General features: G+C 36.2%; 4 protein-coding genes across 8 annotated transcripts; 2 read left to right on the forward strand and 2 right to left on the reverse strand.

Moving 5' to 3' along the window:
- Positions 1-9,144: 9,144 nt before the first annotated feature.
- On the forward strand, positions 9,145-43,220 carry LOC135157127 (importin-5-like). 3 transcript variants are annotated; one of them, XM_064111698.1, is made up of 24 exons: positions 9,145-9,927; positions 10,612-10,804; positions 13,231-13,333; positions 15,180-15,276; positions 16,333-16,437; positions 16,862-16,987; positions 18,146-18,266; positions 18,957-19,151; positions 19,864-19,988; positions 20,578-20,667; positions 21,465-21,638; positions 24,028-24,246; positions 24,881-25,097; positions 25,515-25,576; positions 26,148-26,304; positions 26,930-27,102; positions 28,003-28,114; positions 28,568-28,623; positions 31,469-31,591; positions 32,372-32,446; positions 33,476-33,620; positions 36,204-36,432; positions 37,683-37,824; positions 38,540-43,220. In XM_064111698.1, the coding sequence occupies exons 2-24, from the start codon at positions 10,702-10,704 to the stop codon at positions 38,630-38,632; spliced, it is 3,042 nt and encodes a 1,013-aa protein (XP_063967768.1). In that variant the 5' UTR covers positions 9,145-9,927; positions 10,612-10,701; the 3' UTR covers positions 38,633-43,220. The 3 variants fall into 3 exon arrangements, with proteins under 3 accessions (XP_063967768.1, XP_063967769.1, XP_063967770.1); XM_064111699.1 differs by lacking the exons at positions 9,145-9,927; positions 10,612-10,804 and adding an exon at positions 10,984-11,012; XM_064111700.1 differs by lacking the exons at positions 9,145-9,927; positions 10,612-10,804 and adding an exon at positions 11,581-11,586.
- Positions 43,221-44,658: 1,438 nt separating this feature from the next.
- LOC135157126 (uncharacterized) lies at positions 44,659-67,046 on the reverse strand. 2 transcript variants are annotated; one of them, XM_064111696.1, is made up of 6 exons: positions 66,873-67,046; positions 59,575-59,696; positions 58,701-58,730; positions 56,333-56,450; positions 55,039-55,543; positions 44,659-51,892 (listed from the first exon to the last, which is right to left on the reverse strand). In XM_064111696.1, the coding sequence occupies exons 2-6, from the start codon at positions 59,691-59,693 to the stop codon at positions 49,170-49,172; spliced, it is 3,495 nt and encodes a 1,164-aa protein (XP_063967766.1). In that variant the 5' UTR covers positions 59,694-59,696; positions 66,873-67,046; the 3' UTR covers positions 44,659-49,169. The 2 variants fall into 2 exon arrangements, with proteins under 2 accessions (XP_063967766.1, XP_063967767.1); XM_064111697.1 differs by having other exon boundaries at positions 59,566-59,696.
- A 4,379-nt stretch (positions 67,047-71,425) lies between these two features.
- LOC135156997 (protein CWC15 homolog) lies at positions 71,426-79,149 on the forward strand. 2 transcript variants are annotated; one of them, XM_064111276.1, is made up of 7 exons: positions 71,426-71,537; positions 72,783-72,944; positions 75,292-75,398; positions 75,736-75,830; positions 76,428-76,520; positions 77,093-77,196; positions 77,754-79,149. In XM_064111276.1, exons 2-7 carry the CDS (start codon positions 72,814-72,816, stop codon positions 77,878-77,880), a joined length of 657 nt encoding a protein of 218 aa, XP_063967346.1. In that variant the 5' UTR covers positions 71,426-71,537; positions 72,783-72,813; the 3' UTR covers positions 77,881-79,149. The 2 variants fall into 2 exon arrangements, with proteins under 2 accessions (XP_063967346.1, XP_063967345.1); XM_064111275.1 differs by lacking the exon at positions 71,426-71,537 and adding an exon at positions 71,683-71,770.
- A 1,363-nt stretch (positions 79,150-80,512) lies between these two features.
- Positions 80,513-93,339, reverse strand: LOC135156933 (pleckstrin homology domain-containing family B member 2-like). The gene is made up of 7 exons (XM_064110907.1): positions 92,885-93,339; positions 90,104-90,196; positions 87,936-88,069; positions 87,101-87,259; positions 85,144-85,519; positions 83,529-83,599; positions 80,513-83,072 (listed from the first exon to the last, which is right to left on the reverse strand). The coding sequence occupies exons 2-6, from the start codon at positions 90,165-90,167 to the stop codon at positions 83,565-83,567; spliced, it is 768 nt and encodes a 255-aa protein (XP_063966977.1). The 5' UTR covers positions 90,168-90,196; positions 92,885-93,339; the 3' UTR covers positions 80,513-83,072; positions 83,529-83,564.
- Between the last annotated feature and the right edge of the window lie 50,840 nt (positions 93,340-144,179).

Genomic DNA, 144,179 nt, shown 5'->3' on the forward strand with positions numbered 1-144,179 from the left:
TCATCGTTCCTACCCAGCTTTATTCTCTTTTTACTTTCATGTGAAGTTCTATTTAGGCCTGTATTTATTAAATCATGGAGCTATTAATAGCTCTATGATTAATTCTTACTTCTTCTTAATCACTGCTTTTGATTTTCAAGTTCTTGATTACACTTATTTGGGCAGGGGTGGGAAGGGAAGTGAGTTAAAGGTCAAGTGCACATCAACAAAAAATTATTTGAATAAATACAGAAATTTCCCTTTTTTAACACAAAACAGTTATATACACAAAACAATGGTATGCAAATAGAGTTGATTATGTCACTCACATCACATTACTTTTTAAATTTTTGTTGCATTTTTATTATATAAATTTTAGCAAATTTGATCTTAAAAATCTTCCTCGAATCACAAAAGGTTACATTTATGGAAACTACGAATGTTAATGGAGGAATTAAAATCCCTCTCAAAATTTGTTAATGAAAATTAAAATAAAATATACATGTCATGTACATGTATCAAATAAAAAAATACACAAGAAATTAGAGTGCGTGTGACATAATCGGTTCTGTAATTTGCACATTGACCAAGATGAGCATATAATTGTTTTATAAAATTAGGCAAATTTCTCAATGTCAAAATAGTAATCTTTTGAATTTTGAATCATAGTTTTAATGAAATTTTCTGCAATACTTTATTTTTCTTTAAATTCAAATTAATTTTTGGGTGGGGTGGACTTCTCCTTTACTCTTTGCTTGGAATAGGGAATGCACATTAATATTTATCCACGAACAAAATTGTCTAAACATATGCAAATCAGTAATTGGACACATGCTCACTTTCCTTTCATCCAGGCCACTCCCTCACATCCACCAGGTTTACAGTCTTATAACAAAAATGATGAATTAATTATAATACCATCACACCATAGCTCCATGATCACACAACATTCATACAGTGCTTCACAACAAATATTTCACTTCTGTTCATATATGCAATAATTACTATGGAAAACAAAAACAAGGCGTAACCACATTCAAATACCGTTTAAAAGGACAAATATATTATACCTTTCGAAAAAAAAAATTTGTGAACATACATGGCACTTAACCTTCAGCACATTAGATAACATATAATAGAGTTGCTTGAGAACAAAATATAATTATGGGGCATTGCAAGAAACTTATGTTCAATTGCAAATCAACTACATGTTTGTGTTTAATCAAAGGACTTACCCTTAATTTTGGAATGTGTGATTGAGTAGAAAGTTTCTTGCAATGCACTATTAGTAACATTAAAAATGTTTTTTGGTTTTGAATTGTGAATTTTTATTTTTGTCAAGCTGTATTCCTGTCCAAGTCAGTATTCTTAGTCCTCCCCAAAACTGTGCTCTAATTTTTTTGTTTCCAATATTGATCAATTTTCTGTTGTATCATTATCAGTCCAAAAATTGCAAACGAAAAAAGGGCTTTGTCCAAATCATGGTCTGACCATTATAGTACATGATGGAATCTCCCAGAATGAAGTAGCAAGCAGAGACCAGAGTCAGCAAGTATGCAGATCTGTGTGTAGAAGAGACAAAATAAGAGAGAAATAGTCTAAATTACTAAATAATCATTCAAAGTATGAATTATGTTACATGTAAGTCAATTGAGACTAAGTCTAAGTACTGTCTGTGACAGCCACAATTTTTTTATTTGAACAAAATGGTTTATAAATACTACTGAGTACGGTAGTACCAGACTTTTTAGTTTGACTTTAAACTGTTTATAGTCTCTAGAGTAGACTGTCTGAGCTAATCATCATTTAATTCTTAACCGCAGCCTGGGGCAAAAATCATCATGGGACATGGGGCTCAACTTCGACTAATAAAGAAAAAAAGGTTAATAATTTTCAACATAAATCAAGAAATATCTCAATCTATAAAAACTTGATGGAATTCGGAAACCTGATAATCATTGAATAAAACTTTAGAAGGGATCTACTTATTAAGCTTCGTTTATATTAAGTCTTAATTAAAAAAAAAAAAAAAGTCCACCGTCCACAGTCACATATATAATGCGAGCTATCTGCCATCATTACAGAAGTTTCAACGTATGGGACCAAAGGCGAAATTCTACCAACCCGCGACGAACGTAATTTTGGCATTATTTCGCGCCATCGTGGAGTGAACGAGAAGGTTACTTCCGGGTAAAACGTAAATTTCTTGATTTTTAGGGTATCATTTTCTCTAAAATTAAAATATAAGGTGAGTTTGCGTCAAGTTGGTTCTGACATATTTTGAACAGTGACTTTTCTTCGTTCTAAAAAACTCCGATCGAAACAATTTGGTTATGTAGCAAAGTCAGGAACCAAAAGTGAAATTCCGACTACAAAATCGCAGTTAAAATATTACTAAAATAAGCATCAATTAAAGTGGTAAAAATGGTAGGTTGAAAATGTCGAAATATGGAAAATTATATACCAAAGTGTAGATGAAGGTCTTGAGAATAACTTACCACAATTCGTTTCGACGTAAACTGAAGTTAGCGACCAGTACAGAGCTATAACTTCAGCCCCTCCAATTCAGTGGGAAAATCAAGCCAAATTGATCGCACGTTTTCCTTCGGAGACCGCTAGAGGGCCGCTGAATAAATTTCCGTGAATATGCTCATTATCGCGCGAGCTGCGGTCTGACTGATATTGAAACAAAATAGCACAAAATAATCATGAAATGAAGTCAGACGTCATGTCTCATCATCATGGAGTCCTGAGCTTGAAGTTGAGGTTGAGCCTTGTCAATGTCATGTTAATATTAATAATTTGATTTACAATTTGATTTGATTTGAAAGTGAAGAAGAGATATGGGGCCTGTTGCATGACGAGATGAGCGATACGTAGGAACGTCCTAGGACCATTCTTCCGAGATAGGATTAGGAGGAAGATTGGCGACAAATCAGCGCTTTCCGTTTCACGAAGGCAATTTTGTCTTTCAAGTCCGCGACATCGTTTGATATCGATAGTATCGGAAAAATATTTAGTCTTCATCGTCACCTGAACCTTTTATTTTGGAATGACGACTTTTCATAAAATCATATAGGGGGCCTATTTCAATAAAAGGGGATCAAATAATGTTTTATTTATTACTGATTGTAGAATTGATGTATGGAGCGTACTTTATGAGGTAAAAAGAGAAAAAACTTTCAAGATTCACAAACATAAATTAACTGGATAAAATCGAAATTTTCATTATTTCCCTTATTTAGAACACGGTGTCCTTTTAGAGACACCTTTCATTGATATTTCAACGAAAGAGACCCTTGTCCGACATAAAAATTGATTTAACTAAATAATTTCGACATTTTATTAGGCGTAGTTCAATATAGGCCCTACTGATTTTTTATAGAATACATATATATAATGATAATTTTGCAAATTATGCGTTAATATGTTATCTGTTGAGGTAAAAATAGGGTTTGAATGGAGTAAACAAAATCAACAGTGTCTGATTGTATGAGACTAAAAAGGAAAATATGAGAGGCTGCCTGTGAAAAATCAAATTTATTTATTTTATTTGTCAGATAAAACGCAAGAAATACAAATGTGAGTGTTTAGAGTACAAACATACCTCAATTGCATGATGAGTAACCGAAGACAAGGAAAATATGAAAATTACTGCAAACTTGTCTAAGTGGATAAAGTAGTGCTTTGCAATAACTAGAAAAAGGTGTGCAATCCGCAATGGAAAAAATACTATTTACAGAAATAATGCTAAATATTACAATGATCATAAACGTTGGTCATCTTTAAAGTTGATTACTTAATTTATGGAAGCTTATATAAGAATATAAGTTTTAAGAATATAAAAAATATATATTTAACATTTCAAAGTTGAGGAGTAGAGAAGCTTTAACATTACATAGGGGCCGAAAGGGGCCTATATGTACCCTACGATTTAAAATGCGTCTCTTCGTATGGACTTTCCATATTTTTTCTTTAATGAACTAGCTAGCTTATCTTCATTTGTAATAATTGTGATGGATTCGTAATAAAGCTATACTCCTAATCTGTATCTTAAATTCAATTAGCTATTTTGTTACTGCAGTTTTTGTCTCACCTGCATAGCAGAGTGAGACTATAGGCGCCGCTTTTCCGACGGCGGCGGCGTCAACACCAAATCTTAACCTGAGGTTAAGTTTTTGAAATGACAGCATAACTTAGAAAGTATATGGACCTAGTTCATGAAACTTGGCCATAAGGTTAATCAAGTATTACTGAACATCCTGCCTGAGTTTCATGTCACATGACCAAGGTCAAAGGTCATTTAGGGTCAATGAACTTAGACCATGTTGGGGGAATCAACATCAAAATCTTAACCTAAGGTTAAGTTTTTGAAATGTCATCATAACTTAGAAAATATATGGACCTAGTTCATGAAACTTATACATAAGGTTAATCAAGTATCACTGAACATCCTGCATGAGTTTCACGTCACATGACCAAGGTCAAAGGTCATTTAGGGTCAATGAACTTTGGCCGAATTGGGGGTATCTGTTGAATTACCATCATAACTTTGAAAGTTTATGGATCTGATTCATGAAACTTGGACATAATAGTAATCAAGTATTACTGAACATCCTGTGCAAGTTTCAGGTCACATGATCAAGGTCAAAGGTCATTTAGGGTCAATGAACTTTGGCCAAATTGGGGTATTTGTTGAATTACAGCCATAAATTTGAAAGTGTGTTGGTCTAGTTCATAAAACTTGGACATAATAGTAATCAAGTATCACTGAACATCCTGTGCGAGTTTCAGGACACATGATCAAGGTCAAAGGTCATGTAAGGTCAAAGAACTTTGGCCACGTTGGGGGTATTTGTTGAATTGCCATCATATCTCTATAAGTGTATTGGTCTAGTTCATAAAACGTGGAAATAAGAGTAACCAAGTATCACTGAACATCTTGTGCGAGTTATAGTAGTTTTCAAAATCAGCACTGCTGCTATATTGAATCGCGTGATGCAGGTGAGACGGCCAGAGGCATTCCACTTGTTTTGTTTTGTTTCACTGTTTCACATCTCAAGTTAGCCCAATTAAAAATCCGACAATTAATTTTCATTGATTAATATCAATCTCAGCAACAACAAAAATTATTATAATGAAAATGAAATAAAAATAAATGAATGATTTACCATGTTTAACATTTTAGTTTTGTATCCTTTTTTTTTGCTGAACGTTATAAACACGTTTTTTACTTTACATAATTTCTTTTAAAGAAATTTGTTTTCATGTTGTTTAATTATCTATAAATGAGAAAGCATGAGGGGTCAAAGAGACAGTGCCACCCATTTCGATATTAAAAAAAAAATTAATGGAAATTGTGTGGGGATAGGACGGAGAATAAAAGAAAACATATTAAAAAAAAATATTTGGGCCTATACATTACCCCCGGACATAATGCCCGGAGAAGTTAAAATGACATCTGTTTTTGGTCGTCTTGCCGTGCAAAAAGACGACCTGAAATTGATGACAACTAGCTAGCCCCCATATAAAAAATAACTTGGCGCCATCCCAGATAAAATGCATCAGTGTGCAACCCCAAAAAATGTTTAAAGGTGATATGTCAGTGTGCATGGCTTGCCGTAAACGCATTTTCTCTCAATGCCGACGGTGGCGGGCGGTGTGCAAAGAAGATCATGCCTACGTAGGACATGTCTGGAGGTGTCTTTCCAAGGACCATTCTTCGTATCGCCCAAATCGGCTTTGTGAAACAGTTGAGCGATATCTCGTTCTTACGTAGAATGGTTCTACGAAAGACCCTTTCATGCAACAGGCCCATGGCCTAGGCCTAGATCTAGATGGTGAACTTCTTGTGATTTGGAGCAGGAGATTGAGATTTACTAACATGAGTCATGACTGATGTAGCCAGGCGGCTTCTAGAGAGTAAAAATAATTTAATACTAACGTAAGGTTACTCTCATACGAAGCCAGGCCTTCTACCTCATAGACCCACACAAAGCCTCAAAGGAAGCCAAAACCTGAAACTTTCACCCCCGAGATTTCTACTTTCCTTCTAAAAGATCTAGACCTAAATCATGTACATGGGATAAAACTTCATTTCCGACATATCTACGCTCTCGTTGTTATTTTTGAAGAAGAATTCATTAGTAAATGATTTTTACTCTCTAGAAGCCGCCTGGCTAGACTGATGATAAGACACAACTGTCATGACTGTATTTTTCCAGTGATGCGGTATAATTTAAAGGTATAAATCCAAAGACTGTACTGTAGCCAGTGTAAATTATGGCCCCATTTGGCCTTATCGTGAAATTAATCAGTCACCTCTTGTACGGGGGTGGGTGCACTCGTTGCAGGATGACCAGACGTCCCGTATTTCCCGGAATCGTCCGTATTTTGTCCCGGCGTACCGACAAACCTTCCCAGGATGCCTATTTGTCCCGTATTTCAGAATATTAAACAAAATATAATTAGGCCTAATACATTTAAAACTGACAAATTTTCATCAAATAATTACCAACATATGATGAAGCAGAGACAACAATAAAATCGATAACTGTATACTTTTGCAAGTTCTGCGGTAATTTTCTTGCTAACCCAATGCTTTGCAAACGAACTGGCCTGCCTGTGTGTGGCAGGCTACTAGCTACGCATGTACATGTAGGATCAGAGCAGATTCTCAATGGTGCAAACAATCTCACATGATAAACAGTTTTTCCACCAAAATAATCACACAATCGGCGGGAAATATAATTATATTATGGATTCTCAGATTACTGATTTGGAGATGTAATCGGAGGAACAAGTTATTGAGTTTAGATAAAGAGATCTAGTTGTTTCAGCTTTCGTTTTGAGTCTTGTGATCAATGCGAACTTTTAATGGGATGGGAGAGATACCTGTGTTATGTGTATGATGCCGCGATGTTTCATCTAATTTTTAAGTTTGACAATTTTTCACTTTGAAATTTTATTCATTTCTAAGACTAAAACATTTGTTACGCATTATGATTTTTGTTTGAAGATTGGATTTTCATTTGTTTGCTTGAACTTTGAACTTTTGTCCTTTCTTTCTTTTCTATCCTTCTTTCTTCATCCTATCCTTCCTGCTTGCCCTTTTGTGTTCCATCTATCTTTATTTCCTATGTTTCTTTCCTGATCCTTTCTCTCTCTGTTCATTTTATATCTTTCCTTCTTTCTCTTACTTTCCTTCTTTTTTTAAATTTCCTTTTTTTTTATTTCCTTCATTCTTTCTTTCCTTAAACTTTTCTTTGCTTTTCTTTTCTTTCTTTCGACATTAATTTCAAAGAATGATGGAAACCTGTTTTCTCTCTTTTATTCTTTCTTTCATCCTTTTTTTCTTTTAATTTTATCTTGTTTTCCTTCATTTTCCCCTTCATTTTTTTCTTTCTTTCTTTTCAATTCATCTCTTTTCTTTCTCTCCTTTATTCTTTCGTTCACCCTCCCTTCCAATTCTTTACATTTTTTCACACGTTTAACACTGTGTAGCCTTCTTTGTTGATCTTTTTTTTATTAAAACCTGGCTCGATCGGTCCATCCGCTCGTGCAGCGTGCTTTGTCGATTGTCCCGTATTTCATTTTGTGAAATCTGGTCACCCTGACTCGTTGTGTATTAAGTCAATGGAAGTGAAAAGAAGTCACCAGTGCTGACGATATAAATGGCAGTGAATGGACTGGTTAGTCACCGGTGACTGTCTTAAGTTAAACTAGGATAATGCCGAATAATCCAAGGTATTAATATGTCCTTGGTCCATCAGATGAGAAAAACGCACTAAAAATTCTTTAGTTTACAATTCAGTCTTCAGATGAGAGGTTTGACAACAACAAAAATCAAATTAAAAAATCCAACTGTTATTGTTTGACAGACTAACGTTAACTTTATTGTTGATTCAAATCATGCTGTAATTTCTTATGTCATCGTGACTCGAGATGCACAATCCACATATTTTTTGTGGTAAAATTGAATTTATCAATTGGTCAAACGACTAGCATTAATCATTGCATGGGGAGGGGGTTAATCTGTCTGACACATTCATGACATTTGTTTTAAGTAGCGAGTAGCTTATATTGGTTTAATGTTGATTGTGAATGAGGTCACAAACGTCTGCAAGCGCAAGCACAGACTCATATTTTGACACTTGACCAAATAACAGGTCTAGAGTGAAGACTAGGTCTAGACTCCAAAGACTCTGTCTGTGTGGTAGAGCTAGCCACAGTACATAGTGAATCTAGTCTCACTGCTTCAGACTGTTTTATGCACTATGCGAAATTGCGAAAAACAAGGGTCTGTGCCTGCAGACTATTTTAAACGAGCGCTTAATCGTATGATGAAATTTGATGGCAGTACAGACAGACCTAGTTGCCTATAAACTTAATGTTAAATTATTTTTTTGGGACTATTTAAAGAAGTCATTGGAATGTGGATATTGTTGAGCTGTATATCATGCGCTATAAAGAAAAAAAAGTATTACGAATATTGAGTTGAACTGAAGGTTAAATATGCTTTCATTTGTCTTAAAATGTTTTATATTTTTAGATGAAGATAAAGATATAACCTTGAGCAAAACTTGTAAGGGTCATTTTTTTCAAGTCTTGTTTGGTTAAGTGCGTTATTGTAAGATTAATAGTCGAAGGGGATTTATTTCTGCCAAGTGAAGTTTCAAAGGTGCAGTTCACACTGGCAATAGCTGGGAATGAAAGCAGAAAGGGGAAATATCGGTGAAGATGAATGAAGAGAATCAGTCGAAGAATAAAAAAGGTTATGACTTTGTAAAGTTTTGAATTGTACGTAGGAGCAGCTGTCCCAAATATGCCATGTTATAAAGATTCCATTAATTCCCGTCTTACAAGGACTCACGATTGATCCAATCAATCGTGACTCCATGGAAATCCATCAATGTCATAATTTTTTCTACAGGAAATTTGCACAATGTCCTTTGTAAACAAAGAGAAGCACAGGGAATTTTCAAGAAATCAATGACTGCATGATGAATATACATCAAAGGTAGAAAATATTTTGAACAAACATGCATAATAGATGTTGACATTGCTGGCCGTCCATAGTTGTGATTGATCGGATCAATCGCCACTCTTTGTAAGACGGGGCCTATACTGAATGCACAGGTAAAACACTTTTCTGATAAAAAAGGCACGACATGGAATTGATCCCATGACTGACATATTGGGGAGATGTTTGCATGTGACATTACAAAATAAAAACTAATACCTACTTTATTCTTTGATGGATTATCACAGGTCCCCAGCAAAAATTCTTCAGAAGGTCAAGTCAATCTTCAAGTTCATTTGCCATAACAACCCGCATAACAATAAAAACTATGGGCTTTAAATTATAGACAAGACAAATCCTCATTGATGTGTTTCTTTTTTTTTTCTGCTTTCGTTCAAACCAACTATACATCATGTTGAACTTTCCCCTTTATATGCTTTAACTTCTATTAAAAAGAGAAAAGATTACACATGTAATGTGATATCCATGCATACCGTACATGTTCACAAAAGCTGATAATAGGGATTGAAAATGTAAAAAATGAAAATCCATATTTTATTGTTCGAAATAAACAAATGAAATAATCAGAAAATTTGCTTTGCCCAATTGATTGTTTGCTCGGCAGCCGCTGGGCAGTGCCAGATCGACTATCCCTTTAATCGTTGAACGCCAAATTGGGTAGCAGCAACTCCCATCTTTTAACGTCTTTTGATCTGACGCGGCCGGGGTTTGAACCCCGGACCTCCCGGTTGTGAGACGGACGCTCTACCAACTGAGCCAACACCCCGGTAATTGTGTTATTTGTGTTATTCATTCAACATGTTTTCTTCTCATGACTTTGTTTCCAGCAAGCATACGAAGGCATAGCACCGGCAATTAAAGTTCAGTTCCTCATCCAGACGATAGGCAATCAAGGACCTCCAGAGGTATGTATATAGTCTTCCTCTTTCTCTAGAAATGGCTCACAGATTTGTCTGTATTTCCTGCAAAATAAAAAATGAAAATTCTGCATTTCTTTTTTCTAGTTTACATCTTGCTTGACTTCCTGACTCCAACTGAGTTATTTCCAGGAAAAGAACAGGGCCTTGAATTTTATATTTTCATGGCAAGACGGAAGGTCACTTCTTTATAGGACACATAATTTGTAAATTGTGCTGCTGGAAGCAGAAGCTAAAGCTAGGGTAATAAGTGCAATCCAGCAATGATTATAATTTATTGGGGCACAAGTGAGAACAAATTGAAAATGGCTTGGGAAATTTCATGATTTATTCATAATGAGTTACAATAATTGTGATTTTGCATGTCCTTGTAAGAATCAAACCATGTTTTTCATTACAGATGGGAAAATTAAAATATTTTCATATCTTTACAATGAAAATAATTAAGCTAATGTAGTGAATTTGTGACATCAGTTTACATGCTGCTCAATTTGTGCACATAATATGAAAATGAGCAAAATTATAAAATGCTGTAACTCTTATATTATGTCTTTATTTTTAGTGTTATGCCTTAAAGATTTTTTTCTCGGTTTATCCAAAGCAAACTTGTTGACTGGGGTGCACTTACTTAACCTTTAGACATTGTCTTCTGTACCTCCTTACCTTGTGCAGAGAACACAGCTTGCTGCTGTCCTACTCCGACGTGTCTTCAATACCAACTTTGACGAGTTATGGCCCAACACCCCTCAGGATGTGCAGGAGATGATCAAAACACAGCTGGTACAGATCCTGCAGCACATCACAGATGGCTCGTTGAGGCGGAAGGTCTGTGATGCCATCGCAGAACTTGCCCGCAATCTCATCGGTAGGTTTGAGACTGTGATCATTAGGTTATTTAGTTTCTGGGCTGAAGGAGATAGGGGGAGGGGTGGGGGAAGGGGGATCCAACAATCCACAAGATGTCTAGGAAGTGATAAAAGCACAGCTGGTACAGGTACTGCAACATATCACAGATGGTCCGCTGAGGTAGAAAGTCTGCGAGGCCATCGCAGAACTTGCCCGCAATCTCATCGGTAAGGTTAAAAATTTTATTGGATTTTCAACCAAGTTTCAAGTTTCTGGGGAGGGGAAAAGTGGGATCCAACAATCCACAGGATGTCCAGGAGAAGATAAAAACACAGCTGGTACAGGTACTGCAACATATCACAGATGGTCTGCTGAGGTAGAAAGTCTGCGAGGCCATCGCAGAACTTGCCCGCAATCTCATCAGTAAGGTTTAAAATTTTATTGGATTTTCAACCAAGTTTCAAGGGAGGTGAAAAGTGGGATCCAACAATCCACAGGATGTCCAGGAGATGATAAAAACACAGCTGGTACAGGTACTGTAGTATATCACAGATTGCCCTTTGAGGCGGAAAGTCTGTGATGCCATCACAAAACTTGCCCGTAATCTCATCGGTAAGTTTAAGACTGATTATTGGGTTTTTAACAAAGTTTCTGGGGAGGGGAAGGGTGGGATCCAACAACACACAAGACATCTAGGAAATGATGAAAACACAGCTGGTACAGATCCTGCAGCATATCACAGATGGCCCGCTGAGGCGGAAGGTCTGTGATACCATCGCAGAACTTGCCACAATCTCATCGGTAAGGTTAAGAATGTTGTTATTGGGTTTTTAACCAAATTTCTTGGGAGGGGAAGGGTGGGATCCAACAACCCACAAGACATCTAGGATATACATGTATAAAAGCACAGCTGGTACAGGTACTGCAACATATCACAGATGGTCCGCTGAGGTAGAAAGTCTGCAAGGCCATTGCAGAACTTGCTCGCCATCTTATTGTTAAATTCAAGACACTGATTGTCAGGGTTCAAACCCTGTTTTGGGGGCTGGGGGGTATGCACTATTACTTGGGATGGGATGGATATTTGCATGCCTACATTCTAGCCTACATAATTTCCCCCAAGACTAGTTGGCGGAATACAGAAAGCCTGCATACATACTTGCCAACCATCCCGATTTTGGCGGAATCATCCCGATATTTTATTGCCAATTCCGCATTACGAATATTAACCCCATAATTCCGATTTTCATTAACTTTTACATTGATAATATTGAAAAAACAGCTGGAGCGAAGGTTAGACAAAACTGAAGCTTGCGGGCACCTGGATATCGCGATATCCCAAATAGCATTATTTTTCCACCAACTGAACACACTCTTGTATGTAGTTTTTCACTTTGCCTATCTCACATGGTGCGCACATTGCAGAAGCGCGTGCAAACACAGCTAGAGGACAACACGTGCAAATACAATGCATGCTGCGACGTCACCGGACGTCGCGATACCGCGCTGCATGCATTAAACAAGTGCATAATACGTGTGCAAACGTAAGATCCAGCTCAACGATCGTCGGTCTAATGCTAATGGCCAAAGGATATAGTTTTTCTGTAGAATTTTAAAGCCAAAAATTACAAATTTAGTGTGTGGAAAGTGGATACCGTCGCCAATGCATCGTTTGGATTGTGAATGTGACTGTGATTCCGATCGTTAGGCAGACAGTGCAGTGGGCAGTACAACACAGTGACAGTGTAAACCCCGGGAGCTCCGGCCCGCTTTCTCCCTGGGTCATGACAGTGAGTACCGTACCGGTGCATTTGCAATTGCATAGATTCTAAGTTCATGTGTAAGTTACATGTGCATTTAGACTGTTACTAGTAGTCTGTTTTCGTGAAATAAAGTCAAAATGAGCAAACCCAAAATTAATCAGAAATACAAGAAGGAGTATTCTGAGAAATATCCAGTTATTTCACTTCTATCAATCTCATCCAAATTTTCATTCAGGATATATCCAGTTAGTACAATATTGTAATGGAAATATATCTACATGTTTTTGAAGTCTAAAAAATTGGTACAATTTCATGAAAGGAATCCTGTTGATTTTCCTGTTTCATGCTTCATTACACTGGGACAAAATTAAGATTTTTTCTTTGTGGACAGGTAAAAGGCACTTCAAAAGTGAAGGAAAACCCCCATTTCACGTTCTGAAATTCCAAAAATGTCTAACCGTGGGCGTGGCAGGGGGGTACCCCCACACCCTTCCCCCGCAAAATGTCACACGCTCGTTACTCAGAAAAATGGATTCCTCTTTTTTTTTCTTCTAAAGTTGGCAAGTATGCTGCATATGCTGACTTAACGCAAGACAAGACTAAAAGGAAAATAGCCCTTTGAATAAAAATTGAGAAATTTTTTTTTTCCTACCCTGCTTAGAATCTTTTTTGTTATTTGTAGATGATGATGGGAACCAGCTGTGGCCGGATATCCTCCAGTTCTTATTCCAATGTAGCACATCAAGCAGCCCCGAGCTCAAGGAAAGCGCACTTCATATTTTCAAGTAGGTACAAGGGTAAATTGCCATTTAGTCCATACCAACTCTCTGTTTCATCTCATCCCACAGGATCTAACTTTAGTTCATCTACAATCAGTTGTCTACTTATGATTTGGTGAAATTGGCCCGTTTACCATTTTTTCTACCGGTATTTTACAGTTAGTCTATGTGCATTTTGTTTTACACTTCTGATTAGATGAACTGTTCATAAACTAAACATTCTTTTGACAAAATGTAACAGTTAGTAGTCATTTAGCAAGAGGCTAAATGATGGTTAGACAAGTGTTAAAGTTATAGTTCACGGCAGTGGTCAGGCTCAACCGGCACAGAAGATTTCCAACAACCACTCATGAAAAATACTGCTTCCGTCCACCACTAATTTCAAATGAAAAGTGCTTCAAAACTAAATCCTTGCATAGATTAATTGCACTTGTGTTCAATTCCATCTTTAATCTTGTTTTGTTGGCATAATTTACTTTAAACAATCTTATATTTGATAACTATTGGTTTATTTTCAAAGATTTGCTAATGTCAGATTGTTATTACATTGATGTTCCATAACTTTTGGCTTTTAACACCACTAACTCGACCTGAAAAAACTGTTGTAATGCCATGAAATAACGACCACCACTAAAATGGGTCTAGCTAGAACACTGAGTTAGACCATATGAGTATTAGACGACCAAGTGATGGTTGGACTGAACTGTTAGTAGACCTTATTAATAGTAGACCAAGTGGGTTTAGACATAAAATTAAGAAACTTGAGCTGAAAAAAAATATATACTGCCAACACAGAGATAAGGATATGTGGGTGAGTGCATAATTATTTTCTTGGAAAAAATCTGACTTCGAGCTGGATTGAAACATATTTGCTTATTAATCAGCAATTACTGGAATTATTTACCACATATATCTTATTCATACATTACAACCCATTTGTGGTTATTTTGTTTGATCCTGTTCGAACTCATTTTGAGTTTATTCCCACAACGGGCAATTATGTATAAAATCCATTGGGAAATCTCACCTTTTTAAAGTTCAAGAGTACCCCACTTTAACTTTATTTCCTGTAAATTTCCGATTTCATAGATAAAAATTAATTTGTGATATCCTGTTGAAGTCATAAGGTTTATGGTTCGGAAAGGATCCATACTTTCAATTTCCATTTCACTTCCCTTTTTATTTCCCTGCCATATGTGCGTCAAGGAATTTTTTTTTCTTCTGTTACCTGTAAAATGAATTTTTTCAATTGTTCATGGGGCTATTTTTTATGATCGATCATACACAATAATCAATGTAATCAGTCGTAGAAATTGGCTCCATGATCAATTGCTATGAAAACTTTGTTATTGGGCCGTGGACTTACCAGCAGTCAAAAGACAAAATAACTCTAGAATAAGAGAGAGGAAGAAAATGTTTTGGCTCATCCAGCCAAAAAAAGGATAGGACTCCCAATTGAAATTACAAGACTGATTTCATTCAACCCATTTTGGTATGTTTTTAGTAAATTACTCCCAATTAAAAAAAAAAATTACCAAACCGATTTCATTCAACCCATTTTAGGTATGTTTCTAGGAAATTACTCCCAATTAAAAAACAAAAAATTACATGACTGATTTCATTCAACCCATTTTTGGTATGTTTTTAGGAAATTACTCCCAATTAAAAAACAAAAATTACAAGACTAAATTCATTCAACCCATTTTAGGTATGTGTTTATGTTAACACCCAATGATATAAAAGGACGAAATATGTCTGTGTCCTTCTGTTATAGGAATGTTTAAGTCTGTAATTATTTTAACTATAAAGACCATTCTTAATGATAATTCATGTTTGTGGCTTTCCTTCACAGTAATTTTCCTGGTATTTTTGGCAACAAGCAAGAGTATTACCTGGTCGTCATCAAAGGCATGTTGGCTCAATGCCTTGAAAAACAAGAACAACCGCAGGTAAAATAAAATCATTTTAAATTCATTATTATTTCATTTATTATTTTTTGTACAAACTGATCAACAATTGCCTATGTTTATAGAAGAAAAAAAAGCGCAACAAAATCATAAAGCAGTTGCAAGGCTTGAATTTCAATATGTTTAGGCAATGCCACTATGCGCATTGCTATATTACTACTCAAATTTGAAAAATAAAAAGGGGCACAAAAAATGTCCGAGGCCAATCAATAGAGCATCTGAGGCAGTGGCCTTAGATGCTTTGGATTAATTCAAACACTGATCATCAGATGGCTGTGTGTTCATGTGTGTAATTTCGTTTTTATAGACGTGTATCCATCAGATTTGGGCTTACCTTTAACTTTATCATCAAAAGTTTGTGACCAGGGTACCGTTTCTTAAAGATGTTTGTAAGTTAAGAGCGACTTTAAGAACGACTGGTGAACCTTTCTTACGCGCTTAATAATCACCAATGTACATTTGATGGTGAATATCACTTACCACAAGAAAGGATCACCAGTCGTTCTTAAAGTCGCTCTCAACTTACGAACAGCTTTATGAATGACTGGTGACCCTTTTCTTGTGGTATATGATATATACACCATATCATCGGTGTTGATTTAGTGCCCAAGGAAGGATCACTAGTCATTTGTAAAGTCACTAGTAATATAACAAACACCTTTGTAAAACACCTACCAAAGCTCAAACCTCTGCATCAATTAGTAATCACCCCCCCTTCCAATGTAGCTGGATTACTGGTACACGCCAAAATGCCCAGACATGTATTAGAGCAATTCCATAACATATGTACGTCCGACCTTCTATATGTGGGACCTTCATGAAATTTTCTGTCTCTGATTTGTGGTTCTTTTGACAGTCTGCAATGTTCTCAAAGGACCATGACTGCCAGTTTATGAAGTGAAGTAAGACTTGAGAAAAATGGGGGCTGGATGTACAAAAAGGTTGATCATTTTATGGAATTGCCCATTGATTAGTATCCTCCTATATTGCCTTCTGACTGTTGGCCTAAGAACTCTTTTGTGCATTTCTTTTTAACAGGTTCGAGTTGTTGCTGCCAAGGCTACAATATCATTCATAGTCACAAATGGAAAAGAGAAAGCCATACAGAAACATTTCATGGATCTTATGCCTAGTGTTCTGGATGTGAGTAGATATTTTATTTTATTTTGTTTTGTTTATTTTATTTTAATTCAATTTAATTTATTTTATTTTATTTTATTTCTATTTTATTTATGTATTTATTCATATGTACATTTGTTCATTCATTTACTTATTCATTTACTTATTTACCTACTTATTTTTCTGTTTATTTATGCATTCATTCAATTGGGTATAATTTTTTATGTATATTTGTAAAGAACACTACGAAGAGCATTCTACAAGAGTGTCATTTAGAAAGCAAAAGTGTGAGTTTATGCATAAATTAGCATGATATTTTTACAACTAAGTTTGGAAGTTGTTGGATGATGTGCCTCTCAATTTTCAATGCAATAATTCAGTTGACTGCCAAGATCTCAAAACTGGGGTCTCTTCTATAAACCAATTTTGATGTATTAAATCTCCTCAGATCGTGACAGAGAGTATCAAGGGACAGGAAGATGACACTCTACTCAAAGCTTTCCTAGAGTTGGAGGAAAGCACGCCCAAGCTCCTCAGACCCTACATGGACTCCATCCTTAACCTTGCCGTTGGTGTAAGTACAAATTTGAGTTTCACAAAGATTTAAGTGTAACTTTTGAATCACTCTTAAATTTCAGTTCAATGCGGTATAAGCTGCATTACTGCAATAGTTAGGGCCCCATTTCATAAACAGTTGCTATGATAGTGCTCAACTCTTGCTGGAATATATCACCTTTCATTGGAAGAGCCAGTGGAAAGCAGATTTTTTCACTGTTGTCGTGGTAGTTGACATTTCAGCAAGTCTTGTTATCAGAGCAACTTTTTATTTTTTGGGGGCCCTGATCATGCGCACAGGATATGCACTTCCGTGTATAACTCAATCAGATTATGTCTTAAATATCATGTGCACATTGGCGTTCTAAGGGGGTGTTGCAAGAAAATATCTGCGATCAATTGCAAATATTCTGTTGCAATTTTACAACTGATTAACGTTAGTTATAGCAAATAAGATTAAACTTCTTGTTTCAAGGAGTAGATTAGCAATCAATCACTAATTTGCAATTAACTGCAAGACATATGATTGATTTAGGGACCAAATATAGACTTGCAATTGATCGCCAGTTTCTTGCAACACCCCATTTGTCTCTTTGTGGAACACCCCCCAGTGTATAAACACAGTAAATTCCATGAACTTTTTCATTATTTTTTTCTTGAGCTTATTAGAATTTTGATGATATATAATTTTTCTTCTTTGTTTTGCCTTTCAAATACTCTCTTTAAAAATTGATAAAGCTTTATTTAAAGTAAATATGTACCAGCAGTCTTGTATAGTGCACCACATCAAGTCCTCATCTACTCATATCTGGCCACGTTCCTAACCATAATGCAACATTCTGGGCATTGCAGTCTTGCAATACAGGCCAATTTGAGTTATACCACATTAATTCACTGCTCAATACACTCATACCACTCTAATTATGTTACCAAGTAGCAAAACAAGTACCTTTCCTATTAAAACATTTTAGTTTTTCTTTACAAAAAAAATATAGGCCTAGGCTAATTCTCTGTATTGTTGATAGTTTTCTCAACAGGTATATTTAAGACTAGCTTTTCATAACATACAGTCAGTGAGAGGTCTCACCCTGTGTTGGTCAGTTTTCTCCTTGTTTCAAGATGATCGTGGTCTTGCCGAAGAACTCCGATGGTATCTAGGTTTTGTTGTCTCTTGCAGATCATTCAGGAAAGCAGTTTCCCCGACAGTTGGAGACAACTTGGCTTGGAGATGGTGGTGACGTTGGCAGAAGCCGCAGCGGCAACTTTAAGGAGATATCCCAAGCATATTGAGAGTTGTGGTGAGTGTGTGGTAGCAGCAGTGGTGAAATGTCACATGGTCTACAACTATTTTGTTAACTTCCTTTTGGGTCTTATCTTACATGATCTAATCCTAATTCATAAGTTTGTTTCAATCCAATGCAATAAAGTTTTTATGTGACAATGTGCAAGAAGTGGAAATTAGACCAGGGAATCATTTTCCTGGTATCGTTCTACATTTTTTTAAAACTCGGCTCCTCAAATAGTCTTTTGTGTCAAAGATTTTTACATAGGACAGTACACAACATCGTTGAGATCTTTTCTCTTGTGACCATATACGCTAATGAAATATATTACCCGAAGACCATCTGGGCATTTAACTAAATTTGGACCAAATGGTAATTAGACCAAACTGTATAGTAGACCAAGTGGTTCTAGCTATGATGGTGTTAGATGATCTGAGAATTAGACCATAGTCTGAACAAATATGGTTTTGTTATTAGTAATCTACAGTTATTATTTCATTTTGCAAAGTGTGTGTTATTACTTATTTGTCACATCTATGTCATATTAAAAAGGCCTTAGTTGAACAGATTGTTCTCGTCCCAAGAGAATCATCGTCATCGTCATTGGTATCATCATCATTACCATCATCATCACCACCAACATCATCATCAACGTTGTCTTCATTGTCTTCATCTTCATTATTATGCTTATCATTTATTTTCCAGTTCCATTGATGCTGAACATGATGATGGATCTGGAGGATGACCCCGACTGGGCAAACTCTGATGAGATCGACGACGAAGACAATGACAGCAACGCCGTGGCAGGAGAAAGCGCCCTTGATAGGTTCGCGTGTGGAATTGGAGGAAAGACGATACTCCCACATATTATCAATGCCATCCCCAAAATGTTACAGCAAGGTAATTCCGTAGTCATTTCTTCGTGGCATACAAAATATCTGTTTGTGTTTTTGCAAAATATTGAGTATATTAAGTTAATTACAAGTAACCGCACTGAGCAATGATTTTGAGAGAAACATTTACAAATCATTGAATTTTTTTTCTCATTTTCATGGTTTACTGTAAAAAAAATCAATAATTCTTCCTGGTATTCATAGTTTTGTCAACTTCTGAGATGTTGTACAACATATGTATTAAATATTCCATTGACACAAAATTTTGTGTTTACTAAAAACATGCTATGCCCCTTTTTAATAGGGCATCACTTACTCACCTCATGTGATATATTGTTCCACCACAGTCATGCTTATTCGCTATCTTCATAAGATTGAATACCCAACTAGGCCATTTGGTGCAGCCTGATCTCTCACTGTTCAAGTGTAAATCAAGGTGTAACTGTTAGGCAGGTGTAAGATTGGATTGCCATACCTAGATTAAGTGTTCATTATAAATATTTTGGAAGGTGTCGGATCTTGCATCCAGACCACGTGCTAACACCAGTCCAAAGGCCTATTCATAAGATTGAATACCCAACTAGGCCATTTGGTGCAGCCTGATCTCTCACTGTTCAATACTTTTTCAACACTCTTCAGCTTTTTCAGATCTTTTTATTTGTGACCACTCACACCCCTGTCTATATTCAATTATTCACCATCCTCTGTTCCATCTTTAGCTGACTGGAAGTCGAGGCATGCTGCTCTTATGGCTGTGTCAGCTGTTGGCGAAGGGTGTCACAAAGAAATGGAAACACTGTTGCAGTCGGTGTTAGACTCTGTACTGCCGTACTTACTTGATGAGGTAGGGATTGTTGTGGTGTAAAGCCAAGTGTTAGACAAGGTGTTAGACTTGTATTGCCTTTATAATAGATGGATAAGAATTATATACACCAATTGAAAGCAAAGTGTTTGGCAAGGTGCTAGACTGGCAATGCCTTTGTAATGTACATAGGCAAGAATTCCCAGTGTAAATCAAGGTGTAACTGTTAGGCAACGTGTAAGATTGGATTGCCATACCTAGATTAAGTGTTCATTATAAATATTTTGGAAGGTGTCGGATCTTGCATCCAGACCACGTGCTAACACCAGTCCAAAGGCCTATTCCGTTAAGGGGAGGGGAGAAAAGAGTAAATTACCCCCTAAATCCCATGCATATATAGTTCGTAAGGAAAAAAAAGGAAATTTAAGAGACGATATCATTAGTAATAATAGCTGGACATTTAAACTGCTTTTTCCATAGGATACACGGTGCAACTATCATTACCCTGGTTCGTTTCTGCTCTAAGAAAAAGTCTTTGTTATGACTCAAACTATTGACTTCCAGAGATTGAAGCCGTTCTGTATGTAAATGCTTATCCGTGTTGATTCTGTTTATCTCCCTCTTTTGGCAGCATCCGAGAGTTCGTTATGCAGCCTGCAATGCGTTAGGTCAGATGGCAACTGATTTCGCTCCCACATTTGAGTTGAAGTTCCACGACAAGGTATATAATTTTATTTTTTTTAGCAGCAACAAAATTATTTGATGCTGGGAAAAGAATACAGGTATTACAAATAATGACATATTATAACTTGTCAAGGGTCTTGTGAATGTTTAAAACTATTTAACAAAAACAAAGAAAGGGAAGTCTACTGTAGTTATAATGATGAAGCTGGATGTATACACTGTGCTAGTAATTTGTTTGTGTTGTAAATATCCCCTCTGTTTTATGCAAAAGATGTGCAAGATCACAATGTGTAGACAATCTTATAGTTGTGCTAAAAAACTTAATGAGCCCCACCACAGAATGCTCTCCTTCGTGCTGAGTGTTGAATGTAGACAACGGTGCAATATTCGGCGAGCCCAGAGAAACAAACTCTATTGAATGTAATATCTTATCACCTGACTTGACAATAAAATATCTAAGAGACGGCAGAACATGAACACTTGAATATTTTCACTTTTACAGCCCCATTGCATAAAAGGCCCTAGTGGGGTACACTAACTTTTGAGCACCACTGTATCTCTATTGTTGCAGTAAGAAAAGTCTTTAGAATTAAGTAAGTAACTAAGTATCGAATAAATATATGTGAATTATTTTGTATATTGTCTTTGTGATGATACCGAAGAAGTAAGATGAATCATAGCATTCCATCGAAGTGCTGACTAATTTTTTTCTAACATCTACATAGATTCAAACCTGGGAAAGTTTAATCAGAATTACTTACTTGGTATTAATTTTGTGATGGCTACCATGACCGGAATTTCTGTTTAATATTCGTAATTTATTGTTTCTTCCAGGTCATTGGAGGACTTCTCCGAGCACTGGACGATTATGGTCATCCGCGTGTCCAAGCCCATGCCGGTGCAGCGCTGGTCAACTTCAGTGAGGACTGTCCAAAGTCCATCCTTCAACCATATCTCCAGTCCATCCTAGAAAAGCTAGAAGCCATCATTGCTGTTAAAATGCAAGAGGTAAGACTTCACTTTGCACATAGATACTTTAGAACCTTAATATTCGAAATATGCAAAAATTAACATAGGTCCATGTGCTTGATTTTTTGCTATAGAACTTCAAAGTTCACCCAAATTGATGTTCTTAAGAATTACGCATTCAAAAGAATTTGGCATTTTTAGACCGCCCAAGATTACTACAATGAGTTTAAACCTCCATTACTCAGTCAAAATACATGAAAAAGTCATCAAATTTCGCAAGAGAGTTAATAATTGTATCGTTAGAATGGAGAATATATTTATAGTGCTATTTGTTTGCAATTTTAAGTTTAACAGCACTGTCAGTTCTTAAAAATGGCGTAAAAGATAACAAAATCCCAATCTAAAAAATGTGAAATTTCAGTAACAAACTACAAAAGTACAATAAATGCTGCACTTTATTCAAAATCCATGTCATTTTCACCAAAATTTGTAGTGCTGTAGAGGAAGGTATACCTAAGAGGAACAAACATTAAAAAATAGGGGTTCATGTGCTTGTTTTTAAACTATCAGTATTTTTATTAGAGCAAATGTGCTTTTTAAAACACCAAAAATGCGCCGAATGCTTTGTATCTATGTGAAGAAAAAATCAAAACCACTCTACCATTTATTCAAACTCGGGGTAATATTCGTGATTCTTGGCAGCACCGCAGAGTATAGTATTTTGAAATTGTAGAGAATCTTTTTTCTGAATGGTCCATGGAATAATTCAATTTTTTAGCTTCATGAAATAACGCATCGGATCTGCAGTTAAAGTGCAGAAGATGAGAAAAATCAGCACATACCCGCAGCTAATTAATCACCTGTTCATCCATTGTGACGTCAGCGCGCAGAGTGTAAACTATGCGCAGATCATAATGCGCACAAACATAACTGTGGAACGTCCTTAAGGGTAGAACAATGTCAATCTAGCACTGCACAGTGGCTGCTGGGCCCACGATCTATTTAGGGCAAAATGAATTTTTGGGATGATTTCTATTTTTGATTTTTATCTTTTAACAATAAATTTTTTTTTCTTCATTTTATGCCTATTGATAGGTACAGTCCCAACTTTTGGTGGAAGTGATAAACACTTCATCCAATGTTGCTAATATTATTGTGAAAAATCTGTCTGTACTGAGATACAGGAAACATTCTGATATCCCTATTTTCAGCCTCTGTCATCCTGTTTGTCCAATATTCTGTGGTTTCAGTGTTGACAGGTGACACTTCCCTGGTAGAGCTGCATGATGTGATAATTTTGACAAATTGTAACAGTAGCTCATAACATATGTCAGTGAAAATCATAAACAAATCTTATCACCCAGGTTGCAAGTGGTCACTGAATTTTCATTTTAATATTTCATGCTATAAGGTTTTGAATGGTCAGTGGAACATGTTGATTTTCCTTTCTTTTGATTCAGATCAGACAGAATGGAACCAAAATTAGTCTTTGATCAAATGATGACCACTGTGGCAGCTATTGCAGAAACAAGAGAAATAATAATTTTGAGGGGTCAATAATAGAAAATAAAATGTCAACTGTCCATTTCTATTCTTTTCTATCAATTCAGCTCCTACAGAAAGGAACCAAATTAGACTTGGAACAGATAGGCCTGTATTTATAAGGTCTGGCCTTAAAGGACAAGTCCACCCCAACAAAAAGTTGATTTGAATAAAAAGAGAAAAATCCAACAAGCATAATGCTGAAAGTTTTATCAAAATCGGATGTAAAATAAGAAAGTTATGACATTCTTAGGTTTCGCTTAATTTCACAAAACTATGCACATCCCGGTCAGTATGCAAATGAGGGAACTGATGACATCACTCACTCACTATTTCTTTTGTATTTTATTATAGGAAATATGAAATATTCTAATTTTCTCCCCATTGTCCTGTGAAACAATCTTATTTCTCCCTGAACCATTGTTTAACATTGTATGGGTCAGTCAAGTTTGTCCTTATTGTCAAATCTGTAAAAATTGAAATAATGTATAATTCAAACAATGAAAAACAAAAGAAATAGTGAGTGAGGGACATCATCGATTCTCTCATTTGCATGTGACTAAATTGTGCATGTAACTATTTTGTGAATAATAAGCGAAACTTAAAAATGTCATAACTTTTTTATTTCACATCCGATTTTGATGAAATTTTCAGCATATTGCTTTCTGATTTTTCTCTATTGATTAAAATCAACATTTTTCTGAAGTGGACTTGACCTTTAAGTTGTGGTTTAATAATGGATGGCCAATTGTGATACAGATCTGTAACAGTACATGTTCAGTTGATGTCCGTTACTCAGATCATTCGTAACTGCCTGGGAATTATTACTGAAATAGTTTTGTAAGTCAGTAAATCACTTTCAATTTGTTCTTTCCTATCGTTTCAGCTCCTACAGAAAGGAACTAAATTAGTCTTGGAACAAATGGTGACCACACTTGCTGCCGTTGCTGACACGACAGAGGAAAATTTCACACCGTTCTACGATAAGTTCATGCCCAGCCTCAAATATATCATTCAGAATGCTAACACAAAGGAGTATAGGTTGCTGAGGGGGAAGACGATCGAGTGCGTCAGTTTGATCGGTTTGGCTGTCGGAACACAGAAGGTAGTCTTTGCTTGAAGATGACTGTGCTATTGATAATAGTTGGTCATTAAATTTGGTTACCAACTTTTACACATTGTGGGGCTGTTTTGTAGGCTTCCTTGCTTTTCTTGTAACATTTATTGATCAGGAGATATATCTGGGTCCCGTTTTGTAATAAGAAATGCACAATACTGTCAGTCAGTCAATCAATGAGGATTTCTGTAGCTTTTAACTGTTATTGGAAATTTGTTATTGTAATTAGTTTTATGAAACCGGGTCCAGTTCTGTCACCTGAATTCATTAAAACTTTGTACAAACATCATGTGATTTATCTGTTGTAACGTAACCAGAAATTTAGTTGTTTCCATAGAATAAAAATGTGTTATATAATCAGACATATATGTTAACTATTCTATCATGGTGCCATGACTATTGGTATAAGCTTTGTTTAATCCAAGGATTTATTCTGACTTAGCAACTTGGCTCTTTGCGATTGATGAATATGACAACAAGATTATCATTGTAATACTATTGCTATTACTAATACTATTCCTTGTGTTGTGATTTGGATTTGACTGATGATGAAATATGATTGGGATGATGAATGTGAATATATTTATGAAAAGTACAATGACATAAACTTTATACTCCCCAGTTCATGCAAGACGCCAACGAGGTGATGGACCTCCTGTTACGAACTCAGACCGATTCCAGCGAGCTCGAAGACGACGACCCACAGACGTCGTACATGATCTCAGCATGGGCCAGGATGTGCAAACTCTTAGGACCTAGCTTTGCCAACTATCTGCCAGTCGTCATGAAACCCTTGCTAAAGACTGCATCCCTCAAACCAGAAGTAGCCCTCCTTGATTGTGAGTTTGACTTGATCTTGAGGCTGTTTGTTAATCTGTTAAGGCTCACACATTCTCAAAATAATATAGATGAAGATAATGTTTAGTTCTTTTTTTGAGTTATCTGGTAAAGACTGCTATTATGCACCATGATTAATTGCTGTATGCTGTAAAATTTTAAATCATAACAAATTCATTCTGCATAGAGTCACGGGCACCATACACAGAAATACATGTCTGGGACTACATTCCAGATTTCTGCCCAAGCAATTAACCTGTCTATTTGTCATATTTTGAATGTGATGGCATCTGAAGATTAATCATGTACAATGGACCTCGTTTGCTATAACAGTCTTCTACAATGTCGTGGAAAGAATCTGAATTCATGTAATAGTTGTTATCAAAACTCATGAATTCACTTTCCCTTCCAAATTTCAGCCGAGGCTGCCAAGAACATCAGTGAAGAAGAAGGATGGCAGTTTGTAAATCTAGGTGACCAGGTGAGTCTCTGGTGATGTTTTTGTGGTTTTTATCTCGCACAGCTACACACAGATACACACCGTGTTCAAATTACTAGTATCCCCCTCTTGCCGGGATATCCCCACAGGGATCTGTGTGATTGTTACAGTCATTTAAAATTTTGATGTTAACTTCCAGGAGCTTCTTTGTGATTGAGCCAATCACTTAAACATACCTTTGAAGAGCATGTGTAATAAACTTGGAAGTTTATGTCTCATTTTCATTTGTCTTTCGCTTGCCATTTTGTGACTTTGGATTCAGAAACCAATTGATCAGAGAGGCTATTGCCTCTCTGTGATTGAACCAATCTCTTAATTATTGACATGTGCTAAGTAAGGATTATTTAAGCTAGCCTGTGTAAAAATATTGTTCAATTAGACTGAGTGGAATTTGTGCAGTGCCCTTGCAAACCTTGATAAGTTTCTTTTGGAACCCACTTTATATACCTATACATACAAACACATTCTGGTCATTCTGTTTGATTCTATGTGATTTTCTTTAAGCTTATAATACCTCAACTTGCATATTATGTTGCACATTTGTTCACCGTAGCAAAGTTTTGGTATCAAGACGGCTGGCTTGGAAGACAAGAGCACGGCCTGTCAGATGTTGGTCTGTTACGCCAGGGAATTGAAGGAAGCCTTTTCTGATTACACCGATCAGGTGGTGGAGATCATGGTGCCTCTCCTCAAGTTCTACTTTCATGATGATATCCTTTACAAAAAAAAATAGTATACAGGGGTGTGAGAGTTCAGCTTTTGGTCGATTTCAGCCCTTTGTGTGTTTTGATTTTTAGTTTATTTCTGGTTATTGTAGCTTTCCTCTGTATGGGAGCTCTTTCAATTTCAACTTTTTTAAAACATTCTTCATCCTTTTCAACTCTTTGGTAGTCGTGATCACTCACAGCCCTATAGGAGAATAGAAAGAACTATGATCAGAAAAAGTTTGTGGTTTTAAGATATCGATGGTGGTGTTGATGGTGGTTGTGGGGGTGCTGGTGGGGTTCTGAAAGTGGTGTGTTTGTGGTGGAGGTGGGGTGGGGGTAGTGAGGTTGTGGTGGTGATGGTGGTGAAAGAATGAGCCAGGATCATCTATAGCATTACAAGTTATGTTTCAGTGACCACAGAAAGATATGAAAATGACATTAATTTCCTTGGTCAATCGTAATTTCTAATGTTAATCAAAGGTTATTGTTTTGGTTTGGTGATGTAGTTGTATTTCATTGCATAAAGAACCAATAATTCAAATTTAGCAGATATACTTACCCTCGCTTGCCATATATATTGCCCCATTTACACAATGAATTAGACCCTTCCTTGACGTACCTATTGCACTTGTGAGGTATACTGCCGCTGAGTCGCTTCCGCTTCTCTTGGAATGTGCCAAGATCAAAGGAGAGGACTACTTGGATGCAAAGTGGGCTTATATCTACCCGGAGTTACTCAAAGCCGTCCAGACGGAACCAGAGGTGGACATCCTGCAACAGCATATGGAGTCTTTCAGTAAGGTGGGTCTTGATATTGAAAAATGAATAAAAAATGTGAAGAAAAATAGATGTAGCTATGGACCAAGTTGGTTCGAGTACTGTTTTTGATCGGTAGTGTGAACAAAGTATAAAGAAAAAATGTGCTATAGACATTTCGGTTTGGAATGCTGTTTTTGTTGTTATTTTTAATGGGAGGCTTCATGTTCGCCTCACAAAAGAAAATTAATATTGTGACATAGCGACTTACCTGGCTCATTAAATAACCCATTACAGTGCCTTTTGTCACAGGAAAAATGACAAAAGCCAGCTAGAAAATACTTCTCGGCTCGAAGAGAGCGTTTATTCTTCTCTCTTCGTATTCATGGCCTGTGCAAAGGCTCCAAATGTAAAAGAAAAAACAACCATATGTAATTCTCAAGTTTTCATATGACACCTTTGTTCATCTTTGGACCCCCCGCCCCATTATGACCACCGTAAGTTACAGTGCTTCGATGTTGGATTCATTTATAGGTGTCTAGTTTCATTTTGTACTTAAATATTAAAATGAGAAGAGAAAACTGATAAAAAATATTCTTACCAAAATTCATCTACCTACAAATATTGAAAATGTGCACTGACATAAATAATTAGCAGATATTGAATTAATACTGAAAATTGAATGAGCTTCTGATTACTTAGTTTCTATATTGCAATCTGAAGGAGTTTATTCCTTGATGTGCACTGAGCGCTGGAAGGCTGCTTGAGCTACAGCTGGGGTAATAATATCCAAGTCCTTTGGAAGCGCATAGAGACGTTATTCATAATGTGTTATGTGCTATACAAGAACTGTCTATTATTATTGTTATCTGTAGTCCCACATGCACACATTGATGTTACTGTCATTTGCCGAGTGATCTATTTTACATTTCTCTGTGTCCACAGTGTATAGAGTTCTTGGGACAGAGATCGTTAAATCCCAATCAAATGCAGGAAGTTGGGACGACCTTGAATGACATGTTTGAACAGCACTTCAAGAGACAACAGGAGAGACAAGGTAAAGAGAATGGGAGAGCCGTTCACACATCATACAAAACTGCAAACATTTTCCATGTTATACTTTCAAACTGAATGTTTATGCCCTAATTGAAGAATACTTTAGATGTGGCAATGACGGAGAATAATCTATTAGCTTCCTAAAAGACTTAATTTCAATTTTTTTTTTAATGGTAACATGATATGGTTAATTAATTCTCTGGCAGTTGGTAAATAAAAAATTTGTTAACATCTTTATTTGACACTGCTATTGACTTTGTTGCACTTATTTTCATTAAGCAAGAGGTTTATTTTAATCAGGGTTTAACTGAATGGCATATATGATATTTGATGGTATTGATTAAGAGAGTTGTATTAATTATTTTGTATTCATCAATTTTTTTCTTTTTTTCCAGTAAATTCACAATATTGAAATGAAGACCTCTCACCAGTTTTCTTCATTTTTCTATAACAGAACAAAGAAAAGATGAAGACTATGATGACATTGTAGAAGAAGGACTTCAAGATGAGGTGAGAAAGTAATGAAGAAGGGATGGTGATGACGATAATGATGATGACATAGATGATGATGACGACGATGATGGTTGTGATGATGATGATGTGGTAAGGATGGTGATGATGGTGGTGGTTTTGATGACAAACACAGCTCGCTTTTATCCCATTTCTCTTTTTCAACCCCCCCCCTGCATGTTTCTACAAACATGCTTCATTGATTCAACCTCACAAACTTTCGCTTTGAAACAAAAAAGTAAAATGTGGACCAGTAAGAGATTAACAAAGACACAGATCAACATCACGTTATTTAATTTCATGTTGCATTTTATTAGTATATTTCGTTCATAAAGTTATTGCTTTTTTTTTAAAGTTCATCGTGTTTCAAGATAGCCACTGTTTCGTCAGTAACGATTCTCATATAAAGGTTTTCAAGGTCAGGCGGTGGTTTATATATCTTGCTGTTTAGGTCGCCCCAGAAGTCGTGTGGCAGGAGGTTGGTGGATCTGGGAGGCCACTTTACAGGATAATGAGTTGCGCCCACTCTCTCATTGAAGAGCTCTGCCATTCGTCCCGTCCCATTGATTCTTGAATGTGCCGGAGCCCCATCTTTTATCCACCAAATCTCCCAGATGCTACCATCATCCTGGCGCTGAAAAATCTATTGTTTGATGATGCGCAAATAGCTATTTCCGTCCAAGTTGTTGAAGAAAATTTGGCCAATCAATGCTCCATATCTGCACATTCCCATCCAACCAGATACCATTTTGCGTGAGATGTTGCGATTGAAGTGGAATGGTGGTGGATCACCGGCAGGAGCGTATTGCCTCGCGTTCTGACTGTGTACTCGCCCTTTCATGAAGAAAGGGGCTTCATCTCCTATTACAATGTTTGTGATGATCCCTGGGACTCTTACCAGTAGCCATTAGCGCGAGCGAAGTCTCCTCGATGGGTCACCGAAGTTGGTGACAGCACATCGTGCGAAATGGGTACCACGAGGTGTCATTCCTGATGATCCGTTGAAATGAGGACTTGGATATTCCCATTCCATTCCTCCTTGATAAATGTGGGTTCTGATCCAGTGTGCGCCGTAAATGATCAATGTTTTCAGCAGTTTTAACCGTTCTCCTCCTACCCGACCAACCCTTGTTCAAGTTCAGTCTTGTTGCACCCTCTTCTTGGTTTTCCTTATGTTGTGTCAATGGTTGACTGGATTGGAACCTCTCGGCTGGAGAAGCGATGTCGAAAAGCCTCAGCAATTTGTTAAAGGCTTCCAGATCATCCTATTTCTAGAAGAAATACTTTTTGTTTTTGTTGTGTTAAACAGAAAGTGACAATGACAGCCATTTTCAGCTCACTTAATTTTCATTGACTACCCAGTTAGTTTCATTGGCAATCTACGCTTCGATTATTTTGTTACCTTTGTCTAGTGCTAGGAAAGGCAACAGTCTAACAAATTTGTTGAATGAAATTATTAAAATGCAAGCACTATTTCAAATGAACATTACTCTTTATTCTGAAGCATTTTTGTCTCACCTGCATAGCAGAGTGAGACTATAGGCGCCGCTTTTCCGACGGCGGCGGCGACGGCGGCGGCGGCGTCAACACCAAATCTTAACCTGAGGTTAAGTTTTTGAAATGACAGCATAACTTAGAAAGTATATGGACCTAGTTCATGAAACTTGGCCATAAGGTTAATCAAGTATTACTGAACATCCTGCCTGAGTTTCATGTCACATGACCAAGGTCAAAGGTCATTTAGGGTCAATGAACTTAGACCATGTTGGGGGAATCAACATCAAAATCTTAACCTAAGGTTAAGTTTTTGAAATGTCATCATAACTTAGAAAATATATGGACCTAGTTCATGAAACTTATACATAAGGTTAATCAAGTATCACTGAACATCCTGCATGAGTTTCACATCACATGACCAAGGTCAAAGGTCATTTAGGGTCAATGAACTTTGGCCGAATTGGGGGTATCTGTTGAATTACCATCATAACTTTGAAAGTTTATGGATCTGATTCATGAAACTTGGACATAATAGTAATCAAGTATTACTGAACATCCTGTGCAAGTTTCAGGTCACATGATCAAGGTCAAAGGTCATTTAGGGTCAATGAACTTTGGCCAAATTGGGGTATTTGTTGAATTACAGCCATAAATTTGAAAGTGTGTTGGTCTAGTTCATAAAACTTGGACATAATAGTAATCAAGTATCACTGAACATCCTGTGCGAGTTTCAGGTCACATGATCAAGGTCAAAGGTCATGTAAGGTCAAAGATCTTTGGCCACGTTGGGGGTATTTGTTGAATTGCCATCATATCTCTATAAGTGTATTGGTCTAGTTCATAAAACGTGGAAATAAGAGTAACCAAGTATCACTGAACATCTTGTGCGAGTTATAGTAGTTTTCAAAATCAGCACTGCTGCTATATTGAATCGCGTGATGCAGGTGAGACGGCCAGAGGCATTCCACTTGTTAGTGGTTGTGGTGTCTTATGAAAGGGCAGGAAATGAAAGTTTTGAATGTAGATTTTAAGGAGAATTGCACATACTTCCCACCAAACAACAATTTTTTTGTTTCCTGTCTTCAAATTGTTTTTACTCACTCATGCGTGGAATGAAAGAGAAAACTAAGTTTTAAAATGATGGGTTATTCATGAATTTTGATTCAGAATAAGTTATGATAAATCATTGATCAATCTCAGTTTCCTTTTTCAGGGACACATTGTATAAAAGCAGATTATTATTTTCATTAAATATATCTGCTTGTGTGGTTACCTTTTCAATGCCCAAGGAGACATGATAGAGGAAGACTAATTTTTACCTGTTTCTTTTCTGTTTCTATCAATGCAGGATGATGATGATGTCTACCTACTCAGTAAAATCTCGGATATCTTACATGCTGTATTAGGCACGTATGCCGATGTTGCCCTTCCTTTCTTTGAAATGCTTTTGAAAAACATCATCAGATTATTGGTAAGTCGATGCATTTTAGTTCTTAGCTTTTGAGCACTATACAAGGATACCTTATGTCCCATTCTTAATACTTATGTTAGAAATAAATGCCAGTTTGTTGTAACAATTTCAAAATGAGTTCGGACGGAACCCAATAAAATAACCACCCAAATGTATGAATGAAAAATATGTGGCTAAGGATTCTGGAAGAAATTGTGTAATTGCTGAGAAATAAGCAAAATGAGCATGACATTTCACCAAAATGTTGAGTCTTTTTTCAAGCAATAATAGCATGCTGTCCCACACGTGCTTATCTGTGTTGGCGATCTTCAGTGTGATTGTTTTTCAGCTTAGATTTCATGATTTCACAAAATTCAGTTCAACCTTGGTTTTGTAGACTTTCTCATGAAATCAGTGTTTACTGCGCATACTTTCATTTATATTTATGAATTTTGAAATTATTCTGGTAATATTTTGTCGCAACCAAACTACCCATATAAGTGGAATAATATATCAATAAATGATAACATACATAAAATTTATATCATGTTTCATACAAAAATTTAAAGTGCAATAAAGAGAAAAGATTCTTTTAAATTCCTAGTGCCTTGTCTATAGTTCCTTTTTTGGTTTGAATACTTTATTTAAAAAAAATATAATTCCAAGTAAGGTTTTTCCTCATTACTGGGTCCCTTGGAGAGGACCTTAAGCCTTCAGTCTTCCAGTTGCTTGCCTACAGGTAGGCTTTCTTAGCAATTGGTTCAGATCATTTTCATTTTTCCTTTTCTGTTTTTATTTCAGCCTCAGGACAAACCATGGACAGACAGGCAGTGGGGTATTTGTATGTTTGATGACCTCATAGAATTCTGCGGATCGGTAAGTAAAATTTTCAGAAAAGAAGACTCACCATTCTACGCCCACCTTACACCCTGCCCCCACCCTCAAACATTGGGCAGGGGTAACCACTGCATGTAAATGAATTATTACTATAAAAATGTAAAATTGTATGTTTTTATAACTATTCAAATAGGGATTTCAACCCTAACCAAGCCAGCTTATTGTTGCTGTTCTTTGGGTGTGGAAGGGGGAGGAGGTAAAATCAACCCCTCACCCCATCTGATCTTGACTTAGAATAATAACTGTACATTAAAGGAGAATGAAACCTTTGGAACAAGATAGCTTGTGTGAAAACAGAAAAATCAAAGAAACAGATCAACGAAAGTTTGAGAAAAATCAGACAAATAATGAGAAAGTTATGAGCATTTGAATATTGCAATCACTAATGCTATGGAGATCCTCAAACTGGCAATGCGACAAAGATGTGTGATGTCACTTGTGAACAACTCTCCCCATTATCTTAGTATATATTTCACTTAAACTGCCTCTTTTATCACATCTATCAGTAGATCATTTGTTCTTTCTATAGGAGGGCATGTAATACAGATTTTTAAACAATACATCATGGATAAAGAGTTTGTATCACCATTAGAAAAAGCAAAAAGCGAAATTTTAGGGGTATTTTATAGTCCATCAAAGAGAAAGTTGTTCATATGTGACATCACACATCCTTGTCGCATTGCCAATAGGAGGATCCCCATAGCATTAGTGATTGCGATATTCAAATGCTCATAACTTTCTCATTATTTGTCCGATTTTTCTCAGACTTTCTTTGTTCCTATTCTTTGATTTTTCTGTTTCGACACAAGCCTACTTGTTACAAAGGTTTCATTCCCCTTTAAGCTGAAAACACAATTTGTATTGCATTTGCCAAAGCTTTGATAGGAGCTATCAAACCAAATTATCAGTCATACATTTTCGACGAATTTCAATGATGGATCTCTAAAGGTATGTTTTTATCCACTTTTTTTTAAACTACCAAATTGTAATGCTATTTTCTGTTGACAGATTGCGTGGCAGTATAAGGATTATTTTCTCGTTTCGATGCAAGAGAATTTACAGGACAAGAGTCCTGAAGTCAGGCAGGCGGCATCCTACGGGTTCGGGGTCATGGCAAAGTGTGGAGGTCCACAGTTTGCTCAAGCTTGCGTAGGTAAGTCAATCAAATTTACTGCAGTGGAGTAAACAAGAGACACAAACAAACCTAACAAAATGACACGCCCATACATTATGCAACAATATCATAATAGTACTGGCCGATAAATTCAAGCAAGAGAATTGAGAAATTCTGCTTGGTATTTCCATGTTTCTAATTGGTTGATTGAAGGATTGAAATTTAATATATGTGAAAGATTTCTATAGTTAAAGAAAGATCTTAATGAAATACAGCTCTTGACAAAATCCCCTGAAACCACCCATTCTAAACTCAGTGCATCACAAAAGACTGCCCATCTGTTTCAATGCACTTAGTAAATGTGAGTAATTTATATTCCAGGGAGTATTCTGCTTAAATAGAAAATTACATGCTATGTCAATAAAATCTTATAAATAAAACAATAAATTAAATTCAATAAAATGAATAAATTCAATTCAAAATCAGTTATAAATATAAAAATCAATAAGATATTATTAAAAATAATGTCAACATGTGAGTTATAATGAAGCACCTTTCAGTGAGTAAATACATGTAGGTACAGTTTATACAGATGCTAATGGGTTAAAGCTGTTAATATTCACAATCTTTGGTGACAGTGAATTTCCATTAAAAATAAGTATAAAGCAGCATTTAATCAATCTTCAACTTGTGTAGATTTATTTTCCACCTTTTACCTTTGTGTAGGGTTTGTTTGGTTTTTGTCTCACCTGCATAGCAGAGTGAGACTATAGGCGCCGCTTTTCCGACGGCGGCGGCGACGGCGGCGGCGGCGTCAACACCAAATCTTAACCTGAGGTTAAGTTTTTGAAATGACAGCATAACTTAGAAAGTATATGGACCTAGTTCATGAAACTTGGCCATAAGGTTAATCAAGTATTACTGAACATCCTGCCTGAGTTTCATGTCACATGACCAAGGTCAAAGGTCATTTAGGGTCAATGAACTTAGACCATGTTGGGGGAATCAACATCAAAATCTTAACCTAAGGTTAAGTTTTTGAAATGTCATCATAACTTAGAAAATATATGGACCTAGTTCATGAAACTTATACATAAGGTTAATCAAGTATCACTGAACATCCTGCATGAGTTTCACATCACATGACCAAGGTCAAAGGTCATTTAGGGTCAATGAACTTTGGCCAAATTGGGGGTATCTGTTGAATTACCATCATAACTTTGAAAGTTTATGGATCTGATTCATGAAACTTGGACATAATAGTAATCAAGTATTACTGAACATCCTGTGCAAGTTTCAGGTCACATGATCAAGGTCAAAGGTCATTTCGGGTCAATGAACTTTGGCCAAATTGGGGGTATCTGTTGAATTACCATCATAACTTTGAAAGTTTATGGATCTGATTCATGAAACTTGGACATAATAGTAATCAAGTATTACTGAACATCCTGTGCAAGTTTCAGGTCACATGATCAAGGTCAAAGGTCATTTCGGGTCAATGAACTTTGGCCAAATTGGGGTATTTGTTGAATTACAGCCATAAATTTGAAAGTGTGTTGGTCTAGTTCATAAAACTTGGACATAATAGTAATCAAGTATCACTGAACATCCTGTGCGAGTTTCAGGTCACATGATCAAGGTCAAAGGTCATTTCGGGTCAATGAACTTTGGCCAAATTGGGGTATTTGTTGAATTACAGCCATAAATTTGAAAGTGTGTTGGTCTAGTTCATAAAACTTGGACATAATAGTAATCAAGTATCACTGAACATCCTGTGCGAGTTTCAGGTCACATGATCAAGGTCAAAGGTCATGTAAGGTCAAAGAACTTTGGCCACGTTGGGGGTATTTGTTGAATTGCCATCATATCTCTATAAGTGTATTGGTCTAGTTCATAAAACGTGGAAATAAGAGTAACCAAGTATCACTGAACATCTTGTGCGAGTTATAGTAGTTTTCAAAATCAGCACTGCTGCTATATTGAATCGCGTGATGCAGGTGAGACGGCCAGAGGCATTCCACTTGTTTTTGTTTTGTTTTGTTTTTTTGATTTTTTTGTTTGTTCCCCTTTATTGTTTGATCTTGTGTTTTATTGTGGGCAAATAAGTTTCTTATATCTTATTTTGTTAATTATATTTTGTCTAATTCCTTTAAGGGAAGTTATCTTGACAAACTCTATTTTGGGGTTTTTATAATTTCCCTATTTCCTCTGTTTAAAATGTTAACTTATTGTATACATATATATTTTATGTGGAAGACTTTTGTAATACATGTACATGAATATGGTTTACATTTGCTCAATTATGTATTTTTATGAATTTTGATGTTGTGATTTTTAATTGGAAATAAATGAAATTGAACTGAAACTGATATGCATTTTTTTTTTTTTACTGGTCCACCTGTCTCTGCTCAAAACCATTGATGGGCACTGGTTTAAAAAATGTGCTCTGACTCAGCCCTGATACTGTCCTTTGAGTGGTGATTTTATTGGGATTTTTTCTCACTACTTTGAGTATGTTACCACAACTTGGGTCTTATTTGTAAAGACTTTCCAAGGGCTTAAAGAATTTGTAAAGGAATTTCAAAGAGAGTCAATAGCTCTTTGTTCCCGTCTCCTTCGCAGAAGCTGTTCCGTTCCTCAGTGCAACCATCATGGCTGCCGGAGCGAGGGAGAAAGAGAACCTCAACGCCACGGAGAATTCCATCGCCGCGGTAACGAAGATCATCAAGTATCATCAAGACAGGGTGAACCTGAATGAGATAATTCCACTCTGGTTCTCGTGGTTACCTGTTACAGAAGACAAGGAAGAGGCCGGCCACATCTATGACTTCCTCTGCGATATCGCTTGGACGTGAGTCCCTATCATCCTCTCCAGGGATTGATCAAGGATTACATTAAAGGGAATGGAGGGGGGGGGGGGGGGGTAGAGAAAACAGATCCTTCTGTTTGGCAGAGTTTCTATTACACCCCCCCTTGCCAATAGTGACAATTGCAATGATATGAGTTAAATCACAAGGTCAGATGTTTAATAGAAAATTGAAGGAGGTTAGTCTGGCAATGGTGTAGGCATAAATTTTGACTGCATGCAGTCAAGAACCTGTGAAGTTGTGTTCAAATTTCTGGGGGGTACAGAAAACAAATCATTTCTGTTCGTCAAAGTTTTTATTACCCCCCCCCCCCCCAAAAAAAAAAAAATAATAATAATAATAATAATAATAATAAATAAATAAAATAGAATAAATAAATGAAAATAAAAATAATGATAATAATAATTAAAAAAAGAAAAGAGAATGATCTGTGTGGGGATCACAATGTTCACAGAGATCACTATTTGAATATTGTAGAAGTTAATTTTGAGGTTTTTTCTTGGTGTGGAGGCATAAATTTTGACTGCATGCAGCCAAGAATCCTTTAGGTTTTGTTCAATTTCTGACATCCATCCATAAAAATACGCCTTTCTGACAAGTAAGATGTTGTTGGAATCTGGAAAGAAAAATTTCTGACACAACTCAGTCAAAATTTCCCTATATTGTAGAAGTTAGGGGGGGGGGGTATTTTCTTGGTGTGGAACTTGTGGAGGCATAAATTTTGACTGCATGCAGCCTAGAATCCTTTAGGTTTTGTTCAATTTTCTGACATTCATCCATAACAATACTCCTTTCTGACAATACGTTGGAATCTGGAAAGAAAATTTCTGACATGACTCGCCAAAATTTCCCCTTACATCCAAGACATGGTATATAACTATGGTAACTGAATTTCCTGAAAACTTAATTATTTTCACTGAACAAAAGTGTAAATAAACTTGAACGTGCTTTGACCAATATTGACAACCATGGCACAATTTCTGTCTGTATAGCATTGTTTAAACCAAGGAATTTAGCATTTCAGGGGAGTTTTCAGAAAACATCATGTCAATGATTTTCATTTAATAGATTTCTCTTAGCCAATCAGATGCAAGGATTACAGTAGCTTGTAACAGTAGTCACTGACTATCTGTTTCATGAAATGCTCCCCTTGACTTTCAATTGATCAGCGTGAATTGAGGTAGTCATTGTACTCATGTGAAATTACCTTCCAAATTTTTTCCCTCTTTTTCAGTGGAAACGAGGTCATCATGGGAAAAAACAATCAGAATTTACCAAACATCCTGTCGGTCATAGCGGAAGCCTTCGATCGAGAAGCTCTCTCAGAAAACGAAGAGGTCTTCATAAAGTGTTGCAGGTTCATCAGGGATGTGCAAGTAAGTTGAATCTCGGCATAGAAAATCTTAAGGTTTTTGACTGAAGCCTGTACAGAGATGCATAGCTTTCAAATTGGCAACAATCATTAATATTCTATTCTTTTTCATACTTTGAAAAAGTACTGTCTGGATATAACATGAGCCAAAAAATAATGAGTAATGGATATGTTTATTGAACAAGAGCCAGTTGGCATTTGTAAACAGAGACGCAGTACCTCTTTAACATGATTTGTATGCAAATGGAAGTGACAGCGATTCTTGGTTTATGAGACCAAAAGTCAACCATTGAATTCATGAAAATGATCTTTTCTTGTGGTTACAAAGAACTGTTTGATAGATCTAATTCGAACTTTGTTCAGATGTCCGATAAAAAAAAAATATCTGCATATTGTTTTTTGTTTTTCTTAAAGCAAGGATTAAAATTTCAGGATGGTATCTTTGTCTAAATTTTGAAGAAAGCATGTGTGCACAAAATAACCGTTTTAATGAAAACTAAAAACATTAAGACACAAGTTATCAAAAAATAAAATTTCAACTCTTACAGAGAATTAACAGCTTCAAAAAAGGATTCAAAGGCCATTACACTTCGAAAATTTGAGTTTTAGATGATACTTGTGTATAATTCACATTATTGATGCTTTATCAAAGCTTCAGATGGGCTTTAAAATTCATCTTCTATTTATCATCTTAACTTGGTCTTTTCTTCTATTCACAGAATAACGGGGACATATGGGGACCGGCATTTGCCGAACTGAATGAAGAGCACCAACGTGTAATCACGGCAGCGCTTCAGATGACGGCTTCATAGAAGTCGCCAGATGGGGTCCTTGTCTTTTATTTCACGGCTTTTCGAGGGCGACAGACACATCCCTATCTTCTCTTGGTCTGTCACGCATAAGACTCATGAACGATCATAAATTTATCTTGGCATTTTCTTCTGATTTTGGAACAAATGTACCATTTTTCTTCTCATTGCAAAACTTTCATATCTTTCTCCTTCGTTTCTACAGTGGCTTTTATAGGTTTTTCCAGGGCGTTGAGAGCTTTTGTGAAGTAGATAAGAGAGAATCGTGTGATTTATCTGAGAATCAAATATAATACTTCTAAGTTTATTGAAGAGCGATCATGAATAAGAATATCATATGGTTAAGAATTGAATCGGTTGCAGAGTTTTGATAATCTGAGGGTAATTGTGAGGTTCCCGTTTTTAAGATCATAGTGTTCGAAGTTTTTGTCTGGTGATGTGGCAACGTAATAGCTGATGAGGAAGGCCAGTGAAATGCAGTCTGCAAAATGATGATCTTGAAAGTTATGTAACATGATTCCATACTCTTTCAATACTATGGGTAGATTCTTTTATTAACCACAAAGCATCAACTTATATTGTCATCAACTTATATTGTTTTTCTTGCGATATCTGTCGAGATAACATTACTTCGAGCCATCTACATCAAAGAAAGAAGAATTATTCCATCTGTGTATGAAATTATTCACATTTCAATGCTCCATGTTGAAAATCGTTCTGGGATTCTTTTTTCTTATTGTCGATTCCTGTGAGTTTGGGTAGTAAACTTTACAGAATGATATGCTGATGAAGGATTTATTCAGACTGTTTTCATCAGCAAATCAAATAATAATGCATGCTGGTTGAGTGATGTGCAGTGATGAGATAGAAATAGAGGAAGTCATATTCTGTTATGGTTCGGGGAAAACTTTGAGGGATAGCGGGAGGCCTTAAACTTCTGTAATTTTCAGGCAAGGCGACTGTTCAAAAGGCCACATTTTTGCATTACAGCACAAATTGGCACAAAAATATGCTAGGCTGGTGAAAGGGAGTGAGGAATACAAGTAGGTCATGGCTTTGAGTCAAATCAAGCCCCGCGCTGTGGCACTTTGTTTATAGACAAATATTGAACATGTGAAATCTGAAATCTCAATGACATTTCTTTCATACACGTGTTCATGATCAACCATTTATTTGCATGAATTATATAAGAAGTCTGAAAATGTGTCAGACGATATAGCATGGAGTGTTTTACATAGTATTATAGTTGAATTTATATAGTTAAGAAATATGATACCCTTCCCCAGTTATGTAATTGACCAAGTCAGTACTACAGTTAGTCCTTTTCTTTTTCCCCTTTTTGATTTGCTATTTGGTTCTACCATACATGTGGATGTATGCAATTTCACAAATGAATAAAGTGTTATTTTAGCATGACAAGTATATAATTGTGAATTGAAATGAATAATACTGCATGTGAATGCATGCTGTATTAAGTGAAACGATAGTTGGATTGATTTGAATTTATTATTTGAATCCCATTTTTTTTTCATTTGAATGTTGAGGACCATTTATAAACAATTCCATATCTGCTATTGTTTTGTTGATGGTATATTATTTCAAAGAGCTGAATTATGAATATGTTTCTTGTTGTTCACGCGAGTATTGTGTTAATCCAGAATCCATGTATGTTGTACATCTTGAAAAAACAAAAACAAAAACTGCCATATTGCTTTTTTCAGATGGAGCACACAATCTGCAAAGAAAATGATGACTGCAATATGACAATGAAAATTTGGTAATCCCCCTTGATTTGATTAGAATGCATTTTTTTTAATAAAACAGTTGGAAGAAGCACATAATTTGATATATGTGAACAAGAAATCAAAATATGCAAGAACATGGACGGAGTAATCTTTGTTTGATATAGTACCACAAAACAATGTTGAACCATGGAGGTAGACAGAAAAGGAGTAACAGCCCATTAAAAAATATATATAGCCCATATAGATTAGATGTTAATATATAGATTTGCATCATACGTTCAAAAGAATTTGAAGATTTGCTGAATTCATAACATAGTGATTTCATGTTGTGAACTTGTGAGTAATATTATCTAAATGAGATTGGTGCATGCCTTTCAGAAGCCGGTCTACCATACCTCCTTTCATCTGCAACTTGTTATTGTGTCTCTGATCCCATCTCCGGTAAGGTTGTTTAGCTCTGTTGCACCCATGACTGAACAAGCCAAGAGTCATAGTGTTTCTTTCTCTTTGTATTTGAATCTTGGCAACTTAGATCCCATCAATTAAAAAAACTTTATCCATGACAGGACAAGCCTAGAGTCTGAAATTTCTTCCTCTTTTAATGCCAATGTTGGCAGGTTTGGATCATATCATTTCATTATTTGCTATAGTACTATTAACTTTTGCCATGATTTTATGTATCTGTGTATCGTTTTGGCTTGGTTGTTCTTGTTATCTTTCGCAAAGGTGTGTGATTGCCGCCCCCCCCTTCTCTTTCATATGCCATCCTATAGTATACAAGTTTTATTTCGGTGTTATGCTTCAATTTTTGAAATCCTTCATTAAATTAGACATGCTGTAATTGCTGTTTAAAACTCTCCATCTCCCATCAGTTAATGTATCCCAATTCCGAAGATTTCAGTTGTAAATTACATAATTTCTTCTCCATTAAATACTTTTACCTTGTGGAGGTGATGGTATATTTTTTGTGAAGAATTATTACTTGTTTGTACATTGTGTAAGTATAGGTATTCAAAAATGATATTTTGAGGGATGTAAAAAGTTTACAATTTGTCATGAGCAATTTGCTAGCAGCGTAGTAAAGACAAATGTAAATAAACACTTGAAGAAAAATAAATATGTGCAACTTATCGAAGAGAATAGGGTATGCAAAATTTCTTTTGAAATGTGATTTATTTTTGTATATTGTACATGGAAATACATATCATAAGATGTGATTTATAATTCAGTTTAAGGCTAGATATTCTTGAAATTAAGGGCACTAGTTTTTTTTTCCCTCAGTTTGAATGCATACACTACAAATCAGTTGTACATGTACCTTGATTCCTTTGAGCAGTTATCTAACAATTAGCCTTTTTAGAATTAAACTTTTATTACCAGGTACACACCCTTAAAAACATACTGTGTGGCTGCTATTAAAAATGGCTCATCAGCCAGCAGTGAAAAAATAGTCTTTATGAAAATTCTAATTATAAGGTCAAATTCAAGATGTTTAAGTGCAAATCACAAATTCTGGCATAAGAGATGACGAAAAGATGTTCAAAACAAATTCAATCAAGTCTTTCATGTCCACGGATTACATTTCATGGGCAATTGTTGCGCACAGCCTCACACAATTGCACCTTTTAATATATCATGTGTTACTATACAATGTCTTTGTTCAAGTCTGTAAAGGTTAACATGTATAACTTGAAATAAATTTATTAGTTTTAATCATGTATTATTTGTATACTTTGATAATGAGGTCCAATTACAAAACATTTTTGTAATTTTGGGGGAAAGTACTTGAGAAATTATCTTTGACACCATCAATCAGTAAATATATAAAACAAGGAATAGTATGGGAAATGAACTAGAAACATGCATCGTAATTATTTGAATTTTCCACCATTCAATAGGCCCATTTTCAAAACTGATTCAAATTTATTAAATGTAGGCATGCTTTTTTTCCTGGGAACTCAATGAGGTATTCCTTTCACCTGTTAGTAGTAATTCTTGGAATCCAGATGCATACATGCACATTAGTTGTTGCTATGCCTTTCAAGCCTCTAGCAAGCATTCAGGTTGTCAAGAACAAGCTTTGAGTAAAAACGCAACCATAAAATTCATAAGGGTTAGTACGAGTCGAGGGAGGGTTTCATGAACCATCTTGCCAGTGATTTTCACTGTGAAATTTGCTCTCAGCCAATCAGATTCAAGGATTTCAGTTGCTTACAACAAATTGGTCAGTGAAACTGAAAATCACTTTCATGAAATGCTACCTTTTCTCCACCTTGTTCAGCTCACCGACTTTAATTTTTCAAGAACTGTTGATATTGCCTCGTCTGATCTGGAAGTGTACGCGCGTACCTGTAAACTGTTGCTGTTCGAGTATGACTTAGTGATTTTGTTCTTATAATTTCCGCTTTTATCATGTACCAAACTGAATTCACCCAAATGCTCTTCCTCTCAAAATACATAGTTGTGCCTTTTTATTTCATTTGTAAATTTCATGTATATTTCCTTTTGCATATATTTAATTTCCTAAAGAATTGTTTTTTGCTTCTATTTTTTTTCCTTATTCAATAGCATATTGCAAGGGTTAAATGATTATTATATTCTCATTAACCCGTTACATGTATGTACATTATTCGACATTTAAATTAAAACATAGGACCTATTTTAATGATCCATATTTGCATATTTTAGTGATCGTTTCATTTGGAGTATTATGTTTCTCTAGAAACCTCTTTCTAGTATGTAAAACTCTGCATCTGAGCATTTTCTGCATTGTTAGGAAGTGGGTACGCCTAAAACATTCGGAATACTTTTTTATGTATGATACAATAAAGTGATTTTAACCTGAATTGTTACCGTCTTATTTTCCTTATTGTGTCTTCCGAGGGTAAATTGCCAATTTGTCCACTGCCAACTCGTCCACTCACCACATAATCTACCTTCATTTAGTCTAATGCCATTCCGTCCAACATTTCGCTTAACAACCATTTGGTCCATTTGTCACGTCTAATCACCATTTCGTTTATTCTAATACCCATTTTCTTTTAATTTTGCACAACTAACACTAGTTAAATTAGACCAAATGGTATATGGACTAAATGGCTATTGGACCAACTGGTTAATAATATTAGGCTAAATGAAAGTAGACCATGTGGTGAGTAGACAAACTGATGATAGACCAAATGAAAGTAGACAAGTTGGCAATTGGCTGAATTGGCATTAAAAAATGAGACGATTGGAAATAAACCCTTCTGAGTAGAGTACTGAAGCAATGCCGTCACAATTTTGTTATCTTTTTTTTGCATTTCACCATTTTAATTATGTTTTCTTGTTAGCATGAAAAATATCTCCAATTGTATTTTTCATTACATTGTTTTTGGATACCATATCTTGGCGGAGCATGATAAAAAAGAACATCCACAACCCAAAATTGGTAAGAATCGGTCCATGGGGGCCCCCAAGATTGGCCTTAGCCATGTTAATGTCTACTTGTTAGCCCCACTGAAACAAGTGTATATCAGCCTGGTTCCAATGCCGGGTCCCATATCACAAAGGATTGCGATTAATCGTAAGCCTGATTTTCACGATAAATTGTAGTCCGTGCAATCAATCACAGAAAAATGTTCTAAGATTGCTAAGCTTTGTGTTATGGGCCCCAGGTTATAAATCAGGCAAATTTATAGAGATTTCAATGGGGCATATCAGAGTCCCGTCTTTTAAAGATTTACGATTGATCCAATCAATCGTAACTCCATGGAAATTCATCAGTGCCATAATTTTTTCTACAGGAAATTTGCAAAATGTCCTTTGTAAACGAAGGAGAACACACCAAATTGTCAAGGAATCAATGAATTCATGGATATACATTCATATCTAGAAAATATTTTGAACAAACATGCATAATAGATGTTGACGTTGCTGGCCATCCATAGTTGCGATTGATCGGATCGATTGTAACTCTTTGTAAGATGGGCCCAGGTATTTATACCTTGGCTCACCAAGTAACACGTAAAATTTGGTGTGTGGAGTTTTTCACCATGCTCTACTGAAATTCCTGTGAATTGGTCATAAAAATGCTAATTCACAAAAAAGAAAATTGATAGTGTGCACTTTGGTACTCAAAACGGTTAGAGCAGTACAAAATTCCATCTACTAGAATGATTTTTTTTGTGAACTTTATTACAGAAATAATATTGATCATCATGATCATATACAGGTCAGCCGGAAGGACGGCACCTTAGATGGTTAGAACAATTAAAGTAAAACACAATTCCCATTTTCATAAAATGAATTATATTGTGAACTTTATTACAGAAATAACATTGATGATCATGATGGTGATCATATATGTTCAGCAGGCAGAATCACATGTTAAATGGTTAGCATAACAAATAACAGTAAGATACTAATATCATGAACTTTATAACAGAAATAACATTGAGGACCATGATCATATAAACTTTCAGCTGGCAGGACGGCACCTTAAATGGTTAGAATAACAATACAATCACAATATCATTTTGTAAAATGAATTATATCATGAACTATGTTAAAGAAAACATTGATCACCAGACAATTGAGCTAGCAAGACGTTGCGTCTTCGGAATAAGAGTACGCATGCGCATGGACTTCATCTTTACAAAATTAATTTCGAACTCTACGTTCACTTACGTAGACCAATGAGCTTGGTCGCCTTGGTTTAATAGGTCTAGTCCGTATATAGGACTAAATCTAGTAACACAATTGTCGATTTGGAGCACGGGAAATTGAAAAATAAATAATTGGTAAAGAAAATTCTATTATAATTTGTTGATCAAGATCGAGGGTTTACTCTGCGATTTTTTCCATCCCCAAAGGCTTCTCAAAATCCCCAAGTTTTGGAGATATGGAAATCGCCAATATGGTTTACATGAACAGTCACGTCAACCACTGCACTCACAATTAATTATGTAAAGATCAAGTCCACGCCCATGCGTACTCTTAACCCGAAGAAGCAAGTCATGTATATTCATATTGGCTTCCACAACTGTGGTGGGAAAAATAATTTCGCTGGCAGGACAGCACCTTAAATGGTTAGAATAACAATTACATTACAGTACATCTCATAAAATGAATTCTATCATCTTTATCACAGAAATAACATTGGTCATCATTATCATATACATTGTTCAGAACAAAGTCTGTGCTTTATCTTTGGGCAGGACTTCCGTTACGAAGGCATGTGTCTTTCTGAGTTGCGTTCCTGCATTTAGGATTCTAAGCTCATTGAGGAAATCAGGGAAAATCATTTTACTTTTCAGTCGAGGAAAAGTCAGTGAAGTTTGATTGGCCCCGAAATCGAAAGTAGGCTACCTATTCAGGTGCACACAGCTTTTTGCGGAATTACTTCCTGCTGGTACCCATTTACCTCACCTGGGTCGAGTGCAGCACACTGTGGATGAATTCCTTGCTGAAGGAAACTACGCCATGGCTGGGATTTGAACCCACGACCCTCTGTTTCAAAGTCCGGAGACTAATCCACTGGGCCACAACTCTCCACAAAAGGAAAGGATTGTTATAAAGGGCAGAAGGGTAGTTTTGCATTACAGTGCTTCAGACCTACTGCAAATAGTTCCCTGCAACATGTGAAAATGGAACTAATTGAAATAATTATCATGGAATTTCGAGACTTCACCAGGGAAAAATCTGTGTATTTTGTTTTGTTAAAATGTTGGGAACCCAGATGGTGGTCTTTGATGAATGCGAGGATTAGTGATGAAAAGATGCTGCAGGATTTCAGAGTGAAAGACGCTTCTCTAGCTTGTAGTACATGGCCTAGACATTAGCACATAATACAATGTACATGTTGATTTAAGTACTTTATAATTACAATACAATGTTTGTTTCAACATTTCAATTAGTGATAACATGGTATAAAGTTGACAAAACAAGTACAACCAGGTCGATCTAAATACCAATCATGAATTAATGGTTTCTCAAAAGCTCAAATGCAGATGAACTGGGACTTGTTGCATAATACAGTAACTGTCATAGTGGCAAAGAAAGACTAAACTAGACAATTGTAATGAACTTAGTTGAGAACTTATGGCCCAAAAATGCTAATCAAATTTGGGAAGCAGAATTGTTTCCTGTTTACTTTTTTTCAATAAATGAATAATCATTGCATTCATGAATTGGGACAAAAGTGAAAATTTCCCGAGAGATGAGTTGACATCAAGTTGACCATACAATACTTTCAGTGACCTCTTTTCTTTGAGAAACACATCCGAAAAAGAGAATACATGTAAAATGGGCTTCATGTAAACCTATTGATTTAACACATGTGGATTTTAAAAAAATAGATAAACAAGGTATGTCTGCTTGACAGAGTTAACATGCATGTGTATAAAAATAATAGATAAAGATTTAGTTTTTAATGAAATGGCAGCAAGATATTCACATTGAATAATACTGCCTAAAACTCCAATAAAAACATGTAAGATACAAAATGGAATGTTAAAAAAAAATAATAATAAGCAGATGGATAAAAGTTTGAGCATGATCGGACAAACATACAAATATGAAAAAGTTGTAAAGAATTATCATTACAGACCACGGTGTGAACAATATCAATCCAAATCTATTTGGCAGACGATGCAATTAGAATGAAAAGTAATCATAGTATATTATGAGTTCTAACATACACAAAAACTTAAAATAAGCCACTGTTGTCTCACAGTGTCGAGATGCCGTACCCACATTTAGTTAAATTTGGCTTCATACGTTGTGCAAGACTTCAAAGGAAAATTCAAATGCTGTGGCATTACGTGTTCCTTTGTGAATTTATGAAAAAATGCCACGTAACATTAATTATCATTAACCCCCTGTCCTTTAAGAGTTAAGTTGGCAATTCAACAGACACCGTTCCTTTGTAAAAATACCATAAGTAACAACATAATACTGCTATGATGGAAGACACATTAAAAATATATCACTAAGATGAAAACTGTAACATAAAATAATACATGTACTGTATACATGTACCAAAAATAAAATGACACAAATGAACAAACTTATGATGTACTGCTACTATTTATGAGGTGCATAATGAAAATACTACTCAAATATTGATTTTCTTCTTTCTGATACTGTTAATGATAGAAAATAGAATTATATAAACAATAACAATGTCTAAGGCCAAGAATTTGTAAAAACTATACAAATAGTAGCCTACATGTATAACATAGATTGGCTAGGTAGTGTTTCATAAAACTGATTGTAAGTAATTAATGACTTGACATACAACTGGTCAAAATGAATTTTCATGATTTTCTGAAATACATGTACATATATTAAATACAGGTAACTTTGCCTAAGTCAGCCTTTCATAAGTTGAATATTCGCCCAAGTCGAAGCGACTTTTCAGATCAGATTATTCAAAATATGTGATACACCTCCCTGGAGACGAATTTCTCCTCTGACAAATAGATTTCAGATTCACATATGATCTACAACATACACACGTGTCTACTTGTGACTAGGCACTTGTGTATGGGTGTTGTGGTGAGGTCCGAAGACAGGCGAGTCCTGATTTTCATGCATGAAACATTACATTTTTTTTTAGAATTGAATAAATACAGAAAAATCAAACTACATGTAGCATAATGCTGAAAATTTCATCAAAATCAGATGTCAAATAACAAAGTTATGACATTTTAAAGTTTCGCTTATTTTTCAAAAAAACAGTGATATGCACAACTAGGTGAGCCAGTCGATGATGTCCATCACTCACTATTTCTTTTGTTTTTTATTGTTGGAATTATACAATATTTCATTTTTTATAGATTTGACAATAAGGACCAACTTGACTGAACCATATAGTATTCAACAATGCTAATTCCACATGTTCAGGGAGGAATTAATCATTGTATCACTTGACAATCAGGAGAAAATTTGAATATTTCATATTTCATATAATAAAATACAAAAGAAATAGTGAGTGGATGACATCATAGTCTCCTCATTTTCATACCAGCCAGGATGTGCATATAACTATTTTGTGAAGTTAAGCGAAACTTGAAAATGTCATAACTTTCTTATTTTACATCCGATTTTGAAATTTTCAGTTATGCTTGTTGGATTTTTCTCTTTTTATTCAAATCTACTTTTTGTTGGGGTGGACTTGTCCTTTAATAATTCATCATATCATTATAATCGTTATTATTCATTTATTGAATAGTGAAGATATACATACTGTCAAATATCATGTTAACATGAGAAAGTACGTGTACTGAGCAGTAAGTAGTCAATATTATTAGTCATGGTCTGTTTCAGAATCCATGATCCCACCCCCCCCCCAAAAAGGACAGAAAACAAAATGATATGTATGAAGTTCTTTCAATTTTTTTGTGTGTCTTCTATATCTTAAAATTACTATATTACTTTGTTTGTATGGAAGACTCTGCAGAAGTTGACTTTCCAAATTTAAATGTTGAATAATCACCCAGAAGCATTATTTTAGACTAAAATACGCAAAATAACATCATACATGTATACTTGATTCTTGTCCAAGTTGAAGACATTTCTGCAGTCCCAGGAGATTTGCCTTGAGCAAAATCATCTGTACCTATCTTTTACAAAAAATTGCTAAAAATAGATGAAAATAAATACCAGTAGGTTCTCACACTGATATGTGTGCCAATGAATACACACTAACTTGCTCATACACATACCCGTATGGGGGGGGGGGGGGGGAGAAAAAAAAAACAACCCTGAGACCTGTCTGGAAATGATCTTGGTATTATGTTCTGCAATCTAACCTAGCTTGTATGGCTATCAACAAGATGAGCCTGGAGTTCCTTTACGTTATCAAATGGTTTATCACACAACATGCAAGAGACGGGACTACTGCTTTTGTCCACTTCTTCAGATGCTTCTGCATTGGCAGATGCCTTTGGTGATTCTTCGGATGCAAATGCAACACGAGGTGACACACTGGCATTGGTTTGTGAGTTTACCGCACAAGAATGTACATGCCTATTACTGTGGTCGACAGATCTATCTTTAACTTGAGAAAAGCCTTTGTTTCCAGGAGTTTGGTGATCCTTGACATTGGGTGGCAAAGTGATTTTCCAAGCATCCAGATTTCCTGAAAGTTCAGACCCAGAGACACACTGTTCATGTGTTAATACTTTTGGTGTGCTCTGACCGACATTGGCACATGATGATACTGCTCCGACACGTGCCTGCCCACATCCTCTGGAAGGATCAACATTCATTTCGCTTGAGGATTGAAGAGCAGTCAAAGATTTGTTCTTCATCTTCTTAGCCTGGTTATACCCTATTCCGGGAATGACATTTACTGGTCTTTTCCTAAAAAGCTCTAGTCTATTTCCCCTGTTGGGATCCACATCCAGTGCCCTTGCAGATCCAGGAGCAGAGTAAGGTTTGTTTTGCATTGTAGGTAGAGGATCCTGGACAGTGGGATCTAAGGGTAGTATTGTTAAATCCCCTTGTCTGATTCCCTCGTTAGGATCCAGACCTTGTATGCTTGCAGATCCATGCACAGTGCAAGGTTTGTTACTCATTGGATGGCTATGCCCAGCACTTGAAGCTACAGATACTTGTATGGAACTCTCTTGTCCAACTCTGGTGCTAGGATCCATAACAGGAACACTTACAGTCTGAGGAACAGTACAAGATTTGTTATTCAGATTAGGATGTTGATACCCTAAACTGGAAGCCACAAGTTCCTCTGTGAAATGCTCCTGTCTAATCCCCTCACAAGGATCCAGACTCTGAGCACTGGCAGATCCAGGAAGAACAGATGGTGTGCTATTCAATTCTTTGGTACGGAGGTCCGTGATAGAGGGGCATACAGAAGACATTGACAGATGCTCTTGTGCCTTTCCCTTGCCATAATCAAGACCATGCACATTTATGGATCTAGGATCAGCAGAAGATTTGTCTTTGATATGTCCTACATCTGGAGATACAGGTACTGTTGAGAAACACTGGCATCCACATTCCTGGTAAGGAGTAGTGCAGGATGTCTCCGGTATCATTGAAGTCTGGTGATGTCTCACATGCTTTCTGGAAGCTTCAGGTACTGTTGCCAAACATTGTTGTCCAGGTCGCTCACTAGGACCCAGACCCAGTACACTTACAGGTCTCAGAGCAGTATAAGGTTCATTACTGCTCACCACAGAATGGTGATATCCTACACCAGGGACTACAGGTGCCGCTGTAAAACACTCTTGTCCCCTTCCCTTGGTGGAATCGAAACTCGGTGCGCTTACAGATCCAGGAGCGCAAGAATTGTTTGTCATTACACTTTGATGCAGATGATTATGATACCCTACAGTGGAACCTACAGGTGCCGTTGAGTAATACACATGCCCACTTCCCTTGCTGGGATCCAAACCCAGTGCACTTACCGATCCAGAGGCAGTGAAAGGTTCGTTTGTCATCTCATTAGTATGACAATACCTTGAACTGGCAGAGGCAGTTACAGGTACTGATCTAGAATGCACTTGTCCATTTCCACTGTTCATATTCAAACCAAATACACTTGCAGTTGTAGGGGCTACACAAGGTTTGTTATTCATCACTGTAGTCTGATGATGCCCAACATGTCCCTTGTAAGTATCCTGACTCTGTACACTCATGGGTCCAGGACCAGACTGGGTTTTCCCTTTCATCAGTGTAGCCTGGGCAAACCTAGAGCTAGATGATGCAGGCACCAACACAAAGTCTCCCCTTCTCTTGCTAAGATCCAGACCAATGGACCCAGGAACAGTTGAAGGATTCTGTGTCACTTCTGCAGGCTGGCTATGTCCTGGACTGTTAGACTCATAGAACAACTTTGGCCCTGCTTGTCCAATTCCTTGACTGGAATCAAATCTACTCGTGCTCAGGGATATAGGTGATATAGGGGTATACAGAGGTCGGACATGAAGCACTGGAGCTTGACCCGTGGTAGATCTAGGGACCACAGTGGATTCACCAGATGTTGTTGGTTGATAGACAAGCACTGCATTGCCGGGGGTAAGTGGTACCAAATTCACTAGAAGATTACTACTGGATTTTGATGTCTTTTCCTGGTTGTTCCCCATCTGAAGCACATAAAGTTTTTTACCAGAGAGTACAGAGTCTCCAGAGTCAAGTCCGATAACCTTTCCACTTTCATCCACAATGAGCCTTGATCCTTTGTTGACCATACTCGTTGTTTCAGCTGGGTCATTCTTGAAGTGATGGAGGGTTGAAGGACTACATCTGGCCTTACTGTTGCTATCCTTTTCCTTATCCTTTTTCTTCTCCTTCTTCTTTTTCTTCTCCTTCTTTTTCTTCTCCTTCTTTTTCTTCTCCCTATTCTTTTTCTTTTCCTTCTTTTGCTTTTTAACTGAGGAATCATCTGTCCGTCCTTTCTTCATTTCAATTGGAGGGTCATCATTCTTTCTTTTTGCAGCTGTCTTTGATTTTTCCGTGGTACAATTGCACAGTTCCTTCCTTGAGCAGGCACAAGATGGGTTTACCTTTTCACCTGAAAAGAAAGAGAAAAGACAATGGAATATTTTGTAAATAAAATTCATTGAAATTTCCGTGTTTAGTACCACTTTCAATGATCTAATAATTAGCAATTATTCTGACTCATTGCAGAAGTTTTAGTAACCTATGCTTTCTTCCTATAAATGAATCTGTACGGTTGCTTTAGGGGAAAAGATTATATAACAAAGTCTATCTTACAAAAAATCTCTGTGAAATTAAACCAAGAGGAGCGCCTCTGGCAGTCTCGCCCGCATTACGTGATTCAATATAGCAGCAGTGCTGACTTTGAAAATGACTACAAATAATCATTCACAAAAAACATCATTGCTTCTACGTTCATTGACCCTAAATGACATTTCACCTTGATCAAGAGACCTACGACTTGTGCAAGATGAGCAATGATACTGGATTCCTCCTATGTCCACATTTCATTAACTATACCCATAAACTTTCAAAGTTATGATGGCAATTATTCAACAATTACCTACAACATGGCCAAAGTTCATCGACCTTGGTCATGTGACCTAAAATTAACACAGGATGTTCAGTGATACTTTATTACACTTATGTCAAAGTTTTATGAACTAGATCCATGAACATTCAAAGTTATGATGGTAATTCAGCAAATACCCCCAACATGGCCAAAGTTCATTGAACCTAAATGACCTTTGACCTTGGTCATGTGACCTGAAACGTGCACAGGATGTTCAGTGATACTTGATTACTCTTATTTCCAAGTTTTATGAACTAGCTCCATAAATATTAAGTTATGATGGAAATCCAACAAATACCCCCAACATGCCCAAAGTTCATTGATCCTAAATGACCTTTGACCTTGGTCATGTGACCTGAAACTCATGAAGGATGTTCAATAATACTTGATTACTCTTATGTCCAAGTTTCATGAACTAGGTCCATATACTATCAAAGTTATGATGTCATTTCGAAAAACTTAACCTTAGGTTACGATTTGATGTTGACGACGCCGTTGTTGTCGGAAAGGCGGCGCCTATAGTCTCACTCTGCTATGTAGGCGAGACAAAAATTGAATGAACCATAAATGGCTGTTCAAACCCTGTACCTGAGGTTAGTGGTGTGAGTGCATCGTAGTATCAGTGATCCCTTGCTGAAGGATTTAGAGAGGAATTTTTCAAAAAATTATCAAGACAAGTGGAACGCCTCTGGCAGTCTCGCCTGCATTACACAATTCAATATAGCAGCAGTACCGACTTTGAAAACAGCTATTGAATAATTAATCACAAAATAAAACACTCATATGATAATAAGATACTATGTCCATTGACCCAACATGGCCTTTGATCATGTGACCCAAGATGTAGGCAAAACAAACTTAATTACCCTTATATCTATGTTTCATGAGCTATATGTGTAGGGGAAGGCGGGGTAAGTTGAGCATAGGGGCAAGTTGAGCCACCACCTCCAGGCCAATAATGAATGAGTCAGACATTATGGTGGTGTCATGTATTGATGACCCATTACATAACCCTTTACCCCACCACATTGTTTTCGACTTTGAAACAAAAAGTACTTTTTTAGAGGGAAAAATACAAATTTCAGCAAAAAAAGTAAAAAAGGGTGTAAAATTGATCAGTGCTTTTTACCCACACACGTCTTTAAATATAATAAAGAAATAAGAACAATATTGTTAGTCTAGGTATGGATCTTCATTCTTGTCATAGTCTTTTACATGATGGATGCATAAGAAATGTGTGGACGTGAAAGTCTCGCATTAAGTTCGGACTGGGGTACTTTGAGCCAGCAAACATGGGGCAAGTTGAGCCATGGTATTTCTTATGGTAATGTATAATAAAAAATAAAAAAAAACCTTGAAAAGCCATTGATATGCAGGCAGAAAGGTGCAAATTCATATGACAGTTCTTTTACTTTTAGAGGATGTTAGTATTTATAGAGAATTAGCAAGTGAAAAGATTTGAAATAAAAAAAATTGACATGCTGGTTCTTCCCGCATACATTTTGTACATAGTTTTTGTGGCTCAGCTTACCCCAGAAGCTGGCACAACTTACCCCACAGATGGGGCAAGTTGAGCCATTTTACATCGTTTTTTTCAAAGGTCACAATGAATTTCAGTGTGGGGGTAGAAAGTTATATATAGGTGAAAAATATTTCCCAAGAATCAAATTTAAAGGCAAGGTACTTATTTGTACAATATTATTAGTCATATCAATTCTAACATGCAAAATGCAAAAAGTGTCACAACTTACCCCGCCTTCCCCTACATGTACATGTAGATCCACAAACTTTCTAAGTTATTTACATGTTGATGTGAATTCATTGAAATGACTGCATTATTTCATGTGGGCAATGTACTTTAAGCCAATTCAAATAATGCCCCCAACATGGCTAAAGTTCATTGACCTTAAATGACCTTTAATCTTAATCATGTGACCTGAAACGCCCACATGATATTCAGAGATACCTGGTTACTCTTATATCCAAGTTTCATGAACTAGATCCATAAAATTTTAAAGTTATGATGACAATACCTCAAATACCCCTAACATTATCAAAGTTCGTTGACCCTAATTGAACTTTGACCTTGTTCATGTGACCTTAAACTCTCACAGGAAGTTCAGGGATACTTAATTGCTCACATGTAAAGTTTCATGAACTAGATCCATAAATTTCAAAGTTATGATGACAATTCAAAAACTTAACCTTGGTTCAGATTTCGATATTGATTCCCCCAACATGGTCAAAGTTCATTGACCCTAAATGACCTTTGACCTTGGTCATGTGACTTGAAACTAAGGTAGGATGTTTAGTAATACTTGATAACTCTTACATCTAAGTTTCATGAACTAGGTCCATGCACTTTTTAAGTTATGATGACATTTCAAAAACTTAACCTTGATTAAGATTTCAATGTTGACGACACCGCTGTCGGAAAAGCGGCAATTTGTAGATTATGCCACAGATGATATACTTGCCAATTTTGGAGCAATCCCAAGGTCGATGGCCATGATCCTGAACACCCCCCCCCCCCCCACCTCCCATGATCTACCAAAATATCCAGCCCTTATAGTGTCAATACACACAATTCTGGGGGAACCACTGAAGATGGAGCAAATGGCATGAAATCCTTTATTTCAGTTCATTACCTAGACACTCTTTATCCTTCATCTTTGGCATGTCCTCCAGCCACCTTTTATCATCATCTTCCTTCACACTCTCAGGTTGCTTCACTGAGGAGTCACCGATTACATCTTGCCCCAAAAAAGCATGTATCCGATGTGGCGCCCCAGCGCAATTCCCGTCCGAGCACAACGTTCTCAGCTCCATCTTCTCCTGGAATGCATCGATGGGGTTCCGCCGTCTGAACTCTGCATGCAGCTGCGTCTTCAGCTTCCGCACATTCTCCACAGCGCTGTTGAAGCGTAAGGTATGAACAAGCCTTTCTATTGGCAGTTCATTTGCAACAGCGTCCCATTCTAAATTGGTGCAGAGTTTTGGTCTCCCTTCCTCCCATACATGTAGTCTAGCGGTATACGTAGAGGGCATTTTGTGCTGAACCTCAAGCATGGTGAGTTGTCCGACCAAAATCCTGTTTTCCTGTATCAGCCAGTACCTTTCAGCCTCCAAATTGTTGTTTTTAATCTTCAAGTTCTGCAATAAAAATAAATAAAGACTTTTAACCAACTCGTATTGAATGGTTCCCAAGGCCAAAGGTTAGTGGTAGATTTAAATGGATTGGGTACAGTACCATTTCAGGGGACTGTAGTTATGTGCAAAATAATCCGCCCCTCCAAACTATTGTGTCTTATTTAGGGATGCCAGTTGGAATTGATCAAAAGGCCTGAAAATCACTTGGAATACAATATTTTGTACACAAAAGTGCTAAAACTATGGCCTGAAAATAAATGGCCAGAGCCTACATTCAGGCTTTTGCCTGAAAACTGGTATCCCTGCTTATTTGTCTGGATCTGTGCCTGAATGGGGGTTACAAACTTCAGCAGTCCATGGTCAAATTTCATTGACCCTAAATTACCTTTGACTTTGGTCATGTGACCTGAAACTAAAAAATGATACTTGATCACCCTGATGTTCGTGTTTCATGAAATAGCTCTATATACTTTCCAAATTATGACAATATTTCCAAACTTAACCTTGATTAAGGTTCCGATGTTAACAATCACCATTGAAAAAAGCGATGCTTTTGTCTTGCTCCTGCTACACGGCAAGGAAAAAAAACAGAACTGTGGATATTAGATACTTTGCTTCAATTCACCTCACAAAATTCGATAGCCTTGGATCAATCAATCATTAAAAGATGCTCTGTCCAACATTGCATACAAAAATCAAACATTTTGAAGGCAAAGTTGGTAAAATAGACACCTTATACGACAACTATTATACTAAGTACAATAACCTTCTAGACATAAGTTTTGGACTCACCTTGATGTATGTACGAGCCAATGTGATACATTCGTGCAATGATGGCCTCTTCGCATATATGGGAGGTCCTATCACTTCAGCAGCTAATTTTGTGACCGCGTCATCCAACTTCTTGCGGCTGTCGTCAAACATGTTACAAACAAAACAGGATTGAAATTAATTGGTTTGAATTCATTTGGTTTACAAGCAGTTGGTCTACAGTTTCCAATTACGCTTCAATCTGCATTATACTTGCTCTAATTTATCATTTGTCTACTCGTTATATGTTACCTTGTCAAATAGAAATTTAGTTGATAAACAAAAAAGGCCCATATTCTGTAGTCTAGTTTAACTTGGACCATGGTCTACATGTAACTCTGTGCTAAAATTATGGGAAGCCAAACGTGTCAAAATTTTGTTCGTTTATATTGTATGTTAAATTGTTTCTTATATTTAGTGTGCTCTTTCCCGATTCTTTAATGGTGAAGAAAGCTAGCTTTTTATCATTCCCAGACAGTTAAGAATTATTGAATCTCCAATGCTAAAGATTTGTGTCACAACTGGCTATCCGTAGTTAACCACAACTTTAGACCAGAGGTTGAATAAAACCTGACTTCATTAAGATTATTAAGTCGTGTTAGACCAAATCCAATCTTGTACATGGGTTGGCAGGGGGATTGGGCATCCAACTCGATTGCTTTACACACTGAGTGATTTCAAATTTGGTGTTGCCCATATGCTGTTGCTGATAGGCCAATTTTTTAATCGGGACATACAACACCAATCATGAAATGAGGCAAGTTCTACTTAACATGAATTTCACTTGTCATTGAGCTATTGATAATGCATCTGAAACACATCTACATCTGTATTAACTTTGCGACTTCCTAGATCTCATCTTTTGTACAGAAATTCCATTAATCCAAGGAGATCGAAGGCCATGACCGTGGATGCATTTATTGATTGGCATTGATGTCCCTCGTTGTGCCCCTTTTGAGCTTAATCCTTATTAAACTGGGGGGGGGGGGGTCAATTTGAGACCAAATTTGCGACGCCCGGGTACGCGGTTCCGAAATTACGCAACATTTTATAAGTGCATGTCAGACCCAAACTTGCTCAAAAACGTGATTCCGTGTACAAAGTCAATGCGAATTGTGTTTCAACCAAAAATCATAAATGTATGCTTATTCTACTTTTATTGGTTTCAATGGATTTATTTCATGCTATTTATGATCGCAAAAGGGTCCCTGACAAAGTTCATTGGAAAAAACAATAAAAAACAAAGGTTTGAAAAACAACGAAATACATGTATAAGAATGTAAAAACAATGAAATACATAAGAAATTAATTATATTTTTGCAATTTTTTGTAGGTATCTGTTAGAAATGTAATAATTGACAATCCCATCAAAAATGAGCATTTTACTAGCTATATAAATTGAGTTAAAGGCAAAAACATACACAAAAAAACAAATTTAGGGCAAATTTCATATGCTTATTTGCATAATTAATCAATTAAAGAATACAAACAATTACATTTTTGAAAATTTTACTATAGTCTTGTAGTTTACATCCGGCTCTACGCGCATGCAAATTTTCGCGGCGATCACGCGATCAGCGGCCGAGATCTGAGGCGGGTCAAATTGACCCCCCCCCCCCCCCCCCCCCCCCAGTATATACTGGTCTGAAATAGCCCAGTTAAGATAGGGTTAAAGGATAAGTCCACCCTAACAAAATGTTGATTTGAATAAAAAGAGAGAAATCCAACAAGTAAAACACTGAAAATTTCATCAAAATTGGATGTAAAATAAGAAAGTTATGACATTTTTAAGTTTCGCTTAATTTCACAGAACAGTTGTATGCACATCCTGGTCAGTATGCAATGAGGGAACTGATGACATCACCCATTCACTATTTCTCTTGTACTTTATTATATGAAATATTTTGATTTTCTTGTCATTGTCATGTGAAACAAAGTTTCATTCCTCCCTGAACAAGTGGAATTCCATTATTTTAACATTTTTTGGTTCAAGCAAGGGGTCCTAATTGTCAAATTCATAAAAACTGAAATATTGTATAATTAAAAAACAAAAGATATAGTGAGTGAGTGACATCATCGACTCTCTCATTTGCATATCACTGAGTTGAGCATAGTTCACTGTTTTGTGAAAAACAAGCGAAACTTATAAATGTCATAACTTTCTTGTTTCAAATCCGATTTTGATGAAGTTTTTGGTGTTATTCATGTTTGGCTTTTCTCTATCTATTTAAATCAACTCTTTTCTGGGGTGGATTTGACCTTTAACTATATGAAAGTGCCCTAGAGAAATGTGGCCTAAAAATATCAAAATCTAAGACCTATCTTGTAAATTCAAGAATGTTATTTTTACCTCTCCTTATCATGCAATTTCTTTTCCTTCCTAAATCAAAAAGAAACAGAGGGAGAAAAAGAGAGCCTAGTAAATTTCAGACCAATTATAGGATAATTCTTCATACATGTACATGTACGTGCTCAATTATATTATGTGGGTAGATAACTTACGAGATGCGTATAAATCATATTGAAAGTTCTTTTTTAAGTAATTTTTCATTTAAAGCTAAATTACCAATTCAAGGATTGCCAGAGAGCCAGGAGAATATAGCATGTACAAAGACATTTCAAACATTAAAAACTCATTTAGTTGTGTATATGACAACATATGAATTGCTTAGTATTTCTCCCCACAAACATTTAATCAAAAAGTTTGTTAACAGTTTCACAAACAGGCTCACTTATGCACACATTTCCAATCCAAAGGACAATTCTCATTTTCACAATTTTTTTTATCAAGTTTTGCAAATAACGTTTTTGAGATTCTGGACTAAATTCATATGATTCACTTATTAATTTGTCTGAAGTGTCTTTGCAATGGACTAAATCTAGAAACCTTACTTTACCACCTCAACTGTTTAAAAAACCAAAAAAACAATCAAATAAAATAACAACCAAAGGTCCTAATCAAGGTCCCAATCAAACAACAATCAAAGGTCCTAATCAATCACTGTATGTGCATACATTGCCTGGTCATGAAAAACATCTTATTTAGCTTTTGTAAACAACTACAACTGTACGGTGCCCTCTTCCCCCCTCCACGCCTATACTTCATGTATTGTGATTTCCATAATAAAAACCCTGTATGCACAATACCATATATTTTTAGCAAATTGAGCAGTATCTAATAATGAATTTACACCCACAGAGAATGGTGAGGTTACCTAATTTACCTCGCTGTTTTATCGTTTGAGGAGTCGCCCATTTCTTCCTGGGAGGTAGTCGGCTCGTTATATCCCATCAATTCCAGACAATTGCTTACAGCGATAGGCCCCTCTGAAGTCATCTCCATGGTCTGTGTGTACAAAGAGAGAAAATATCATCGGTGATTAATAACCCCTGCCTTATCAGGAAAATAGTCATGTGAGGAAGATATAAAACATTATACTCTAACCATATATGGTTATGTAATGTCTCGTTCTGAACAATAAAAAAAGAGGGATTGGTATCATATGATGTGACCATATGAATGTAATATGTCTCCTTAGTCTATATCGACTGAACAATTAGGAAGGATTGGTATCATATGTAGATCTTAAGTTTAACCATAAGAATTCTAATATGTCTAGATATGTCTTGTTCTGAAAAGTAAAAAATAGGGATTGGTATCGTATAAGAGTGCAACCATATGAAAGTAATATACATGAATTTTGTTCACACAACATTGGCATAGTAGGCTCGTTGGGAGCATGTTTAATCTCACATCGATGGCTCATTGGAAGCATGTTCAGTCTCACATCGCTGGTATCGTAGGCTTGTTCGGAGCATGTTCAGGAATGGCCAATGTCCCTACATCCTCTCATCACATCGTAGCTCGTTGGTCACTTCACTCATCCAGCCATGCTTTCGTTGTGCAGGGTATTCTCACATTCTGCAGTTGTTCCGAAGGCGGAAGGGGGTGCAGGGAGCTGTTCGGCATGCCATGGTCTTTTCTTCATGTTCTTGGTTGTTTTCTTTCTTCTCCTTTTTTCCCCTTGGCCATGCCCATGGCATGGCCTTTGTCCATATATATCATCATGTTAATTTTCCACTTTCCCTAGACCTAGGGGTAGGGCCATTGGGAGTCACTCTCCACATGGCCTGCTACGCACCCGCGTCCAGAAAAAACGTCGAAAAGGGTCCCGTTTCAGGCACTCGGGCGGCGTCGATGTCTTTGGCAAACATTAAGGGTTGCATTTCAGCACCATTCGCTCGTAAATCGCCGATAAGGGTAGCCTTTTCTTTCTCTCTTCACGCCATTTAGGGCACTCCTACTCCTAGTATAGTCACGTATTGTATTACCGGACACTATTATGATTCCGGACGCGCATATTACTGCGCTCTAAAACAAATTCGTACCGTAAGACTTCCGCAATTCAATTTCACAGAGCAATACATAGAACAAGATTGCAAAAACAAGGCGAAAAATCCAACTTTTACCTAATTATCTCTAAAAATGACAGAAAATGCTTAAAATATCATATAACATAGTTTTGTATTAACAATTGATATATTTTTTAACGGAAATATGGGCCTGATTTGCCGAATTTCAATCTCGTCCACTCCTTCGATCGAATGATGAGGTGTGGTGTATTGTGGGTGATCGTCAACGGCTAGTTCTCAAGGTACCCATGCGCGAGGTTTACCGTGATTAGAGCCGTCGATCGGCAGCGCATCGATAGAACTTGATGAGCGTCACGATACGAACGCGAGCATATTATTATTGGAAAGTGCCATGGAACATGCAGCTAACAAGACAAAATAAAATAAGTTATCAAACACGAATTTATTACCAACATCTGCTCAGATTCGATATAAAGAAAGCAAATAATACTTAGAATTTACTCATGATATGATATAAGAAGAAAAAATCACAAAAATTTGTTCTTACCTTACCTTACCTTACCGCAAATACTGGAAGAATGCTGAATTAGCAGTCGAGCTTCCAGGTCTATCTTCTAATTTTGTCAGCTTCCTTCATGCTTCAATAAGTTTCAATAAGTTTAAGGAGGCAGTGGGGCAAGTTGGTGAAAATTGACTTCTCATATCCAGTTAAGAGTAGTGGGAATCATCATGCTTATCTTTCCAGTGTCGGTCTAGCCTGATTTTGAAGGTGTCTACTGTGGGAGCTTCAACTACCTCAGCTGGGAGAGAGTTCCAATCATTGACTACTCGGTGACTAAAAGCTTGCTTTCTCACATTTGTTCTGCATCTTGGCTTTACAAGTTTGAACCTATGACCTCTTGTAGTACTGTCAGCTAGCTGAAAAAAGTGGTCTGGGTTAAGCCTGTTGACTTCATGAGTGATCTTATACACTTGAATCATGTCACCTCTCTTTCTTCTATACTCCAAGGATGGTAAGTTCAGGTGTTTAAGCCTTTCCTTGTATGGAAGATGTTTGATCCTGGAGATTACTTTCGTTGCTCTCTTCTGAACTCTCTCGACAGCCTTAGCATCAGCAATGTACTGTGGTGACCAGATGACATTTCCATATTCCAGGAGTGGCCGCACTAACCCTTTAAATAGTTTGGGGATAGTGGTCGAATCAAGACACTGGAAAGTACGTCTGATGCTGATTAGTACCCTGTTTGCCTTATTGACAGCATTTGACACTTGCTTTTGGAATTTTAGATCGTCGTCAATGATGATCCCTAAATCCTTTTCTTCTCTAACTGCATTCAGTGCTGTACTCCCGATGTTGTAGTGCTCTCTTTGGTCACCTGATCCAAGATGCAAAACACTGCACTTGTCAGTGTTGAATTGAAGTTACCACTTTGAGGACCAGTCCATCAGTGAGTGCAAACTTGCTTGAAAAACTTCACATTGATTTGGAGAGGAGACAGAAGAGAAGGCCTTAGTGTCGTCTGCATAGATCCTTACAGTGGATTCCATAACATCAGAAAGATCATTGATGTACAACACAAACAATGTCGGGCAGAGCACGCTACCCTGGGGCACCCCGCTCTTTACCGTGCACCACTGAGATCTGGCATTGTTTACAACTACCCTCTGGGTTCGGCCACTGAGAAAATCAGCAATCCAAGTTTTGAAGCTCCCTTGAATGTTGTATGCATCTAGTTTTGCCACAAGACATTGATGGGGTACACTGTCAAAGGCCTTTCTAAAATCTAGGTAGACAACATCAACCTTTTCACCTTTATCCAGTAAGGACGTCCAGTCCTCTAGTGTCTGGAGCAGCTGTGTAACAGTTGATCTACCTGGGACAAATCCATGTTGGGAATCGCTGATTAGTTCATTCTCCATCAGATGATCAACGATCTTGTCTCTGATCAGCGACTCCATGATCTTACAGGGTACTGAACTTCTGAAGTCAAACTTATTGGTCGATAATTAGTGGCTTCAGACTTGTTTCCCTTCTTGTAAACTGGAACAACGTGTCTTGCTTTCCATGCTGAAGGAAGCTTGCCTTCTTTGAACGACTTAGTGTAGATGATTACATCATTAGAATCAAGGATTAAAGGATATCTTTACCCGTCCGGCGCGCGTCCGGAATCATGATGTAATTTGTCGCGCACGAAAATAATTGTTTTTCGTGGAGGGGTATGCGGCAAGTGCGATGCAAAGAAAATGGTTGGTAAATATAAAATAATTTTATCATATTCATAATTTTCATAATATTTGGAATAGCAAGTGTGAATATTTCTTGATTGTATTTCCTCTAGTTGTCATTTTTAAAGCACTTTAATAAAGGTGTCCGGTAATAGGAATAGGATACACTGTAGGTATGTGCGAATACGGGCGCATCGCGAGCGCTGGTTTTGGCTGCACGGTTTTCGCGCGGGTTTTGCTGCAAGTGGCATCGCCTCTGTCTGGGCGGCTCATCGAAAATGGGGTTTCATGCGCATGCGCACATAGTTGATGCAATCTCGTGCCTTGATACAGACAGTTGAAAATGTGCTCTTTCTGTACATATAAGTTTCAATGTGGATACTCGCCTGTGAAGTGTGGATATCGGAGCTTGAAAGTTCATCAAATTTTTGGATGCGCAAATGATCGAAATTTTTTTATGGTAAGTAGAACTACGATCCAATTATGTATCTAAATTGTTTTAGAATATATTCAAATCTACAAAAAATGTCAAATCAAACGATTCTATCGTGACGCAGTCCAGATATAAGCGAAGCGAGCTACCCTTGTCACAGCCGGTCTCTCGGCAGTCGAGCTGCCCGATGCGGTGGGCTCCCGACGGTCTTTCGGCAGTCGAGCTACCGGTACCCGATGCGGAGGGCTTGGTGACGGGAGTGGTCGATAGTGAGTCGTTCATGCTGGATTGAACTGGATCTAAATTGTTCACTTGATAATATTGTGCCTTTTTCTGAAAATGTCTGTCATTATACCGTAGATTGTTATTCTGATATTGATTTAAATATATACATTTTGTCACAAAAACATTCTTTCCTCCTAAGGTTATAGAGTCAACATGAACATGTTTTACTTTGATTGTTCAATCATGTTTTATCATTTGGAAACTGGATTCTTTTGGAAGTGGAATATTAATGTTGACTTATTAAGGACGTTCCACAGTTAAAGTGAAATCCATGTCATTTTCACTAAACTTTGCACATAGATACTTTAGAACCTTAATATTCGAAATATGCAAAAATTAACATAGGCCCATGTGCTTGATTTTTTGCTACAGAGCTTCAAAGTTCACCCAAATTGATGTTCTTAAGAATTGCGCATTCAAAAGAATTTGGCATTTTTAGACCTCCCAAGATTACTACAATGAGTTTAAACCTCCATTACTCATTCAAAATACATGAAAAAGTCATCAAATTTCGCAAGAGAGTTAATAATTGTATCGTTAGAATGGAGAATCTATTAATAGTGCTATTTGTTTGCAATTTTAAGTTTAACAGCACTGCCAGTTCTTAAAAATGGCGTAAAAGATAACAAAATCCCAATCTAAAAAATGTAAAATTTCAGTAACTACAAACGTACAATAAATGCTGCACTTTATTCAAAATCCATGTCATTTTCACCAAAATTTGCAGAGTTGTAGAGGAAGGTATACCTAAGAGGTACAAACATTAAAAAATAGGGGTTCATGTGCTTGTTTTTAAACTATCAGCATTTTTATTAGAGCAAATGTGCTTTTTAAAACACCAAAAATGGGCCGAATGCTTAGTATCTATGTGAAGAAAAAATCAAAACCACTCTACCATTTATTCAAACTCGGGCTAATATTCGTGATTCTTGGCAGCACTGCAGAGTAAAGTATTTTGAAATTGTAGAGAATATTTTTTTGAATGGTCCATGGAATAATTCAATTTTTTAGCTCCATGAAATAACGCATCGGATCTGCAGTTAAAGTGCAGAAGATGAGAAAAATCAGCTCATACCCGCAGCTAATTAATCACCTGTTCATCCATTGTGACGTCAGCGCGCAGAGTGTAAACTATGCGCAGATCATAATGCGCACAAATATAACTGTGGAACGTCCTTAAATTAAAATGCAAAATCTATAGTGTGTTTTTTTTCTTTTGTAGAAAAAAAAATGTTTTGAAACTTTTCAATCATGTTTCATTATTTTGGGACTGGATTTGCTTTTGAAAGGGGAATATCATAAATGTTGACTTTTTAATTAAAATGCAAAAATTATGTTTATTATTTAGTTTCTTTTTTTATATATTTTTTTAAAGTTTCATTTTTAAATTATTGTATTGTTTATTTTTTCATTTTTTGGGGGGGTCATATTTCAATATTTGGAGACTGGATTTGCTTTTGAAAGGAGAATATCTTAAATGTGATTTTTTTATTAAAATGCACAAACTAGATGTTGTTTATTTTTGTTTGTTGTAATTTTTTCACTCTTATGAGAAAATACATGAAAACTCAGAGGAAAGGATATTTCATTTCCAGATGGGTCTAACTCCTGTATTTATGTTTTCTTTATTATTAATTGTACTATTTATTTTTTTATTCACTTTTCTTTTTTTAGGGGTGCAGGTGGGGGTTGTGTTTTGAATTGGAAAATGGGGATGGGATTGGTACAAGTTTTTGTGTCACTTTTGTTTCTCTTGTTTTTAGTGCTTGTTTGGAGCTTTGATGTCTGTTTTGTTGTTTAAAGCTTTGTTATATATTTTTACTGGTTGCTTTTTGTTTTGTTTTGAAAGAAATAGACCACTCTTTTCCTTTTCTTTTGGCTTCGACTAATAATTTGAATTTATTTTTCTTTAAAAAGAGAGCTCAAACAGGGCCTTTGTAATACAATGTATGTATACAAATCTAAGAAATTGACAACTGATAGAATATATTAAAACTTCATTTTCGTCCTTCTTGATACTTGAAATAAATTGCATACAATTCTACATACATATTTTACACTCAGCTGCTCATTCCTTCTAAAAAAATGTAATCACATGTCCATTGTCTCTCAAATCAAAAGCTACATATTATAACAAATTGTTGAAACAATAGAATACATAAGGAATTGGTGAAACAATCAAATACATCAGAAAAAAACACACATATTTTTATTTGGTCATACAAAGTACAAAATAAATTTTTTATATGTAAAAAAGGACCCCCGTACATAAAAAAATTACAATACTAAGTTGAAAAAGAGCTTGTAATTTATATCAGAAAAACAAAGAAATACATTAGAAATTACAAAAACAATACTTTAGACAAATTTATTAGGAAATTATCTACATGATGCTGTTTTGATGCCAACTAAATTATATGAATTATCTATCATAATCACCTTCATTTGGCAAAATATAGAGGCGAGTAATTGTGATTTTCTGTTTGCATAATTAATTAGAATTAATTAGAAGAAATTATTTTAAACAGAATAAGAAAGATTACAAGATGAATTGATGCACATCAATTGAGCCTTCTCTCACCTTTCCATTGATACCTAAATTACTTCATAGGGCTCAAAAACAAAGAAGTTAGAGCCTGTTGAAGACTTGGGTTCAAAAAAATCAGTTCTGTACTCCATTGACTTTACATACAGTCTGTATTACAGACAATGACCACAAATTTAGATCAATATGTGCGACTTAAACTGGAATAACTTTATAATTTCTTGATGAAAATTAAAGTTCTTGGTATCATTTTAAAGGTCTTTTTAAGAGCTTTCAAGTGATACCAAATTTATTCATATTTGATGATTTTCATTTTTTTTGTCACATACCTATAATACACTGCCATACATTACGCTATTTAGGGGTGCAAATTTGGGCAAATTTTAGGAGACAAGGGAGCAGACATAAGCCATAAACACCATGAAAGGCGATTTTAAGGGATACAAAATAGTCCTCCCACACGACGGCGCGGCCAGCGCAGCATGCATGTCTCAGGCTCAGCGGAGCCTCTTGGGTTACCTCGCCCACAGTTCCGGGGTACTTGCTGGATCATCACCGCTCTTCATCGATCAACCGACACGACAGTGACAGTCGAATATCATCAATATGAATATCACTCGGAATACAACCATTTAATCGGCGAATTATCAGGTACTCACCAAATTCTTCGGTCTATATTTGAAGTCTGAAAAATTACAGCCAAATAATAGCTGTGGTCAACATTGCTTTTGAGTTATTTGAGCTGTCAGGACTTATAATATTCCATAAACAATAATAAGTTCACGATCAAATTAGGCTGCCAAAATTATCGGTATCAGTGAACAGTAGAGGGCAACATTCAAATAACTCTTCCTTGCTTTTACAATAAAAATTAATGCAAAAAGGATATTATGGTGCTAATTGAAAGTTTCCGTTTTAAGAAAATTACTTTTATTCGGAAGACTTAGAGCATTAATATTCTCGTTATAGCTAGCTATTTGACATTTTTCTCATAATTTGTTGCACATGAAATGCGGCATGATCCTCCGGGACATCCTCTGGACTGGAATAGAGAATTAAAGGTTTATAATTCTAGGACTACATAACTCCGGGGACGGTGGTATATAGGCCTATAGGGGCAGATCTCAAATGCATCTATTGTTATTAAAAAAGGGACATTATTAAAAGGGAGTCCACCCAAAGTTGATTTAAACAACTGATACCGAAAAAAAAATCGATATCAAACAAGCTTGATGGTGAAAATCATTCATCAAAATCACTATTAATTTTTATTTTACATCCGATTTGATAAACTGCGTTATTATGCTTGTTTGATTTATTTTTTTCTCTATTTGGAAAGGTTTAAACATCTGTTGTACAATTATGTGGGGGGGGGGGGTTAAAACCTCCATTTCTCAACGCGGGAAGTTTTACAAATTTAAACTGTCGGCTAGATAATCGTCAAGCATATACCTGAAGTAAAGACCGGAAAACCTATACAGGAGAAGTCCTTCAAGGACGTGATGTGAAAGCAAAGTTAACAGCTCATCAGGGAACCAGCTGAAAGAGGGGATCGACAGCCCGCCTGCTCGATCCACCAGTTGATAATTTGGTCTTTGATTATAACAAAGATAGTATGGCCTTCTTCTGAATATTTTTTGAAATTTACTTTTTCCGCACGCCAATTAAGAGTTGTCTTAATTGGCATATATACTTTGCAGATGTTTTTGTCCTATAATTTCAAGTTTTACTCACCTTGGCAATTAATTAACTTTAGGAAAATCTGGTGAATATTTTCATCCATTTTCCCCGATAGGCCGCTATAAAAGCTTATTAGTTGTGGTAGTAGATAGTATTTTTTATTTTGAAGGGTTATATATTCCCAGGCAACAAAAGACCTAAGTTTTTTTAGTACATTTCCACATTATCATTATACAAACAAGGTGATGTAACCCCTAATTCAAAATGCGAGCGCAAAGCCGAGTTCCAATTTCGGATATTTCGTGAATAACATGAAAACATTAAGTTTTTGGACCATGAAGTAAAAAAATATGAGCACTGAATCGAGCTGAATTTTCATTATTATTTTATTTATGTATTTTTTTACTTCAAATTAATAGATCTGTAATGATCATGGCTTAATTCAATTTGCAGTAAGTCATGCAGAGGATCATTATCTCATTCTATTAAGGTTAGGGCAAAGCCGGAGCCAGTTTGAAACACGCTTAACATTTTAAGCACGTTTTTGTTTTGTTTTATTATTATTGTAAAAAAGAACAACTTACCGTCAGGGTACTTCAAAACACACTATGCGAGCACAAATCATGAACTGCTCTTAGAGAGGTGAGGGGGGGGGGGGGGGGGCAAGAGCAACAAATTTCCCGGACATGATTTATCATGGTCTGAACAGGATATTTTTTTTATGATTGTGCCCGAAGCGTATAATGATAAGTACAAAAAAAGAGCCAGGCGCGCCTGAGGCAAAAGCTACTAAATATACAAATACACAAATATAAGTCTCGAGCGAGCGAAGCGAGCTATAGCGAGAAAAAAACCCACCCTTTCATGAATCTAACTTTGATTTTGATTGATACCGCCCATGGTATTCAGAAAATAGCATCATAATTTATTTTAAATCTTCCTATCCTTTCCTTTCATCTTTTTTTTTTTCTCGGTTGCAGAACCTTTGGGGGCCAGTGCTGTGCGGATCAGAGTTTGGGGCAGTGTGGCATTGGTGGGGGGGGGGGGGGGCAACACGATTTTTTGCCTATATTTCACAAAATCGAGCGAGAAGCGTGAGCTGATTGTTTTCAATGCAGGCCCTGGCTTTAAAAGGGACTGTATATAGCTGTTTGCATTGGGTCATGAAGATGATATCTCACCAAATAAATAATGCAAGCGCGAAGCGCACGAGCTGATAATTTTTGGTATCCTGAGATGATAACTGGACGAAGCACTTTATAATATCATGAACTGAATGGCTATCTTACTAAACAATAATTTGATTTTGATTTATGAAAATTATGAATACGCAGGATGTGTATCATCTCAGTGCTAAAAAACTCTAGTCGCGAGGAGCATATTGACTTGAACACTGGACTTTTAAGCCCCATGTAAATGATCTCAGTCAACAGTTACTGAGATCAAGTAGCGCGAGCGAAAATTTTAATTTTATATACTTTTATGGCCTGAAAGATTTATGTTGACAATTGAGCTATATACAGTGAATGGATAAGAAAGTTTTTAAAATATAAAGAACGAAAAAGCTGTTTTGATCGAGCACTTTGCAGCTTTAGACAACATTCTACTTTTTTTTTTTTGGGGGGGGGAGCAAGTGGGGGGCCAACTCATTGAAGGCAAATACCCCCCCCCCCCGTGCCTCCCCCTTGGTCCGTCACTATGTCTGGGGCCGCCGCCGCGGCGGAACCTCGTTTGTTTGTTTGTTTGTTTTATTTCCGTCATAAAAAATACATAACAATATATAAACAAGAGATACAAGGAGTAACATACACATACATAATGAAATGAATTCTAAACATTGATTAAAAAAAAGAAAAGAAAAAAAAATGATTGATTGAAACATGTTAAGAAAGTTAAAAGATCAAACTTAAGACAGGAGACGGTTGGATAACCCATATTCAGCTGCACCAATTATATGTGCGGCTGGTCTTCCATGGGGACCAAGTAAAAAGAGAGTCATATAGGGAGCGGAAAATGAGAACAGAAAAGAAAAGACAAAAGAGGGAAATGAAGGAAGAAAGAAAAGGAAAGGAGAGAGAAAAAAAAAATCACTATCAGTTTGCTTACTCCTACCCCACTACCCCACCCCCCCAAAAAAAAGAAATCAATGTCTCAAATGTGACAACGCTGATCTAAAAGAATTTAAGGTCATACAATTACGAATATTATTTGGGATACTGTTAAACAACTTAGTCCCCCTATAGAAAAATGTGCGTTTGCAATAATTAGTTCTGGGTTTGGGGAGGCACAAATTATTTTTTCGAAAATGGTAAGGTCTTGAGGTGTAAAATATGTATTTTGTTAGATATTTGGGAGCCAAATCATGGAGGATCTTAAACATCATTGTTTGAATATGAAAGTTTTGCCTAGACTTCAGGGTTTGCCATTCCATTATTTCATGAATTGAGTCAATAGAAACATGTGACCGATTATTAATATTAAGGATAATTCTACCATGATGTTTTTAAACATTGCAGATGGCTACCTTTTTTATCAAATCGCGGGTATATACACATAAAAACACATAACTTCAACGCAGTTGCGGATAATATACTAAATATTTTGAGGCAGCACAGCATAGCAAATTTGGCCTTTTCAAATGATTTTGAAATGAAATTCTAATTATGTGATAGTAGCTTTGGAAATCTATAGCCAAATAGCAAACATTATGAGGCTTTTTTCGATACCCAGCATAAAGCTTTACTTAGGTTATAGGACATAGAGGGATTTAATAACTAGCCCTTAGTATTATTTTTTTTGTCCTGATTGCGACCATATTGCATTAAATTTAGCATGCTCATATAGACGCCATCCACCTTTCTTCCCGTTCTCAATATTTTTCTATTCTCGGCAGCCCGGTCGTTTTATTAAATTCTTTTCTTTCTTTTATCTTGTTCATTTTCTTCATATTCTGATTTTCCAATTTAGCCATTTTGGGTCTACCTTCATTTCCCGTTTATTTTTGTCTCTTTCTCCCATTTTCCCGCCATTCTTGCCCGTATCATTGAGTCATATCTTAAATTTTTATTTTATATCCCTCTCTTGCTAATCATGCTAATATATTAGTATTTCAGGATATTTTGAACTTTCTTTTCACCTTCCTTTTCCCGCTTTCCTTCCATTTTCCCTATTTATGTTCTTTCTCCCTGTCCCTTAGTCTTTTCACCTGGCCGTTTCCCTTTCCCTTAGTTTCCCCCTTTCCTCTTTTTTTCTTCCTTTCCCTTTCCCCTTTCACTCCTTCTCCCTTTTCTCTTTTTCCCGGTGAAATATTCTCCTTTTTCTTAAAGTACAGAACAATTTGGCTTTTGAAAAAAAAGTCTTATAACAACTTTTCATTTTAGATGATGGTTAATCTAAGTATGTATATTTTGCATTAATATTATTGATTTTTTTATGCATTGATAGTTGTACATATATCTCCCTCTTTTTTAGCGGCTCTTATATTTGAGTCCTATTTGCCCTCCACTCGTGCCAGGTGGCATCACAGTTTCTTGTTCTTATAATCAATGCCTGTAACTATTATGCTTACTTTTTTTTAACGATCGATGCATGCTTAATTGTTGTTTTACATGTTACCCGTAATTAGTGGTTGAAATGCGATCACTGTAAGTGTAAAGCGCAACATTGATAACATATTTTTTATTTGTAAAATTTTTTTTATTGTAAATAAAATTTACTTTGAAAAGTAAAAAAAATGTCTTCTAGCTTTCTTCTTCTTGTGATATCCACGGTATTTCCGTTTTGTCGAAATTTGTACTTCACATTTTTACCTGTAGATGGCGCCAATCGCGACTCGATTATAGCCAGACTTGCGAAATTGCGTTTTTGTTTAGTTTGGGTAAGTGGAGTTTCACAACTAAATTATAGATTTAATTATTCTTTATGCTTCTCGTTTCATAGATTCATAACCCTCTCTACATGTATGAATGCATTACCTCCCACATATGTTCCCGCAATTGTACAGAAATATAACACCTGCATTACCTTGGCTTGATCCATTTAATGACTCCCTGCTTGGTATCAGATCACGAAAAAAAATCATTTACAGTCCCATACATTGAAATTGGTGTCATGTCACCTACCGTATGTCTGCCAAACAATTCATAAAAAGTGTGAGAGAAATATGTGATTTTCTTGGAAAAAACCTTGGCCAGTCATTTCTTTTTAAATTTCAGTTTGACTTGAAGTTAACTGAAGTACAAAACAAATGCCTGCGTGCGCGCACTGCACCCAATGTCATAGACAGGAATAACCGTCGTTTCTGGGGATTTATTCAACAATTTCTGACATTTTACTGTAATCCCCATTTACCCATTTATGTATGGTGAGTGGAGCCAACGTAGTTCAGCGGAACAACCAAAATACAGAGACTGAAGCTTTTGGTCTACCAATGTCAATGATCCATTCACTTTATGTTTACACACGATTCAGGGATTTTGACGAGAAAGGCTGCATTTTTAGGTCGTCACATGAAATGCCTGAAATTTGTTACTCTTATACAATTTTAGTCCGATTTAAAAAAAAATTATGATTAGATTCTATCTGTCTAAATATGTATTGCATGTCACATGTGTACAAGTTTTGGTAAGGTAAGATAATTGTATCAGATGGAGGTTCAAATGCCATGAATTAGGTTGGTATCACATTTTACTTATTTGGAGACCTTTTTCTTTGCTTGCAACTTTTTTGTAACCGCCCCTTGTAGCATGTAAGTTTGCTGTTTTCAAAGTGCCTAAAGAATTTGAAGACATTTTATTTTTTAAAACTTTCTGAAAATGTTTTGTGTTTACTTGGTTAATCTCTGCTTCTAGTGTAACCAGATTACATGTTTTCTCTGATATCAAATTCAGTAGTCGACGAAGGAAGGATAGATAGCCGAAGATGACAACAGCAGCACGACCAACGTTCAACCCAGCAAAGGGAGGCAGTGGGAAAGGAGAAGGGGATTTGAGTGCTCTATCCAAGCAGTATTCCAGTCGTGATCTCCCAGGGCATACAAAGTTGAAATACAGGTAAAGCCAAGAGAATGAAAGTTTTAGATTTGCGTCCACCGCCCGCATGCTCCAAAACCACCCGCACGAAAATTTCATTATTAAAAAAAAAAATCATTTACTTACTCACGAAATTACGAAATTACAATTTCCAAATCATCGCAGGGCAGTAAATACGCACTTACTACGTGCATACGGTATAGCACTGCAGCGCACCTTCGATCTTCGCACAGCAAGCTAGCTGTGGCAAATTGTCCATAGACTGTGTACAACGGATAGACTGTCTCGGCTAAGCGAATCGGAGATCGCTGATTGGCCAATCGCGCAGAACACGTCATGACTACGTGGTCGCCAAAATAATTCCTTCGGACTGCGTGCGAAAGTATCGAAAGCGATAACGATATCCGGTCACATGGTCTTCGCGGGAAATGGTCTTGGTTCGTGATCGGATCGCTCCAGTATCGATCAAAAATTATTGAAACTCAGTAATTTCATGCATATTCACGCGACGCTCCCAAACCCGGAAATCAATTGACTTTGTACACGTTGCGATAGACTCTACAAACTCCAACGAACCCGATGCCATATCGACGCTAATTCGTAAGATTTTGACCGAAAAGCAAGAAGTAATCGAAATTCACTTACCTGTGCGGTATCGGTGAGAAAATAGATCTTCCGAGAATACCTTTCATAATTCATATAAAATATAGGAAAGTGAAATTCTAGGTCGATTTTGGTACGAGGTGATAGAGAATTGCACACTTGTTTTGGTGGAATACTGTGTGGGGCTATGGAAGGCTTGCAATGCAATGCGCATGCTTACTATATTTTCATTCATAAATTGGCTCTCGGCATGCAGTGGCTGGGATGACGTCATGTAATAAGCAAAATGTACACGGCCGCTAGCGCTAGATAATGAATAATAAGCCTCATGCCATTTGAAAAATTTTCGGATGCAAATCTAATACCTTACTTCTCATGGCCTAAGTGTCTGTACACTGTATCGAGTTAGATATGAGTGTATTTTCTAAAATTTGGCATGAAGGTTGAGTATGGTATAGCGAAGAAGCCTATCGATTTTGGTGTGGGCGGAGACATCGTTGCCATGGAAACAAGTTTTTTTGGAAATAGCAGAGATGTCCTTGTGAGCGCTCTACCAGCTGCATTTCTTCTCCGATCATCTTCAAATGTAGCATGAAGGTTGAGTGTGGTAAAGCAAAGCCGCATATTGATTTTGGTGTGGGCAGATACATCGTTGCCATGGTAACAAGTTTTTGTGGAAATAGCAGAGATGTCCTTGTGAGCGCTCTATCAGCTGCATTTCTTCTCCGATCATCTTCAAATGTAGCATGAAGGTTGAGTGTGGTATCGCGAAGCCGCCTATCGATTTTGGTGTGGGCAGAGACATCGTTGCCATGGTAACAAGTTTTTGTGGAAATAGCAGAGATGTCCTTGTAAGCGCTCTAACAGCTGCATTTCTTCTCCGATCATCTTCAGATGTGGCATGAAGGTCCATTATCGTAAAGCAAAGTCGCCTATTGATTTTGGTGTGGGCGAAGACATCATTGCCATGGTAACGAGTTTTTTGTGGAAATAGCAGCTATTTCCATGTGAGTGCTCTATTGGCTGCATTTCTTCTCCAATTATCTTCTGATTTGTCATGAAGGTCCATTATGGTAAAGCAAAGCCGCCTAATGATTTTGGAGTGGGTGGAGACTTGGTTGCCATGGTAACCATATTTTTGTGGAAAATAACAGTTGGCACTCAGAAGCAATATTAGAAGGTGAAGCGAAGATGCCTATCATTTTGGGGGGTCTTAGGGTTAGGTTTATAAAATATTTCCAGATTACTCTATAATTGTATTCCCCAACACATGATACTGGACAATATTTTAGGTTCTGCAGAGTCATGCTGCTACGTCATATTATTGTCATCAAATTTGGTACCCACAGGCAAAATGTGGGCAGGGTCATTGTCGCCATGACAATTGTATTTATTTGTCGAATATCTGTGTGAGCTCTATATATCGCAATGACGGATGACGCGGTGGGTTCGGGGGATACATGTGCTCGGCCGCGCGACCCGCCGAGCATCTCTAGTTTAATCTACAGACAGTGGAGGTCCATTGAATAAATCTGTGAATGACAAAAAAGTGAGATAAAGCTGTAGGATACTAGCTGATTATCCTATATCCACATTTGAATATAGACCCCACTGCAGCCTAACTAAAAAGTCCTTTTATCTCTTTTCTCAATTTGTGATTTTTGGGGTGCTATCTGGGAGAATTGATGATTTTGTTGAATATTGCTAGATGCATCAAGGTAGATTGTTGCTGGTATGTTTTCTCACTTGACTTTAATTCTTACAGACAACCTGGTCAGGACACGAGCGATGAGCTCCGCAGCCGCGACTTCCGCAAAGATCTTGAGGATAGAGAGCGTGCAGCCCGGGAGAAGAGGAGCGATAGGGGAAGGGGTGAGTAGATATTGATTTTAAAATGAATTGCTTTGTTATTTCAGACTCATTATGTTCTGGCCAGTGTGGGGATGCATTACATACCTCAGCCATTTGATTTTAAGAGTAAATGTTAAAATGTTAAACTTTGATAAATCAGCCCGTGGCAATCTTTGACAATCATGCAAGAAATCTACTTTCATTGTTTTAGACTCGGCATGATCTGACCATTGCAGTGATGGATACTTCACACCAGCCATATTAAAGGGTTTTAAGTCACACTTTAATTACATGTATTGTGAAACAGCCCCCTAGCAATCTTCCGCAATCATGCAAGTAATCTGCATTGTTCTTTCAGAGTCGTCTAGTAGCAGTAGCACCAAGAGACCAAGGTTAGAACAGATACCAGCCGCTAATCTGGATGCAGATGATCCTCTTGATAATGATGATGATGTGAGTATAGGTCATATTTTACATGTTGATGTATAAAAATACATTTATCATTGTCTTGGTGTGTGGAATGATTACATATTTTTTCATTGCCTATTCAGTGAGGAAGCTTAACCAGGCCTTAAATTTCAATACATTAGGGCAAGGCCCTATAGTGCACATTTCTATATTTTACCACAAATGGGGAAATAAAAAGAAGCATAAAAATATCCTAAGCCACATAATGACAAGTTTTATTGGAAATGAATGATGATTTTTTAATTTTGTTTTTCAGTTAATTTTGATCTTAATACATAAATGGGATAAATGTGTAATAAACCACCCTAGACTAGAAGATATGGAGAAAAAAAAATTCACTGTGATAAACGGTGTTCCTCTTTAATTACCAGGAGTGTTTGAAGAAGGGGCATGTTTGATGTTTTATCTGACAAGGTTTGTCTTGTGGTTACCATAGTAACAGTCAGACACCTGTGCTTCTCATCCAATCAGAACTAAGGAAATTTCTGATATGTCAGATGGCGAATGTTGATGAAATGCTCTCTTGATCAGTTATCTGTTTAAAATTGATTTTGCTTATGTGTGCATTTTTTTTTTACGTAGGATGCATCTGACGACAGTGATGACGAGACAGCTGAACTTCTTGCTGAACTAAACAAAATCAAGAAAGAAAGAGTTCAGGAAAATTCAAGAAAGGTTAGTAAAAACACGATGGTTATTTTCAAGCCCTTTATTTGTCATGATAATGACCATACTTGATTGAGAAAAAGACATGATTATGATGATGATGATTGCGTGATGATGATGTGATGATGATGATGATGGTTATGATGTAGATGGTGATGACAATATTGATCAATGTATAAAAATGGGTATAAAAAAACCCCAAAGTAAATCAATGTAAATACTTGTAAACATTTAATTTTTATTAAAGAGAACTGTCACTTTGCTAGTTCTTTTGTATAGCATACTCTGTTAGCTTTCTCTCTAATAATTATGATTATATTATTGTGATTGTGATTATGATTTATAGATATGATTATAATCTGATTTTGATTATTATGATTATGGATATAATCATGATCATGATTATAATTATGATTGCGATTGAGATAATGATTACGTTTTTTATTATGGTTATGATCATAATTAGTATTATTATTAACATGACCAATTACAATGTAATGAAAACTTGTTTCTAATTCTAATAGTATAAGGTTGATGTTACTGTGATGAATCATGTATCTCTGTCTTATGTTACATCTCAGGAGCAAGAAAAGAAAGTCGAAGAGGAGAGGATAAGAACAGAAAACATTCTGAGCGGCAATCCTCTCATGTCATCACAGAAATCGGACTTCAAGGTCAAGAGAAGGTCAGTGATTATTCTCTTTCTTTATTTTTCATTCTGCAATAAATGATGCTGGTGAGTGAGATAATGAAACCATTCTTTGAGATGAGAGAGATAAAACTCTATACAAATGTCTTGGTCAAATAAATTCAAAACCACTATGGTTTTCAGTTAAATTTCCAGCTTACAATTGATGAATATGAAATAATTCTTCTTAATCATTAGGTGGAAAATTATGTGTTTGTGTGAATTAAGGAGAAGTTTTAATTTTACACAAATTTTTAATGAGAAATCAGGTTGGTTTCTTTCTATTGTTATTGGAACATAGAGTGGTTAAACTATAAGGCGCGAATCCACAAAGGTGATTTTCTGTTGGTGTGTACATGGCAATCTTTACTTACATGTACATGTATTAACACTTATTTTTATTATGCTTAACAAAACATTTTTTGGGTGGGGGGGGGGGTGGTTGTACCTTCTTCTTGATTAAACCCTTTTTCAGAATTTCTGCATAAGTTTGATGTCTGTAAATATTACTTGAAATCACCAGATATTTGTTGTTATGGTCTCTAATATACCAGGTGGGATGACGATGTGGTCTTCAAGAACTGTGCCAGGGGGGAGGACGACAAGAAGGAGAAGAAGTTCATCAACGATACCCTCCGGTCAGAATTCCACAAGAGATTCCTGGAGAAATACATACACTAACCAAGGCACACGAGTGTGAGAACTCAATTGGACGGTGCATTAATGCTTTGCTTTTTGTCATGAAACATCTTTTGATGGTGCCCAACAATGGTGGGCAAAGGAGGAACAACATCAGAGATTTGCACACCTTTTTCTAATAGCTGGTGACATGCATTTATATAGAAAATTTTAATCAGACCTTGACCAGGAGAGACGTGTTGCTTGGTGCCCAACCCCTGGACATGAAGATAGAACTGTCTTTGGAGGAGGAGAAAGGTTTACCATCTGAGCTTTGTTCACCATTTTCCACAGGTAACACCATCGGTTTAAAGTGAAAATATTACATTTTGCTTCGGATCTTTACCATGAGAGAGCCGTTGCATGGTGCCCGACCCCTGGACATAAAGATAGAAATGTCATTGCAGGAAGAGAAAGAAGGGTTACCATCTGAGATTGCCATGGTTTCATAGTGTAAACATTGCTTTGACACTCAACAGTCAACACAGACACACATATCCACTACATGTTCACCTGGCCACATATATGTAGGCCTGCGATTGTTGACCGCTAGTTTTGACATTTTCTCAACTATAACAAAGAAGCAGAAGGTAAAACTGGCCAAGTTTAATGTAAAAAGTGTATAGTCTTTTCTTTATTTAGTGCATTATGTATATTTGTAATAGTGAACTTGTGTTTCAGTTCATTTCAAGTACAGGTAACTCTGCCTTAGTCAAATCTTTTTTGACCATAGAAATCTGTTTGAATAGAAAAAAGAATATAACACGTTTTAAATAATCTTGTCTAAAAATTCCTTCGACTTCGGCAAATATTTGACTAATTGAAAATTGACTCGGGCAGAGTTACCTGTAATTATCTTATTCTATGTTATCACTCTTATTCTATTAATGAATGATAATTTATCATTGACTACTGAATGATTCAATTCTCATGCACTTTGTACATAGCTTAGTGATTTCAGAAGGCAATGGGTTAAATCTTGTATCGCTCTGGTGGGTGTTTCATAAAGCTGTTCTTAAGTTACAAGTGACTTTACGAATGACTGGTGACCCTTTCTTGGGATCTAAGTCCACTCCAATTAAAATCTACCAGAGATCATTTTACCACAAGAAAGATTCACCAGTTGTTAGTAAATTTGCTTGTAATTTATGAACAGCTGTATGAAAACCAGACCTGCTCGGACACTCTATCTAGGATATATTCTTGTCAAGAATAGTAAACTCTGTATGTTATCTGTTTGTAATTAGGGAAAGTAAATCAAGATAAAACTCACCAATATGTTTGTGTATTTTTTATTAGCATATTAAAGAGGTGTGTCCATGTCATTCATAGCACAGGGTCCTTCCAAGAATCTGGCAGTCAATGGAAATTTTTTTTTCTTCATAAATTGATTTTTTTTTTGCAGATATATTGGGTATGCAAGAATATTTTTGAAGGGAGCTTTGCTAGTGTTTGCTGCTTGAGAATGATTAATTAGAAAGAGAGGGGGAGGGAGGGAGATATAGAGAGAAAGTAAGAGCGGGGGGGGGGGGGGGGTAAAGAGAGATGGGAATCTCGGGACAAATCAAGAGTGCAATTTATCGAGAGGATGTTTATTGAGAGAGAAAGAAAGCAATGAGGGAAGCGAGATAATAAAAGGAAAAGAAGGGGGAGACAAAGATGTGAACGTTGGGGCATCGGGGGAGTGTTTCATGAAAGGACTTGTCAGATATTTTATCTGACAAGTCCTGTTTTATCTGTTGCCATAGTAACAGTGCATCTCAGCCAATCAAAATCAAGGAAAGTTTTCAGATGACAATGTTCATGAAACGTTCCCCTCAAAAACAATCCTTTGTAACAGACCTTTTTAATATACTTTTCTTCCGAATTAACCATTCACAACGGAGAGATCATTTTCCCCTGTACATTCATTTCATCTCTCTCCAAATCCTCCTCTCTCCTGTGGTAAAGTGCTGATTCGTATATTGCCAACTCATCCACTCATCACATGGTCGACCTTCATTTAGTCTGCCATTCCGTCTAACGGCCATTTGGTCCAATAATCACTTTGTCTAATCACCAGTACGTCTATGACCATCTCGTCTCGTAACCAGTTGGTCTAATACCCATTCTAATTCATATTGCCCAATTAACACTTAGTCCAATTAGATCAAATGGTATATGGACTAAATGGCTATTGATCAACTGGTTATTAGACAAAGTGGTGAGTGGACGAAACTGCAATTAGCCCATGTGGATAGTGGATGAACTGATGGTAGACGAGTTGGTAATTGGATGAATTGGCATTAGACCACTTGGAAATAAACCTCTCCTGTATTAGAGTCTATCTCACTCGGTGACACGACAATCGCTCCAGCGACGATTGCTCCAAGCTTTATTTCATGTAAGATATATGATTAGGGTTGGGGTTGTAATAGGGGTGTGTCATCCCACTAGGTTTAGGATAGGCTATTAGTCTTACCCCAGGGTTAAAATTGGTCATTTTATTAGTATGTGGAATTTACAGTGGAGCAATTGTCGCCCGAGCAAATGTCATAGAACACTCTCACTCATGTCTATCTCAGTTAACTTTCCATTGTGTTGCATTTGACAGAAGTGTTAACATTTTAACAAAAAAAATATGCACAGACTCTAATTTACAATATTAAAACATTTAATAAGATCACTGTACCTCTGAACATCCTAGACTACAAAAATATGCATTTACATTTACAATCAAATCCTTTATTCTCACATAGGCCTATATGTATAATGGGAATATACAAACTGATGAAGAAAACTTGATGAAGTGTAAAACATTGAAACTGAATCATGACAGTACTCAAGTCAAGAGTTTTCCTCATCTCTTTGTACAGTCAAACTTTGTTTCTTTGTCAATCAAAAATCTATTTAATGAAGGATTATGAATGTACTTCTACCAGATAAAGACTTCACAATGTTTGGAAGCAATAGGAATGAAGAGTAATTATCAGATGTACAAGGTTATTCACAATTTTAACAATCAAGAGTTGCTTTTACACATCATGGATGGCAAGATGAATGTTACGACAAATACGGAGAGGGATATCGCTGACAATTTTGGTCCATATGGCAAAGGCGGGGGATGGGGGGGGGGGGGTGGTGGTCAATAAACAAATCAGCATACTTTTTCAGTATTCATTCTAAGTTTTGCGAAATAGGGTAAAATGATGATAATTCATCAGAACTTCCACCAGAAAGGGTATATCACAATATTACACAATTTTTATCACAATTAAGAAGTGTTTTAGATGAGCATGGAAAACATCAGTATTTGAGGAGTGACCCCCCCCCCCCATAGGGTGGGGGGGGGGGGGCAAATAATGCACTTACTGATCAGAGTCTTACAATGCACAGAGATGCGTATCTTGCCACTTTTTAAAGGGAGTGGGGCTCGGGTGAGGGTACAACTTCAGTTCTTAAAAATCCAATACATGCATATGAGTTAGAGTTGGAATCATTTGAAATACAGTGAAGTTCAGAAAATAATACATCAAATCTTTCTAAAATTTCATTTAGCAGTCTAATCTTACAATTTCTAAACATGTGATGTTCAAATAGATTTTTATATGTCAACATTATCTTTTAAAATTAAAATGGTTAACAGTAAGCACTTACACAATTAAAGACATGAGATAATCACACATGGCATAATCACATAATCACACATGACATGTAATCACACACGATTCTAAATATTCAAAAGAATCCCATGCGAGTATATTCTCCATAACAGTAAAGACCATACATCATTTCATTCGTCTGTGAAAGGCACAATCAATCTCTGATTTAATAGACAAAGATTAAGCTAAAAGGAATGTTAATCTCCACCAATTAAAAAAGTAATTTGATCAATTTAATAGTGAATACAGATATAATGTACATACACATATACAGATGAGGGTAGTTGTTATTACACATATCACACATGAAATGATACAGTGATTACTCACTATTAATTGAAATATAATCCAATGCTTAAAATATTATTTAGTTGCCATCTGGAAAGCAAGTATCTAATTTCAGTTAAGAAATGTCAAACAATAAATCTATATTCGAGTCTAAGTTTATATATTTTTGAAACTATATACAGAAACAAAATAATATATTACGTATTCATTAGTAGTACTATGGGAACAAAGAAACAGAATATTATGGATTTTAGCTGCAGTAATCTTTGGTTAAGGACAATTCGTGCCTTAGCTCACAAGTTCTTAAATTACGTTAGATCTAAAAGTTTATGAACAAGAACGTATTGGGATTAAAGATGATTAGATTCAAGTATATATTAGTTCGTTTTACAATTCTCAATATACCATATATTGAAGAGCATTTCATTCAATCATGATTTGAATTCTATTGATACCGACATCAAAGCTTAAAATTAAGAAAAAAATATTGCAAAAATATATGTTTTTATTCATTTTGCACAGACGATGGAGAAATCTGATTAAATAACAAATTACAGGCATGTACAAGAGTATAGGCCGGTTTCACTGAGGGAAGGAGGGGGGGGGGGTACATCTTGGAACAAGGTGCAGGTTAAAGTTCATACAAATAGAAAAGATGCACATTAGTTGTTTTTTTAAGTCCTCAAAAGAGGAAATATTGAAAATTTTTATTTTAATCTTTATTTTTCATTATTTTAAAAAATATTTATACATTTGTTATTGATAATAATAATTCTTTATTCATTTGTATTCTATCTATTCATTTATTTTATAATTTTTTAGGGGGGCTCGAGGGAGTGGGACTCCTCTGTCTGTCCTAGATTGAGCACCCTATCAAGATATGCTGTGAGAGAATTTGAAAGAAACAATTCCGTTGAGTCACTTCAATTCCTTCATGTATTCACATAAAACATGATGATTAGAAAGAATTACTGTAGGAAATGGAGTCAAGGAATGACCTTCTGTAAACCTTTACAGTACACGATAGCAACTGGGACAACGGGGCAAGTCTTGCTGGGCATCATACTGAGTTTTTCCATGAGGTTTATGGCTGGCATACACGTTCTTATCTGGGTCCCGTAACACAAAGGTTAGCGATTAATCGCATGCTTGATTTTCACGATTATTTGTACATTGTAGTCAATGCAATCAATCGTAAAAAAAGTGTTCAACGATGATTGCTAAGGTTTGTGTGATGCACCCCTGATCAAGAATGACAAAGTTGACCTGTGTAGTGGATACACACAGCATGATAGGGAAAACAAGAGAAGAGTATAAGAACTACGAAGTAAAATCAATATCACTCAAGAAACATCACCAAATATTCAAGATTTTTTAAAACAAATTCTCCATTTTGCAAGAAGGTACATACAAATGACAGGTTTACATGCCTCATAAAAGGCCAAACAAAGTTTTAGCACCTTTTTGGGGAGAGGGGATGAAAAATTTTAAATATTGAACTATAGAACACAAAAAAATATGTAGTTTGTAAATAAGAGTGTGCAAAGGAAATTGTCATCTATATTCGTATAAACTTGTTGTTGGTGTCGACATGACCTTTAATGATCATATTTAGAGCTTTTCAAAAACCAACAAATGTGGATGATGCTTATTGTGAATGCATCCACACATTTTTACTTTTAAAATGAAATGGGGGGAAAAAATAAAAATAAAATTTATTACCATGGATGGAATTAAGTGTTTGAAGATGAAGGAACCTTAGTAGTATCTGGTTCGATACACTTGGGTGGTGGCTGTAAATGAAACAAAGAAAAAGGAATGTTGTTAATAATTTTGAACTTTAAAATAAAGCACAGATGAATGAATATTAAAAAAATACTACATGGATGAAGTTCATACTCTTACAAAGGTAGCACTTTAATAACATTATTTCATTTGGCATTTCAAAATATAGAGAATACATATGTACATGTACTTGTATAAACAATTAAAAAAGAAGAACAATCTAATACATGGATGGGAGTTTGAGATAGTACTCAATTACTTTTCCAAAGAAAGTATATTTCCATAGCAATCATCAGGAGCAGATCCAGGATTTTCCAAGGGGGGGGGGGGGGACATTTTTCCAAGGAAAAATTTGACAAGCAAAAAAAAAAAAGGCTTCACTTTCAAAAGGGGGGGGGGGGGTCACACTTCTGTTTTAATGGCATTTTTACAGTTACAAATTTTAATTTTCCTTCTCAAAGGGGGGGGGGGGGCACAGGCCGGATGTGCCCCTGGATCCGCCAGTGGCAATCATGTATTTATTGATGTTTTCAAATAGTGGATGGATCCAAAACCTAAGCATCATAATTGTCCTTTAGTTAAAACACCTTTTGAAATTGAAATAACAACAATAGTCACCAATAGGCAATATAATACAATTCAGGGGGCCGTATTCTGAAGTCAGGTTTAACTTAGACCATGGTCTAACTCCGTGCTAAAATTATGGGAAGCCAAAAGTGTCAAAATATTTATTAAGTTGTATGTTTCTTAAATTCATGTTTACTGTGCTCTTTCCTGATTCATCAATGGTGAAGACAATCATCTATTTATACTTCCTAGACAATTATGAATGATTTGAGAGCCAAATGAGCTGAAATATGATATATCTACTGCTAGTGATTTATGTAACAATTGGCTATCCATACTTAAACCACAACTTTAAACCTGAGTTCAAGTTAAACCCGACTTCAGAATATGGGCCAGGGAAGTTTTTCCTTGTTCAGCCAAGCATAAAACCAAAATCATGTTACTCTGCATCAAATCCATCATACCACTGTAGTCTCTACTTTTTATATCCAATGTGTAATTGGACCACTCTATGAGGAAATGTACTGTGGTGCAATCATCCATGGATCCAGTACTGTATTTATGTACTTCACCCATTTGGCATAAAGTAAAACCACATTTTGTGGTTTCACCCACTCACTTTTGATGTAGATTCTTAAAAGTAATTAAAAAATAATAATGAGAAAGAGTAAAAAAATTATAAACATACAAAGCCAATTTTATTACATCAGTATCTTTTGTACAATGCTAAATATATCAAAGTGGAAAATAACACTAATATCCATAAATTGGCAACTTGTTAGAAAAATAAATATTTTGTAAATATATAACCTTTCTTAAAGTCAATCTTTGTTCATTAATGATATATTTACATTACTTTAAAAGAGAAAAATGCATCAATGATAGAAATATATTAACATCGCCAATTTGAAGAATAAACAATTATCAAATAAAGGCTTTAATTACAGTCCCAAATGGGGTTTAAAATCCAAATAATTGTACTTACTCTGATTTGGGACATGATATGTGGTCACTGTTCCATTGCTACTTGGGACGATGGTCTGACCAGGGTACGTGTAGACGGTCTGCTGCACAGGGTAACAGGTCCCCAGACCACCTCTTTGGATGTGAGTGACCGACTGACCATTGGGATAGTAGGTTGTAGAGGTCACCCTGGAAGTGGACCCGGGATTGATGACAGTCACTGGGGAGGGGTTGACGGCATACACTGGGGGAGGGTTGACGGCATACACTGGGGGAGGGTTGACCGATACGACTTGGGGAGGGATAGGGGCGGGTCCAGCTGCGTAGCAGGGTGGAGGAACAGTGCCGTTGATGAATACGGGTGGTTGCTGTCTTTGCGGGGCATTGGGGGCCGCCCACTGAAAAATATTAAATAAATGTACAATTGACAATCAACAATCTCAATTAGATATATAATAGAGAATATCTATCTCTTAAGGCCACCGCACACCTTACGACTGGTCGGCGACTCGATTTCAGAATAAAATGTAGTAGAATTTGATGCTAATATTGAGACTTGGAATATCTTACTGTGTAATATTCTAAATCATCGTACGAATACCTATGTTCAAATCTGTGACTATGCTATCATCCTCCTTAGAATAAAAGCGAATTCAATATCTAGTCGTAATGACGTCATAGCAGTCGTACGGTTGACTACGATTTGAAAATAATTTGGCCTTTACTCAAAAATAAAAGCTTGCAATCTTTCAAAATGGTTATATTAGTATTCTTTCAATTGATTTCAACCTCAAATAAAATGATATGTTCCATTCACATTTTCAGAAAATAAGCAAAATGCGATTTGTTCCAAAATCGGATCGTGAACAGTCGTAAGGTGTGCGGTGGCCTTTAAACATGACATTGTTGGTAGAAGTAACAAAAACATATTTCATGAATAAAAAAGAAAGTCATGTCATTTCCAATATCAGCAGTTTATCCTTCAAAACGAAATAAGTGATGTATGATTTCAAAAATAGTTCTATTTTTTTTCAAATGTTACTGCATTCATATGCTTCAACAGTCCTGGGCCTATTATCAAATTAGCGCCTTGAGCACTCTACAGAGTGGACTTGACACTGTATATATTACTTCATTGAAATTATTATGAGACCAAGTGAATCTTAATGAAATGATTGGTTGTGCATACCCATGTGACCAGTCAATGATTTTGCCTAATGCATCGCTTTACAAATGATGAGCGGTTATGAGTAACATATAGTGACCAGTCATGATCTTGAGGTGAGGATGGTTTATCAAATTACAAGGTTCCCACACCAATACCTCACTACACATATAATACATACCATTTTGCTTGGGCAAATTACACACACTTCTTACCTTTCAAACAGTCCAAGCCCAGTGAGAACTGTTCGAAAGGTACCTAATGCATACACGTATAATTCTTACTATTGCCCTCAATGATGTGCATTAACAGTATACTTAATGACCAGTGGTAAATACCAGGGTATCATTCTTTAATGGTCAATCATATAATAAGAATCAAAGATTATTATTATTTGATCGGCATCACCTGTGCCTGGGTCTGGGAGGTGAAAAAGCAAAATGAATCACTTTGACCTGTAGGTCTCTCCTCCCGATAAACTGTATGGGGGATGCAGGTGGACCACTTCACCGGGGTTTCCCCCTACTCTTATATGAATAGTGCAGTGAGTTCTTAATGTGCAAAGGTGGTGACTCTCCTCTACACAGGGCCTCCATTTGACATCCTATCCAAGGGACAGTGTGTTTTCCACTGTAACATAGCCTGCATCTATGGAACAGGGGAGGAACATGTGTATACATAACACAGGCTTCAGTCATCCACCCGGGGTGGACTCGAACCCACGACCTTTGGTTCAATAGACAGACGCTTTACCGACCGAGCTAACTCGCTCCCTTTGTTTTACACTTATTCCAAAAATCCTAATTAAACTTACATTAGCTCTGATGACATCATCAAACACAAGTTTCCAAGTCTGGGCATCGTCGGCCGAATCCGCACAGAAGATTGTATTTGCCTGACTGGTACGGATTTCAATCAAGCCCAGTATATCGTGGCTGGACGGAGGCGTCACACCAGTCACATCACGTGCAATCTGAATGTAGTACAAAGTAAGACATTAATAATATTTATCACCTCTCAAAGTTGAGGAAAAAAGAAGAAGATTTAAATATTTCGGACAGTGAGATAAGTCAAAATCCAAAAATTCTGATGACTTTAATCCAATTTGCCAGGGTCCGAGGGAAATGCTCATTAAGGTGTCAAACTTAATCATTATTTTCTTTTTATTAACTGCATCTGGTCCATGTTAGTCTTAGCGAATGGCATGCGAGTGTTCATATTCTTACGGGCAACAGAAGAATTTTTCTTTCATGAATCTTGACCCACATGTCATTCTGTCTTATCTTGCTCTTTATTGTACATCCTTTATTTCAATTAGACAAAATTGATGTGGATCAAGTGGGTTTAGCCAAGATGGTGTTAGCTGGTCTGAGAATAAGAAGATCTAGGCATTACACTCAAATGATCATTTGACCAAGTAAGTATTCATGACTGGACCAACTTGTAATTAGACCAAACTGATCTACATGTAGGCATTAGACTCAAATGATCATTTGACCAAGTAAGTTGGTTGGATCAAATTGTGATTAGACCAAATTTATAGTAGAACAAGTGGATTTAGCCACGATTGTGTTAGCCGGTCTGAGAATAAGACCAGATCTACGAATTAGACCATCTGACAGTAGACCAAGTGGATATATCTAACAAACCTTCAAGACAAAGCAGTCCCTGGAGAGGTTGATTTGTCCTTGTAGGTCATTCTGCTTCTCATCGTTGAAATACGAAAGCATACCGTTCGTCTTCAAGATACAGTAACAACTCTTCCATCTTCTCAATACATCACCTAAATAAAGAGAACGAGAGAATGTGAAAAACAACTTGAGGTTGATGTTGTGTATAATACAGACATTGCCTATGTAGGTGTAATTTCAATTCCCTGATGGAGTTGTATTTTCAAAAGGGATTATATTTGCCTGAAGCCTGCAGTGCTAAGGGAAAATATTCTTCCAAGGAAAAAATATATTTTCGGATGAGACTTTAAATATTAGGCTATACATTAAACAGATAGACCAGGCAATATCTGTTGCACAATCTATGTAGATTCACAAGCAGAGTATGCATTAATGATAATAATAATACTAATAATAATATGCAACATATAGCGCTCAATACAAATGTTTCTAAGCACTGCATACTATTACCCCGGCTTTAGCATGGCTATCCTGATCGGACGCTCGAGCATTCAAGGAATTCCTTCCTACCGGGTACCCATTTACTACACCTGGGTGGAGAGTGGAAAATGTAGATAAACGCCTTGCCAAAGGACGCGATTGCTGCGGTGGGGTTTGAGCCCCGGACCTTGTGGTTCAAAGTCCGGAGACTTACCCACTGAGCCACAACACCTCTACAATATGATATGGCTTTATGATAAACTCACAATGCTTGCTGCAACTCTGATCCATCATAACAGAAAAATGTATAATAGAAAAATGCAGTAAGCACTAAGCACATGCTTCATGAAATCGACGCGTACATACTAGCATGTACATCAAGTAAACTACCTACTGTAACTACACAACTTTCAGCAGGAGTGATGTCACCTAAGTGAATATACCACCGCCATTAGCAATACAACGAAGTTATATTCGTTGAGGTGCAGGGAATAATTTTGCTTAACAAATTTGAATGGCATTTTTGGTCAGAAGAGAAAAGCTCCCAACTAAATAATGTAGGCTACAGACCTACAGTCCTATGTAAAAATATGCTATACAAAAGACTTTATGAATACATCGTAGCAGTCTTTAAAAAATGTGGAGCGAATTGCGATGCGATACCAGGAAAATTATTCCCAGAGGTGACATCAAAACGTAGATTATATAACAAATGTGATCCTTTCAGCTTTGATCATATGATGGCATATTGAACTATCACTGATTTGAATCTGCATAACCTATGTGATTTTATTCAGATAATGCCTACCTAGGGGTAATTTTATTTTCTTGAATTAGTTGTATTTTCCTCAGGGAGTATATTTTGCCACAAGCGACAGCGTTGAGGGGAAACATTCTCCCAAGCAAGGAAAAAATATGATTCGAAAACTTTTGCTCTGACAGCAATTCCTCTGAACTATAAATTCCACACTTATCGTATGGAAACTATATGTACAACCCTGGATTTAACACTATACCGTATCCTAAACTAAAAGACATTAACATAAGACCCTATTGCAGCACTAATCCTAATCCTACACCTGAGATGAAATAAAGCCAGGAGCAAATGTTGTGTCACCAAAAATATAGCTACAGGGCCCCATCGCATAAAAGTTACTATAATGATTGCCATCCAATGGTACCTATCATGATAACACTGATCACCAACCAATCAAAATCAAGGATTCCAGACAAGTAACCATTGGATGCAAAGTTATCATAATGGTAACTTTCACAAGAATTTATGTTATTTGTTAAAGAGATAGACCAGGTGGGTGTTTCATAAAGCTGTTCGTAAGTTAAGAGCGACTTTAAGAACGACTGGTGAACCTTTCTTATGCGCTAAATAATCACCAATGAATACATACTGGTGAACATTATTTACCACAAGAAAGGATCACCAGTTGTTCTTAAAGTCGCTCTTATCTTACGAACAGCTTTATGAAACGGCCCCCAGGTGAGTTTGTATTGGCTATATAAAGCCTGTATCACATGCTGCAGCTCTGATGTGTCTATGTAGGGCTCAGCCTCAAGTAACTAGACCAGAACACAAAATAAAGCAATAATAAATTAAACAAATACATCAATATTGCCAATTTGAAGACCAGAATGTGATCGAAATCAAATAAGGCTATAAATAAGAAAATGGCCCAGATGGACTAACTTACTCTCTCTCTGCATCCAGCCAGCTTTCACAACATGGTGATTTGCTGCAACTGCACTTGTTGCCATGTTCAAAATGCAGATGTCCCAATTCACTTCTAAAATGAAAATAAAGAAGATGGTGAATATCTGGAAAATTACATGTGAAGAGCGGATGAAATATGAGAACACAACTCTCATATCTTTAGGGGGGGAGCATGAAAGTCAAAGTGCAAAGTAAAAAATCAAAGATCATATGACTTGAACATAATACAACAATGATGATATCTTGATTATGTTTCTACATATGTATCATGGTCTGAAATGCAAAATTGTACTTGGAAAAAGATTTACTTGCATAATGAAATACATCGGAAACATTTACATGTAATTACACAATGAATGAACATTTTAAAATGATAGAAACAAGAACAGTCCCAAATAGTTGCTTAATATCTTTTAGTATTTTGTCTTTAAATTGAAGTCCTTTCCACAAATAATGATCACACAAATCAGTGCTGATAACGCACTGTCCCGAGTGGAATAGTCATTGCTGTTTTGATTTAATAAAGCATTTCTTCTAATTGTCAAGCCTGCAAAAATACTGTATAATTCAAACAATAAAATACAAAAGAATGTAATGAGTGACATCATCGACTTTCTCATTTGCAGTTGTGATTGTTATCGTGAAAATAAAAAAAGTTTCAAAATGTCATAAATTTCTTTTTTTTTCATCTGGTTTGAACAAATTTTCAGCTTTTTTTTAATCAAATTAAATATTTGTTGATGTGGACTTTCCCTTTGTTCCAAAAAGTCTGAATCTGGTCTGAAAATTGTTGTTACTTTGATAGGCGATCACTTTTCGATTAATGTTAGAGTTTGAATTTTAAGTGCAGATTTAGGTTTATTTTAAGCAATTCTGTTTGTTAATGTTACTTTTTAGGAGCTTTTTGAACAATGTTTTTTTTTAAATACTTTTTTGTTTCTCATCATACACATCTAGCTCGGAGAAACACCATCAGCTAACATTACAGACAGATCTACAGTGAGATAGAGACTGACAAGTCTGAAGACATGAAGTGAAGGCTAACTTTCAAATTTAACAAGTTTCGATAGAGACGATTTCTAAATCTAGATCAGAGTCAGAGATGGCCTAGTCAGCGGGAACACTGAAATTTATTGATAGGCAGCTAGCAGCTGACAGAGTAACAGACAGCCTACAGGGGACTGACATTTTATTGTTATTCCTGCTCCATTATTCAAAAATTCAGCATTGATAAAATAATGGCAGACGTTGCTGTCTACCCCCAAGCTGCACACCAAGCCTGAGCTGCGCTGCCCATAACCATGATACCCACTTATAGTGAGTGATTGTATTTATACCGACCGGCCTTGTATTACCGAACGCGCACATCATACACATCAGACAATAATTTCATACACTCAAAACTTTGTAACATCCTTCCAAAGCCAAAAGGAACTTAAAATACAGAATTAGAAAGATGATGAAAAATTGTCAAAAATATGTTTTCAAATTTGTTATAATATTCTAAAAATAATAAAATATTGTAAAACTAAAAATAGCTCATCAGTGATTTTGTTGTTTGCTAAACTTTTCCCATAGAAACACACGTTTGGTAGAATCTATGAGATACCATTTTATTGACTGACCAAAACATTTCACATGCGAAGTGAGGTCCGATTTGAAGCTGATAAGTGATATCATTATTACAAGATCTAATTCTAAGTTAATTAATAAAAAAGAAAAACAATTACGGCAATTTTTTTTTCATAGATCTATCATGTCTATTTAGATCTAGATCTATATTTTTTAGCATTCAACGTTAGGTATTTGTGTATTAAAGGTAAAGTCCACTCCAGAAAAATGTTGATTTGAATAAAATGAGAAAAATCAAGCTAGCATAAATTAACGCTGAAAATTTCATCAAAATCGGATGTAAAATAAGAGAGTTATGACATTTTAAACTTTCGCTTATTTTTCACAAAATAGTGATATACACAACTCAGTGACATGGAAATGAGACAGACGATGATGTCCCTCACTCACTATTTCTTTTGTTTTTTATTGTTTGAATTATACAATAGTCAATATTTCATTTTTTACAGATTTGACAAAAAGGACCAACTTGACTGTACCATATAGTATTAAACAGTGCTTATTCCACATGTTCAGGGAGGAATTAATGGTTGTTTCACTTGACAACGACGAGGAGCAAATTAGAATATTTCATATTTCATTTAATAAAATACAAAAGAAATAGTGAGTGGATGACATCATCAGTCTCCTCATTTGCATACCGACCAGGATGTGCAGATAACTGTTTTGTGAAATTAAGTGAAATTTCAAAATGTCATAACTTTCTTATTTTAGTATTTTTATATCCGATTTTGATGAAATTTTCAGTGTTATGCTTTTTGAATTTTTCTCTTTTTATTCAAGTCAACTTTGTGTTGGGGTGGACTTGTCCTTTAATGGTGAAAGTTTGGTGAATTTCATGAGAATATTGGGTTCGATATGACTACATTAGATACGACTGAATTCATGAAAAGAATTCGGTACTAATAGTACGACGAGTACGATCCATACTTTCCCCGCGCGTACCGTACATGCCGTCCCCGCGCCCGCCCACAGCACTGCCGTCCCACTCCCGGCTCCCAGACCACGGCCACACATGAATTCAATTTTCACCGTCCCTGAAAAATGAAATTATGTTATCCTTTTTCATTCATCTCTCTAACCGTTAGATTACGATTACTTTACAAGAAGAATGCAACAATATACTCACATAAACAAATCGTAAGATAACTGACAATATTTCAATTAAATTCAAAGAATTGTGGGCTGTTGTTCTCAGATATCGCAATGATGATGACAACACCTATTTTTATCTATATTTTATTTACGTCGTGAAATATTACGTCATGTGTGCGGTCACATGACGTGGTCATGTGATCTGTTCTAATTTTCTCTCTCAATCATTGATATGCCGCTCGCTATATCATGATAAGTCGAAATTGTTTATGCGAAATAAAGGCGAACGTCTGAACTTACTATGCATCGATTTTTGAAGAATTTTTTCAGCGTGATGTATAATTTTCTCCTATCATTCAAATGAATCTTATCCCAACATCTAAAGAACGTACGTGATAACATGGTAATAATCAGACCATAAAGTGCTCGAACACTCGATTTATACTGGTTGTCTATTTACTAGCTTATGTTTGTTATACTGTGGACTCTGAGCAAATAATGAGATAACCTTTAAGTATAAAGAGTATTTCAATTATGAAACTATAGTTAATAATATCTAATGATAAAGTAATAGGATAATATTTGTATAGATTGGATTAACATAAATTTGAATGTAATTAACATTACATTTTTTTGGAAAAATTATCATAGTTTTAAGTGCATGAACTTAATGACAAAATAGCAAGCAATCTGTGTAAATCAATTTTGTTTTAATGCGGCGTTGATCAATTACACAATTGCCCCAAGGAATGTATCGATTATAATAATTTCTTCAAGGATTACGCGCGTGTGTGGTGTCCACATAGGGTGTCCATCTGGGTTTCATCATGGGTTTCGTATAAATAATGGCGTGTGCACGAAGTTTTCAGGAACAAATCAAAATAAAGACTTACGAACACATACCATGTACGATCTTCTAAATTCAGATTTGATTATATGAATAAAAAAATATCAAAGTATCAAGATCCACCACACTAGGGGTTTGGGTGGTCTAGTGGTTATAACTCGTCTTTTAATCTGGGGAAAGTGAGTTCGACTCCAAGCCATGGCGTGTTTTCCTTCAGCAAGAAATCTAGAAATCTACCCACATAGTGCTGCACTCCACCCAGGTAAGGTGAATGGGTACCCGATAGGAAGAAATTCCTCGAATGCTTGAGCGCCTAGGTAGTTTTTACATTTGTATCTTGAAACCCCGTTTTCTTCAGTATACAAGTGAATGTAACTAGAGATGTATTGGAGTATCTCTTGGTCTCTTGGAGTCTCATCTTCAAGCTCTGCATACTTGAACTAGGCTGCCTCGAAATCCGTAAAAATGAAGTTCTTCCATTTTCGGAACCTCTCTGTTCAGCTAGTTTCCATTCTTTTAGTCTATCTTCTTGTATTGAGGTTTTTTCTGTGTGTGTTATAAAAATCACATACTTTATTAGGATTATTATGCGATTCAACAATTGAAAGTCAAGTCCACGCCAGAAAAATATAAACTTGAATCAATAGAGAAAATTTAAGCAAGCAAAACACTGAAAGTTTCAGTCAAAATCGGATGTAAAATAAGAAAGTTATGACATTTATTTTTTCGTTTACTTTTTACAAAACAGTTATATGCACAACTCGGTGACATGCAAGTGAGAGAGGGAGATGATGTCTCTCACTCACAATTTATTTTTTCTTTCTTTACAGATCTTGATGTACAGTTATGTGAAATAAATTAGTGAGGCTTAAGAATGCCTTTAAACTTTTTTTAAATTTTACACCCGATTTTGATGAAATTTTGAGTGCCATGCTTGTTGGATTTTCTCTTTTTATTCAATTCAACTTTTTACGGTGGACTTTGAATATCTCCTCTAGCATGTATACTTGACACTTCCCTCACCAACGCGGACGCTTTTGAAATCCATATATTATAATCACTGGCGGATCCAGGGGGGGGGGGGCAAATCCGGCCCGTAACCCCCCCCCCCCTTGACAAGGAAAATTAAAATTTGTAATGTAAAAATGCCGTTAAAACAAAAGTGTGCCCCCCTTTTGAAAGTGAAGACTTTTTGCCCCTGGCTAAATCTTTCCTCGGAAAAAAATGCCCCCCTTTGGAAAATCCTGGATCCGCCCCCTTTGTTGTGATTTTAGAGAGATGTATATTATGCGTACTACATTTATTGAATGTTTTAAACTGGAATTCTCCGAGTCTGCTGTTCAGAGTGGATTTACAAAATAAGACATCAATACTATGAACCCTCTATCGTCATCAAGAGTGATCCTCGCTCATGCGAGAGGATGAAAGTCTTGGAGCAAGTTAGCTTTTGTGAAGGCAGAAAAAGCAAAGAATAAGATCAACAAAAGTTTGAGTAAAATAGGACTAGCAATAGAAGAGTTAGGAGCATTTGAATGTCGAGATCACTAATGCTATGGAGATCCTCCCATTGGCAACGCGACCAAGATCTATGATGTCACAGATGAACAACTCTCCCCTTTTGGACACTGAAAATATACCCCAAAACATCTATTTTTGCTCATTCTAATCATATGACAAACGATTCATCAATGATATAATGTTGTGAAACCTCTGTACTAATTGTCCTCTCATAAAGAGAACACCTCACCTTGTGATAGACTATATAAAAGTGAGAATATAAGTGAAATAAGTACTTAAGTAATGAGGAAGTTGTACGTGTGTGACATCACAGATCTTGGTCGCATTGCCAATGGGAGGATCTACATGGCATTAGTGATCTCGACATTCAAATGCTCATAACTTTCTTATTATTCATTCAATCTTCCTCAAACTTTCAATGTTTCTTTGATTTTTCTCTTTGATATGGATTCAGCTGGTTTCAAGGGTTTCATTCTCATTTAACACCGTTCAAGAATTATGCATTTATCTTTCATGACTTAACATGCCCACCGAATTTAGTAGCAAGTGCCGATTTATCGGTGGGGTCCAAAAGTGATTGTATTTAAACTATTTGCGAAAAAGTACAAATAAACGTGGAAATTAATTATCTATACATTTTTTATATTTACTTAAAATAGTTAATACTATATTGTGTATCAAAACATCTATTTTTAGAATCAATCCAAATTTTATTTAGGTTTACATAAATTAAATATTTTTTTTTTAATTGTCATGATTATAGGGAAGCTAATAGGAAAATAGAAAAATACTAAAGTATTACAAAAAAAAGGATAGAATAGGTAATAAATTGATCGATTATATTAAAAAAATTGTCCCAAGAAATTATGGATTATAAATATTTCTCGATCTCTTATCTTTTAAAAGCGCACATGTGTAATGAATTTCTACAGACGTATATCAATTAGATATGATCATTCATATCTGGGACTAACCTTTAATATCACTTTCCACCACCAGTAACCACCCCCACGTATCATATATTATAGTTGATGAGTTACTTCATATTGTAGTATAAAAATCATAAAAATGAAATATATATTCTTGATGAAGCTTACCTTTAAACTTCGGTTAATCTAGAAAAAAAATCCCGTACCCTGTCTAATATTAAGTTTGCTTTTAACTACTCAAGCTGAGTGATTTCTGAATCCATGGATTGTGTACGTAAATTTTGTAATGTAAAAGTGCCGTTAAAACAAAAGTGTGCACCCTCCTTTTGAAAGTGAAGACTTTTTTCCCCCTGGCCAAATCTTTCCTCGGAAAAATATGCCCCCCCCCTTTGGAAAATCCTAGATCCGCCCCTGATAATGTCAAAGAGTTGAAACGTCTTCTTATCATGTCATGAAAACAATAAATGATCTTATCATATGTTTCTATTTTTTACGGCAAAGTGGACATAAATCATCTGTTGTGATTTTAGAGAGATGTATATCATATGAATATGCATACTACATTTAGTGAATGTTTCAATCTGGAATTCTCTGAGTCTGCCATTCAGAGTGGATTTCCGTGGTCTTATAAAAATGATTGAAATATCATTACAAAAAAATTAGATATTAATACTATGAACCCTCGATCGCCCTCATGAGAGATCGTCGCTCTTGCAGGAGGACTTTTAAGTACTTTTCTTTCAAGAACTGATGGACCCACCGAATTGAACAGCCAGTGCCGATCAATCGATGAGGTCAAAAAGTGATTATTTTTTTATCTCCGGCAGATAATAGAAAAGTGGAACTTAGTTATAATTAAAACTTTTTTATTAACTCAAAATAGTTAAAACTATATAAATATTGTATCAAATTTTTTTTTATATTAAATAAATACAAATTTGAGTTAAGTTTACAATAATTAATAAAAAACATTGTAGATACATTGACATGATTAAAGGAAAGGTTCCGGGACAGCCCGACCACCGGACAGCCCGACCCTGGACAGCCCGACCCGCTACCCTGGACAACTCGTCCCGGTCGAGTTGTCCAGGGTTGGCTCTGAATCGGACAACTCGACCACTTGAATTCTTCTTCAACATTTCATGAAATAAAATTTCAAACTTTACTTCAAAAGTATTTTCCCGCATAATCCATGTTTCTACAATATATTCTCGACAGAAAATATGACATTTCAGTGCATTTTGAGCTATTTGAAAGAAAATAAAGCGAGTTACCTTGCAACGAGATTACCGGTATCTTGATAAATTGATGATCCGATACCGCCGGCGAGCTGTGTTCAAAGTCTGCAAATTTGAGTTGATTTTTCCGTCACTTGACATATTTTAATGATGAGGGTGTGCTTTCGCACCGCATCGGGTGTCCTTTCCAGGTAAACTATCTCAAAAGTTTGCATTAAGTATCAGTTTTGTGAAATGCAATAACTTAAAATAAGTAGAAGAAATGTGAATATGGAGTATGAAAATACAAAATAGCACACCCTCATCATTAAAATATGTCAAGTGACGGAAAAATCAACTCAAATTTGCAGACTTTGAACACAGCTCGCCGGCGGTATCGGATCATCAATTTATGGTAGGCACTTATGATCCAAGTTTGAAAGGAGACTCGTAAAATGACGTCAGTCTCGCCGATGAATATTCATTAGATCGTGGTCGTGCGTGTTCAATACACTCTGCGTGCAGGCATGCAGATAGTTATATGCGAGGAACTTTGGCTCCAGAGACAAGTTGTCAAATAACGTGTGTGTGTGTGCGTGTGTGTACCATCGGCTAGTGTGCCATGCTGTCTAAGACTTCAAACACGTCGGAGAGAGTGCATGACAATTCGGTAAAACGAAGTTTCCCATATAAAGAGATAATAAAATAACACTATGTACAGTACGCCCGGGGGGGGGGGGGGGGGGGCCACTTACATTGACGAGTGGATACCATGCGCGACCAAAAAAACACGTAAAAAGGATGTCTTTTTCAAGAGAGGGCACGTTACGTACGTAACGTGATAAGGGTGTCAAAAACACAAAAATATTGAAAAAAGGGTATCTAAATTTCCAGTACGTTGAGAGGCAAATGTCAGATCAGGGGAGGCAGGAGTACAATCAGGTTTTTTTTAAGGGAAGAATAGTGTAGAATAAAAGGTATTATATATAGTCAAATGTATAGGTGAGGGAAGTGAACAATGATGTTTTTTTAAAAAAGAATGAATATACCTTACCTGAATATTATGGTGAAGCCAATTTAAAAGGAGGTGAGGCAAGTTTTAATGGAGGTTTTTAAAAAGAATAAACTGTATTATGGTGAAGCCAATTTAAAAGGATGTGAGGCAAGTTTCAATGGAGGTTTTTAAAAAGAATAAACTGTATATGGTGAAGCCAATTTAAAAGGAGGTGAGGCAAGTTTCAATGGAGGTTTTTAAAAAGAATAAACTGTATTATGGTGAAGCCAATTTAAAAGGAGGTGATGCAAGTTTTAATGGAGGTTTTTAAAAAGAATAAACTGTATTATGGTGAAGCCAGTTTAAAAGGAGATGAGGCAAGTTTCAATGGAGGGTTTTAAAAAAGAATAAACTGTACTACAAATTTAAAAGGAGGCGACGCAAGTTTCAATAGAGGTTTTTAAAAAGAATAAACTTACTACAAATTATGATGAAGCCAATTTAAAAGGAGGTGAGGCAAGTTTTAATGGAGGTTTTTAAAAAGAATAAACTGTACTAAGAATTATGGTGAAGCCAATTTAAAAGGAGGTGAGGCAAGTTTCAATGGAGGTTTTTAAAAAGAATAAACTGTATTATGGTGAAGCCAATTTAAAAGGAGGTGAGGCAAGTTTCAATGGAGGTTTTTAAAAAGAATAAACTGTATATGGTGAAGCCAATTTAAAAGGAGGTGAGGCAAGTTTCAATGGAGGTTTTTAAAAAGAATAAACTGTATTATGGTGAAGCCAATTTAAAAGGAGGTGATGCAAGTTTTAATGGAGGTTTTTAAAAAGAATAAACTGTATTATGGTGAAGCCAGTTTAAAAGGAGGTGAGGCAAGTTTCAATGGAGGTTTTTAAAAAGAATAAACTGTACTACAAATTTAAAAGGAGGCGACGCAATTAGTTTCAATAGAGGTTTTTAAAAAGAATAAACTGTACTACAAATTATGGTGAAGCCAATTTAAAAGGAGGTGAGGCAAGTTTTAATGGAGGTTTTTAAAAAGAATAAACTGTATTATGGTGAAGCCAGTTTAAAAGGAGGTGAGGCAAGTTTCAATTAAATGGAGGTTTTTAAAAAAGAATAAACTGTATACAAATTTAAAAGGAGGCGAGGCAAGTTTCAATGGAGGTTTTTAAAAAGAATAAACTGTACTACAAATTATGGTGAAGCCAATTTAAAAGGAGGTGAGGCAAGTTTTAATGGAGGTTTTTAAAAAGAATAAACTGTACTAAGAATTATGGTGAAGCCAATTTAAAAGGAGGTGAGGCAAGTTTCAATGGAGGTTTTTAAAAAGAATAAACTGTATTATGGTGAAGCCAATTTAAAAGGAGGTGAGGCAAGTTTCAATGGAGGTTTTTAAAAAGAATAAACTGTATATGGTGAAGCCAATTTAAAAGGAGGTGAGGCAAGTTTCAATGGAGGTTTTTAAAAGAGTCTGAAGCGATATGGCGCAGCCCGGCCCTGGGAGCGTGGGTGCTCAGGCACCACCAAACATTTCCTTGGGGGTGCTGCGTGTATTATTCGGTTGGCAGCTCCCCCGGGTATTCTAGAAGATGTGTTAAAATAGAAAGGGTAAATTAAAACCAAAAGCTTTTCAAATTACTCGCGACTGTTTGACATCCATTTTGTATTGATAATATTTTTTTTAAAGTTTGAATCAGCACCCCCTACTTCAAAAATCACAGGGCCCTGATCTGAATTAGAGAGACTAGATACACTTTGTTGATTCATTTTTACTTCACTGATGACATGTAGTTTTGATTATTATTATTATTATTATTATTATTTATTTGGCCATAAAAACATACAAAAATTGTACAATGCAATTGCATAAATACAAAAATAAAACCTGAATAAAAAATAAACCTGAAATAAAACCTGAATTTGAACTTAAACTCTTGACCTGTTTATTGCTTGAAATTTCTAATTGAGGCCGTGGTACTAGACTACTCTTGGGCCGACTAACCGTTTCTTATCATTCTCGCACTTAACAACATAAGACAAAACCGTTAGTAAGTAGTCATCTTATATTGTATTTTACCCCCTTTTTATTTTGTTTAATTTTTTTATTTTATATCCATTTTCTTATGTTTCTTGCGGGGAGGGGTTCACTTGATTTTCTAGGCCTAGATACAGTTTTTTTTTCTTCTTCCCTTGTTATTTTTTTTTCCAATCTTATTCCAAAGTCCTTTTCCTTCATTCTCTCTCTCTCCCTTTCTCCCTGACTCACTCTCGAACACATTACTCGTTAAGACTTTGTTTTAGCAAATCGCACCGCGACTCCATCTTATCCCTCGACATCATTATAAACCTGCCTCACCTCATGTTACATTGACCTATTCAACTCTTTTTTCCTATCTATGGTCATTCCTTTCACATTCGCACTGGCCTTTTCATATATTATTTGAACTACTTTTACATGATTGATAAAAACAAACCTCACCGATGATTCTTGCTGAACCTCATCATTTAAACTTGTCTCTCATTTTTTGCATTATTCCACTTATTTTACACCATTCGGATTCATTAATATAAAAACGATTATTTCGTGGTACTTGTCCCACCCCATCTTCCCCATATGTATACCGTTATTCATATTTCTATACTATTCTTTAACAAAAAAAAACTCATTGTACACTTGCCTCACTTCCTTTGAAGTTGGCTTCATACTATTCATTCTTTCAAAAAAATCATTGTACACTTATAATTGCCCGCACCTCCTTTCCAGCTGGCTTCACTATACTAGATTCAATATTTGTAAAAACATCATTGTGCACTTGCCTCACCTCCTCTCAAGTTGGCTTCACCATAATATTTATGACACTAATTATTCTATTTAACAACCTCAATTGAAACTTGCCTCACCTCCTTTTAAATTGGCTTCACCATAATATTCAGGTAAGGTATATTCATTCTTTTAAAAAAAAACATAATTGTTCACTTCCCTCACCTATATCATTTGGCTATATATAAAATACCTTTTATTCTACACTATTCTTCCCTTTAAAAAACCTGATTGTACTCCTGCCTCCCCTGATCTGACATTTGCCTCTCAACGTACTGGAAATAGATACCCTTTTTTCAATATTTTTGTGTTTTTGACACCCTTATCACGTTACGTACGTAACGTGCCCTCTCTTGAAAAAGACATCCTTTATACGTGTTTTTTTGGTCGCGCATGGTATCCACTCGTCAATGTAAGTGGCCCCCCGGGCGTACTGTACATAGTGTTATTTTATTATCTCTTTATATCGGAAACTTCGTTTTACCGAATTGCCATGCACTCTCTCCGACGCGTTTGAAGTCTTAGACAGTATGGCATACTACCAGCCGATGGTACACACACGCACACACACACACGTTATTTGACAACTTGTCTCTGGAGCCAAAGTTCCTCGCATATAACTATCTGCATGCCTGCACGCAGTGTGTATTGAACACGCACGACCACGATCTAATGAATATTCATCGGCGAGACTGACGTCATTTTACGAGTCTCCTTTCAAACTTGGATCATAAGTGCCTACCGGTGCGGTACTTCGCCTCGCAGGCCAGCTGGGCGACCGGCTGTGCTGTGAGGTACCGTGCTGTGATTGTGACTGAGTGTGGCACTCGGCTCAACTAGCTATGCGAAGTCAAACTTACTTATTTTAGTGACATATTCCAATGGCGAGAGTGCTATTTTTGTATTTTCACACTTCTTCCACTTATTAAAAAGTTTTTTTTAATGTCACTAAGCTGATTATAGGAGTATAGGACAGTGAATGCGTGGTCGGAATGTGCTTCCCAAACTCCTTGACGCCCCTCTTTGGAAGCCTTCAGGCCAGGGGGGTGCTTCCAACCAACATATAAACAAATTGAGGATGTGTCAGTATGTAAGTTTTGAAGTTTACAATTTTTTGTAGGAAAGTGTCTTTTTTACTCTTTATTTTTGTTCTTAAATAACTACCGCGGTATTACAAATTTTTATTGTTTTCTAAGTTTAGAGGAGCAGAATGGGGGTGCACAACTGACATAGATTGGGTAATTATAATTATCAAAATTGAAAAACTTAGTTTTGATATCAAAACGGAATAGTTTATTGAAAAAAGAAATTTTATTATATGATCGCGAAGTAAGGTTTATTCAATTTTTTTCCTCCAAGAACTAGAAATGTATTGCTGCAACTTATTACATTATAAGGGAGACAATTAAATAATGAAAAAATGATTTTAAGTAATAACATAAGAAAACGGAAAGTGGGATGTGACATCATCAGCCCACCTAATGAATATTCATGACTGTTTTCACAAAATATTGCTAAACTTTAAACTTCAATAATTTTGTTATCCAGTGAATTCTATATATACTCTATGTATTAAGATATAAATATTTTCAGCCCGGACCATCCCTTTTAGAAACATCACCACCAACATCATCTCTATCATCGCCACCATCACGATCGTCACAATCAGTGCCATCACCACCATCATCATCATCTCTATAATCACTATCGCCATCATTATCATCACCATTATCTTAATTATCATCGCTATCGCTATATTCATCGCCATCATTATCATCACCAAAATCACTATCGCTATCATCATTGCCATCATTATCTTAATCACCATCATCACATTACCATTCAACATCATCGTCTCTATCATCGCCACCATCAATATCACAATCATTGCCATCACCACCATCATCATCACACCAACATCACTACCAGCATCATTCTCATCCAGTCCTTATCATCATCGCCATCACCACTATCATCACCCTCATAATCGCCATCATAACCATCACCATTATCTTCATCATCACATCACCATCATCGCCACCATCACCATTGCCATCACCACCATCATCCATCATTATTGTCATCATTATCATTGTATCACCACTATAATCACCATCATCAGCAAGCATCATCATCACCAACATCATCGTCACCGTCATCACCAATGTTCATCATTATCATCATCACAAACATCATCGCCACCAACATCCTTTTCATCATCTCAGGAATATTACTGAGAACCTCTTGGAAATGATGCAATCCCGAAGGCAATTTGACTCGATCTCATCAGTGGCGTAGCTGGGTTTATTCAGCTTTGGGGGCACTGGGGGCCTTGAACTTTTGTAGGGGGCACCAAGATAAATATGTTATGGGGATAGTCCTGCAGACCAAAGTTTAAGAAAATCATCAACCATTTTTGCATCTCCATTCCTGTTTCATCTCAATCCCTCCTCTCATCTCCACCCCAACTCATGTCAACCCTTCCACATCATCTCCATTCATCTCATCATCTCCACCACTCCTCACCATCTCCATCCTCATCTCTAAACCTTATCATCCCCATCCGTCCTCTCATCATCCACACCCCTCTCATCAACTCCATCACTCCTCATCATGGCCATCCCACCTTTCATCATCTCCATCCTCCCCCCTCTTCATCTCTCCAATTATCTCCATCTGATTACCATGTGACACAACATTTGCTCCTGCGACAATTGCCCCGGGCTTAATTTTGTCCCTTTCACAATTGGTGGTGCGACTGCTTACGACCGTTCACTGTTGCAATTCTGTGCAACATATATTGTGACCAAGTAATCGCAAACGATCGCACAAGCAATTGTGAAAGCCCCTTAAGATAGAGGTTTTAGGGTTGCAATAGAGTTTTAGGTTAGGTTTAGGCCTTGCTGGTTGAAGCTGTTCATAAGATTACGGTGTGGAATTTACAGCGGAGCAATTGTTGCCAGAGCAAATGTCATGGAACCTGTCACCACAGCTCTCATTAAAAGGTAAATATTCAGCGAGAAAAATGATACGCAATAGTGAAAGAACCAAATATTCAAAATACTTTTTTGGAGTCAAGTGGGTTTTATTAAGTAACATTAAGGTAAACTTGATCAGATGTAAAATTACATAGTAACACATATTGAACTTCAGTGTATATAAAATATATTATATCCCACATAGTTACATACTGGTTCAAAATTTCAAATATTATTACATTACCAAATATGTTATTATGATGATAAATATGACTATAGCATAGTCTTATTTATCATCACAATTCCAGTTGGGAACAATATCCTCTGCTTTTGGTGTTTATGTAAAGCTAACAATAAAATTACATTAGTGCCAATATAAATTAACATTAACAATTGCACTATCAGGAATATACAACCTGTTATACATTATTATATTTGGTTTCCATGGCAATTAAATGATCCCTAACTTAGCTAGAGGGATTTTCAACCCTCCCTCATCTTTTTTTTGTCATACAAAAACTGGCCATACAGAGTTTGCAATTCAGGTGGTCTCAAAGAGCTGGAAAGATAGAAATAAAATAAAGTATTGACGATATAGTAATTTCAACTATTTGATGCTCTGCACCTCTTTTGCTACTGAAACAAATCAAACCATTTCAACCTTTAATTTAGGAGCAAATACATTTTTAAAATATATTAAAGTTAAGTTAATTGCAACTAATTCAATCTTAAAGGGAAAGTTCACTCTGAAGAAAAGTTTGTTGTAAAAATAGCAGAAAAATAATAGAAAAATATTGGTGAATGTTTGAGGAAGATTTAAAATGTTATTCAATTTAAGTTTGGATTCGTGGCGTCATAAACGAGCAGCTGCCAAATATATTTTGTAATATAAAGTGCATGAATTTAATTTTTTTTAATGGTTCCTGATGACTTATTTTTGTTTTCTTTTCATGTTTGGGTGTGAAATGTTTTGTCTTTTGATATACAAAAGGTATAGTAAAACCATTTTCTGAGAAAATGACAATTGATTTTTTACCATTCATTATGTAGAAATGCTGCTCGCATATGACATCACAAATCAAATAATTGAAATTCTAATAACTTTTCAATTCTTTGATGGATTTTCCTCAAACCTTCGGCAATATTTTTAATTATTTCTGCTGTTTTTACAATAATTTTTTTGTCAGGGTGAACTTCCCCTTCAAACTCACTTGAACGATACTGGGTATCATCTAGAAGATGTATATAACATAAATGTTCCACATGAATTAAGCATAACCTCTACATACCCAAAATTAATTTAGAATGTTACAACTTCTACTAAACCTAAAAATGTAGTGGTTACTCACATTATCAAGAAGCAATTTTGAATTTTTATTAATAAAATAAGAAAAAATAAGTTAAATTTTTGTTCAATTGAAACAATGTATAAAAGAAAAAATAAGTAAATTTATTGTTCAATCGTCCTTTTTTTCTTTTAAAGAATTTGAAGAAAAAAATAATAAAAAAATTGAACTTTGATATGCCTGCATGAAGTGCACAAAAATTTATTTATTGTATCTAAGAAGCTGTATTTACCTCATCGATCAAGGGACTGCCGCTCTGATGCCCAAGTCATTGGAACTCAGTATTATTTCTGCTCGTGAAAGAAATGGAAAGGCCATCGCATGTCGAGTATGAAACCTCTTCTCCTCATCCCGGGTGTAGGTGGTTGGTACCAGCCCAAGTGCTGGTATCCTCCAGAAGACCCGTTGTTTCCAATGGAAGTTGCATTAAAAAAAGTTGTGACAGTATAAACTGACAGGTAAAAAATGAGACACATGTTTTTCGATAACGAAAGGCAAGTTTTAGATTTTGATAAAAAAGTTAAGTTTTTCAATTACAGTAGAAATAAAAAATATATTTCTTTTTTCAATAAACTATTCCATATTGTAAACTTCATAACTTACATACTGAAACATTTTCAAATCTATTTCCATAATTGGTTTAGATGTTGGTTGGAAGCACCCCCCTGGCCTGAACTTGAAGGCCTCCAAAATAAAAGGGGCGTCAAGGATGGTTTTGGGAAGCGCATTCCGACCACGCAGTCATTGTCCTATAATCAGCTTAGTGACATAAAAAAAACTTTTTAATAAGTGGAAGAAGTGTGAAAATACAAAAATAGCACACTCTCGCCATTGGAATATGTCAAGAGACGGAAAAATTTACTAAAATAAGTAAGTTCGACCTCCCATAGCTAGTTGAGCCGAGTGCCACACTCAGTCACAATCACAGCACAGCCGGTCGCCCAGCTGGCCGGCGAGGCGAAGCACCGCATCGGGTGTCCTTTCCAGGTGAACTATCTCAAAAAGTTTGCATTAAGTATCAGTTTTGTGAAATGCAATAACTTTAAATAAGTAGAAGAAATGTGAAAATGGAGTATGAAAATACAAAATAGCACACCCTCACCATTAAAATATGTCAAGTGACAGAAAAATCAACTCAAATTTGCAGACTTTGAACACAGCTCGCCGGCGGTATCGGATCATCAATTTATCAAGATACCGGTAATCTCGTTGCAAGGTAACTCGCTTTATTTTCTTTCAAAATAGCTCAAAATGCACTGAAATGTTAAATTTTCTGTCGAGAATATATTGTAGAAACATGGATTATGCGGGAAAATACTTTTGAAGTAAAGTTTGAAATTTTATTTCATGAAATGTTGAAGAAGAATTCAAGTGGTCGAGTTGTCCGATTCAGAGCCAACCCTGGACAACTCGACCGGGACGAGTTGTCCAGGGTAGCGGGTCGGGCTGTCCAGGGTCGGGCTGTCCGGTGGTCGGGCTGTCCGGACCCCAAAAGGAAAGCCTAATAGGAAAATAGAAAAATACTCAAGTATTACAGGCAAGGACAGAATAGGTAATAAATCGATCGATTATCAAAAAAAATTGTCCCAAGAAATTATAGATTATAAATATTTCTCGATCTCTTATCTTTTAAAAGCGCACATGTGTAATGAATTTCTACAGACGTATGTCAATTAGATATGATCATTCATATCTGGGACCAACCTTCAATATCACTTTCCGAAATACGTGATCAAGGCTTGTACCTGAAACCTATTCATCAACAGGTAACCATCCCCATGTATCATAGGTTACAGTTGATGAGTTACTTCATATTGTAGTATAAAAATCATAAGAATGAAATATATATTCTTGATAAAGCTTATCTTTGAACTTCGGTTAATCTAGAAAAAAAAATTTGCTATCAACTAATCAAACTACATGATTTCTGAATCCATGGAGAAAAAAATATAATCGATAATTTTTGGGTGCAGTCACGTAATCGATTAATGACATTACGATTTTTCTCATGTGCATAAAATAACACATTTGAATTACTTTCTAATCTGAACATAAAAAATGGATCGAGAGGAGAGGAAGAGGCTTTTCGGGAAGTACGAAAACAAAAATTCAAAGAGCTAGAGCAGGAATCGAAGAGGGACAGTATACAAATATACAATGACACTCGAGGATCTGGCTAAAACTATTCGCATCGAAGGAACATCATATAGTACTATTCTCCCGAGGGCCATCGGCCCGAGGGAGAATAGTACTATGTGATGTTCCTGAGTGCAAATAGTTTTAGCCAGTTCCGAGAATGGGTCATTGTATATTTGTTTTATATCCCTTCCACTCATATATATTCTTCATACGATATTCTTCGTTGAGAAGTTGAGAAAACAATAAGCCTTGCCGTATCGATCGTCTGTTCAGCGAGCGCACCTGGTTAGTGCAGCTCGCGGAAAGTTTGCCGTGGCATGCAGTAGAGAGTACCGTTGGGCTGAGCAGCGCTCTGCTCGCATCGCGCCGCACAGCTCGCGAATCGAGTAGGGGGCGGGGTCAAAAACGTATAGTTCACTTTTTCCCTAGGGAAAAAATGGACTATGCGTGACGTCAGCAAGGAAAATGAACTATTTCATGGCAAACGTTTTTCGTAGTAAAACTATTCTTTTTCTCCTTGTGTACACTCTCAATACAACAATCTTAAGAAAGGGATATAATGTCGGATACATCCAAACGAACCCCAAGCTCCTCCTCCGAGTAACTCCCTAGCCTATCCGATATGCGTCGGGCTAGTGGGCAAACTACTGACGGGCGAGGGCGCAGCCCGAGCTCGGGCTTCGTCCTCGCCCGTCAGTCTGCTTCGCGCGACCAGTAACTTGCCCACTTTAGCCCAGCGCATATCAGATAGGCTAAGTAACCCCTCGAATCACCAAGGGTACTTGCTTACGAATGCTGTCACCTACACCAGCGCTTCTCAACCTTTTTTTACTCGAGGACCACTTTGACTCTCAAATTTTTTTTCGAGGCCCACCTACCAAAATTTTAAGAAAGCGATATGACTTCTTGTCTCGACTCATAGATAGATAATGATTATAATAAACATATTTGTGCTTATAACTTTCAGTAGCCCGGCCTTTGAGCCCCTCCTCCAAACATATACAACCATGACAACATAACAACTTAATAACAAGAATACTGAATACCTTCAACATTCGACACACATTGTATATGGTTCTGCATCACTGCCAGCCATGATGAATCCAAATTTAATGTATTCAGGGTCATGTTTTCTTACAGGTACATTCAGAGACTTTTCAATTTCTTTCCTCCCTCGCTCTTTTTAAATCGCTTAAAAAAAAAGGGTCCATTTTGATGAAAGTATGTTTTCGTGAAATTTGAACACAAAGCCCTGAAGCACGTTCGAAACAAACAGTTCAAGAACTAACTGCATTCACAAAGGTCCGGTTAATGGGCAATAATTAACTAAATGCTACACAATATGCATACATGATGAGGTTCACATCAAAGTTAGATCGAAACCATCATACTGTGTATGCATATTGCAACATGCATAAAGCATGCTTTAGCTTTGTTTGACCCACGTAGACCGGTCAAACATAACATATTCGGGCTGTCGGACAGGTCCAGGTCTGTGAAACATGCTATAGTCATGATAGTTTTTCTCCCATTTTTATTTCTTCCTCTGGAGCTTCTCGCGGCCCACCTGGGAGAGCTTCGCGGCCCACCGTTTGAGAAGCGCTGACCTACACCGTTTCATAGCTAACTTTCAATACATTTAGATATTTTTTTTTAAAGACTTACGATTTTTTTTATTCATGAAATCATTTACTTTCTCTAATCCACTAAATAAAGCTCCGAGAATGCTAATTTTGGGCGTAAATATCATTTATAGCATTCCCAATAGTTATACTTGAAAAAAATCTAGTGTGGACCCTCGGCCTCATGGGATCTCATCAGCTCCATAAGAATATGGTCTCGCGTTAGTCTGCTAGCTCAGACTCATATTTGATATGACACTTGAAACAAAACCATGTGAAGACTAGAAACCAAAAACTCTCTTGTATGAATCTAGTCTCACTACTTCAGACTCTGCATTAGGCACAACGCGAATTGCGAAAAACCAAGGGTATGTGCCTGCATACTAGCCTCGTCTGGAGAGACTAGTCTGCTGTGCAAACCCTTCACTTCGAGTAAAGGGTCTGGATTGCAGCCTACTCATGCCTTGTGTACTGAAGGCCCTCTCGCTCAGGATTGAAACAGCAAGTTTTGTATGTGCTATAGTCTTTGCGTGGAGACACACTTGTTGATCAACGTTTCAATCAGGGTCTGTGCCTGCAGACTATGAAGAGACTTCCGGGTGTACATGATTGTCCTCCAATTTTGCTCGACGAATGCACTAAGTTTTTTTGCACGGCGACACAGAACGAATTCAAGAGCAATGACGGTCAAAATAATGACAATGAACAGCTAGGAATCTTTGTCGAAAATTGGTGAACCGGAACAGTAGGTTTGTCCTACGTTTCGGAGCTGACTGAAAATCGTGAATGTGTTGTTTCATTGGTCCAGGTTCCAGTGAGAAACTACTGTTTTGATTCACCAATTAGCCAGTTCGTAGTTCCAGAAGATTCTGCGCATGATCAGAGGAAGGTCATTGGTACGAAAGTGACACGGTGGTTTAAAATTTAAAGCACCAACTTTGATGTTTGTTTATTCATATATTCTTTTGAATTGTGTTTTTCATTTACATCTACACAAAATGGTATTTCATAGCGTGCCAAGAACATTGTGCAAAATGCTATAATACGCATTCAAAGTAGAAATGCAACAAATACCTTCACAGAGTTTTCATTGATGTGCTATTCTAGTCACATGATGGGTGTTTCATAGAGCTGTTCGTACGTTAAGAGCGACTTTAAGAACGACTGGTGAACCTTTCTTACGCGCTAAATAATTAATGATGAATACCATTTACCACAAGAAAGGATCACCAGTCGTTCTTAAAGTTGCTCTTAACTTACGAATATCTTTATGAAACACCCACCTAGGCCAATTCAATTTATTCATCCTGCTATGTAAGGCATGCTTTGAAATCTGCCTATCATAATGAAAGAAATGAAAGGTCAAAATTGTCCATGAAGTAACTACGAACAGACTATTCTTGATTAGGAATTCTTTGTTGATCTTCATCATGAAGGACATTTGTTAATAATTTTCTATGATGATGGAAGCGTTCTCTGTCGCGGCGTGGGAACTCATCCTCGTGCGAGCACCAAGGTGGTATCTACATTCATGTGCTGTCTTTATTTCCATTTTGCCCACCGATGTGATTAGCAAGTGCCTATCACTGGTGGGGTCAAAAAGTATAAGTTTGTATGTTATATCGACTTCGATAACAAAGAAGACAAGATGGCGACAGATGTCAATGGTGCTGAACTTGTTATTATAAGAATGCTTTTATTATATTAAAGCAGTTATTGATTCACAATAATACTGTAACATAAATTTTCTACAAAAAAAATCTGGACTGAATAAAAAAAAAATATAAAAATAAAAAAAAATGTAAACAGATATTAGATACATTATTTTAAGTAAGTTTAATAACAAAACAAATTTTTGATCTGATGTGAAGAATAGATTAGGTTAGGATAATCGATTACATAATTGTACCAAGGGTTGTATCGATTATATATATTTCTGATGGGTTCAAAAGCGAAATCTTGTGTGGGTGTGCGCGCGCTTGTGTGTGGTTGTATGTGGGTGAGTGTGTGTGTGTGTGTCAAGGTTAAAATTTATAGTGGTTCCTCAGTGGTTGTACACTGAGGTGGAAAAAAACATTTGAATTTTTATGGTCAGGAAAAGATCGGATAAAGAGAATTATAATGTACCAGGATTGCTCCATGATGATGTTTGTGAAGCCTTATAAAACGATTACTTTACGAAGAACGGGATGCAGGATGGAAGTTGTATTTTTAATTTTGTTTTCGATCAGTTGGGGGAGATTTCTGTTTCTTTGACACTTTAAAATTAAATTTTATAATTACAATTTTATTTAGAAAAAAATGAAGGCTTGGCAAGACATGAGGATATATCGTCACACTGGAAAGGCTATTAATACAATATTATATTTAATGTTTGTATAATTTTTTTACAATGATCTTTTTGATGAAGGAATATATAGCGTGCGATTTTATTTTTGATGATAAACACATAAAGCCTGTTTAATTTTTTGTTAAAAGCTTGGCATTACTGCAAATCATCTCCAAATGATAGATTTTTTTTCTTTTATCCTCTTAATCGAGGTACTTATTCACAATGACATGTATACAAACAATAAACAAATAAATTCAATTCAATAATTTTTTGTTTATATAAACTTTCTAAATAAACAATCATAGTAAGCTTGAATTCAATCCATAAAGAATTTGCATCACGTTTTTTACCTATGAATATGCTTTTTATATAATTCCGATAAATAATAATTGAGCAATAACACAAAATAGATTACACAAAACATGGCTGGAATTTTGCAGATCATAACCTATAATTAATGTTTTTTTCATCTATAGAAATAATAATCTTGAAAATATAAAATACTAATCTTTCTATAATCTTCCAAAATAATCGAACATATTTACAATATGGCCGAGTGGTCTAAGGCGCCTGGCTATACATGTAAAGTCCGGGGTTCGATCCCCGGCCGCGGCACCTATGCCCATGAGCAAGACATTTAATCTACATTGCTATTTTATCCTGCTTTCAAATAAATGGAAATGCTATGTGCATTATTGGTAACTAGGTGTGTACTTGTTAAAAAATATACAGTATGGAATGAACAGTGATTTCAACTTCTCCACAGATGTTGTTTGTGTTTTTATTTTCAACATGCCACTTAAACAAATTATCTCTTGAGGGTAAATCTTGTTCAAAAATTTAAAACTAAATTATCTAATTCTGTTATCTAAAATTAAATGAAATACATGGTTCTAATTAAAGAAAACTGGTAATGAAAAAAGATTTAACAAAAAGATAAAATGCCTGGTTCTTCAGGTACCTCTGCACATAATAATGAAAATATCTTTCTTGTAGGTAAAGAATCTAGAATTATTTGTACTCCTTTTTTTAATGAAATTAAAATTCATACACTTTTTTTTTTAATTGAGTAGATAATTTTCCTTAAACAACTTATTCAACCAATAGACAGGAAAATACTTTTTTAATTTAGTATATTCTTAATCAAATAAAAGATGAAGAATAGACAGATTTATTCAAAATATTTGGTGCTAACCACTGACGATTTCTTATAACATCTTTTACCCTAAGTATACCTGCATGCTTCCATTTCTCAAATACCAACATACCTTTATTAAAAGTTATATTACTGTTATTCCAAATGATTTCATTTCAATGTGTTTTACTCCAAACATACCAATATATCTTAACTTAGACCAGCTACAAAGAAAATCATGGTAAAAAAACTAGGTAGATTTGCTTTTGTACAAAGATAATGCATATCTTTTGTTGATATATTGTATTAAAAACATAAAGGAATTTCGCCATTTTTTTATATACAATAACTAAAAAGAAATTTCCCACTACTTTCGCTTTGCTCTAATAACTTGCTTATCCATTAAATCTTAACCCTAAGAAGACTAGGGGAGGTGGGCTGATTCAGCCCCCCTCGACATTTTTTGTGATAAATCCGCCGCGCGAACTTTATTTGACCGCGTCGCTCACTGACTTTTTACATTCAAGTCTCGCGCAACTTTTGAGACCAAAATTGCGACCCCCGGGTTCGCGGTCCCGAAATTACGTAACATTTTGTAAGTGCATGCAGACCCGAAATTATTCAAAAACGTGAATTTGTGTACAAATCCAATGCAAATAGTGTTTTTAGCCAAAATTCATAAATGTATCATTGTTTTTCCTTTTACTGATTAAAATCAATTAATTCCATCTTATTTATGGTCAAAATAAAGTCCCCAACAATTTCCATTGAAAAACAATGAAAAACAGAAAGTAAAAAAACAAAGAAATACATAAGAAATTTAGAAAACAATAAAATACACAACAAAATAAATGTGATTTTGAATTTAAAAAAAAGTACATTTGATCAGATTCATATAAAGTGTCTGTGTACCAAAAATTTGCATTTTAGGGGCATTATTTACTTAATTAGAGCAAACTTTTTATTTTGTGCATAAATTAGCTTAATTACTTAGCAATGAGATTTTTCGCACAAAATCGATCTAGTAGTTTTGTAGATTAGGCCATGGATAATGCGCATGCCAATTTTCGTCGCGATCGCACGATCGACGGCTGATATCATAAGGGGGTGGGGTCTTAATCAGCCCCCCCCCCCCTCAGTCTTCTTAGGCATTGAAATAGCCCAGTCTATTAGGGTTAAGCAATTCAATTTTCGATTCCAGGTGGACCGTACCACCAAGACCACCTTAATTTGCATTTGAGAAAATGGATAGGCCTAATATAAGGCATATAGCGGACAACATGCAATGCAATATTACATTTCTGCAGTGTTCATGTTAAAAAAAACCACAAATGAATAAATACATGAATAAACTGTATGTATGATTGTCTAATGAGAATAGTCCAACAAAACATTATCCCAAATGGAAATTAGAAAAATTGGAAATTAAACCAAGTGGCATGTAGACGAAATGAATATTAGACTATCTGGAAATTAGCCGAAGTGGAAATTAGACCAACTGCAATATAGACTTAAATGAATAATAGACCAAGTGAGGATTAAACGAACCGGTATTAGACCAACTAGTATTAGACTAACCGACAATTAGACGAACTAGTATTAGACAAAATGCAATTAGACCAAGTGATAATAAAATACATTAGACAAAGTGGCAATTAGACTAAATGAAAATTAGACCAAGTGACGATTAGCCAATCTGGGCATTAGACCAAATGGCTATTAGACCAAGTGGTCATTAGACTAATTGGCTATTAGACCAAGTGGTCATTAGACCAATTGGCTATTAGATCAAGTGGTCATTATACTAATTAGCTATAAGACCAAGTGGTCATTAGACCAAATGTGAATGGAACTAATGGGCTTAGCCCGAATGTTGTTAGCCCAGTCTGAAGATTAGACCAAGTGATATTAGACCAACCGTCAGTAAACCATTTCGTCGGCGTTCATCCGAACCGTCATATCAGTTAATCAATCAATTTTGGTCCCAAAAAAAAAATCGATTTGAGATTTTTGCAAAAATATAAGTAAAATCCCTATTCTATACATACTTATATGTTAATTTCAAGGCAGCAATTTGCTTTATTTTCTGAGAAATGTGGGGATTTTCACGGCGATTCCACACAAATTGTTAATAAAATGCGCAAATCCTACTGGAAACGTGCACTGTAGCAAGGGCAAAGGAAACAACAACTGCGCGCACCGTTTGTCATATCTACCCATCGAGTCTAACAACTTTTAATGTTAGTAGTTTTATATTATATAGGCCTACTTATTCCAAAGTTTCCGTTAATAAAGTTTTATTATCTTACGATCAACTTGAAATAATATGAATCAAAAATCTAATTTTGAGACCACTATTTTGTTAGACAGACCTTCCAGAAGGAAAGAAATAATTTTTTCTCTCCAACAAGCCAATCGGGAATATTTGTGAAATCGATAATTATTGATATTTGCTGATGGTTTGCGATGAAACTTATTCCTCTTTTAACTTATTTTTTCGAATGACCAGATAGAAGAAAATTTTGTTTTTAATAAGTGGGATTAACAACCGACTGAGCTTGCACGCTTTCTGTGGTTTTACACCTCTTATTATTTTTTTTATTGTCAGATTTTGTTTTAATTCGAGCCCCCTACTTTCCAATCATGTATCCTCCAGTGTATCAACCGTATCGAGATTGTCGGTACTATTCAGAATTTTATGTTAACCTGTAGTATAGAACTAGGGGTCATGTTCCGTGTGATTGTGCCCGCGCCCTTTCATCTCCGCTGGTAAAATAGCTAAAGAAAACAACATTGTGTTTGCATTGTGTCATTTCATTGTCTCTCAAGTTACCTACTTCTTCACATTCAAAGTAGGTTTCAAAATTTGTAAATTTTAACCATAATATCGTGCGTGAGATATAAGTAGTTTTGACTTAATATATTATAATATAATGTTTTTTGTCTAGGTTTGTAATTTTTATTTTCCCAGTTTTCCCTAGTATTGTACTTATTACACCAACTTTTCAATTGCAAGTATAAAAATTACAATTTGAATTATATGATAACTGGAAAATATGTGTTATGAAAAAAAATAGAGAAGAAAAGAAGGTAGGTATAGAAGATTTTTTTTTTTTTTTCTTTCAATAATTTTATTCCTCAAAATATCAACATATATACAATATTTACATACACTCAGTACATGTAATATACATACCATGCATTCAGTAAAATACTACAATCCAAAACACTTATACATAACAGAAAACTTTAACGAAGAACATCAACAAAAGTAAACAGTCAAGTGTAAAACCACCTCGGTAACTAGTTAGCACTTTTGTACAAAGCCTAATTCAACGACCCCCCCACCCCACCGTTACTCTAAGCCATGCGATCTACTCACTCCCTTTAAAATACCCGCTTATGAATCAAGGCTTGCACACTTGCCATTCTCTAAAATTTATTACTTTCCCTTTAAAACCGAAGCCCCGGCCAGGACTGCCAAGGATAATGGGCCATTCAGCCAATTATGTGACATTCTTGCAATTTCTGAGATGCCATAAAAACATATTGTGAGGTCATGATAACTCACACAAAGTATATTCTAACTTTATCCCCTTCTATTGAACATAATCTTGACCCTTTTACCCACAGCTTTTCAAACTGTCTCCTAGTTACTCTGTTAAAATCTATCTCTATTCTTACTCTTATCTCATTTTTAATTCTCAAAATTAACCCGTCATCTGTTATTCTTTCCTTCGAAAACAAAAACCCGCACCGCTTAGCCCAAATAGCATTTTTTACAACGGTAAAAACAAACCAGGCTCGAGGCCAAGTGACCACATTCAAATTTGAATTAGGGAATCCATAAACAAACAACGATTTAACTAATGCGTGATCAAAACCTAAATGACGATTTGCAAAATCGTCGACCCAGTCAAGAATTTTACTCAAAGACTTACATTCCCAGAACACATGAGATATATTTTCTAGTTTCCTACAAAATGGGCATTTCCCATTTGTCACTCCCCATTTGAGAAGTTTCTCACCAACTCCCAACGCCCCATGTGATACCTTCCAACAAAATGATCTTAATTTATTGCATAGCTGACGATTATTACACATTTTCCAAACACTGTCCCATTCCCAACTTGGATCCTTAACCCTACATTTTGGAACAAAATCTATTGTTAACAAAGAAATAACATCCTTTAGTGTGTTACAAGTGGTAACAAAATCATGCTTACGACTGTATAAATACGATATCAGTTCATACCCCTTGCTATAAGACCGTGAAATCTTGTCGCAAGAAGGAACTAAATTGGAATAAAACTGTGGAAACATGATTCGTAACTTACACGACAAAAAGTAGCGCAGAAACTTATAGTTACATGACTCCGTATCTTCACCTGATAAGTGAGGGATCAAAAAGAGAACAAACGAAGCCTTTGTCTTCAGAATAAAATCATCCAAACCAAGACCCCCTTTAGTTTTTGGTAACATTAATGTTTTTCTCGATACTAGTTCTGTCTTCCCATCCCATAGAAATGAGAAAACGACTTTTTGCAGATCCGTACATAAAGTTTCACTTAAGAAATAAACCCGTGACAGGTAATAAAACAGTGAATATATACATGAATTGACAATGGAAACCTTTCCAACTAAAGTCAGATGGCGCGATGACCACCATCGGATTTTCCTTTTTGCTTTTTCATACAAATCTTTTAAATAATCATTAATACTATTCTGCGAACCGAAGGGGATTCCATTAATGATAAGTTTATCTTCCCTCCAGTCGATATTTCCCTTTAACTTCCGGCCTAAAAAACCACCTAGCTTCAGACCTTGTGTCTTGTTTAAATTTAACGAAGCACCAGTAGCTCTTTCAAAAAGGGAAAAAGATCTAAAGAAATGCTCGACATCGGTCTGTGACGTAGCAATACACGTGGCATCGTCCGCATACTGTACAAACTTGACTGATCTACCACTCCCTCCAGGAACATGATATCCAATTATACTTTTATTTAATCTAATGAATCGTCCAAGTGGTTCAATAAATAAAACATAGAGTAGAGGAGATAAAGGGCAACCTTGCCTTACTCCCCTATAAATTAACACATCTTTACTAAACACATTATTGATAAAAAGACGACTTTTGATATCCGTGTATAGGATTCGTATCCACTGAATAAGATAAGGGCCGAAATTTAACTTTTCCAAGACCCTAAGCATAAAATCCCAATTTACCTTATCAAAGGCTTTGTGCTGATCCATAGAAATTAAAGCACAGCAGTTGTTACGAAGTTTAGAACAATCTATAATATCTCTTAACAAACATAAATTAGAGTGAATAGAACGCCCAGGAACAGAACAAGTTTGATGTTCATCAATAATATCAGGCATTACACGAAACACTCTTAACTGTAATATCTTTGTAATGATTTTATAGTCAACAGTCAACAGGCTTATTGGTCGCCGGTTGGCGGGGTCCAGTGGATCGCCCTTTTTAGGCAACAAAGTAATTATAGCGGTCTTTTGAGACTCTGACATACTCCCGCTTCTATAAATTTCGTGATAGACAGCTAACAAATCTTCAGCAATAATATCAAAAAATTGTTGATAGAATTCAACTGGTATACCATCTATGCCTGGTGACTTATTTTTTGCCATGCGGGCTACGGCTTGTTTAAGCTCATTAATATCAAAAGGTTTATTTAAAGCTTCCGATTTTTCCACATCTATGGCAGTATATAAACAATCGAGAAAAGTATCTTGAACTGTATGATCAATTCTAACATCATTTGCATACAATGTAGAATAAAACTCATGGAAAATTGAAATAACTTTATCACCAGAAACAATTCTATCTTGATGATCCCGTATTTCTTTAATTCGTCTATCATCCATTTTCTCCTTTTCCATTCTATGGAAGTATCCCCCTGGGCGTTCGCCGTCATCCAAAATTTTGCCCCTAGCCCTGATAAATGCCCCACGATTCTCTTCTCTTAATATCCCTAACACCACTTCTTTATTTTCAGTGTTACATGCCCGTTGCAATTGCTGCAGTCGACTTCGTCTTTCCTTGGCCCTTCTTACCCCGTGGCAAATTGAAAGCTCTTTTATTCTTACTTTTATATTCTCCCACCACAAGGTGATCGATTCAAAACCGGGTTGGAGTGTCCTCCACAAATTATATTGCACCCTGAAATCATGACAAAATAAATCATCAGAACATAACTGGACATTAAATTTCCAATAAGATTTTGTTTTATATGACATGGACGGTATATTCATAATTATTTTAACCGCATCGTGATCTGAAAAATGGAAGGGCAATATCCTTGATCCTAGAACATCAAAACTTTTGTGAACATAAATCCGGTCCAGCCTCGAACTTTGTTTGTTACCCGAATGTTTCCACGTATGGCTGTCTACGAAATCATTAAGGCGTAACCAAGAATCACTCAAAGAAGCGGATGATAAAAAAGCTTTTAGCTCTTTACGTCCGACAAAAATTGAAGTATTTGTCGAACCCTGGGACCTATCAGCTTCATACAAAATACAATTAAAATCACCACCAATAATAATAGGAATATTGCCCCTGGTTAAGTTATACAAATTCTGGAAAAGAGAAACTCTATCTTTTGGATCGTTTGGGGCGTAAATATTACAAACTCGAAATGAAAAGTTATTGGTAGAACAAAGGACTGATACAAACCGCCCTTCGTGATCAGTACGGACTTGAGAAATGTTAACCTTAGATGCAAAAATCGATGAAAAAGCTATTGTCACTCCCGTCGAATGGGAGGACAGAGACGGAGAAAAGAAAATCGGTCCTTTCCATAAAGACTTGAACAGTAAATAGTCAGGACTTGACAAATATGTTTCCTGCAGAAGTATAATATCAAGCTTAAAAATGTGTAACCAAGAAATCAAGTTTCTAAGTTTAGCATTGTCACGTAGACCACGGACATTTAGGGTTATCATAGATGTAGGTAATTCAGTAATTGTCATTGATTTAAGATGGAAGGGCACCGAAAAGAATAAAGGGGACACTTAAACCGTAGTTATTTTCTATTTTCTCTTTGGAGAAAGCGACGTCGACTGTCTTTTAATTCCTCTACGTCCAGGGCGTCTTTTCTTGGTTTCCCGGGCGTCAAAAAGCGGACTAGGAGATATATAAACGGGGCTCCGCTTACCTTCACCGCTAGCCGTCTCTTCTGCCCATGACATCTCCGTATTCATTTCGTCACTAGATTCACCTGAGCTGTCATCATCAAAAATGGACTTCTCACAGGTTTGATCTTCTGGCTCTATTTCTCCATTGACACTAGCAGACGATTCTCTCTTACTGGAATTGGGGTCCCGGGTCCCTTCTCCAGAGGTCGATGGTTGATTGGGGTCCTCCTTTTCCTCTTCCTTCTCCTTTACTTCCTTATGAGCAACTGCTTTGTCTCCATCCTTCTTCTCTACTCGATCACCAACTTTTTCTTCCTTCTTTTCGACTTTCTCACTATCTCTTTCCTTCACACTTGCCCATGCTGATGAAATTTTGAGCCTTGCTGCAAATGACACTGGGCAGGCTCGAAAACCGTGCCCCTCCTCGCCACATATGGAACACTTCATTTCCTCCTTGCAGTTCTGGGCAATGTGCCCCTCTCTGTCGCACCTGTAACACCTGGTGACGGTGCAGTCCTTTGCCTCGTGGCCCGCCTTTTTACACTTTAGACAGGTTCTTGGCTGCCCGTCATACCTCACCCAGCAATCCCGCCCCTCTATCATTAAGGAAGACGGGATGTCCTTCTCAAGTTTCATCTTATATTGTCTAGTCCCGTTAAAAATATTTGGGAACTCCCGATGAGCGAGCATCCGCCCATCCAACACTTTTCCGTACCTGCTCAATATGTACCTCACGGTACTATCGTTCGCCTCAAAGGGAACGTGTAAAATTGTTATTATTTTCGTGTCCTCACAGTAAGCTGATACTGTACATTCCTTTTCTTTCTCCAAAACACTTTGGAATTCCCTCCTCAAAGCAACAGTTTTGAACGTGACATCGTAAAGCTTCCCACCGGGCAAGCTTTGCACCGCCGTCAAATGTTCCTCAACCTTTACTCCATTTTTCTTTAAAAACACAAAAACACTTCCTTCCTTCTGGAACTCTACACGAACTGAACATTCTCTCCTTACACGCTGCATGATTATTTGAAATGTAGCTTCAAACAAATACAAAAACGGAAAAATACATAGCACACTATAACTTAGTTCGAAACGTTGAACCGGAGCGAAACGAAAACACGTCCGCTCGCCACGGCGGAATATAAAGAGATGATCGATTACAAACTTTTAGATTGATGTAAAAAGTAACAAGTAATTTACGAATATCTCGTTCTTTTATGATTTATACCGCTGTAAATGTCTCTGGTTTGCAATCTCAGGAAATTCATCTATATTGATAGCCTAATTTTTATTTTCCCAGTTTCCCGTGGTGTTGTACGTATTATACCAAGTTTTCGATTGCAAGTAAAAAAAAGCACTTTGAATTATAAGATAACTGGGAAATATGTGAATTTAAAAAAATTGGAGAAGTAAAGAAGGAAGTGATCGAAGATGATCGATTACAAACTTTCAGATTGATGTAAAAAGTAACAAGTAATTTACGAATATCTCGTTCTTTTATGATTTATACCGCTGTAAATGTCTCTGATCTACATTCATAGCCTAATTTTTATTTTTTTGCAAAAAAATACGAGTCGCGTTCCACGTACAACTTTTTTTTTTGTGATCTGATATTGTTTTATTTCTTATGTAATTTTCCCTGTTTTTTTTTCTTTCATTATGGAATATGTACGCAGGACCAACTCTAAGAGGGTCCTGATTTTCTCTGTTGTTCATGTAGTTTATATAAAGATGAAATGTACTTAAAGGACAAGTCCACCCCAACAAATTGATTTGAATAAAAAGAGAAAAATCAAACTAGTATAACACTGAAAATTTCATCAAAATCGGATGTAACAAATAAAAAAGTTATGGCATTTTAAAGTATCGATTAAATTCACAAAACAGTTATATGCACATCCTGGTCGGTATGCAAATGAGGGGACTGATGACGTCATCCACTCACTATTTCTTTTGTATTTTATTATATGAAATATAAAATATTCTAATTTTCTCCACATTGTCAAGTAAAACAACGATTAATTCCTCTCTGAACATGTGGAATTAGCATATATGGTTCAGTCAAGTTGGTCCTTATTGTCAAATCTGTAAAAAAAATGAAATATTGTATAATTCAAACAATAAAAAAAACAAAAGAAATAGTGAGTGATGGACATCATCAACTGACTAATTTGCATGTCACTGAGTTATGCATATCATTGTTTTGTGAAAAATAAGCAAAACTTTAAAATGCCATAACTTATTTTACATCCGATATTGATTAAATTTTTAGCGTATTGTAAGTTTGATATTTCTTTATTTATTCAATTCAACATTTTTCTGGGATGGACTTGACCTTTAATTAAGAAGTGAAGTATGGAGGGAATTGTCTGGAAGAGGATGCTTTTGGTAATACAAATTGATCTTTAAGTCTTCAGATCATTATGAATGGTAAATTGCCAATTCGACTACTGCCACCTCGTCCACTTACCACATTAACCGTCATTTAATCTAATGCTATTCCGTCCATCAACATTTCGTCTAACATCCATTTAGTCTAATAGCCCTTTGGTCTAATCATCACTTCGTCTAATCTCCAGTTAGTCTTTGAGCATTTCGTATCATAACCAGTTGGTCTAATATTCATTTTATCTTCATTCATTTCGCACACTTAACACTTAAATTAGACCAAATGGTATATGAGCTAAATGGCCATTAGACCAACTGGTTATTAGACGAAATGGTGAGTGGACGAAATTACAAGTGGACCATACTGACAGTGGACAAACTAATAATAGACGATTTGGTAAATGAACGATAAGGCATAGGGCGGATTGGACACCTACCATTAAAGGTCAAGTCCACCCAGGTCAAGTCCACCCAAGAAAAATGTTGATTTGAATAAATAGAGAAAAATCGACACAATCATTATGCTGAAAATTTCATAAAAATCTGATGTAAAATAAGAAAGTTATGATATTTTAAAGATTCGCTTATTTTTCACAAAACAGTGATATGCACAACTCAGTGACACATGCAAAGGAGATAGTCGGTGATGTCCATCACTCACTATTTCTTTTGTTTTTTTATTGTTTGAATTATACCATATTTCATTTTTTACAGATTTGACAATAAGGACCAAATTGATTGAATCATATAGTATTAAACCAATGCGTTGTTTGACACGACAACAGGAAGAAAATTGTAATACTTCATATTTCATATAATAAAATACAAAAGAAATAGTGATGTCATTAGTCTCCTCATTTGCATACCGACAAGAATGTGAATATAACTGTTTTGTGAAATTAAGCAAAACTTTAAAATGCCATAATTTGCTTGTTTTACATCCGATTTGATGAAATTTTCAGCGTTATGCTTGGTGGAATTTTCTCTTTTAATTCAAATCAAGTATTTGATGGGTTGGTTTGTCCTTAAATATTATCCATGGTTATCAAATACCATAGATGCCAAAATATATTCAAACTTTTTATTTGAAGTTTGTCCATGTCAATAGTTCATATATGGCGGCAATATATATATTTGTTTTATAAATGTTTAAAATAGTGATAAATGTATTTTTAGATTTAATATGATTTGTGACCAAAATTTGATTATTTTTTAAAATTTTGATATCTTTTAACATTTTTAAAAGTAAAGTTTGATGTAAAAAGTGATAGATATATCATATGTCAAACGATGGATGCCATGAATTATTAGCACTCTGAGTATATATCGATTATTATTATTGCATTGAACATCGATATGTTGAACATACCGCTGTTTGGAAGCGGTTGGATCGCTGTTCTAAATCTATTACATGTATGTTGAAATCTTATAGTAAGGGATTTTTATTTCAAACGAGATAGAATGCGGAGTTGATTATGGGAAAGCTATTGCGTGAAATGTGGTAAAATCGTGTTGATGATTTTATAGCTACTGGTATTAGTGAATATTTTAAATATCAGCTTAAATGTTGGTCAAATATTATTTATTCAATATTAGATTTTACGAATATACTTTGTAAAATGAAAAAAAAGTTGAATCATACATCTAAAGATTGATTTATCAATCCCTTTTTTTCTCATGAAGGATTATTGAAAACATGATACAAAAAATTATTGCATATTTTTACCCCTTGAAAAGGTTGAAAAATGGATCGATTACAAATATTGTCGATGGGGTTATGTTGTTCTTTTGAAGCACATGGCTCCATTACAATGTGTAGCGCCAGATCGACGAGGCTCTATCCCTTTGATCGCTGAACGTCAAACAGGGTAGCAGCAACTCCCATCAACTCCCATTAGAAGGTAAGAAAGCAACATTTTTTCCTCCAACAAGCCAATTGCGAATATTTGTGAAATCGATATTTGCTGATGGTTTGCGATGAAACTTCTACCTCTTTTAACTTATTTTTAGAATAAAATTTTGTTTTTAATAAGTGGGATTACCTACCGACTGAGCTTGCATGCTTTCTGTGGTTTTACACCTCTTATCATTTTTTTTATTGTCAGATTTTTTTTTAAATGTGAGCCCCCTACTTTCCAATCATGTATCATTCAGTGTATCATCCGTATCGAGATTGACTGTACTTTTTAGAATTTTATGTTAACCTGTAGTAGTACTAGGGGTCCTGTTCCGTGTGATTGTGACCGCGCCCTTTCATCTCCGCTGGTAAAATAGCTAAAGAAAACAACATTGTGTTTGCATTGTGGCATTTCAATGTCTCTCAAGTTACCTACTTCTTCACATTCAAAGTAGACTCCCACATTGTATAAAAGTTATATTATTAACCTCAGATGTAGTCAGGTAGTTTTGAATATAAATATATAATAATTTAATGTTTTTTGTTTAAGTTTGTAGTTTTTATTTTAAGAGTTTTCCCTGATGTTGTACGTATTATACCAAGTTTTCGATTGAAGGTAAAAAAAAATGCCATTTGAATTATAAGATAACTGGGAAATGTGTGAATTAAAAAAAATGGAGAAAAAAAGAAGGAAGTGATCGAAGATGATCGATTAGAAACTTTTTAGATCCATGGATGGAAAAGTAACAAGTAATTTACGAATATCTCGCTCCTTTATGATTTATACAGCTGTAAATGTCTCTTGTTTGCAATCTCGGGAATTTCATCTAAATTGGTAACCTCATATAATCATTTCGTGCAAAAAACACCTTTTTTGCAACTGATATTACTGAGCAGCATGTGGCCATGAATATGCAATAAATGAAACGATAATGCCATATCCATATCCTCTAGCTCTTTCCCGTTTTCCTGATTTTATTGAAAATTTGAAATGAACTCGTAATTGTCTCAAATGTATGTATGTCGCCTGATTAACAAAATGATGATCATTGAAGCAATATTCTGTCTGGACAAAATTTAAGTAAACCTAATTTTGTATGATACAATAGACCCTCATTGCATACTCCATGTGACATGAATATAAATTTTACCGAAATAGGGCCTAATGCAAAATTTTAAGAAACCATATTTTTCCTACTCATTTCCAATTTTTATCACTTTTTCATTGTTTTGTTTGTCTCACTTTACTGTTCGAACCATATTATTTTCTTCAGCCTGGAGTACTTCCTTATAGGTATATAGCGGGGGATGTTGATTAGTGCCAAGATATATGATCCTTTTCAAAGATTTTTTCTTCCAAGATATATCATGTATTTAGATGTGTGAAGACATTTTTTATGAATAGACCCTACATTAGAAAGAAGAAAAATAGCTGATGAAATTTATCGCATGATAACCATCATTGGCAAATACTCTATCATGAGCATGATGAGTGAAGTCTGTGAAGAGCATTAAATTTTTGCAAACAAAAGAAACTGATGAAAAGTGGATTGCATTTTTTTGTACAGAATCTCCATCGTAATATCATGATAGGCAATTTTTAAAAATCTTTTTAAGCTCATTCGATATTTTTAAAATTAAATTAGTAATACTACCCGCTGCCATTTCATGTTTAAAATGTAATAATAATTCAATTTTGTAGGCCTATATGATAATGAATTAAATTCCTTTACCCTTTCCTAGACAAGATTTTAAACTTGTAGGATGTGCAAATAATCATAACTAAATCTAAGTTAAATCTACCAAGACTACGCACAAATTAAAGATTTTGCCTAACTCTAATCCCCTAACAACAGCTTTCTCTGCCTTCTTCGCGGTAATTCTACCCATGTTAAGAGCTGATTTGTTAATGGATAATACTATATGTATTGTGATGTCAAGCGTTGATCTCAGATGTAAATAATGCATTACAGCCATCGCGGCGAGATTACCGGTTGTAACATAACAGGGGCCCTTCGTTAGCGCAAAGTTGGTGAAATGTTAGGCCAACAGCGTTTCTGTGCGCCCGATACAGACCAATAGATAACTAACCACCACTAACCGTGAAAACCGTCAATATTATCTATGGCTATTTTATCCATAGATGACAAAATTTATTTTATCTTTGTAGGTTCGGATTATTTCGACACCACAAAATCGAACGCGGCAAAATCTATACATGTTTTTATAATTTTTTTTAACAGTGATACACATATTTTTAGATTTATTATAACTTTCAACGATAATTTGATGTATTTAAAAAAAATTTATTACTTGAATAATATTATTTTTTTTTAATGCGAGGTTGTTGCTAATAAAACAATGATTATTCATGTGTGTAACGATGGATTCTATGTACTATTAGCAATCAGAGTATATATCGATTATTACTATTGCATTGTAGTTGGAGGTGCCGTGGCCGAGTGATCTAAGGCGCCTGGCTATTCATGGAAAGTCCGGGGTTCGATCCCCGGCCGCTGCACCTATATATGCATTATTGGTAACTAGGTGTGCACTTGTTTAAAAAATATTTAAAAAAGCATTGCACAAAAGGCTGTTTGACTTACCTAACTTGCCTACTTTTGTCAAATAACCAATTATATCAAAATATGTTTAAAAATTGTGCATGATTTATATTTACACGTAGGCATTACACGTAGGTATGTTATACCCCTTTCATATCGCCAGCGAAGGGGAAAGTGTCCAGTATGAAAGGTACACAGGAGAACTTCGCCGGTGAAACTTTTCCCCGACGAAGTTCGCCGGTGAAACAGCCAGTATGAAAGCAAACCGGAGAACTTCTCCTCTTTAATGACGTCAGAGGTCATTTTTTCCCCTCCCCGAAATCCCCTGAACTGAGATTCAGCTAGCTAGCTATTATTTCCGTGGCTAAATGTAGAAGGCCATGCACGCTTTATGAGCGATTCGATCATTCCATAGAGTTAAATACCCTCGAACATACTATTTGTTTTTTCACTAACGGTATTTATTATTATAAAAGCGTTACTTAGATTATGAAAATGCGCTTAATATATCAAAATAATTTGATTCTTTTTTTTTTTTTTTGCTTCTAATATTTCTAGAATATGACTTTTGTTGTAATTTTTTACACCATTTTGTAATCGGTAAGAAGCAATGTTTACAATATTCATTTCGTTCGTTTTAATTCTGCATGGACGTGCCGAGTGAGCTGATCAGAGTTGTCTACCAGCCGTCATCTCAAAAACTTCACTGATTAAATTGATTAGGTATCTGCAATTATTAAAGGAATAGTGTTATGTAGTATGTATTTAACTTCCTGTTATCCTTTCAGTCATTCACCCATCACTTGTTTACAAACTCCCCCAATGTCATCTAAGAATTCCTAAACCCCCAATACCATTTAACTCCGAAACCTTGACCATTTAGACCAACCCTCAGTGACGTCAGCTAACTTCAAGGAAGAAGTATGACTCACACTTTCAGCCCCAGTCACTTGCACATAGCATCACCACACCCCTTATACCAGAGAAAGTTTGATAGACAGTTATCTGTAGACCAATCAGAACCAGTTTAGACCCCCCACCTTAAATTGTTACACCCCCGAAACTCATGATATAAATAAGACTTCTTGATTATTAGAGAGGGAGAACAGAGAAGATACTAGACCCACACTCATCCAGATAGATAAGACTGAAGGCGGTGCTGCACCATCCCGAGTTTGCTCAATCTCGAGATTTTAGCCCGATCGGCCCACTTCGCGATTAATCTCGAGATTCAAGAAACCCCGTCTGCACCATCGCAAGACAGCGATTCCTGCTCGAGCGAGGCAACAAACCCGATATTCAGAGCATGCGCACTTTCGGATCTTGGAGTTTCAACGGCCCGCGCTTTTGAATAACTTCCCGCGATATGCAAGCAATGTACTCCTTTCACTAGCACTTTCGCCGAATTCGACCGGTGTTATGCAACAATCCTCTCAGCTCAGCGAGTGAAGAAGTGATGTATTCTTCGATGGTGGAGTAGGAGGCAACGACAGAGAGAGAGAGAGAGAGGGAGAGAAGGAGGAAAGAAATGCTATTTGCTCACATTTTGCGAAGGAATAAGACAACACTGCTGTCAGTGTTGTTATTGAATATGACCATCGTCGATGAGCGCCTCCCCCTTCGATCTGGTCTCTCCCAAAATCCATTCACTGGTGGGACACCATCGTTGCTTATTAGGCAATTGATGAACGCTATTCGCATGTATAAAGTTGACTTTCGCACGTGTTTATGTTTTGACCAAGGCGGAAGTGGAACGCGAATTGCATTATGGACTGACGTCATGAATAAATTACCCCGAGTCCAATCTCGAGTGCGTCTGCACCGACGAATTAGCGGGATAATTCGTAAAATAGCGCGCTATTTTGCAAATAAACCCGAGTTGACTTGGGATTGCAATCTCGAGATTAATCCTACGAACTAGCGCGATAATTGCGTCTCCACCGCCAACTATCTCGAGATTTTTCAGATCGGGATAATTTGCCGGATCAGAAATAGCGCGCTAATTTGAAAACTCGAGACTTAGACGTCCATCAAATATTATCTTAACTTCACAATCTTAATCTGATTCTTCGAAATTATTCATCGTCTCCTGCTATACCTGAATCTTCATGCACTTCGAACTGTAAACTGTAACTGATGATTAAATACCCAGTGATTTGAACTGTATAACTTTCTCCAAAGTTTCCTTATTACGCTTCCCTTCAATAATCACCGATCCCATCCCAACATAACCATAGTATGATTAAAATTCAAATTAAAAAATCCGCGCGCTTTCATTTGCACTTACTTCCGCCCGAGCAATCACCCGTCGACTTTCGCCGGGGAAGAGATGTCAGTGCGAAAGGGTAAACATAAAAAAAAAATCTTCGCCGGGGAAGTGAGGAATGCGTGCCGGAGAAGTTCGCCGGGGAAAAATGAAGAGGCCAGTCTGCAAGGGGTATTAGTGACGTAAAGATCGATGATCGGGTCATAGACATAGTTTCCGTATTCTGAAGTCGGGTTTAACTGTACTAAAATTATGGAGAGCAAAAAAAATCAAATATTCTGTCTATTTTGTATATTTATTATGTTTACTATTGTGTATTTTTCTGCTTCCATAATGAAGAAAAATATTTCAAAATACTTCATAAAAATTATATCATTCACAGACAACTACGGACAATTTGAGTGTCAAATGAGTTATTTAATTCGATGTTTACTGACATTAGGGATTTGTGCCCCATTTTTGGCTCTCCATAGTTAAACCAGGGTTTAATAATTAAACCCGAGTTCAAAATACGGGCCTCTAGTACCGAAACGATGGCGTCAGTTGCCATGGTGTCATGGCGGTCTGGTTCTAAACAACCCGCCGAATGAAAGCGTGTGTTTCTCATAAAAATGGCTGCTATCGGAATTTGATCGCTTGCAACCTATTTTTTCAGACGAGCCAAAGTCATTTGCAAATACATAATGTGTACAGACCATCGTCAGCTGCGACTCTGTTTAGAATGATGATGATAGAATCAGCCCGCCATGACACCATGGCAGCTGACGTCACACTTCGGTACTCTATTCGACTTCCTTGCTGAGAAAAGGTTTGAATACCATTAAAGCTGTTCGTAAGATAAGAACGAATTTAAGAAAGACTGGTGATTCTTTCTTTTGGTATAAATGGTATACATATAGGCGATGGTTTAGCGCGTAAGAAAGAATCACCAGTAGTTCTTAAAGTCGCTCTTAACTTACGAACAGCTTTATGAAACGGCCCCCAGGATGTAGATTGCTTCTTTCACGCACGGAAATAAAACTGCTTTCACGCCACTCTCTCTAAGTACCACGGCTCCCACTCCAACCTTGTTGTTGTCCACGTGATGTCCAGGCGATTCGATGTGGACATGGTGGATGTGCTGAGATGCCTCGTTAGAAGGGGAGCTAGGGCGTAGAAGGAATCTGGAGGATGTAAAAAAAAAAAACACACCCCCAGTTTTGTTTGTTTGTTTTAGTTTCTTTATTTGTATTTTTTGGTTTGTCAAATTTGTCGGTGAAACCCCCTCCTTGGACAAAAAGCTAGATCCGCCCCTGAAATGACCCCAGAATTATTGACTGCCACCAGGAACCAGACAAATTTCGATATCAAATCGGCACATCTGGGGGTGATTCACAAAGATGTAAGTATGACTTATGAGTCGCACTTAATTATAGTTGCGTGCCGTATACGAAAGGCGTGATCGCATTGGTCAGATCGTATCGTGGGGACGCGCACTACGTATCAATCAATAAGATCACGTGTTGTATATCATGTACGCTTCGGCATTTAAGTGCGATTTAAGTTATACTTAAATCTTTAGTTGTGAAACACCCCCCAGGATCAGGACCCGCCAAACGGTCCCCAAGCAAACCGATAGCTTAAGGTAAAAGAAAGCGATTGCTTCAAACAATTATTTTATGAGAAAGCTTGTAAAATCAAGGTCAGTTACCACCAAATTATCATCGATGTAGGTCTGGAACTTTGAAATCAACTCATCTTTGTCAAATCGTGAAATCTTAGCTGAAAACCGATAATTCTGATAACTAACACAAAAAGGCATATGTGGGACACATAATAAATATTGTTTTGAAATACCCCTTATTTTATGGACTTCCCTGCTTATTTTGCTAATTTCTCTGCAATTACACATTTTTCCAGAGCTAGTCGGTACATATTTTTTTTTATACATACGAACACTTGGGTGGTCATTTTATTGGATTCTGTTCGAACTCATTTTTGACATCGTCAAAGCCGAGACCCAAGCTATGTCCGATGCGGCGAAACCACGAATCGTGACTTCACTGTCAACTGCCAACTTCAAAATTAAAATAGCTTTTCATCAGATCTGCGTGTTTGTCCTGATAACAACCTTTAAATAGATCAGTATAATATGCTGTAAAGCGCTTTGAGCCGTTAAGGGAAAAGCGTTAATAAAAACTAGCTATTATTATTAGCAATAAGTTATTGCATTGCCAATCTCATAAATCATTGTGTATGTACACACCTAAACGGATCCATTAACTTGTCAAGAATATGAATTGCATGGTGAGTATTGGCCTGATCATGTGTCCAGATATTAATATGTAATAATGGGGGCTATATGCAGTTGTAACTTAGGAACCCTGTCACTTCAGTATAAGAAAACGAATATCGCCTCATCTTTTCGTATGAAATCGAAAAATATCTTCGTAAGATATGACACTGACTTCTTCTTTTTTCGCCAGCTATCCAGCTTTATCAACGAGAACAGGCCTTTTTTAAAAGAAGGATAGCGAACCAGAACAGAAATATAACTGATTTTTGGAGTTGTCCTCGACTTCGAACAACCTAATATTTCGTTTTTAGTTCGATTAAATTTTGTAATTTGCATCGTCCTATATGGAATCGAAACACTCTATTTGAAAACAAAAACGGCTATAGTGGAAATTGAAATGAATATCACTACCCACTACTAATCATAGTGATACGTTGGGCTTTGACATCGTTAGCTTCAGCAAGCTCTTGGGTACACCCATTAATTAATACATTGGCGACTTGCTATCGATTTCTTTCGAAGTCGATTTCTACTTCATTAAGAGATTCGCATTTCCGTAATGTGTGTTAAAGAGATGGAGTATAAGGCCACCCTGATACGAGAAATTATATTCATGAGATGCAAAGAACATAAGGAAAATGTTGTCCCCATACTGTCAACATCTCAGATCATCGGCATTGACATCATTGTTTGTAAAGAACCTTTATAATGCTACTTATAGAGACAGACCAGGGGAAAGTTTCATGAAATGATTCAAATACGACATTTAAAATATAAACAATCAGACAGCCACTTAGCAAATTAAATATCAAGAGTTACGATTGATCCAATCAATCATAACTCTATGGAAAGCCAACAACGTCATAATTTTTTCTACAGGAAATTTGCACAATGTCTTTTGTAAACAAAGAGAAGCACAGTGAATTTTCAACAAAACAGTGAATGCATGAATACACATCATAGTCAGAAAGTATTTTGAACAAACATGAATAATCGATGTTGATGTTGCTGGCTTTCCGTAGTTGCGATTGATCGGATCAATCGCAACTCTTTGTAAAACGGGGCCCTGATCTGACAAAGACGACATGATAATAATAAAAATTCTCCAAATGACCAAACACATCACATGCACATTTTCAGCGCCATGCTTATTTGGTTAATTTTCCTTTTTTTTTTCATTGAAATCATATTTTCGATGGAGATGATATATTATACGCCGACTGTGTTCAGGGAGCAATTTCAAATGTTCAGGGCTCCGTATTAAACAAAAAGGTTTGCGATGAATTGCAAATATGAAAGAACTGCACTGATTGGCTCCCGGTCAGTATTTTAAACAGAGTGTGCATGCAACGATGATCTTGATTGGTCATTGGTATTTAGCGATTGATCGCAAACCTTTGTTTTACGGAGCCCAGATCCACTGGCAAGATTAGCATTCATGCTTTGCTCATGCTCCAATTCTTTAAGTCTTCGAAGAGGAAATTATTCTGAGGTATTTGCATAGCGTGCAGAAGTATACTTCGACATTTGTTGAGAATTATTGATGTATTCGAATTAACGAGAAAAATCGGGATTATTCGGAAACTGCAAACAACCAAAACGCGGCTGACTGAAACAGGAACATCGAGATTTTTTTTTCACGTTACACGTCAGTCGCGAAAAGTGTCGAGAGGGAAGGCTGGCTTAAAGGCCCGGGGGGGCCACTTCCATTCACAAGTGGATACCATGCGCGACCATGGGGTCTCGAAAAGCACCCTAAACACGTAATTTCCATATTCTGGAAATGCACCCCTTAACAAGTATTGGCATGTGAAACCCTACCCTTAACAAGTATTGGAAACAAAACGATACTCTTGGCAAATATTCCCTGAAATGAACCCCTAAACAAGTACATGAATGTTTTATTGTTACCGGGTCCTTCGGTCGTCGGCTTTACCTTATTTGGTTTAGTACGACCCCACCTTCTACACCTCGCGCAAATCGGACTCTAAACACGAAGTGTTGGGGCAAAATGGACATCCTTTATAAATCATTTCAATTTTGTTTTATCATTCCCGCAAATTCGACCCTAAACACGTAATTTTCCTAGCGAAATAGACACCCTTTTTTCATTATTTTTGTGTTTTTGACACCCTTATCACGTTACGTACGTAACGTGCCCTATCGTGAAAAGGACATCCCTTTTACGTGTTTTTTTGGTCGCGCATGGTATCCACTCGTCAATGTAAGTGGCCCCCCCGGGCTTAAAGGTAAATGCTAGTTTTGGCATGGACCTATTACATGGTTTTGGTAACGATATAAAAATGAGTTCGTACAGAATCCAATGAAATGACCACCAAAGTGTCTGTTTGTATAAATAAAACGCATGTGCCAAAGGATTCTGGAAGAAATTGTGTAATTGCTGAGAAATCAGTAAATAAGCACAGGATTCGGGTAGAGCGTCGGGCCCGACGCTCAAAGCAATAATTATACACTGTCCCACGTGCACTTATCTGTGTTGGGGAAGTTCAGTCTGAACATTTTTCAGCGTAGATTTCAAGATTTCACAAAGTTCAGTTTATGTAACTGTACCAGATCTAGATCCTCGATGATATACTGACAATTAAGCCTGGTTTACAGACTTTCTCATGAAATCAGTGTTTACTGCAACTACTGGAATTTCTCTTTAATACTCCAGGGCTGTATAATCATGATTGATGGTTTCATAAACTCTGCATGTTTGTTCCTGCGACTTGCTGAAAATGATAACTACAGTATATTAATGGATATATCATTCACAGACAATTTCATAATTCAGTCACTGTTTACATAATATGTATTCATATGGAATCCATTGACTTGTCAAGAGTAATAACGGAGTGGAACGATATAGGGAGTTGCCTGCTCAGGTGTATTGGGGAGATCATTAGGAAGATGTCACATGACTAGGAGACCATCTTCATTTCATATTTTATATGACTTCGAAAATAGCTTCGATAGATACAACATGACTTTTATTATCGCAAGCTCTATTAATGAGAACGGTCTTTTTAAATGAAGGGCAGCCACGTAACCAAGTAGAACCCATCAGGAACTAATTCTCATGGTTTGCACCAGTTTCCAAATACCTTCCATTTTGTTCTCCGTCCATTGATGAAATCATCCCTTGAAATCGGCAAACTACATTTGACACCAAGTTTTAGCGAATATCGAAATGAATATCACTAACAATGACAGATACACGGTTGGGTTTGAACTTGATCCTGCTTCTAGCATATATTTTGTCAATCTAGTTCTTTGCATACTTTTGAACGTTTTAGTTCTGACCATCATTACTCGTCAAAGAGAACTTCAGGATATGATGCGATTGTTGCACCAAGTGTTCGCGGCCGCCACTCTTGTAAATGGTGTCTCGTGGAATCTTTGGTCTCTTCTATGGGACCAGCTTAAGGACGCATATTCATGTTCAATCCTTACTCTCACTTTTCTGTTCCCGACCCGTTTTACCAGACTTCTGATGATGGCCTGTCTCTGCACCATGAACTTAAACCTCTACCTTCTGATCTCTCGACCGATGCGCTATAACATCATTGTAACCACTAAACGGATACGAGTCATACTTGGTATAATTCTTTTGGTAGCTCTGATTGGAAGTGGAAGTACCATCCCAGTGACGAGATCGCCTTTTATCCAACATGAAACTGACCAGTGTCTCCTGAAGAGCATCCTTTCCGTACAGACAACTGTAGAAGTTATAGACTCTGTAATTATAATTCTTCCGATCAGTTTTACCTTTGTCATTTCGACAGTGGTGTACATTAATCTTCTGAGAATAGCTAGACGGCAACAGAAAATGGTTCAAGATTTGGAAATGGGCCTACATGGCAATATTGGAGCTTCTGGGAATATCTCCGAACAAAAGGATATCCCTAAAAATAGATTTAAACCGAAGAAACAATTCAAAGGTGTGATCACGGTAGCTCTTCTCTCAGGGTCATTCCTCGTAGTTTGGGTACCCATGTGTGTGTCTCGTCTAATCCCAGAAACTTCCTATGGGCCGCTATATGATATTTCCGATAAGTTATCCACAACAAGCTCTTGGGCACATCCACTAGTAACCCTGTTAACTAACAAGGAGACACGACGACTTTCTATCGATTTCTTTCGAAGTCGCTTTCGACGCCATTGAGCAATAGCATATCCTGTAGCGCAGAAGACTAGCGCGATAATTGCGTCTCCATTACAAATAATCTTGAGATTGTTCAGATCGGGTTAATTTGCTGGATCAGAAATAGCGCGCTAATTTGAAAACTCGGGCTAGTGCAGACGGACCTCATGTAACTGAGAAACGCAGCAACACTGAATGTGCTCCTCTGGGTCACATCACATTTCTAGATAATTATGATCACTAATAGCCGCGCAAGGATCCAGGTATGTTGATCGGTGTTGATGTGACCTTTGGTGGAAAGTCGCTCTATAGGAATAACCCATCTGAGGTGCAAGCTGCTGTTTCATGTCTACGCAGATTGGTGTGATTTCTATTTCTAATTCTGAAATGTCTGAAAATGGAAATCAACTATATGCGAATCGCACCGGCACCTCCACTTTTTTCTCTGGATGATAATCAAAACTTGAATCCATTAAATCGATGAAACATCTCGGTATATCTATCTAGGGTGACCTCAAGTAAGAACCTTACGTGAATGACTTGTAGAAGTGAGTAGAAAACTGAATATGCTACGAGTTCTGAATGATCTTCGTTTACCATCCCACGACATGTTAACTCTTTTCTGAGGTTATTATCTTCTCTGTCCTGGAATATGACAGGTGTGGCACAATACTAAAATCCATACGTGAGTAGTGTCATAGCATTCAAAGCATTCAAGAAGCATTCCGTACGGGATTCCGTATCATCTTTGGCAGTCGGCGCTTGCAAAATAGAGAGTTTTACAGAACAGAGTATATGTATCGAGAAAATGTCATTAAATGACAAAAAAAAAACTAAATAGCTGGGAGGTCTTTGTCGAAATTTGTGAACCGGAACAGCGGTTTCGTCCTATGTTTCAGAGCTGACGAAAAGTTTCAAATTATGTAGTTTGCTCAGAACCAATTCACAAATTTTCAAAGGGGAATTCTTTTTTTGTTCTTTGTAATGTCGGGAATTTTTGCAATTTTTTTATATTGTCTTGAGCGAAAGCTTCCTATAGGGCCACTGTGCATGAAAATGAGGAAAATATTGCAGTCGCCGCGGCTCGCCTGGTCAACGGTAATCGTGCATTTTCCCGAATGTCATCAAAATTTTGACAAGTTCTGGGTTCTTAATAAGCGTGACAGGGCTTTAAAACTAGAAAAAAAAAACATTTGATTCTTACTTTTGAATACGTTTCCATTCGTACCTGTTAGTAAGATAAGGTAAGATAAGATTTATTTTATTTATTCACGGTTAAAAAGCCCAAACAGTTCACAGAATGATTTCCATTGGGGCCGTGTGGAACATTCAATTGACAAAGTAAACATTTTAAAATCAGTGTTTAACGAACAATATATATGGAACAGAAGCATCAATGAAATATTACAAGGCAATCATTGAAACGATCAAAGAAGACCAGCACAGTATTGTACAAACGGGACTATGGTGCAGTATAATTCTCACAGAGTACACACAAAATAATTAGGTCTCACTCAAACAAATTCCATAACTTCATCATATTAACAAGTTTGCCAATCCTGATTGCACAAGAAGTAGAAATACGATATATTCTACACAGATTTAATCATATGATTATAGATGGATATATAAGAAAACAGCAAAAAATGACTAAACATTCGAGCAATATCCGAGCACTCATCTTTTTTTAATTTTATGCTTACGTATTTTGTTTTCTTATTTAGTATATTGAATCTATCAGAATGGGATACCAGAAAATAATCCACGAGTGAGGGCCACTATCACATGCATTGCAGGTGAATATAGTATTGGCCCTTTGATGCTTTAATACCCCATGAAGAAAGGACATCCATGATAATGATTAATTTCAATGAATGATATAGTCAGGTTCACTATGTTCATATTTGAGCTTTCGCAGGATTTTGTTGGAGAAATTGAAAACTATATATTTTTGGAAAGGTAATTGTATAAGGATTCGGAATAACATGTTTCCATTTGCACCGTGACCAATATGGCCGCCATCTTGGATTTTTCAAAATGGCCGCCAAAAACAGGGTTATTGACAGCATCTCGACTTCTAAGTAACCTAGAATCATCATTTTCGACACCTAAACCACCATTTCTGAGGTCAATGAATCTGTTGGTATCAAAATAATGAACTTTATTTAGGAAAGAAAATAATTTCCATGATATTTTTGTATGTTTCCCGAATAATTTCCAGACTAGAACTCCAAAGTCCAAATTAAGTATTCCAAATTAAGCGACCTGAACATACCTTTCATACGTACGTTAATCCCTCCAACTCAGAGTAAAAAGTAGGCGGAGCTAAATCGGATTTTCGCGCCTAGCAACCTTGTTAGCAACGCCTTGTTAGTATCGTTTTGCTCACTCTCCATAGTGTTTGCGATATTAAAACCCTAAAAACCAATTTAATCTATGAAATTTAGTAAGGCAATGAATGCTTATCACTTACATTGACTATCGGTTTACAAATTATACAGAATTTACCAGCAAGTGTGGGTAAGATTTCGAATTATCAGTCATTTTGATGAGTGATACAAAATATGCCAAAAGTGATGAAAATAAAGCAAAAATTTTATATAACATTTCAAAATCCTTATTTTCAATATGAAGGTAATTTTATTTTTTTTCAAGAAACATCTTAGTAATTTTGCCAGAGTTTTCCCGAACCGATAAGTTTGGTAGATTGTTATTTCTCGTCTTTATAAAGAAATAGCAAGCCTCCGAAATCATTTAACTTTTGTTATATTTTTAAAAGAAAATCGTTAGATTCAAACTACTTACCAACTAAAGTTTGACTTTTTTGTAATTAAGGTAAGAATAATAAACATTACCTTACCAAGTGCGGTTTCGGGGGGGGGGGCACGTGCCCCCCCCCCCCTTTGGAAGCAAAATTAAAAATTTTTAATGTAAAAATGCCAAATTTTTTATCCAACACGCATTGCTACACTCCTAACATTTATTGTTATGTATCATTTATTCAACAATGTGAGATGATAACCCTTCTTCGGGCAAACAGTTGGTATAGTAGTTCGAATCTAACGATTTTCTTTTAGAAATAAAACAAAAAATAACCTGATTTCAAAGGCCTGCTTTTTCCTTATAAAAGAAAGAAAAAGTAATCTACCAGCCTTATCAGTTTGGGGAAATTCTAGTTAATGTAATAAGATGTTTCTAAAAACAATTAAATTTGTGAAGATATTGAAAATAAAGATTTTGAAATGCTATATAAGATGTACGATATATTTTCATAAATTTTGGCATATTGTATCGCTCATCGAAATGACTGGTAATTCGAAATCTTACCCACACTTGCTGGTAAATTATATATGTTGGTACACCGAAAGTCAATGTAAATGATAAACATTCATATAATTACTAAATTTTAACGATTCCATTAGTTTTAAGGATTTTAATATCGCAGAAATTTTGGAGAGTGAGTGTGACGATGCTCACAAGCGTTGCTAACAAGATTGCTAGGTGACCTACCGCGAGAGGGCTTTATAATGCGGGCTCCGCTGAGTTGATACATAGCCTTTGGGGTATCACAGGCCTAATTCAATCCCCATATACTCGTGTGTTAAAGTGGCACCTAAAAAGAATTCATTAAAAATAAGGAGGAAATTTGAGGGTTGAATGTTTACTACCAGTGGATAGGATAAATGTCTGACATTCCATATCTGACCAGAAAGGGGTACCTCGACCGGCTCATTTTAACAAGCCTTACAGTGACTTGTACAAAGGCCTGTTATGGGGGAAATCTAGACTTCAAAATAAATCAGCATTTATGAAGACTACACCTGAAGGGATCAAAATCATCACTTGAGAGAGTAAAATGACCCTAATTCCTCCGCCAGTAAAAATTTAGTTCCATAGTGGTGATATATCTTTCCAATTTGGAAAAAAGAAGTTCAGTATTTACCCTCCCTAGAATCAGTGTTAGATTGTCAATCATATTCATTTATTTTTGTCAATCAGCAAGATCAAATTTAAAAATTGAGCAATGGGTTGGCTCGAATGAATATCTATGGCCTGCCAGTTGTGATTAGGCCCGTGCAACCTGTATTGCATGGCACATGAAGGTTTCTTTTTAATTTACCTTCCTGGCTTTTCTTTAACATCTGTACAGTGTCTAGTGCCCTGTCTAGTGCCCTATATATGGATTTACACACATCCTACCTGCCTATATGTAGCTCAACAATGGATGCAATGTAGGGCCCAAATCCTGGGCCCTACATTTTCGAATGGTCAAGGTTATATTTCGAATGGTCAAGGTTATATTTCTTATAGGTATCACAGGCCTAATTCAATCCCTATAGACTCGTGTGTTAAAGTGGCACCTAAAAAGAATTCATTAAAAATAAGGAGGAAATTCGAGCGTTGAATGTATACTACCAGTGGATAGGATATATGTCTGACATTCCAAATCTGACCAGAAAGGGGTACCTCGACCGGCTCATTTTAAAAATAAATCAGCATTTATGAAGACTACACCTGACGGGATCAAAATCATCACTTGAGAGAGTAAAATGACCCTAATTCTTCCGCCAGTAAAAATTTAGTTCCATAGTGGTGATATTATCTTTCCAATTTGGAAAAAAGAAGTTCAGTAGGTACCCTCCCTAGAATCAGTGTTAGATTGTCAATCATATTCATTCATTTTTGTCAATCAGCAAGATCAAAATTAAAAATTGAGCAATGGGTTGGCTCGAATGAATATCTATGGCCTGCCAGTTGTGATTAGGCCCGTGCAACCATGGGAGGTTAAGTTCGCGTCACCGTCAAAATCCGTAGTCCCGCCCCATCAGACTTACCTGCCCGTTCCGGTGTCACGCGCGTAAAACATCCCCCATAGACTTGTGTGTTAAAATTCATAAAAAATAAATGTGAAATTAGAAGGTCGAATGTTTACTAACTTTGGATAGGATATATATATTTGACATTCCATATCTGACCAGAGAAGGGTATTGTAGCCAGCTCATTATAAAAATAAATTGCCATTTATGAAGATAACTATGATGGGATCAAATTCATCAACTGAAACAGTAAAATAGCCTCGATTATTCCGCCAGTCAAAAATTAGTTCCAAATCATTGATATATCTTCCCAATTTGGGCAAAGGAAGTCCAGTAGTTACCATTACTAAAATCAGTGTTAGATTTTGAATCATATTCATACACTTTTGTCAATCAGCAATATCAAATTGAAAAAAAAATGAATGAGTTGGGTCGAACGAATATCTTTAGCCCTCCTGATGTAATTAGGCTCGTGGCACCTATATTATATGGCCTATGAATTTTATTTTTTTAATAGCTACTTTGCTATTCTTTTATATCTGTACACTCACACTAGCACAAAGAAATGCATTGAAAATGGCTATTTTCTATGCAATGACCCATTTTAATGTGTTACTCATACATGTTATATTCACTATATGGATGTATACATATCCTACCTGCATATAGTATATAGCCCAACAGTGAATGCAATGACAATATAGGCCCCTATTCTCCTTGTATTATTAAGGTGTATGTAAATTTTGTGTAGATATCAGGATACCAGAACTGCCCCAAACATAATTACCAGATATACATGAGATTGAATGAGGAAACAATAAAAGAATGAGAACATAAATTACCTTAGTACATTTGCATTTGACCTATTATATCAAAATCTTCCTATGGCTATTGCCTATCAGATGTAAGAAGAAAGATATACATAAATATATAGAAAGAGAGAGAGAGAGAGAGAAAAAAGATAACTTTATAGATGTCATGGCTTAAAAAGAGGGGGGGGGGGCTAGACTAAGACTGGAGCACACAGCCACCCCCTCCTCCTTAGTTGAGCACTATTAGATACCTTACCTTACTCTGTGCCTTTTTCTAAATACCTTCTTGAAGGTATACTCTAGTTCTCTTCAGCAATCTCCTCTCTACCCCATTTCAAAGAACAGTTTTAACATGAGCAATTTGTAAAGGTCTTTCTAACATTAAGTAGGTGATCATACACTAGCACAAACCAATGATGAATCAGAACATAAAGAGGCATATAGACTCTCATTGACCAGTCTATATGCATTCCTAGGCTTACATACACATACCTACTAACTGTACCTGATATAGCCTTGCTAAGCCATTAAATCCATTTTTTGCACCACTTGATGACTCAACATATTGATATCAGTTAGAAATGGTTTGCTACTGAGGAGTTTGGGCAGGTATTCCATCCACTATGAGGAATTCGCCTGTCTTACTTATAGGTGTCACGCGCGTAAAACATTAGACTTGTGTGTTAAAATGGCACTTAACAAAAATTCATAAAAAATAAATGTGAAATTAGAGGGTCGAATGTTTACTACCTTTGGATAGGTTATATATCTGACATTCCATATCTGACCAGAGAAGGGTATCGTAGCCAGCTCATTTTAAAAATAAATCGCCATTCATGAAGATAACTATTATGGGATCAAATTCATCAACTGAAACAGTAAAATAGCCCCGATTCTTCCGCCAGTTAAAAAATAGTTACAAATCATTGATATATCTACCCAATTATATTACCATGTATTACCATGTTTATCTAAAATACTGGAAAGAATTATTTACAATCAATTGTTTTATTTTTTTGAAAAATGTAAGATTATAACACCATGCCAGTATGGATTCCGTAAACACCACTCTACGGAATTAGCAATTGTTGACTTATATGACAGAATTTCTAATGCTATTTCTCGCAAACAGTTTGCAGTTGCTTTATTCATCGATCTTAGTAAAGTATTCGACACCCTCAACCACTCTATTTTGATAAATAAACTCCAACATTACGGAGTACGGGGAACACCACTATCCTGGTTCAATGATTATCTGACTAACAGACAACAATTTACAACTTATCATCATCTATCATCAAACATCGTGCAGCAAAAGACTGGTGTTCCACAGGGATCAATATTGGGACCACTGTTATTTTTTATATATATTAATGATATTGTGAACAATTCAGAAAAATTATCCCACTTCTAATTTGCAGATGACACAACACTTTTATTTTCTCATTCTGATCTAAATTGTACAATAGACACATTCAACCACGAACTCCCAAAACTTGTAAACTGGTTTCAATTAAATAAACTTGTTCTTAACATCAACAAAACAAATTTCATTGTATTTCACTCCAAAAATAAGAAGATCACTTCTTGCCCTAATATCAACATTAATGATACAGTCATAGAAAGGAAAGACCATGTCAAGTTTTGGGCATTACCTTCGATGAAACCTTGAACTGGAATAACCATTTTAATAATATATCGATTCTTACATCTCGCATTGTTGGAATTCTTTATAAAATAAGAGACTTGCTCCCACAAAATGTTTTATTACTTTTATATAAATCATTTATTTTATCATATTTGTCATATGGCAATATCGCTTGGGGAACTGGGAACAAAAAACACCTAGATTCGATATAATTACTCCAAAAGAAAGTTATTAGACTATGCACAAAATCTCATTATCTAGGACACACAAATCCTATATTAAAAAATTTCGGCCTTTTAAAAATCCACGATATTAATAAATTACAAATCGGAATATTCATGTATAAACTAACACAGAATATGCTACCTAATTATTTTAATACCATGTTTACACTAAATCGTGATATTCATTCCTATGACATAAGAAATTCACTCAATTTTCATTTAGCAAATCCAATCACAACCACAGCACATAAGTCTATTCGCCACACTGGTCCAGACATATGGCATTATTTTCCCAATGAATGTCAGAAACTCTTCTTTATTATCCTATTCAAACAACAGTTAAAATGGCAACTCCTTGATGCTTATTGATATGCACATACCTGTTCTTTACATACATACATACATACATGCATGGTGGGGGGGGGGGCGGGTGGGTTAGGTTATTAGTTGTAAGTATTATATGAATACAATATATCTTTATCATCGATAGAAGTTTTATCCGTTCAGTATTTCAAATAACTATATTTTGTATTCTATCATTTACCAATTTATATATTTTTTGGGGTGACCCAACTTAACAAGCATTCTGCTTTCATGGGCATCCAATTTTCCTGATATATATATATTATAATGAACTGTTGTGCATTTTTAAAAAGTATGTGTATGATACGTCATATTTATAATGTCTAAAGTTTATACTTTGTAATGTTTGTATATTCTTGACTTTGTATATTTTTAATGGAAAATAAATGAATTCAATCAATCAATCAATTTGGGCAAAGGAAGTTCAGTAGTTACCATTTTAGAATCAGTGTTAGATTTTGAATCATATTCATACACTTTTGTCAATCAGCAATATCAAATTGAAAAAAAAATCGAATGGGTTGGGTTGAACGAATATCTTTAGCCTTCCTGATGTAATTAGGCTCGTGGCACCTTCCCCAGCACGACAGCAAGTCAGCAAACCGCGGCCCCGTGATCCACCATAGATCCACTCATTTTAGAGTGCGAAACTCTGTAGCAGCACGCAGAGGATTCAGATAGCATTACTGTAAATGGGTATATACTTCTAAAACCTGCGCAAAACTTAGTCCTGTTCGTCCGTCATTATAGTTGTCATAAAGATTTTAATTACCTATGGTCACAAAGCCATAGATGCCAAAATTTGATTAATTTGATAGTCTGTGGATTTCTCTGGAGACGAGCGAGAATTCAGAGAATATTGAACATATTTTATAAATATAAGAAATAG

This window comes from Lytechinus pictus, chromosome 16, assembly GCF_037042905.1.
Source record: "Lytechinus pictus isolate F3 Inbred chromosome 16, Lp3.0, whole genome shotgun sequence".
NCBI lineage: Eukaryota > Metazoa > Echinodermata > Echinoidea > Temnopleuroida > Toxopneustidae > Lytechinus > Lytechinus pictus.

Coding starts and splice junctions, on each gene's coding strand:
- LOC135157127 (XM_064111698.1), top strand. CDS start 10,702: ATGATCAAAACACAGCTGGTACAGATCCTGCAGCACATCACAGATGGC. Junction 10,805..13,230: donor ACTTGCCCGCAATCTCATCG/GTAGGTTTGAGA, acceptor TGTTATTTGTAG/ATGATGATGGGAACCAGCTG. Junction 25,577..26,147: donor TTGTAAATCTAGGTGACCAG/GTGAGTCTCTGG, acceptor TGTTCACCGTAG/CAAAGTTTTGGTATCAAGAC.
- LOC135157126 (XM_064111696.1), bottom strand. CDS start 59,693: ATGGAGATGACTTCAGAGGGGCCTATCGCTGTAAGCAATTGTCTGGAA. Junction 58,731..59,574: donor TCAAACGATAAAACAGCGAG/GTAAATTAGGTA, acceptor TTTTTGATTTAG/GAAGGAAAAGAAATTGCATG. Junction 56,451..58,700: donor AAATTGCATGATAAGGAGAG/GTAAAAATAACA, acceptor GTTTGACGACAG/CCGCAAGAAGTTGGATGACG.
- LOC135156997 (XM_064111276.1), top strand. CDS start 72,814: ATGACAACAGCAGCACGACCAACGTTCAACCCAGCAAAGGGAGGCAGT. Junction 72,945..75,291: donor CATACAAAGTTGAAATACAG/GTAAAGCCAAGA, acceptor TAATTCTTACAG/ACAACCTGGTCAGGACACGA. Junction 77,197..77,753: donor GACTTCAAGGTCAAGAGAAG/GTCAGTGATTAT, acceptor CTAATATACCAG/GTGGGATGACGATGTGGTCT.
- LOC135156933 (XM_064110907.1), bottom strand. CDS start 90,167: ATGGCAACAAGTGCAGTTGCAGCAAATCACCATGTTGTGAAAGCTGGC. Junction 87,260..87,935: donor GGGACTGCTTTGTCTTGAAG/GTTTGTTAGATA, acceptor TACTACATTCAG/ATTGCACGTGATGTGACTGG. Junction 83,600..85,143: donor ATATCATGTCCCAAATCAGA/GTAAGTACAATT, acceptor TTTCATTTACAG/CCACCACCCAAGTGTATCGA.